The 144,179-nt window shown below is 32.4% G+C and overlaps 11 protein-coding genes across 15 annotated transcripts; 5 read left to right on the top strand and 6 right to left on the bottom strand.

The window, feature by feature from the left end:
- Positions 1-35,934: 35,934 nt before the first annotated feature.
- LOC129880276 (non-functional NADPH-dependent codeinone reductase 2-like) lies at positions 35,935-38,457 on the top strand. The gene is made up of 4 exons (XM_055954240.1): positions 35,935-36,328; positions 37,190-37,433; positions 37,830-38,009; positions 38,092-38,457. The coding sequence occupies exons 1-4, from the start codon at positions 35,997-35,999 to the stop codon at positions 38,323-38,325; spliced, it is 990 nt and encodes a 329-aa protein (XP_055810215.1). The 5' UTR covers positions 35,935-35,996; the 3' UTR covers positions 38,326-38,457.
- A 344-nt stretch (positions 38,458-38,801) lies between these two features.
- On the bottom strand, positions 38,802-45,737 carry LOC129880275 (uncharacterized). The gene is made up of 7 exons (XM_055954238.1): positions 45,144-45,737; positions 42,270-42,410; positions 41,821-42,186; positions 41,196-41,438; positions 40,553-40,645; positions 39,257-39,457; positions 38,802-39,167 (listed from the first exon to the last, which is right to left on the bottom strand). Exons 1-7 carry the CDS (start codon positions 45,459-45,461, stop codon positions 38,955-38,957), a joined length of 1,575 nt encoding a protein of 524 aa, XP_055810213.1. The 5' UTR covers positions 45,462-45,737; the 3' UTR covers positions 38,802-38,954.
- Positions 45,738-46,940: 1,203 nt separating this feature from the next.
- LOC129880274 (uncharacterized) lies at positions 46,941-50,996 on the bottom strand. Of its 3 annotated transcripts, none has more exons than XM_055954235.1 (11): positions 50,828-50,996; positions 50,368-50,481; positions 50,167-50,285; positions 49,780-49,826; positions 49,597-49,697; positions 49,278-49,365; positions 48,919-49,027; positions 48,094-48,265; positions 47,936-48,016; positions 47,677-47,790; positions 46,941-47,551 (listed from the first exon to the last, which is right to left on the bottom strand). In XM_055954235.1, the coding sequence occupies exons 1-11, from the start codon at positions 50,927-50,929 to the stop codon at positions 47,459-47,461; spliced, it is 1,140 nt and encodes a 379-aa protein (XP_055810210.1). In that variant the 5' UTR covers positions 50,930-50,996; the 3' UTR covers positions 46,941-47,458. The 3 variants fall into 3 exon arrangements, with proteins under 3 accessions (XP_055810210.1, XP_055810211.1, XP_055810212.1); XM_055954236.1 differs by having other exon boundaries at positions 47,936-48,007; positions 50,828-50,995; XM_055954237.1 differs by lacking the exon at positions 47,677-47,790.
- A 14,645-nt stretch (positions 50,997-65,641) lies between these two features.
- Positions 65,642-68,702, top strand: LOC129880273 (two-component response regulator ARR5-like). The gene is made up of 5 exons (XM_055954234.1): positions 65,642-65,924; positions 66,021-66,097; positions 66,185-66,262; positions 66,692-66,759; positions 67,906-68,702. Exons 1-5 carry the CDS (start codon positions 65,756-65,758, stop codon positions 68,285-68,287), a joined length of 774 nt encoding a protein of 257 aa, XP_055810209.1. The 5' UTR covers positions 65,642-65,755; the 3' UTR covers positions 68,288-68,702.
- A 10,449-nt stretch (positions 68,703-79,151) lies between these two features.
- On the top strand, positions 79,152-81,840 carry LOC129880272 (formin-like protein 8). The gene is made up of 2 exons (XM_055954233.1): positions 79,152-80,320; positions 80,401-81,840. The coding sequence occupies exons 1-2, from the start codon at positions 79,257-79,259 to the stop codon at positions 81,725-81,727; spliced, it is 2,391 nt and encodes a 796-aa protein (XP_055810208.1). The 5' UTR covers positions 79,152-79,256; the 3' UTR covers positions 81,728-81,840.
- Positions 81,841-82,636: 796 nt separating this feature from the next.
- LOC129880271 (uncharacterized) lies at positions 82,637-86,254 on the bottom strand. Its single transcript, XM_055954232.1, has 5 exons — positions 86,046-86,254; positions 84,493-84,647; positions 84,216-84,302; positions 83,773-83,931; positions 82,637-82,972 (listed from the first exon to the last, which is right to left on the bottom strand). The coding sequence occupies exons 1-5, from the start codon at positions 86,146-86,148 to the stop codon at positions 82,874-82,876; spliced, it is 603 nt and encodes a 200-aa protein (XP_055810207.1). The 5' UTR covers positions 86,149-86,254; the 3' UTR covers positions 82,637-82,873.
- Positions 86,255-87,411: 1,157 nt separating this feature from the next.
- LOC129875182 (serine carboxypeptidase-like 50) lies at positions 87,412-89,190 on the bottom strand. The gene has a single exon (XM_055950625.1). The coding sequence runs from the start codon at positions 89,075-89,077 to the stop codon at positions 87,722-87,724; it is 1,356 nt and encodes a 451-aa protein (XP_055806600.1). The 5' UTR covers positions 89,078-89,190; the 3' UTR covers positions 87,412-87,721.
- Positions 89,191-90,229: 1,039 nt separating this feature from the next.
- Positions 90,230-94,189, bottom strand: LOC129880270 (pentatricopeptide repeat-containing protein At1g62260, mitochondrial). Its single transcript, XM_055954230.1, has 2 exons — positions 91,742-94,189; positions 90,230-91,140 (listed from the first exon to the last, which is right to left on the bottom strand). Exon 1 carries the CDS (start codon positions 94,063-94,065, stop codon positions 92,056-92,058), a length of 2,010 nt encoding a protein of 669 aa, XP_055810205.1. The 5' UTR covers positions 94,066-94,189; the 3' UTR covers positions 90,230-91,140; positions 91,742-92,055.
- Positions 94,190-110,045: 15,856 nt separating this feature from the next.
- LOC129880269 (actin-related protein 2/3 complex subunit 1B-like) lies at positions 110,046-127,770 on the top strand. 2 transcript variants are annotated; one of them, XM_055954228.1, is made up of 16 exons: positions 110,050-110,167; positions 110,261-110,338; positions 111,044-111,129; positions 112,024-112,100; positions 112,793-112,887; positions 113,740-113,809; positions 114,811-114,880; positions 115,570-115,643; positions 115,731-115,773; positions 117,430-117,511; positions 117,716-117,804; positions 117,886-117,971; positions 126,928-126,991; positions 127,191-127,285; positions 127,391-127,449; positions 127,533-127,770. In XM_055954228.1, exons 2-16 carry the CDS (start codon positions 110,269-110,271, stop codon positions 127,595-127,597), a joined length of 1,125 nt encoding a protein of 374 aa, XP_055810203.1. In that variant the 5' UTR covers positions 110,050-110,167; positions 110,261-110,268; the 3' UTR covers positions 127,598-127,770. The 2 variants fall into 2 exon arrangements, with proteins under 2 accessions (XP_055810204.1, XP_055810203.1); XM_055954229.1 differs by lacking the exons at positions 127,391-127,449; positions 127,533-127,770 and adding an exon at positions 123,668-123,713 and having other exon boundaries at positions 110,046-110,167; positions 127,191-127,284.
- A 2,289-nt stretch (positions 127,771-130,059) lies between these two features.
- LOC129880268 (uncharacterized) lies at positions 130,060-133,074 on the top strand. Its single transcript, XM_055954227.1, has 2 exons — positions 130,060-130,199; positions 131,349-133,074. The coding sequence occupies exon 2, from the start codon at positions 131,350-131,352 to the stop codon at positions 132,763-132,765; it is 1,416 nt and encodes a 471-aa protein (XP_055810202.1). The 5' UTR covers positions 130,060-130,199; position 131,349; the 3' UTR covers positions 132,766-133,074.
- A 662-nt stretch (positions 133,075-133,736) lies between these two features.
- On the bottom strand, positions 133,737-140,093 carry LOC129880266 (uncharacterized). Of its 2 annotated transcripts, XM_055954225.1 has the most exons (8): positions 139,946-140,093; positions 139,353-139,443; positions 138,021-138,845; positions 137,218-137,880; positions 137,015-137,076; positions 135,699-135,773; positions 134,801-134,897; positions 133,737-134,237 (listed from the first exon to the last, which is right to left on the bottom strand). In XM_055954225.1, exons 2-8 carry the CDS (start codon positions 139,392-139,394, stop codon positions 134,193-134,195), a joined length of 1,809 nt encoding a protein of 602 aa, XP_055810200.1. In that variant the 5' UTR covers positions 139,395-139,443; positions 139,946-140,093; the 3' UTR covers positions 133,737-134,192. The 2 variants fall into 2 exon arrangements, with proteins under 2 accessions (XP_055810200.1, XP_055810201.1); XM_055954226.1 differs by lacking the exon at positions 139,946-140,093 and having other exon boundaries at positions 139,353-139,858.
- Positions 140,094-144,179: the final 4,086 nt, after the last annotated feature.

Genomic DNA, 144,179 nt, shown 5'->3' with positions numbered 1-144,179 from the left:
TAAAATCTTCATGTTCAGAGCCGAGCACTATTTTCTCCTCTGAATTTAGAACTACATTGAGATCCCCCCCCCCCCCAATTTACTAGGAGTTGTCCATTGTTGCTGCAAATTGATATCCATTGTTGCTGCAAGTTGATATATATATTTCGAAAGCATTATTATTTCTTCAGCACTACATTTTGCATATACTGAAGTGACAAAGAAATTTTGGGCATGAATGTGATAAAGAGTAAAGTAAGTTGTTCAGAATCTATGATCATTGTGGAATCAAAATCTAAATTTATAAAAAGACAAAAAAAATAGATCTTTCCGTTGCAATTTCCCTAGTGGCATATTCAAATCTTCTTTTGTATTTGTTAATTTGCCCTGAATGCTGAAATATTGCGTAGCATCTACACCCTCTGAAAAGTTTATTGGGGTTTCACAAATCTTATATTACATATCAGTTATTGCATTTATTGTGGTGTAGGGATTGTAATCAAAACTTGAGCCATTGCAAGAGCATCTTGCTTAGCTACTACTTCTGCATCACAAACCTTTCCATGCCGATCAAAATCTACCACTGGTGCCTCTTGTAATTCCTTATTCTCTATAGATTTCCTTTCTTTTTCAGTCTTAATCTTTGTGATCTCATTTTGTTGTTGTGGTGCAAGGACTGCTGAAACTGCTGGTGCAAGTGCAAGAGTATTTTATTTACCAATAACTCGGTTGACCCAAGCTTTCCATGATTTTTTCTGCTGGATCACTCTTTCACCTTTTGCTTTATCAGGTTGGGTTTTTTTTCAACATTCCTCTCATTTTGTGTCCTTTAGACTTGAGTTATTGATGTTACTGTTGGTGCTGCCTGATTCTTGAACTGCATGGTTGTAAAATGATTCTCCTAGCACTTCAAACATATTTTCCACCATATATATGTAGGGTTGAGGAAGATGCAACCTTATTCTTGTTGGGATTTCTATCGTTCACCATATTCCATGCTCCTGGATCACCTACCACTTTACTTACTACATAGAATTCTAGCTTTCCCCTTCTAAAATTTGTGTACCCGTGATTGTGGTTGTTTCTTAACGTATCAAAGTTAACTCAAAAATATATATATATAATCAAGAAAACCTACCACTTTACTTACTACATAGAATTCTAGCTTTCCCCTTCTAAAATTTTTGTACCCATGATTGTGGTTGTTTCTTAACGTATCAAAGTTAACTCAAAAATATATATATAATCAATTTCTTGTACAGTTATGACTGCACCTATAATCTTCACGATTAAAAGTCGAAGCTAAATAAAAATATACAGTAACTAGTGGTGGCAAATGGATGGGTTGGCTCAAATTTGGGCGGGTTAAAAATAGGTTAGACAAAAATGGGCGGGTTTAAAAAATGGGTTGGGTAAAATATGGGTCGGGTAGAGTATAATCCTAACCCATTTTTATGATCTCATAAAGCGAATTAGTGACTTATAAGGGGATGTAGCTTTAGGAAGAGGATTTAATTATGTCTCTCACTCGGTTACTATAGTTTAAGAAAAATAATTCAACAATTGTAAGAATTTCAAGAAAGACTAGATTGCCTGGGTTGTTTAATTGTGTTAATTAATTGTTTTTATCTTTTTTATCTATCACTTTTGCAATAGCAAAAAAAAAGAATATTTATCATTTTACAAAATGAAGAAAGTATTTATTTTCTTCGATTCCATCCCTAATGATATGACAATTTTAAATGACCAATAAGAATAGTTGGATATATGTACTATTTATTTAGCACTAGCATTATACTTTAGTTTTCACTTTATCAGTCATGCCTTGAAAGTAAGTATGTATATATATATGTGTGTGTATATATACACACACACACTTCATGTCCACCTTAAGTGAGGGTAACATTTATTCAATTAGTGGAATATAATTTATGTAAAAAGATAAAATAAATTTATTTTTTATATGTCTAATTAATTTCATAAGAGTAATTGATAAAACTTGTAATTCAGTATAAAAAAAAAGTAGATAAAATTGTGCAATAGAAAGGCTGACAGAGGTACAACTTTCAAATATATATACTTCCATTTTTTATCATAAAACACATTACATATAAAGGTAATTAATGTAACAGTAAAAAATAAACAAATAATATCTTAAGTTAAAAAGTGGGTAGCCTTTACGTCGTGAAGGAGATTTAATTGTAAGAATGATTATGTCTAATAAATTTGCATACCTAATCTGAATAGAAGAAACTCATATTACCCATATTTTACCCATTTTCAGGGGGTTGAATATGGGTAGAGCCCATATTTGACCCATTATTAAAAGTCACTCACCCAACCCATTTAAATATGAGCGGGTTGAACGGGTTAGCAAAAAATGGGTTAGGATTGCTGGCACTAACAGTAACCATGATGAGACATCATATTTTATCATAACCTCTATGTAACACCCCCTAAAACGTTGTATGTGGTGTTTCAATTCTCGACGAAAATGATATTGCTTTTGTATTTTGGGCATAACTTTTCATAGAATAATCCAAATTAAGAGATTCAAATTTCTAAATAACCCCAACGGCATTACCTACAACTTTCATATGACCATATCTTAAGATTCAGAGTATACATAGGTCAAATAAATTATTTTTTGCAAGACATGATACTATGACAAAATGGAGTATTTGTAGAAGAAATATCATATCAAACGGTAGGATTCTCAAAATCGGTTGATTCTTGAACGAAATGAAAGTATACTTCTAGATCTACAATTCATATGAAGACACCAAATCCTAATTAGAAAGTTATCTTGTTCAAACATAGCTCCAAAAGAGGATATTTCGTTAAAAGAAAGTTCATCTCACCAACCATGAAAAGATCTAGATCCATTTGACATCATCCATGGGATCACAATCCTCTATTAAATTTTCAAGATCATCCTTTATAATTATTTTTATTTATTGTTAGGTCCCTCCTCCACACCTATAAATACCCACCTTATTTCCTCATTTTATTCATCAAACTTTCTCAAGCAACTCTTCTCTCTATACACTTCTTTACTCATTCTCAAATATAGTTTTAGTTTTTAGTAGTGTAGAAATACTATTTTGGTGATTCTTATACTCTGGTAGTACACAAAATACTCCGGCGGGGAGAAAAAGCTAGGGGTTCAAGAGTGGTCATTGAGTTCTTCAATTTGGAGTAAAGTTTTGAATTCCAGGTATGTAAGGTTATTCATAGCATTGGATTGAGTTCGTCCATGCTCCCAATAATTAAATTCATCATAATTGAGTTATAGTTGAGTTTTACCCAAATTCTGGAATTCTAAATGAGTTAATTCTTCTTCTATTGAGTTAGATATATTTATGCATTGAGATTAGTTCTCCTTTGAAACTACTTCTTCTAAGGATTATTTCTTTCATTTGATGTTGATGATGGCGAGCCCACATAAGTATTATGCTGATGAATGAATGAGTGAAGAGACCAAGTGATTCTTTTGGAGGCCAGAGATGGTTTCTGAGTGTCGGTCACGCCTAGGGTACCCTCTCGGAGCGTGACACTTCTGTTCTTTGGTGCATCGTGGTTTTGTGACCTTTACACCGAACACTGAATCGAAGAATCAAAATTTTTGAAAAAAAGAACTAACACCAAATCGAAAAATCGAAGAACCGACATCAAAAAACCGAATTAGTTCAATTCTGTTCTGTTTTTTAATTTTTCGATATTTATGCCCACCAACATTAATACTTTCAATTAAGGGTGGGCATAAATATCGAAAATTCAAAAAACTGAACCGAATTAGACTAATTCAGTTTTTTGGTATTTATTCTTCAGTGTTTTGGTTTGGTGTAGGTTCTTTTTTTTGGAAATTTCGCATTCTTCAATTTGGTGTTCGGTGTATGGGTCATGAAATCATGGTACACCAAAGAATCAAAGTTTTATTAAATAAATTTAAATAATATTTTAAATTATATTTCTTATATATTTGAACCCAAAATATTTTAATTTTACCCAAACCATTTTGAATTTGGCCCAAATTTTGTAGTCCTAAAGTCTAAACTAAACAAAACTCGCACTCACACAGACCACAGTTGCAACTCGTTCAGTACAATTCTCAGACAGTAGCATGGCTGGGCATTTAAATATAATGTTGGTACATTTGTGTTAGTTTGGGAAGTAGTGGTTGAGCATAGCATTGAGCGTGGTTGAGCATGGCTGGGCAATAGCATTTAAAAATTAAATGTAATGTTTGTACTTTGTACATTGGCACTTGGTTGGATGTTTAAAGTGCAGGACAGTAGCCAATCGCATATTGTTCAAAGTGCAATGGATGTTTTTATTTTATTTTTTATTTGCATCAAAAAATTATTTTAAAAACAACAAAATAAAACGAACCGATTTAGTTTGGTTTGAAATGCGATGCACACTTTTTCAAAACTAAACACCAAAGAACCGAACCAAACTTTAAAAAACCAAAATGAAGATGTCACGATCCCGTCCCGTCGTGACTGGCACCCACACTAACCCTTCAGAGGGAGAACCATTCTTACAGCAAAAGCTATCAAACTTAAGAGATAAACAATTAAAGACTTGCGGAGGCAAAAAATAAAATCAGAAATAGTACTGAGTGTTATGTCGAGAAAATACGATTTAAAATGAATTTCAACTTTTAGAGAAAAAAATAATTTTAGAAAAGAGTCGCCACTTAATATTAAAAAAAAATAAGAAAACTTATTTTAAAAGACTCTAATAGATTAACTCTTAAAAATTTAGAAAAAATGGGTAAGAGGTTCTTATTTTCACTTTGAGAAGGTGTTAAAACACTCAAAATGACCGCTAACATGCGGTTATCCGACGATTTAAAAACTATTTGACTAATTTTAAAGATATTAATTTAAAAGGAAATAGAGACTTTAAAATTATTTTGAAAAATTGATCAAACTTACACATTGGAAATAATATGAAAAGAAAGTAAAAGTTTATCAAAATGACCAAATAAAGATAGAAAATCATTTAAAGAGTAAATTAACATGAAATGGTTCACCTTTAGGAAAATCTAATTAAGTTAAACCAAACTAAAATTAATATTTAAGCACGCATAAATAACATAAGCAAATAAATTATTACAATCTGAATCAATATAAATAAATAAGATATAACTAACACATGAAAATCTGGTCCAACACTTAGTTTTTGTTAGGCTAGACTAAGTTGTTGGGCCACCTGCGTTTTGGGCCTTTGGTCCAATTCTGTTGTATATTAACTGTATATCAGTGTACACTGCCACCTGTTTCCTAGTGTATCAGATATACATGGACGGTATATCAGTCGACTTTTGCTCTAAAACCTGTAATATCGGCTTCCATTTTCGCTCCTTGGCCCATTTGACGAGGTTATCTCGATAAGAAAGGATTTGGGCCTCGAGGCCCATACCGAGATGCAAAGGAGAGACAAAGGAGTCCATTGGACTCATCCAACATCACATGTATCAAAAACAATAAAAATCACATAAGAAACTTTCATTAGAAATTAAATACAAAAGTATATCATGACGAAATAAAATACTAAGCTGCGTACAATTGCAATGGAGCAAACAAGAATTGATTTCATGCAAATAATTAACATTCAGGCATTAAAATGATGGCTTGCAGAGAGGAATCTATGCATGGTGCATAAATTAATGGCTATGACTATGCTTTCCTAAATACAGTAACTTGTGGTCAATAAAGAGAGAAAGTAAAAGATAGAACTAGATTCATCTAAGCTAAAAAATTTAAATTTTTTAATAAAACAAAGTAAAAATTTTAAAGAAAAAGTCACACAATAAACAAACCCATGTTGCTATAATCATGCTACTAACACGTCTCAACACCAAATAAAGGGGAAGTTAATGAAACAAACATTTAAAAAAAAAAAAGGCTAACCTACCCATTTCTCAAAAAAAAAAAAAAAAACTCCAAACGACTGAATAAAAAATTGATTTAGACTAAAGTATACTTGAATGTGAATATAAACGATATTTAAGGGAGGGAAATACATTTTCGTTATATGAAGCTATACGGGAACTAAAGAACATAAGCCAATAGAACTAAACCTATACTAAGAGATCTACGTCAAGATCCAAGCAAATCCAAATATATTAACATACACTTTCTAGCAAATAAATGCAGAATCAAAAATTAAAAAAGGGTAGATTAAGCACATAGAAGATAAAAGCTAAATGAAATTAGAAAATAAATAAATAAATAAATAAATAGGTAAGTTATTCACAAATCTTAGATATTTACAACACGAAAAGAAATGAAAATCAATCAAAAGGGAAAAACTTCAAACAGTATTCTGTCTCCATCTTATATGTTGATATTTTGTACTAGAACTCTTTTTAAGAAGCACTGTTCTGTGCTTTTTATTAGATACTATGAAAAACCCGAAAAACCCGAGAAGAATTGATATCGAAAACCCGACTTTTATTGATTTGATTTAGTTTATAGATTTAATAACCCGACACAAATGATTTGGTTTGGTTTGTAAAAAATCCGGACCAACCTGATTCATGTACACCCCTAGGCAGAACTGTGTTGTAATTGTTTAGTGGAATTGTATATTGTATGTGGTGTAATGGGAATGATGTGGCCGTGTGGTAAAGGGATGGAGGTAGGTTAGTATAATGTCGTAGGAATTTGTATAGGTGGGTTCTTTAGTTGCATTAGGTGTAAAGTGCAGGAAATTATATAGTGTTGGGTGGGATATGTGCAAATTGAAATTGAAAATGGTGTGACATCGTGTGTGAGTATAATGGTAAAAGAAAAATATGGCTTTGTTTGGTATAGAATTGGGAAAGGATAGAGCCAAAAATGGTTAATCTTTGCAATTTTTCGATCATATGCAATTAAATCAACCATTCGAATTTTTAATTTAGTCAAAATGAATTTAATCAGGAAATTCAACTAAAATTTAAATAAGATGAGTTGACACTATTTAATTAACGAGTTTCTTAATTTTGACAAAGTAATATAATTAACTTAATTTTAAACTAGTTAACTAAACATATAAAACTATTAATTAAGTCAAACTAATTAACAAAATATTTAGTTAAAAACCAAAATCTTTTTGAGACAATTTTCGAATAACCATAAAACACAATAATTATAAAAATATATATATCGTTCAAAAATTATAAAAAATGTCAAAAATTACTTAGAAGTACCTAAAAAATATTTTTAGATTTTTGCAAGCTAATTATTTTAAAATTATTTAAAATGAAGGAAATCGATTATTAATTTATGTTGTGGAGAGCCAAAATTGGGTTTCAACACTGAGTCCCCCATAAACTCAGCAAAACAATCTAAACAACAAACCGAAATGCGAAAACATCCTAGAAAATGAAAGTCGTTAGTACCAAAACTCTAACCAAATATCAGTATAAGAAAGGGGAAATACTCCCAATGTGAAGTCATAAAACTAGAACATTGTTTGAAATCTTAGTCCTGAAAAAAGGACTAGAACAACGAAGAGTCCATGACAGCTTTAAATAAACAGCTCACCCTTGAACTCGAACAAGTCTCACTCTTCCAATCGAGGTCTCTCCACAGCCGGATGAATATACCATGTACTCAACAAAGGCAGAGCAAGTGTAGTATTAGTACAAAAATAATAGTGTACTGGTAGTATCACGCGGTTAGCCATTAAGTGGATTATAGACACGTAAACTCAACATAACAGGCATATATATATACATAATAAGTTAATCTATCTCATCTCCAACCATATTCACTAAGATCACAATTCAATATTTTCAACATGATATAACTTCACATAAGGGTCTTCTCAAGGAACCTACAAACATTCAACTCTATGTCAGAATGTGACACCCGATCCAAAAATATGTCGGAATGTGAAACTATATTCAAATATGTGTCAGAACGTGAAACTCGATTCAAATATGTCAGATCCAATTTATGTGTCAGAAAGTGACACTCGATCCAATCATACCACAATCACATATACATTCAGTATTTACAGCATTATATCACTAAGAACAGGTTCATCACAAAAACAGACCAACAAGTGATCATTTCACTTATAATCTAACATGTTTTCCTATTCATATGCACATATCATATCATTATTCAATTTAACAAGTATATGAAATACGTATAGGAAACAAAACCATCACCTACCTCAAATTCAAGCTTCAAAAACCTTACAGTGCAAAAGCTTTTCTTTTCCGGGTTCGTTCCTCTCGTTATTGGTTTACAAACAGTAAATACATATAAAAGACCAACACAATGGCCTAACTATCATAAAAAATAACACAATTCTCATCCTAGGCCAAATCCATGATCCTAACCCCACCATAGGGCTATTTTCCACCATTTGTTTCAGTTCCAACTCTCCTCCAATGATCACCAACCATAGTTTCTAGGTTCTAAGAATCAGATGATGAATTTAGGGAGTAAAATTCTTACCTTAAAATCCATGGAAAATTATTAGAAATTGCCCTAGGTCGCCTTATGTCATTTTAGAAACTGTTTCTTCATAAAAAGATTGTTTCTGGGATTTTTTCCTACTTAAGTCGCGACTGTTCCACTCTAACGGGACCCATCCTGCTCTGGCGGCCTCGCTCTGGCGGGAGAAATCCCTCTTTAGTGGGATATACGGAAATAGTGAGCTCGGAGTTTGACCTCCAAGCCCCCATTTTGTAACACACCCCATTCCAAAGACGTATTAAAATATACCCTTTATGCCAAATTCAATTTCGGGAGTTTTACTCGTCCGAATGCATTTCTGCAAAGCATTAAATGCTCTGTATCGTATTCGCTATCAGCTTACCCAAATAAATCATAGATTTGATCTCATACACATGATCTCCCTAAACCTCACCTTACTCAGAATTCTTCCAAATTTGGCTTAGGCTAAATTTTTTCGAAGTTACTACCCAAATTTTTCTGTCCCGAAATACTTTTCCATTGGCTTATTCCTAACGACGGGGACAAGTCGTTACAGAAGAACCAAACGTCCAGCCCTACATTCAATACGACTTTCCCATCGTGTTTGTGACAATGATTTAAGAGTTAAACAAGGTACATTATCTTTTAAAAAATTTCATCGCTTAGTAGATGAAGAAAATAGTGAATATATACGTTGTACCACTCCAAAGAATGATATAGATTTTGTATAAGAATTAGTCATATCACAAAGTACCAAATTTAGAATGTGACAACCACATGGTGTATAAAATGATCTAGGATTTATATCAAGAAGTCTTTTTTTGCACTCCTTGGTGTCTACCCTTCATATTAGATCATTTATCATATCCCTGTCCTCTTAGAATATCAATATCAAGTCCAATACATTTTATTTCATATAAAATAGCATCATAAAGGCCTTTTCCACTTGTATCATCCACTTTTAAGAATTCTAAAAAATATTCGGTTATTTTTATTGGATTTCTGAAATATCTACACTCCGTATTATAGAAGACATTTGGTCTTGATGACTTGTATCCGGCGTGCAATCAAGTATGATAGAGAAATACTTTGTTTTTATAACTTTTTCAGTAATTTTATTCTTAATTTCATTTGCCAATAAATTTATTAATTCATTTTGTATATTATGTCCAAGATAATGATTATGAATTTCACCATATTTGATTCATTAAATATGTTCTTGCATGTTTGGATAAAATTCTGCAATCATTTCAATAAGACTTTAGAAGTTTTCGTTATTTTCTTGATAGATTTTTTTTATTTTTCCTCCTAAATGTCAAATTATTTTTTCCAAGAGTTTTTACGACTGAAATAATTCTTGAAAATGCATTTTTTCAATGTTCTCTATCTGTATTAATTTGTTCTTGAACATTTTTATCAGTTGTTTTATTGTTACGCAATCTAAATTCTGAATCAATCCAAGAACTCATATTAGTATTGTGTTGGTTGGTTGTTTCACGAGTTCTAAGCTTAATACTAAGATTTTTCCAATCTCTACTACTTTCATCTGGTAAAAAGTAAAGTAAAAAATTGTCTACTTGTGCTTTATATAAATTTAAATGTTTACTTATGCACATTTATGCCCTCTCATTTTGGGTGTACACAAGTAGGCACTTGAACTTATATAAAGTTGAACAAAATAGACACATGCCTAATACATGGAAATTCGTGTCCTACGTGATGTCCTACGTGTATTATGTCACGTAGGACATGTATGTCTACGTTACTTAGTCCATGTTGTTCTGACGCATTCCTTAACAAAACTTTTGTAGACATCAAAATTTTGTAGGACTCTACAAAATGAATCTTATTTCAGTTAGGGTCTCTTGGAAGCTACTCTACCCAAAATCCTAATTCATGTCTATATAAAGGGTATTATGCTCCCTTGAAAATACATCTTGAAAATTTCACAAATTCAAGGAATATTCATAAAGAGATTAAAATATGTCAAACTCTTCTTGATAATCAAATACTTCAAGTAGATAAAGGACAGCCCGGTACACTAAAGCTCCCATTATGCGCAGGGTTCGGGGAAGGGCCCGACCACAAGGGTCATTTCAAGCAGATATATCCACAAATTCTTTCATGGAGATCAAGTTCAAATCATCCTAACTAGTTCGATAAATACACCTCTAACGGCCCTCAAATCATGATGGAGATTAAATTCAAATCATCCTAGTTCGAGAAATACACCACTAACGGCCCTTGAATCATGTCAAGGAAACAAACAGATTTGTACCCACATATTTTATTAATAACTATCACATTAAAATTAGTCGCTTACAACTTAGCACGCCTAGTGGGACCAAATTTGCCCTTCATCTCTTCTTTCACAAATCAAATATGCAATCTAAAGCCACAAAATTGAAGAGGTGGAAGAATGAGTACTTTAAGCCTCGTCTTTGATCTTCATCAAGTCTGTACTCCGACAAGCCATGAAGTAAGGGCATTTGTAGACATCAAAATTTTGTAGGACTCTACAAAATTTTCTACTTCTATTTCAGTTATTGTTTCTTGTAAGCTACTCTATCCTAAACCTTAATCATAGAATATTCATAAAGAGATCAAAATATGCCAAACTCTTTTTGATAATCAAATAATTCAAGAAGACCCACAAAACCTTTCATGGAGATCAAGCTCAAATCATCCTAGCTAGTTTGAAAAATACGCCACCAACGACCCTCGAATTACGATGGAGATCAAATCCAAATCATCCTAGTTTGACAAATACGCCACTAATGATCCTCAAATTATGGAGAAAATTCAGAGAGAAGAATCAAGAGAACAAACAGATTTTTACCCATATATTTTATCAATAAAATTATGTTTCTTCATATTTTATTTGTGATTGCAGTTTATTTTCTATCACATTAAAATCAGTCGCTTACAAATTGATGCGCCAAGTGGGACCAAATTTTCCCTTCATCTCTTCTCTCACAAATTAAATATGCAAATCTGAAGCTACAAAATTATAAAGGTGAAAGAATGATTACTTCAAGCCTCATCTTTGAGCTTCATCAAGTTACAGTCCGACAAGCCATGAAGTAAAGGGCATTTGTAGACATCAAAATTTTGTAGGACTCTACAAAATTTTTGAATCATATTTCAGTTAGTGTTTCTTCGAGGATACTCTACCCTAAACCCTAATTTATGCCTATATAAAGGATATTATATTTACTTGAAAAGGCATCTCAAAAATTTCACAAATTCATGAAATATTCTTAAAGAGATCAAAATATGCAAAACTCTTCTTGATAATCAAATACCTCAAGAAGACCCACAAATCTTTTCATGGAAATTAAGTTCAAATCATCCTAGCTAGTTCGAGAAATAGGCCAACAACGGCCCTCAAATCACGATGGAGATCAAATCCAAATCATCCTAGTTTAAGAAATACACCACTAACAGCCCTCGAATCAAGGAGAAAATTCAGAGAGAAGAATCAAGGGATAAACAGATTTGTACCCACAAATTTTATCAATAAAATTATGTTTCTTCATAATTTATTTGTGATTGCAGTTTATTTTCTATCACATTAAAATTAGTTGCTTATAAATTGACGCGCCCAGTGAGACCAAATCTGCCTTTCATCTCTTCTCTCACAAATCAAATATGTAAATTTGAAGCTACAAAATTATAAAGGTGGAAGAATGAGTATTTTAAGCCTCATCTTTGAACTTCATCAAGTTATAGTCCGACAAGCCATGAAGTAAAGGGCATTTGTAGACATCAAAATTTTGTAGGACTCTACGAAATGAGTCTTATTTCAGTTAGGGTTTCTTGGAGGCTACTCTACCCTAATTCTAATTCATGCCTATATAAAAGATATTATATTTTACTTAAAAAAGCATCACGAACATTTCACAAATTCATAGAATATTCATAAAGAGATCAAAATATGCAAAACTCTTCTTGATAATCAAATATCTCAAGAAGAACTACAAATCTTTTCATGAAGATCAAGTTCAAATCATCCTAGCTAGTTCGAGAAATAAGCCACCAACGGCCCTCGAATCACGATAGAGATCAAATCCAAATCATCCTAGTTTGAGAAATACGCCACTAACGGCCCTCAAATTAAGGAGAAAACTCAGAGAGAAGAATCAAGGAATAAACAGATTTGTACTTACATATTTTATCAATAAAATTATGTTTCTTCATATTTTATTTGTGATTGCAATTTATTTTCTATCACATTAAAATTTGTTGCAAACAAATTGGCACGCCCAGTGGGAACTTTACTACGAATGTGGAGCCAAGCTTTGATCACAATCGCATAGGTATGGAAATTTGTAGTTCACAACTTAGAGACGAAGACTTCGACCACCACTGAAGAACATAGCCTTTTTATGTATTTCTTCTTGTTATTCTTCTTGTATGTCTCTGTCTTTCTTGTCTTATGAAGACTCCTTTATATAGATGTGACCTAGGGTTTTAGGGGTATTTTGGTCTTCACGTAATTTTAGAGGACAATGGGCTTGAAGAGCATAAGTTGGGTTCATCTTGTCAACTTAACAGACTAGCCCAAATATAATTTGAGCTTTATTTAAGTCATATAATTTTAACTTAAATATTGATCCAACTTTATTAACCAATAATTTCACTTGGTTAATATATCATGAATTTAAGAATTAATACAAAATTTAATATGGATTTATCAATAAAATTTCACTGTCTATAACTTTAATTAAATCATTATATTAAAGCATAATATATAAATGTGTCTTTTAATTTTGTGATTAAATGTCGTCCGCCAAGTGGAAGAATGTAAGTTCTTATGGCCCACATAATTGTATTTTAGTTTGATAATTAAAATAAGTTAAATTCTAAACCTATATTGGGAAGTTACCTAGTAGTTTTAAACTACCGTATTCATCTTCTCATGTTGATGGAACGTGGGAATAACGTCTTCAAGCTCTCTAGATTAAAAGGGGTCTTCTCCCTGCTTACTCCTTCCATTCAATCTTTATTTGTCAAGTATATTAGAAATAATTATTTAACTTCAATTGTTTAATTTGAAAAAACAAAAAGATAAATATTTACCATTTTTGTCTGCTTCACTCTTGTTATTAAATCCCATACATTCCCCCAATATTTAGAAGATTTATAATTAATAAGTGTGATATAATAAAATTATCTTTTATTCACTAGATATGTTGTTGTTATTATTTCTTAAAATTATGTCAAATCAAACATAAGTAATTAAATATGGACGGAGAGAGTAAGTATTTTAGGGAAAAAATAAGTTTAGCATATCAAGAGATTATTTTTTTTCATGTTTATATTAACATTAATTACTTTCTCTCCAAATTATTTCTCAAAGGATAACACTAAACAGTAATTAATATAGATATTGTGGTAAAATATCATATTAATTATTGTTTTTTTAAAGATATGATGTTCACACCATCAACAGAAGATGTTCAAGTGTTCTTTGTGATAAGTTAAGTATTTGATGGGATATAGTAAATTGTGATTGCTATAAAAATTCATAAATTTTAAATTTTGGATTCGCCTAAAAAAAACTAAATCCCCAATCTATTAAAGCCTTTATAATTTATAGCTACTGATAGAACAAATGAATAGCAAATCACTTATTTATTCATTAAATGAACTAAAAATGAATGAAGGAACAAACCAACGTATTATTAACACATCAAAGACACCAATAAGGCTGGTTAATGCTTCAAAACTTTAAGGGGTCGTTTGGTGTGATGAATAAGGTAAAATAATTTTGGGATAAATTTTTAGCATCCATCAATAGCTTGTTTGGTTATAAAGTGTGGATAATTTAAACCAGAATTAAGAATTATGACTGGGATAAGTTATTCCTACTTGTGGTGGAATACTAATTTCGGAATAACTTATCTCCGAATAAAATTATAAAATAACAAAAGTACCCCTTAAACCCTCTTTTATACATCACTTTTATATACACTTATATTAAAATAATTTTTAATACCATTTATAACAACATTCACAATCTTCACTACTCGTTATGTTATGATTATATATTTCTCCATTAAAAAATTACACTATATAAATATATTTTTTATTTATGAATATATTATACGTTGAATTTATTTAATTGATCCTTATGTTTATTTATATTTTGATTTCTCTTAAAGTGTTCACTCCACTATTAAATTACGTATTTTTAGTTAATAGTCTTGTAATCACTGAAAAATTTGTATCTTATATATCAATTAAAATAAATATAATTTAAATATTTTAAAATATATGAGTGATATGTATTTAAATGAAGTGACATCAACGATAAAATCTCTTTTACTTTCACAAATTTAAAATGAAAGATTTATTTTTAACCTAAATAATATAAATGTTTTATATTAAAAAATACACGGCATAATTATGAGAATGCACAAAGAAATTTTAATTAGGTTAAATAAGATGAAAATTTTATTTTTAAGAGTGAATAACTAAAGCTTGCAAAGAATGTAAAAAAAAACTAAATGAAATGAAAGGTATTTTTATAAACAAACAACTTATTCTTAGAAATTATGTCATGCATATTATTTGAATACAACAAACCAAACAACCAATAAAAAAAATCATAACTTATCCTATCATAACTAATCTAACTATGATAAAACAAAGTTTTACTTAGGCTTATGACACTTGTCTTTAATCCATTGGAAACCAGCAGTAGCACCTGATTTTACTTTTTTAGCCCCAGTTGAAGCTACAGATTTAGTTTTCCCAAAAGTGTCTCCAACTTTACTTGAAATCTTAGAAGAACCATTAGTATTATTACCAGTTTTCTTGTCAAAACTTGCATACTCGTATCTTGCTGGCTCTGGATCCCATTGATCTGCCCATGATGTCTCCTTCGAATTGTAATTGTTTTTTCCAGCCATGTATTCCAAGATTGAAGAAACACAAGGCTTTAGAATTTATTTATAAAATTGAATTGTTGCTTTGGAATGGGAAGAACATCCTATTTATAAACGAAATTAGATGTGTGGTGTATATGTGGATGGCGCGTTTTGACAAAACGTGTAAGAAATTAGAAATTTGACTTTTTTATTATTTTAAAATTTTGAGTTGCCGTGGGAATAAATTAAAAGAAGCTTCTTTGAATGAGAGAAATGTTTTAACTTTGTATACTTGCCAAATTCAAATAATCGTGATTAATATTGATTTTTAAAGAAAATATTTTTGGTCACAGTTATTTTGACCACAATGGCCCAAATGTTATATTAAAGCTTATTCATACTACAAATAGATTATTATTTTTTTGGATATTTTTACCCCTCCTCTTAACATTTACTCCTTCCATCCAACAATACTTATCCATTATTAACTTTGCATAATTTTTTAGAAACTACAAACAAAAGGGTAATTTTACCATATCACTCTTTGAATATAATAAATATATTGTCTTAAAAAATATAATGGAAAATGACTACTAATTAATGATAAGAACAAATTAGGAACTAAACTAAAATTATCTCTTGATTTCATAAAGTGAACAAATATTGTTTGACATCTGTTTTTAATATAATAGACAAGTAAAAGTAGAATATTTTCACTAATTTTATTCACAATACATGAAAAGGAATAATTCTCGTAATTTCAATATTCCCATAAATTACTTACATGGGAAAAGGAATAATTTCCAGATTCCCATAATTCCTTGATTCCCTACATCCTTATCCTCATAAATATCTCCCAAAAATATGTTTGGTTGTAAATTGTAATATTCGAAAGTTTTTATATTTAAATTCATGATCAAAATTTAAAAATTTGAATATTAAAATTTCAGTTATGCTACTTAAATTGAAACATTAGCATGGGGTAAATAATACAAAAAAATAAATCAAAATTTTGATAAGATTCCATATAATTTAGACGTGTAGTTGATAATTTAATTATGATTGCGATATATTTGTGTGTCTTTATACCTTTTACTTTAGATAAGTTGTTATCTGCAGAGAATAATTATTTTTTAGTGCATGACGCGTTTTTTTAATGAGCATACATATTTATTTTCCGCTTTTAGTATTATTATGTTAGTGGTCAATTTTGGGTTCTGCCTGGTTTGGTTTTAGCTGTCCACGCTTGATACTTTTTTTATATCGATGTTCAAATTAATTTGTATGTATTTTAATTAATTTTATGAGATATTTATTATATTTCATAGTAATAAATATAGGTGATTATATTTAGTGGCGGAGCCACCTTGTGTCAAGGGGGTTCAATCTCCTTCGGCGGAAAATTATACTATTTATACATGGTTAAAATAATTTTTTATGTATATAAAGTAGATGTTGAACCCCCTTCGACTAGCTCGTGTGTCTATTTATTTAGATTTTGAACCCTCTTATTTAAAATCATGGCTCCGCCACTGATTCTATCTATCAAAATTAGAATAGATGATAAGAAATCATCTACTAGTATTTTTTTTTTCTATTGGGAATTGAATTTGCCCATGCTTTGATACTTTTATGGGGTATTTGGTCATGAATTATTATTATTATTTATAAAGTTAAACTCCAAAAAAATACGTGTTTCGGTAGTGGGTAAGTAGAGTCTGTGCTTTGATGGGCACCAGACATCCGGTAAGAAAAAGTAGTTCCACCAACAGCGCACGCAAACTGCTCAGGAAGAGCTCTTGGCCAGTTTGCATTAATCCATTGTGTTAGCTGGCGAAAGTGGGCATGTTTTAATCGCTTTCGTGCGCTTTGTCCCGCCTATCATAACCGTTTCCATCTCTGGGACTTTGGAGAGCCGCTAAATAATGATGTTCGGCACCTATTTGAGAAGGAAGAAAAAAGGTTGGATCCGTTCTTAAAAAAGACGTTTTGGGGTAAGAGTTAGAAGTATGAGTTTCATTCCTATTAGCATTAGCCACACTTGGGCGAAGAGTGGTTATAAAATTCGGGAAAAAAAAAACAGAATTCAATTGTGAAATTTTGTAATTTTCAAAATTTGAAAAGTATAAAAAGTTATTTTCACTTTATTTTACGCATACAATTTCAAAAACAACTTCAATTTGTATTCATGGCCAAACATAATTTAAATTTTTAAATATCATTCTTTACTTTGAAAATAATTTTTTTTAAAATACTCACAAATATCCTGGCCAAACGCCTCGTAATGTTATTATCATTTTATAATCACAACATATTAAAAATTATTGTTTATCCTTTTGATAAATTATATTTATATTTCAAAAAAAATAGATAAATACTTTTAGGATTAAAGAAAATTAAATTTCTAATTTTATATGGACACGAGAGAATACATGTGAAAATTTTAAGAACAATCTTTACTTGTCAAGGAGGTTTCCTTATTTTAAAGTAAGGAATAGAACAAGAAAATGAAAACAACTGGTGATAACTAGAAGAGAACATAAGTATTATAGCCGTTTGGATTTACTTATAAGCTGCTTATAAACTGTTTTCAGCTTTTTTGAATGTTTGACTAGCCAATTTAAAGTTATTTTGTGCTTAGAATAAACCCCAATAAATAATTGAGTTTGATTGGATGAACTTATTTTAAGTAGTTTATAAGTTGAAAAGAACTTATAAATCAAAAAAAAAAAATTGGGCTGCACCAAATTGTACTCAGTAAATTGTACTTATTTATATATTCTTTTTCAATAAATGTGAAAATTTTAAAATTATTAAATAAATATTAAATTTAACTCAATCCCCCAAAAAAATTAGGTTATTTGAACTAAACACTAACGATGAGGAATACCTAACTACTTCTCTTAGCCATTTTAATTAACACTAACGGTAGCAACATGGATTGCGGTGAAGTGGTAGGACAGTTTCATTCTTAATTAAAGATTCCAAATTTGAATCTTAGGTATTAGGTAAAAATTTGTTGGGAGCGTCACCTCCGAATTTTCCCTACAGTACGCAATTCTGATTTAGTCGGAACTCCACGAGCTCCAAAAATCTGATAAAAAATCAAAATAATAATAATAATTATAATAATAACACTAACGATGAGGGATACCTAACTACTACTCTTGGTCATTTTAACTAACACATGATGAGGGATACCTAACTACTTCTCTGGCCATTTTAATTAACCCTTTTATTATATATATATATATATATATATATATATGTGTGTGTTTCTAAATATTGATTATTTCTATAATCTTCTCGATATAAAAGTTTACTTTCTTATTTCATTTTATGTGGCATTAAAGTATGACTTTTGAAAAATATTAAAGCTATCGTGAGAATAAATTAAAGAACCTTCTAGAACAAGGAAATTCCAGAATAAAAATGGGAGAATTTTACATTAAGAGGCCTTTTTTAGCTTTTGGACGTGTTTGCCTAATGTTGACTTTAAGTCATAAAGTTCTTAAAGTCAGTCAAAAATGAAAAGTTAGGATTCCTAACTTTTTTTTCCAAAGTGCTTAAAGTCATTTTCTTTGACCATGGAAATTACTTTTATATCCCTTATATTTTAACTAAATTCTCAAACTACCTTTTTTTATTCTTTTAATCCTAAAATTCACATCATAAGCACTTTTATCCAAACACTCAACTGCTTATTTATAAAAATAACTTTCAGCACTTCAAAGTTCTAAAAGCACTTCATACATAAAAGTTACTTTTTTTAAGTCAATCCAAACGGGCTCTAAATAAAGTTTTCATCTGCTTAATGTGTGACGTCTTTTACTTTAAATTAAAAATATTCAATATTCTTTACCTAAGGTGACTCCAACTTTCTTTGTCATTGATGACGTTCCACTTTGCCATTACGTGTTTGATAAAATTTAATAAACTAAAATTTTATATTCCTTTTCAAAATAATTTAAATTTTGAAACCTTTAAATTCAATCGAAAATGAACTTATTATATATTCTCGAAACAAGAATTTTCCTAGAAAAGAACAAAAAATCTGTGACCATGTGTTAAGAAGGTTACTAAATCTTCTATAATTCTCTTGAATTATATTTTGAAAACTTTTAAAAATAACAAAGATTTGAAATATAATTCAATTCTTTAGGTACAGTTTGCTTAATTACGTTTCATATTTATAGTATCAATTATTATGCCAATTTTCGTTTATATATTTCTCTGCATTATACAAATTGAATTTTCTAAGAGATTATATATATTCTCTTTCAGATTTATATATTTACTTTCAGATTTACTTTAGAGATTTGTATATTCGCTTCCAAATTTATATATGAGTCTTCAGATTTGTATAATAATAAATTTTATTAAATTATAGCCAATTCACATAATTAATTAAAATTATACCCTTATCACATAATATATTAATAATATTTGTCAATCCGCATAATTTTTCCTTATATTTTTTAGCCGTCCTTACTTTTTAAAAGTTGGCCTATATTCCTATAGCTAATTTAGCCAACTCTATTGGCCATTCAATTAAGTTAAAATAAATTATAGTATACATATTTTCAAAAAAATATATTATATTAAATTAATATGTGATAACCAGCTATATTAAAAGAAGTTTTTAGTCGTAATATAATTTTTTTGTTTTTAGCCATAATATTTATCATCCCAAATATTTATGGGCAGTTTCATAAATGTCATTACATTCAAATTGTTTAAATATTTATTGACATTTATGTCGAGCGCACATTTATTTAGTAAGATACTCATTTTTATTCATTAGATTTTGCTCTATAAGAATTGATTATTTTTTTAGTGGCAATTATATTATCGCTGCTAAAATCGATCATGAATGCATTTTATGCCACTTATTTAGCCAATTGTTTTTTTATAGCGTCAAAAATTAATAAATTACAAGGAAAAAAATAAATCAAATCGAAGGTACTGTTTTCAATTAGCAAGTTGCTAAGTAATATATACCATAAAATCTTACTTCATTTTTTTCCTTAGCAATCTGATTGCAGTGACAAGGATGGGCAGATGTATCATTATTGATGTGGATTCAAATGAGTTCAATATTAAGATCTCAAATATTAAATTTACATAATTCAAATTTTAAATCCGATTCTCAATTATAAAAAAAAATGGGTTTAGGTGGGAACCATGGCGCTAATATTATGTATCCACTATATATAACTTTCACATTCATTTTTGTCCTATAGATAAATCTGAACTTTTAAATTGACATATATATATATATGCAAAGATACAAAGTGTCAGAAATAGTAGGATTGATTTTTATAATAATAAAATAAATAGATATGTTGAAATGTTTAGTAGAGATCAAAGGAGCTATAAACTTGCCTTAAAATAAAGTACACAGAGAATATTTTAAGTGGACTACAAAATAATTCTTCCTCTAGATATTAATATATTGACACTACTATGTTATATTACAAAAGAATAACAAACCCCCCCACCCACCCACCCACCCCACCCCCCAAAAAATAATAATACAGATCATGAACATGAATGAAACAATTAAAACACAACAAATGTAATGAAAAATATGTTACCCAAGTTTTTGTGTACTAGACTTATGACACTTGTCTTTAATCCAATTAAAACTTGTAGAAGCACCTGATTTAATTTTCTTGATTCCAGTAGAAGCTACAGATTTAGTTTTTCCAAAGGTGTTGGAAAATTTATTGGAAGTAATACCATTATTTCCACTTTTTTTGTCATAACTTTTGTACTCATAAGTTGGATTTGAATCCCATTGATCTGCCCATGATGTTTCATATGAATTGTATGCAGTGTAGCTATTGTTCCCTGCCATAAAAATGATTTCTTAATTTCTCCAAATTTAAGGTAAAAAAGAAGGTTTTTTTTTTTTTTTTTTTGTATTTTTGGTTGAATGTTTTGTTGTAATTTGGGAGTTGATGAGATAATTAGAGAATGCCTATGTTGGTCCTATTTATAATTTTATGACAAAACGTGGCGTCGGTATTACTAATTGGACTAAGAATATTAAAAACCAAAAATTGATTCAATTAGAGAAGCTTCTTTGAAGGTTGAAATTCCAAAGATTAACACACACACGTGTGAATTTCCTTTCCTAGAGTAATTTGATTAAAAAAAGTATTGTTTTAGAAAATCAAGAATGTGTTTTTTGTCGACCATATCCTTAATTATTCCAATAAATAATCTAAAAATGAGATATCGTAAAGGATAATTTGAAGAGAGAAAATTAGGATAACTAGTCAAATAACTCATGATCAATAACCAACATGGTTGTGGTGCAGTCCCACTGCTTCATCCATAATTAGAGGTCTTGAATTCGAGCCCTCGATATGGAAAAAATCTTGTTGGGAGTGTCACCCATGAATGAGTCATGCAGTGCACGATCCAAATTAAATCGGGGTTTCACGGAACTCCAAACACCGGGTGGGAAATCAAAAAAAAAACTCATGATCAATAATATGAAATGTTTTTTTCTTAATGGATGTACCAAAATTTTAAGCTATGCTTATATAAGCAAGAGATCTAGCGGCGTGTCAGACTTAGAATTTTTACTAAAAGGTTTTAACTATGAAGAAGATAGAAGGGATTTAATACCTACAGTAGTAAATTTTGACCTATTATAAAAATAATTTATTTTAAAAAAAATTACCAATTAATATTTGTACAAAAAATTATTATAATTATTTTTTAAATAACTTAATGATGTAGTTTTAATTTTACAACATTCGTGGATAGAATTTATACTCTTTGAATTTTGAGTATATGATGTATATATTTTTTAGAAGATTCTTTAATTAGCTGGTGCTACTACTTTATATGTGGTCAAATTTGGGTTCTGCATGGTTTTTGTTTTGGTGATATTTTTAATGTTGTCTATATTTGTGTTCAAATACAATGATAATAAAATATTAATCAAGTGGGATTACAACGAAAACTCTTATTTCCAAAACGGAATTATTTTTCTTTTTCCCATTTGAAGAAGATAGTAATTCAACGTTTGGATAAGAAGGGAACACTCATTCGGTAATGATCTAGATTCTAGACCATTCTAGAAGTTTCTAAGCAAAATATGAAAATAAAGAGGATAAACTTTTTTTTTTTTCTTTTTGGTTTCATATTCAATATTCGATATCTGTATTGGATGTTACTTGTTTCGAATTTGCACTCGTAAGATCCCATTCCAAAGGACTTCCTATCTAGGATTTTTTCATAATCAGAATTCAAATTTAAGACCTCTAATTAAGAGAAAAACAATCCCATCCAATCCTCATATTATATTATTTAATGAAAAAAGAATACACTTGATGTTATATGTTTTTTTTTTAAAATATGTTTCTTCAAATGGAACTTTCCTAAGTCAAAGATTATGAATTGTCATAAAATCCAATGTCTTCTTTTTCTTCATCTCTTTGGCGTTCTCCTTAATTAGTATATCGCGAATAATATTAAAGACTAAATTAAGAATATCAATACCCAAATTTATGTTAAGAAAATTATGTAATATTGCATTTTTCCACTTTATTACTTGGTATTTTAAAAAAAAATGTAGTGATCATGTCATGTATTTTTCTATCAGATATACAAAATACATAAATTTATGCATTTAAAATCTTAACAATGATCATTCTCTCAATAGGGACCGTGACAAATACCAAACATACACATATGTCATATGTATGACATATAATTTTAGGTGTTAATTCCTTCATACACTTACATATCCTTTGTGTACAGTTAGCCTAGTGTCATGACCCGCCACTTGATCATTCAGAAGAGGGAAGAATCTAGAGTCTTGGATAGGTTAATAGAAGACTCTAGAATGTCCAAGAGAATTCGTGGAAAGACTTAGGAAAATCTATAAGATTGTAAACAAGTCTTGATAGCCCTTAGAATACTCTAGATTGTAGAGAATTCTAAAAGAGGGACAAGTTTATAAATATGGAAGGATTAGTGTAGTAATTTTTATTTACACATAAGCCCGTTATGAGTAGTATAAATAGAAGGGGTCATTCATTAGTAAATCATCAAGCAACAAGCAATCTTCCAAAGCAATATACGAAACCTTCTTCATAAAAGCTATTTTGTTTTTCTTCTAATCTAGCATTCCCTTAGCGATCTAGTCTAAAAGGCTTACTTGAGCTTGCAAGATCGTGAAACAATCGTGAGTAAGTTGTCAAATGCCGCACAGAGGTCTTAGTAGAAGTCTAAGTCCGTGACAACGTGGTATCAGAGCCAGGTTGCTACTAAGAGAAATGGCAAGTGAGGGAGACATCAACGCCACTAACGTCGCCAATGTCAAGCAAGATGTTGGAAAAAAGCACCGCAAGAGAAGGAAAAACTCTAAGAGGAATGAGGAGATGTCGGTCGAGCCTACACCAAGTGAGGCCCTAACTGAGGTGAGTGACGATGAGCGAGGGGAGCAGCCCGTAGACGTCACACCAGGAATGGAGTAGATCGCAAGGGTGGATGGTGCACGGCAGGCAGTAGAGATCTTGGGCAAGCGCTTGAACAAGTTTGATGGAAAGTTCAAGACTCTGGAGGACTTCACACTTGAAGAGAATGACAACATCCGAAAGGAGTTGGATATGCGTAAGGCTGCCGAGTACGAGATGAAGGAGATAATCATTTCTTTAGAGTGTCGGCTTACGGACTCACTAAGCACGATTGAGACCATAAAGGTTGAGATGGAGGCACTCAAGGAAGATATGGAAGCTAGGAGATGCGTGATGTCTAGTGGGGACATGGAGGCAAAGATTGAGGCTCCAAAGCCATCTTTGTTCAAAGGTGCCCATGATGTGCAAGAGGTGGAGAACTTCATTTGGCACTTAGATAATTACTTCAACTATAACAAAGTGAAGAATGACGAAACGAGGATCAACATGGCCTTGCTATACCTCTCGGAGATGGCCATGCTGTGGTGGAAGCGTAAAGAGTCGGAGATAGGGAAGGGACTATTCACCATCACCTGGGAGCAGTTCTGCGACTAGTTCAAGAAACCCTTATTCCCCAACAATGTCATCTATGAGGCTAAGCGTAAGTTTAGGGAGCTGAAGCAAATAGGCAGCATAAGGGCGTATGTGAAGGAGTTTACTACTCTCACGCTTCAGATCCCCAACCTCACAAATAAAGACATGTTGTTCCACTTCATGGATGGACTACAAAATTGGGCCAAGACGAAGTTGGAACACTAACAAGTTAGTACTATAGATGAAGCCATCACATAAGCCGAAGCTTTGACAGACTTCAAGCATGACCGAGGAAAAAGAGACGAGATGAGACATAGTCATGACCAAGGTGGGGGAGATTATGGCGAGGGAAAAGAGCAAAAACCACATCCCAAGAACCATGACACCTATAAGTCTAATGGCAAGAAGTCTGGACGATGAAGCGATGCCGACAGAAAGGCACAGACTACAAAGGGGAATGGATGATACATATGCGGAGGGTTGCATGGCTATGCAAGGTGTCCTGAACTGAAGAACCTTAGTTCCATCTTATAAAATGGAAGGAGAGAGATGAACAAGGGCAAGAACAAGGTTCAGACACGACACAATTGGGCCTAATTGGACTATGCTGAGCTATCGCAGAGCAATCATAAAAGCCGAAGGAGTACGGCACGCAATATGTAGACATCACAATCAATAGACGACCCGCTCGTGCTATGGTCGACACAGGTGCAGAGGCCAACATTATGACCAAGTTAGTACTATTTACTTGATATTTCACATTGCAAAATATTTATTTTTTAGTTAAACTTGATAAATTATTTTTTTGTCAAATGTTTTAATAATTTTATGACATTATATTTATAATATTAACATTTTTGTCAAACTTACATTTCATGATGTTCATAAAAATCTTATACTTTTAGTTTATTTGATTAAATTATTTAAAATATACTAATTTAAAAAATATAAATAAATTATTTTTTTATAATATTAGTTAAGAACATATATTTATTAATTAATATTTAATTTAATATTATTTATAAAGATCCTTATTTGTCTAATATAAATTTTAAATTTAGAAAATTAACTTTTATTTTTAAAATTTAATATAACCTTGTAATTACACTTGTGCAACCAAACAGAACAATTATAATTACACTGGATTACATTGTGGCAGACAAACAGGTCATCGTAATTACTAGACTGTGTAATTACTTGGCTAGTAATTACTACCCTAGTAATTACACCAATTTCAATTACCAGGTGGCTTTCCAAAAAGACTCTTAGGAAAATCTAGAAGATTGTAAAGAAGTCTTGATAGCCCTTAGAATACTCTAGATTGTAGAGAATTCTAGAAGATGGACTAGTTTGTAAATATGGAAGGACTTGTATAATAATTTTTATTTACATTTAAGCCTCTTAGGATTAATATAAATAGGAGGGGACATTCATTTGTAAATCATCAATCAACAAGCAATCTTTCAAAGCAATATACAAAGCCTTTTTCATAAAAACTCTCTTGTCTTTCTTCTAGTCTAGCAATCTAGTCTAAAAGGCTTACTTGAGCTTGCAAGATTGTGAAAAAATCGTAAGTAAGTTGTCAAGTGTCGCACGGAGATTTTAGTAGAAGGCTAAATCTGTGACACTAGCCTCCCAAACAGTCGGATTATATATATACAAATTAAAAACATATACATCAAATCAAATTATCAAATTATAATATGTATCGTATATATAGGCCTTTTATTTTTTCTACATCAGACAATTTAATTCTTTTAATTCAATCCATTCAAATTTAGCCCAATTCATTCATTGCCACCTCTATTTCCGTTTAAGGTGACTTTTTCAATTAGGTGCTAATGAGAAGAAGTTTGCAAGACCCTTTGACTTGACCTTTGAATTCAACCAAGCTCCCCTAGCTAGCTAAAATTTTCATTTGAAAAGCATTGTCAACAAATTTTTTAAATATAGATGGCAAATTATAAGCGGATTGAGCTGAATTTAAACGAATTAAAATAGATTGAGCTATTAAGAATTCGTTCAAAAATTACCTGGGCCGAATGAATTGGACTGAAATAAATTTAAAATGTGGTTCATAATGCGCTCCATCCAACTCTTACTAAATTTTAATTGTGTTATTATTCTTTTAAAATTTTAGTACTTTATAAAATTATTAATTTTCTTTATTATGACTATATATGACCCATCAAATAAAATATCTTATTTGATAAAAAAATTTATGGATCAATTTGCGCTAAAAATCAGCCCAAACTTTAATGAACAGAAATAAGATGAGTCAATAAATATGGGTCAATAATCACCTCTAATTTTAAATTTACCAAAATTAGACCCAAAATTCCAACAAATTCCTTCTCTTTATTCTTTTTTTTTCTTTATCTCTTATTCACTTAACCAAGACCATATAATATAAAAAAGGGAAAAATAAATTAGGTTAAAAAAGAAACATCAATTAATTAACACCTTTTTTCTATTTTCTTTCCTTTTCTTCAATAAGAAGAAACATACACACCATCCACACAACAACCATAACATGAACCATCCATTTCTCCGTATAAAAAGATACCTCAACTTCCTCACCAACAAATTAATCAAAGGCAAAAAACAATTCTCTCCAACAACAATAATAATAATCTTCTTCCCTTTCCTTCTCCCCCTCTTGAAGAAAAAAAAAACTCATAATATTCTTTTTTCTTCTTGAGGTGGTTGAAGAACATACATATATAACACAATGAGTCTTGAAAGTCCATTGGAATCAAACACAAAAAATAATTATGAGCCTGCTGATCCAAAAAGACTCGGCGGTAAACCGAAACTTTCACGTAGGGTTAGTGAGAAATTTGAAGTTGGAATGGAGAAAACAAAAATAGCAGCATCTGCAGGAATGAAGAAAGTTAAACATGGAGCAAGTGTTAGTGCTAATTGGATCAAGGTTAAGTGTAACAAGAATAAGCTTTCCAACAAATAATTAATTATATTATTATGGAAATTAAATCATGATCATCATCATATAATAATAATAATAATTTTATTATTTTTAATTTGTTGGAAAGACTCAATGTGCATATTTTTTGTTTCATTTTTCTTCTTCATATCTTGTTTTCTGGATTCCAACATTATTCAGAAAATTTTATTGTGTTTTTGATTTGAGAGTTTTATATGTAATGTAGACAATTTAATAAAGAACATATATACTTGATATATATTATTTCACAATTATAGTTTTCCTTTTTCGAGTCGATAAATTCTGGGATTGAACTGAAATAAGGTTATATACATTATCATTATGAGAAGAGATAATATTTACATATGAATTCATGAAGCTTTATATTTCTATTTAGTGTTAAGAATTTGTACAATTAACAATCAGCAAATTAACTTTTAAAATTTTACATAATTTATTGGGATTCTATTCACCTTTTTGAGTGAATTGAGAAATTATTTGATTAATATACTTTTAAATTATATCGGCTATTACATACTTCGAATAATTCAATTTGAAGTATTTGATAATGTTCAAGTCAAGGAAATTTTTTTTAGCAAAGTGATAAAAAGAAAAAAAAATAAAGGAACAAAGAATATCTGAAAAATGGCCCAACAGCCAAATTAAATTAAAACCAAAAAAAAAATGAAAAATGGAAACCAGTCAATTTTGGAACATAAAATTATACAATTTGAAAGGCAGTAAAATAATATCATCATTCTTTCAATTTCTCAAAATTAATCATATATTCTATTTTAGTATTATCATTATACAATTTAATATTTGTTTTAAGTATATCTAGAGAAAGAGATTCTTTGTCTAGAAATTTAAGTCGATTTTAAAAAAAATTATTCAAATTATTACTTTTTCCTTTGTTGGTAGAAATTCATGTTTATATAGTGACGCGATGTTCTATGTGAATCCACATTTAAAGGACATCATACCAAAATCATAACTCGATATGATTTATTTTGTTAGTCGTATCAAGACTATATTCTTTTTCTCTCTTTTTTGAGCTTCCTCATTCTTCTTCAAATCTTTTCTCTTAAAAGACTATGCTATTAATAGTGCACAGTTTTTTTTATATAAAATGAATCAAATGAGGGATGTATAATTTTGTCATTTATTCCTAGATTAATAATTGACTATACTAATTTTCGAAGTCGAGGTCTTTGGTTAGGGAGGAGTAGTCTCATCACTGCACCACAACCCATATTGATCCGTTTTAAATTATTTGTTAACATGAACTAGAAGCACACAAGAGAAATTAATACACAAAAATTTAATTTGTATTTTTTTTTCATTCATGTTTGCAAGGGAAAAAGTGACATTTTTTAAATTTGGATTTAATTTATATCAGTCAAAATTGAAGAGATTTAAAAATAAAGATAGCAAGCTGGGATCTAACTAAGGGGATATATATATATTACTAGCATTTTGAATATGATATATATAGGTACGGTTGAGTGACTTTTTATTACCAAAAAAATAATCTATAATTTTGCTTTGTGATATTTAAGAAAAGTGGAGTAATTTTATCGTTTAGTTACTTTGGTGCAACAATAAAAAATTGACGTGTCTAATGTACATAAAAATTCTGACAAATTGTAAATGATAAAAAGAATTAGTTTATGAAGAGAGAAAGAAGCCAAGATATAGACTATACCGATCAAACTAACGCTACAATAAGTAAAGGATTTTGCGATAATTATTTAGTGACAATAATATAATTATCATTATATTATATTTAACAAAAATATTATAATATAAATATTTATAATCAACATTCTATATAAATATCATTAAAAGACTTTATCGAATCTGAATATAATGACATTACTCAATTAATTCTAATATATTATTATTAATATGGATTCCAAGTGGTGGAAAATGGCTATTTTTGTCACCTATTGGATCTTGCTCACTTTTTTTCTTGTTACACTCATTGTTGCCATTGTATTAACCATGCATCATTGTATTAAAGGAGTTATAATATGTATACGATGGACATCGACCAAAGAAATAGAGATGTACGTGTTGTGGATGCTTCACAATTCGAGAATTAAAGTTTCAATTTTCACAAGGCATAATTGCTTGTTTAATTTGGCATTGATTAATTAGGCTAAATTAAGTCCTAATTTCGAGCATGCATGGAAAAGAAATTTGTTGGAATTGAGAAATATGATGGATTGACATATTGAGTACTATTTCTAGTTATTTCTTCTGTTCAATGTATGTGCCTATTTTTTATAATTTAGTTTTAAAAGAATGTTATTTTCTACGTCTAGTAATTTCTTAATCTTAATCTCTAACATGACATTTTCAAGAGTATAAAATTTAAAAATATTTTGATACATTGCACAAATTGTTATAAAGTAAAAGACTAAAAACTAAAATCGAATTAGTATTACGAGAGAAAACCAAGAAAGAGGAGAAATAGTAGAGAGAAAAGAGAGAGGAAACTTTGTATTCCTTAGTTTTTATGTATTTTTTTCATCTAAATAACAATGCCTTTTATAGGCATGAAAAGGATATAATGGGCATTCCTAAAATTGTTTACGACACTCCCCCTTGGATGCCCACGTAAAATAAAAGTTCTAGTGAAAGAACAAATATATATAATTATTCTAATACGCATTGATTGCTGCCTCATTAAAAATCTTCCGAGGAAAACTCAGTGAGACAAAACCTCGTAAGAAAAAAAGAGTACAACGCGTATTAACTCCCCCTGATGAGAACATCAATCCAAAGACTTGAATCTTCGCATTCCAAGCTTGTGCACCATCTTTTTGAAGGTTGTAGTTGGTAGAGACTTAGTGAATAAATCAGACACATTTTCACTCGAACGAATCTGTTGCACGTTGATATCACCATTTTTCAAGAGCTCATGTGTGTAGAAAAATTTTAGCGAAATGTGCTTCGTTCTATCCCCTTTTATGAATCCTCCCTTTAGTTGTGCTATGCATTCTGCATTATCTTCATATATAATTGTGGCTGCTTTGTCACATTTCAAACCATATTTTTCTCGAATCACATTCCCGAGACTTTGAACTATATATTTTTGGTATCTTAAATCCTTCGGAAATTTTCATGCATATCTCATTATCAAGTGATCCATAAAGATAGGTTGTAACCACATTCATCATATGCATTACAAGTCCCTCATGGACCGTGAAACTAATGAGATAACGCAATATTATTGCATCCATAATTGGTGAGTATGTCTCATCATAATCTACACCTGGCCTTTGTGAAAATTCTTGTGCAACAAGACATGCTTTGTACCTTTGTATTTCATTTTTCTCATTTATTTTTTGTACAAAGACCCATTTATAACCAACAGGTTTAACACCATCAGGTGTTTGAACTATAGGTCCAAAAACTTCATGCTTGACAAGTGAATTCAATTCTGATTGAATTGCTTCATGCCATTTTGGTCAATTATTTCTTTGTCGACATTCTACAACAGATTGAGGTTCAAGATCCTTAATATCTTGCATGATTCTTGTCGCAACATTGTACGCAAAAACATAATCGACTATTATTTTTGATCGATTCAGATTTTCTTCAGTATCAATTGAATTTATAGATGGTTCCTTATTTCTTTGAGTCTCAAGCTCATTGGTCTCTTCAAGGATATCAGAATTACTCACATCTTGAATTTTCATAGGAGATTCTTCTATAGTGTCATCTTGATCTTTTCTTTTTCTTTTTCTAGGATTTTGATCCTTAAAACCTAATGGTCTACCACGCTTCAAACGTGCTTTTGACTCATTAACTATGACACTAGTAGATGGTCCTACAAGAACATCAATTCGAATTGGGACATTCTCTACAGGAATATGTGATTTAGTAATCCTTTTCAAATCTGTAAATGCGTCTGGCATTTGATTTGCAATTTTTTGAAAGTGAATAATCTTTTATACTTCTTTCTCACAAATAGAAGTATGTGGATCAAGATGAGACAATGATGGATTTTTCCATAAAATCTCTCTTTTGCTTTCACAATTTTCTTCCCCTAATTTTGAAAAAAGCGTCTCATCAAATCGATAATCTGCAAATTGAGAAGTAAACATATCTCCATTTAATGGTTCAAGGTAGCGAATAATGGAGGGTGATTCAAACCTAACATATATTCCTAGCCTTCTTTGGGCTCCATTTTAGTGCGATGTGATGGTGCTACAAGCACATATACAGCACAATCAAAAATTCTTAAATGGGATATATTAGGTTCTTGACCCAAAATCAATTGCAATGGAGAAAACTTATGATAATTAATCGGCCTGAGACGAATAAGTGTTGCAGTATGCAAACTTGCATGACCCAACACAAAAGTGGGCAACCTAGTTTTCATAAGCAATGGTCTTGCTATCAACTACAACCTTTAATTAATGACTCAGCAAGACGATATTGAGTGGGAACATGAGCTACAACATATTCTACTCTTATCCCAATCGATAAGCAATAATCATTAAATGCTTGGGATGAAAATTCGGCAGCGTTATCAAGGAGAATTTTTCTAATCTGATTATCGAGAAAATGTGCTCGTAATCATATAATTTGTGCCAATAATTTTGTAAATGCCAAGTTACGAGATGACAATAGGCACACATGAGACAATCTAGAAGAAGCATATATTAGGACCATAAAGTATCTAAACGACCCACTAGGTAGTGAATAGGTCCACAAATATTCCCATGTATACGTTCCAAGAACGCATGGGACTCAATCCCAACTTTTGTTGGTGATGCTCTCACAATTAACTTGCCTTGATAGCAAGCAGTACAAGAAAATTCACCATTTGAAAGAATCTTTAGGTTCTTTAATGGGTGTCCATTTGAATTTTCTATAATTCGTCTCATCATTATAGATCTAGGATGTCCCAAACGATCGTGCCAAAGTACAAAAATATTGAAATTAGTAAACTTCAAATTTACTATAGAATGTGTCTCAATTGCACTAATCTTTGTCCAATACAATCCAGAAGATAAGGCCGAGAACTTTTCTATAACACATGTCTTCCCGGAGGCATTTTTTATTATACCCAGATATTCAAGATCCATTTCATCAATTGTCTTGATATGATAACCATTTTCACGGATATCTTTAAAACTCAACAAGTTTCTCTGAGACTGAGGAGAAAACATAACATTTATTATGAGTTTAGTTCCCCTGGCAAAATTATAATGGCTTTTCCGAAATTCTCAATCAAATTAGCACTACTAGAAATCGTAGTGACATTTATACTATCCATATTTAAATGAGAAAAATATTTCTCATTTTTTAATATCATATGCGTTGTACCAGAATCAACAAGCAAATGTCTTCATAATTGCTTTGAAAATTATCCATATCTTCAAAAAGAATGAAATAAATCTTTATTAATACTTTATCTATGTAATTTATTTCAAAGTAAAAGTTAGATAATATAATAATATATAAAATAATGATAATTATTTATGTGGATATAAATTATTATTTTTTTGTGTTCTTTTTTTTCGTATTAGTCATCATGACAAACTTAAAGTCTTGATTAATTTTTCATCGCAATAGTATATATAAAATCATTACTCCCTTTTATTGTAATAAAGAGAATCAAATAAATCAAATAATAGACAAATTAGTAGTAACAAATCAATACCACACTTTGCTAAATCATGTATAAGGAAAAGTAAGGGAAGTAAATCTTAGCAAAAAAATGATAAATAAAGTGGAGGAGAGACAAAATCTAACAATAAAGTGATAAATAAGATGAGTGGACAAATCTTATCAAAAGATTTTAATAAAGTTGAGGGGACAAATTTTATAAAAAAAAATCCATTATCAAAAAAATAAATATTCCATTATATAAAGAAATTCCCATTATCATAAAAAATATTTTCATTATCATAAAAAAAAATCATTATCATAAAAAATATATTTCTATTATCATAAAAAAATTTCTATTATTATTATTGAAAATTTGTAGATTGCTATCTTTAGCATTATTTTATGTCCATAACTAAAAGTTAAGTTTGTAGTAATGCATGAACAAATATTTATTATATATATATATATAAAAAAATATATATATATGTGGACAAGAACAAACATTTATATAATTTATTTCTCAACAGTAAAAAAATAACAAACATTAATAATATTATCATTAACAAATATTAAACATGATCATTAAATTCTCGCATATTCACAGAACCATCACCAATCAAATAATCTATCTTTCCTTCAGGGTGGGCAAAGAAATCTGTCACATCCAAGTGTGTGAAGGCATCATGATTTTCGGCCATAAAATTAGCTTCAGGATTTTTATCCTTCTTTCTTAGTTATGCCTGATAAAGTTCAACCAAATATTTGGGGGTACAATAATCATGTTCATAGTAACTCCTTCTACCACATCGAAAGCAGTTTGTTCTAACTGCTTCATATTTCTCGTCTTTTTCTGTTCCCTTTTTATATTGATTTTTCTTTGGTGCATGATTGACACTAGGGAAAAGAATTTCGTTTTTGGTCATAATTACGGCCACTACAACGTCCACGACTAGGACCACGACCTCTGCCACGTCTAGCATGGTAGGAGTACACCTCATTCACTTCAGGAAGTGGTGTAGATCCAGTAGGTCGATTCTCGTAATTTTTCATTAACAAATCAGTATTTTGTTCAGCCACGAGAAGATGAGAAATCAGTTCAAAATATTTTTTGAAACTTTTCTCTCGATATTGTTGTTGTAGGAGCACATTCGAGGCATGAAATGTGGAGAACGTTTTTTCCATCATATCAATATCACTAACCGTATCTTCACATGGTTTCAATTGAGAAGTAATTCTGAACATGACATAATTGTATTCATGAATAGACTTAAAGTCTTATAGCCTTAAATGCATTCAATGATATCGTGCATTTGGATGTATGACCATTTTCAAGTGGTCATATCTTTCTTTCAAGTTATTCCACAGAATGAGTGAATCCTTGACTGTGAGATATTCAATTTTTTAAATTTCGTCAATATGATGACGTAAGAATATCATTGCTTTAGCACAGTCTTGTTTTGATGCTTTATTTTTAAGTTTAATGGTGTCTCCAAGACCCATTGCATTCAAATGGATTTCAGCATCTAGTACCCATAAAAGATAATTCTTGTCTGAGCTTTGAAGGACAACGAACTCAAGTTTAGTCAGATTAGCCATAATAAATAGAATGAAAATTATAATACCTTAGCTTTCAAATTTAGCCTTCAAACTTTGAGACGGTAGAATCTCGTGTTGATAATGTGTTATAAAGTAAAGACTAAAAACTAAAATCGAATTAGCATCACAAGAGAAAACCAAGAAAGAGGAGAAATAGTAGAGAGAAAAGAAAGGAAACTTTGTATTCCTTAGTTTTTGTGTATTTTTTCCATTCAAATAGCAATGTCTTTTATAGGCATGAAAAGGATATAATGGGCATTCATAAAATTATTTACAACACAGATTATAAAATTCACACGTTCCACATACATTTTTACCTTATATGTGATCATGTACTTCATTGTTGAGGTTAGTTAATTGATTGAGAATATACATCTCTATTGATATATGATATTCTAGCTACTTCAATGTCAGTGTCTATTATGTGGATTCTTTTAGAGAAAAATTAGGAATTTTACTTAATTAGGGATTGTCAATTTTATATTATAAATAAAATAATTTTTCTTCATTTTAATTGATTTGTGAATATCCCTCAATTACTGAATATCCTTCAAGAAGAATAAGAAGTCTTCTATCTTCTTCTACTTTATCATTCTTATTATTTTTTACAGTTTTATAACAATGTTATGTATCAATAGGGTCACTATTTTCTTTCTCTACTAAAAAAAAATGAACAAGATTCGATTAAAACTTATTACTCTCACTTAATATTTATATCAAATTATATTAATTTACTATATTTAAGTATTAGTGAGGTAAAACTGTATTTTAATTAATATATAAAAGTAATAATAATTAAATTTAGAATTTAAATTATTATTAATAAAGTTAATTTAATAAAATATAATTTAAATTACTTTATTCTTAAACAATAATAATATACCCAATAAAATTTTACAAGTAAAAAAGAGTGTAGACAGACATTAGTATTATCTCCACAAAATAGTAAAAGTATTTTCGAAAGATCCTCGCCCTCGAGAGAAAGAGTCCCAACAAGTCTCCTTGCAAGTAGATGAGAAGAAATCCCAAATATAAATAAGAAGAAAGCGATGGGAAGGAACAGGAACCAAATAGGGGTCATTTGGTACAAACTTTTACACATTGTTTTGGATGGATATATCGTATTGTATTATATTGTGTTGTATTGTATTATATTGTATTATATTGTTTTAAAAAATATAACATTTGAATGTTCTTCGTCGTTACATAATGTCACACATCCATAATTTGAATAATAAATCTACTAAGAAAGTAGAGTACGGGGTAACAGGGGCAGACTTAAAGGTAATATAAAATATTTTTTAAAATTTTTATGTCTATATATTAATTTTAAATCTCTTGAATAGAAGATTAGAAATTAACTTAATGCTTAAAGGTTCGAAACAAACCTTGAAATTCTAATATTTAAACAAATATGATACAATATAATTTAAATGTCAATCACAACAAACATCATATTTAAATAACAGTATAATAAAATTAAGGAAGCAAATAACGTCGGCACGCCAGAAATCACATGAACCAAAAGCAACAACAAACCCCTATGCCGGAAATCCCCATTCCGGCCGGCTGCCGGAGAATTCCGGTGCTGGGTTTCGGCACGGCAGCAGATCCTCCTGTGGAACCAGAAATCGTTAAAACTGCAATTGTTCAAGCAATTGAGGTTGGGTATAGGCATTTTGACACAGCTGCTTTATACAATTCTGAAGAACCACTGGGTGAAGCCATAATCGAAGCAATTAATGGCGGCTTACTTGAATCTCGTGAACAATTGTTTATCACTTCAAAGCTATGGTGTAGTGATGCTCATCCTCAACATGTTCTTCCTGCTCTCAACAAAACCCTACGGTAAAATTCTCTTCAAAAAAATCCCCAATTCAATTATCTATTAAATTTTTGCTTTAGTGAACTAGTCGCGTCGTTCATTTTTTGTATTGATTTAGCACAATCCTAAAGAGCAATAAATAGAATGATAATTTTATTATATCATAGTTAAATATAATAAAATTCAATGCATTGAGAAATGACTATAGTTAATAATAAAGTTAAATTATGAACTAAGGGGTCATTTGGTTTGAAAACAAGTTATGATTGGATTGGGATTAGTTATCGTGGTATTATTTCATAGTGAATATTTGGTTTGTTGTATTAAGACTTATATGCATTGCGTAATTTGCAAGAATAAGTTGTTTGTTTATAAAAATATTTTTCATAAGTGTAAATGATGTAAAAGTGATGTACAAAAAGGATTTGAAGGGGTATTTTTGTCATTTTGACTATTTATTCCAGTAATTATTAATTTTGAAATAAGTTATTGAAAACTTTGTAATCAGACTAGATATTAAGGGTACTAAAAATTTATCTCAGAATTATCTCTAATTTATTTTGATATGATGGATAAAGACATTCTATACATATAGTACCAATTAGTTGGGAGTAAATTTTAATCTTGTTAGTATGATAACTTTTTTTTAATGAGAGTGGTGTTTGAGTCCACTTATGCATATACTAATTTGACTATAAGTATTTATTACCTGTCACTATCACATGTATCACGTAATTTTGCTCATCAAGACTAAGACTTAGACAAATAGAAAGAAATCACTTGTTCTCTTGTTGTACGGAATTTAAGAAAGAAATTTTTTTTTTGAAACATGTGATTTGTTTGTCTATGAATCATTCCCTTGAGGATAAATGGTATTTGTGCAGGAATCTACAGATGGATTATATTGATTTATATCTGATACACTGGCCAGTGAGCTCTAAGCCAGGAATTCATGAGTACCCAATTAAAAAGGAGGACTTCCATCCAATGGATTTCAAGTCAGTTTGGGCAGCAATGGAAGAGTGCCATAAACTTGGATTCACCAAGTCCATCGGAGTTAGCAACTTTTCTTGCAAGAAGCTTGCTGATGTTCTTGCCATTGCCAAGATTCTCCCTGCTGTTAATCAGGTATTTTAAGAGAAAATCGATGTTGCTCGGACTTTCCCAAAATGTTGTCCCACCTGTGTCAGAGCCTCCATTCTCTCCATTCTCTGTCTGTCCCAATTTAAGTATCTTAGTATTGGACATAGTTTAAGAAATAAAGGAAGATTTGAATCTTGTGATTTTAAATTAAAGATGTGTAGTCCTCTAAATTTTATGGTCTTAAACTTGTCACGTTGAATGTTGGAATTGGAAAAAATACTAAATATGGAAAGAGGCACTATTTCTGGGACAGACCAACAAGAAAAGTAAGACACATAAATTGGGACAGATGAAGTAATTGTGTTTGATAAAATAAGGTTGAGTAGAAAATTAGGTTGTGAAAAGATAGGATTCTGATTTGAGCTGTTCTTGATTTGCAAGGTAGAAGTAAGTCCATGTTGGCAGCAACAGAAGCTGAGAGAGTTCTGTAAGAGAAATGGAGTTCTTGTTGTTGGATATAGTCCTTTAGGATCCATAGGTACCTTTTATGGAACCAACAGAGTTATAGAATCTGAAGTGCTCAAAGAAATAGCAAAGGCCAAAGGCAAGACCGTCGCGCAGGTATTCTAAGATGACTTTTAACTTAAAACTACATCGACAGTATCAGTGCATATAACTTAAAATCCGAACATGCAAAATCCAGGTTGCTCTAAGATGGGGTTATGAGCAAGGCATTGGTGTGGTCGTGAAGAGCTATAACAAAGAGAGAATAAAACAGAACCTTCAGATTTTCGACTGGTCATTAAGTGATGATGAGTGCAGAAAGATCAGTGAAATCCCACAATGTAGAGCTTGTCTTGGTAAGGATTACACATCTCCTTATGGACCTTACAAGACAATTGAACAACTCTGGGATGAAGAACTGTGGTTACTTTAGTTTCCAGTATTAAGCATATTGTTCCAGTAATTCTTCCTGTTGTTATGTCTTCCTCCTAATTGTGGTAGTTAGTTGTATGTATATCAAGATTGAGATAAAAAGGGCCAAAAATTCATCCAGTTCCTTTTTGTATGTTGGGAGTCTTTTAGTCTTGTTAGAAATGTACATGTCAGTAGTAAACATAAAAAAAGTTGTTTAACAAGCTAATTCATTTATAATATTGGTCTGAGACAAAGTTAAATGGAGCGAGATGAACCGTGAAAATTTATATAGTCAATTCCACTTTGCTTGAATCAAGGGCTAGTTGTTTTATTGTGGTAGATGCTCAGTATCCATATGAAGATTCAGTAACTCATTATCTATTTATAAAAGAACAGACATCACAACAAGACTTGGAGGCATTGAGTCCATAACTTATTCTATTGTTATTTCCCATCTATCAACTAGCATAGGCTTGAACATCTAAGAAACTACAATTTGCATGAACTATGTACATATATAGATATTTCATGTAGAAACTGAAGAACAAGCAGAGTACGTTCATATACTAGATAACCTGATACACGTTTAATAAATAGCAACAAAGCTAGATCCCGTGGGATACACTGACACACAAGTTTAGTACAGATTCAGCAACGCCCGGGCCTCTCATAGTGTGGAGGTAAAGAAGGACAATTCTCATTCATGTTGGCATAGGGATCCAATGTGTTGTACTGGGGCAGTTCCATTTGATATTCGCCAAGAATCTGGCAGAAAGAGACCTTATTGTCTCCACCATTGCACCAACTTGGGAGGCGTGTCTGATTATCTTCGAAAATTTTGAGCATGTAAGCATCTCTAATCTGCAGGCATTAAGAAAGCCTTGGTATCACTAACAGAATGGAAGGTTTTTTTTCCTTATAAAAGATGAAACAAAGGCTTCGATACCCACAGTGAACTCCGTTACTTGAATAGAGTTGGAAATAGGGCCAAAAACTCCAGCTTCTTTGTACATTGCTAGAATGAAGGCCACACATGTAGTGGATTGGCCATCACTATAGACCCATTCATCTTGTTCCGGGATGGTCAGCAATTGATCAAATGTTATACCACGTCTCTCAGTTTCAGCAAGAATACCATACAAGTCCAAATCCTGTAAGAGAGGTATCAATTTGTACATAACTCTCTATATGTAAGCAGTTATAATATGATATTGTAAGCGAAGTCTTATCAATTTGTACATAACTCTCTATATGTAAGCAGTTATAATATGATATTGTAAGTGAAGTCTATTCAACTTGAACTGAGGAGGAAGCCTTCCAAAGCATTATTCAATATATAGAGCCCGTTTGGATTGGCTTTAAGTTGGTCAAAACCAACTTAAAACCCCTTTTCAGCTTTTGGACGTGTTTGCCTAATGCTAACTTTAAGCCAGAAAGTTCTTAAAGTCAGTCAAAAATGAAAAGTTAGGATTCCTAACTTTTTTTTTCTAAGTGCTTAAAGTCATTTTCTTTGACCATGGAAATTACTTTTATATCACTTATATTTTAACTAAATTCCCAAACTACCCTTTTTATTCTTTTAACCCTAAAATTCACATAATTTTCCTCATTTAAGCACTTTTATCCAAACACTCAACTGCTTATTTATAAAAATAACTTTCAGCACTTTAAAGTTCTAAAAGCATTTCATACATAAAAGTTACTTTTTTTAAGCCCATCCAAACGGGCTCATAATGTTATCTTATACTTGCTTTAAGGCTAAATGTCTATGTAAAGGAAGATCATCTATAGAATACGGCTCTGTACTGTTACTCATAAGAGTTAAGGAGTACCTCTATGTTCGAGTCACCAAATGATGTGACAATTCAGTATGCTCACCTATTTTTTGACATAGAAATGCAGAAAGGAGGAGGTTGGAGGGTATGTTCATATTTTTCCTTCAACGTAATTCTATCAAGATAGCTTGTTTCTAGACCTAAACAATTATACTTAAAAAACTGAACATTCAGGTATGCAGACTTGTACTCTCATGCCTACCTTGGAGCAAAAAACCATAATACTAATATAATATATGCATGAACTGCTCGTACTGCTGGACCAAAGAGGAAAAGTTCAGTATTTAAGAGGGAACTAATAATCTGTCTTTAACAAATGAAACTGGGGGATGAGCCATACTAATAGTTGAGAAGTTATTCAAGTTTCCATCCAAAAGATTCTAACAAGAAAATATAACATGCTCAGTTCACCTCAGTGCCAAGCCTTTTATTCAGAGCTTCGTTCCACATGTTAGCAGCATATGCTGGCTGCACTCTTGTCCACATGGACATGACAGAAATCACCTGACAACAAAAGTCGCTGCTGAGAAACCACACTAAGTTGTCCAATAGTTCTATTCAAATGGAAGAAGAGGGTAGTGATGAACCAATTACTATTCCTTCAATTGCTATTTTTGTTTTTGTTTTGATTGACTTGCTTTTTCACCTTTTCTTTTGAGAAAGGTTCTTTTATCAAATGGTTCCACAGGGAAGGGAGTAGTAATCAATAACCATAGATCCTTCTAAATTTCCAAAAATGCAAATATATTGATGACTGATATATGATAAGTTTATCTATATAAAGATATTTCCTAGAGATAATTGAGAAAAGTTATATCCAAGGATAGAATATATGCACGTTAGATAAGTCATTTGTGAGTTGAGAATCTGTCTACCAGTTAGCATTGAGATTGATGGACATATGGCAATTCACCTAGTTGCTTTGGAGACACAAACATCCATTGCTACTTGCTCATCTTAGATATATTTCAGTATAATCATACTTTATACTTTTAAGAGGAAAGGAAGGGAGACATACCAAGTGAGCATCAAGAGGAAAGGAAGGGAGACATACCAAGTGAGCATCAAGAGGTGGAGGGTAATTATCAGCTGCTGTGTCAATCCAACTAAAAATCATGTTATGGTAACCATATGGCTTCCCGGACATTTTCCGAGCATATTCCCATGCTGCGGTATTATTAAATCTCGCGCGCACTTCAGGATGTAAGGGCAACAAAGCAACTTGTGGATTAGATTCATCCTTGAGCGTCAATTCCCACCATTCATCCCAAGGGATAACTGCAATAATTTCTTCACCCTGCAAAGATATACCACAAGAAACAGTTAACCAAGATTAAACAGGATGGACAAACTAAAACAAAAATAAGAGAATGAATTCCACAGTTCATGCAATTAAAATGCAAGGCCTATACAGGCTTTAAAAGCTAACAAGAAAACTCACAGAATATTCCCTACCTACCTCCGGAGGTAGAGAGGGAGCACAATGGAGTATAGTAACTCACCAGAAGTCCACTGCTATCCATAAGAAAAGTTGCATAAAAGTAAAGGGAGGCATAAGGAGACTTACTGTAACTGGATGTATTTATGAGACATGGAAAATGATGTTTTTTTGAGGTTTGCTAGTACTGTTTCTCCATATAGTTAAGTGGAGAAATACATAGATTTTCTCATTTGCTCACCTTTTCATTTTCGTGTCCTGATTCACCAACCCAAAGATTACCCAACTCATCCTTCAAACAAACTGATGTATGACCAGCAAAGGCACCAGTGACCCACTTCTCAAGAGTTTCAAACCCACCCCACCGTCCACGTATCTTTGACAGAGCTAAGAAATCACCAGAATGAACATCATCTGGGTTAATTGTTGCCTGCTGTGGATGTGGATGTTTCTCAAATGTCGCACCCATGTGCTTCTTCAGAAAAGCAAGGTTAGAATTCTGGCCCCATGCCGTGTTAGAAAACAGGGGTAGTACATCCACCATGGAAAGCAAGGTTCCGAGCATTCCTGATTGCATGAGAAATACAGAGATTCCATTTTGCTTGACCTGCATAACAGTTGCTTAAAGATCAATTATAAATGTATAGACATCCATCGGAACTAGAAAAAGGGATCAAACAAGAGCATTACATATTCCCTTTCAGCAGGTTCCTCCCATGACTCAATTTTAAATGTGTGATCATGGCCCGAAAAGTAGTAGTCCCAGGCTATCCTATAAGGTGTAGCAAATACATACAGATCCATACACGTCCAGCTGTGTGCTGCGCCTGTCTGCAAAGTGGATAAATGAAATCTGAATTACAACTGTGCTAAGGATGTCTTGTACAAATAAAAACAGCATAATAGAATAAGAACAAGTATATAGAGATACCAAAAAAAAATTGAATTTCTTTCTTAAGGTGTTATATCAGTTTTCACTTGTTATCACCCCATTGGTTTCTATTTCATGGAAACATCTAGGTGTCAAGAGGGTAAACATTCATATAGTCATTTCGAACAATAGATGCTTGAACACCACAAATTTCAAAGGAAATATTTCTTCCAGCATTATTCTGCTGATAAGAGATGAACCATCAGAAAGCCTAGGGAATGTCATCCATAAATGCAAGTAAATGAAGCTCACAACTCCCGACCACCACCCCTACCCCCGCCCCTCCCTAAAAAAAAAAAATCTAAACTCATCAAGTAACATTTATAAAGCCTCCTCCCAATTCAAAAACAACAACATACCCAGATCTTACCCCTACCTTTGTGGGGTAGGGAGGTTGTTTCCGGTAGACACTCGGCTCAAAAGAAATGTTTACAAGCGGATTGCAAGAAAAATATAACATGAAGATATACCCAATTCACAACATATAAATGAATAAACCCCCTCCCAAATGCTCAATGTAAATATCTAACCCACTATTTCCACCTCTGAAACTCATCATCTTTCTTCTTTTCCTAAAAAAGAAATATATTAACGAAAAACTCATAATCTTTCTAACGTCTCCCTTAGTTCACAACCTAAAATTATTTGTTCTTTTTTTATGGTAAGTTCTACAACATGAAATTATTGTTGAAAGATGCTGAATTTAAATAGAGTTCATTAACTAATCAACTGAATTTAAATAGAGTTAATTAACTAATCGAATGAAAGTTTTCTCAAAACTATTCAAACACATCAGCAACAGCCAGGAGCCTAAATGAAATTCCTCCTGAACTGCATAGTGGTCAAAGTTATGCTGGAAATTTTCAAAGACCATGCAGACAGAAGCTTGCAGAGGTGGATCTAGATGTGGAAGAAGATAAGGATGGATATTGTGGTGTTAATTAGCTGCTGATTGAGCATAAATAAGACTTATCTGTAAGTTAATCAAGGGTCGCCTGGTAGATCGTAGGAGGCTTAGTTGCAGTTATGACAGGAGTAGTTTTTTCCTGGTTGGGGAATGTTGTTTTCAGTACTTTCCTGAAATTGAAAAAGATGAATGCTGTGATAGAGCTACAACAGCAAAGGTTGATAGTTTCTGGTACGAACATCCAAAACGACATTTGTGAGGTGAGCTACTAATACCTTTAGGTTATGAAAGGTAGCTAGCCATAAAGGTACACTCGGGTTCAGTGCCAACCAGATAGGTAAAGCAAAAAAATTGATTAAGGTGTAGGAAGCTGGTGATGATCATTGTAAAAATTGATAGTTTATGAAAATATCCAAAATAAAGTGGAGATAGAAAGTTAACACAAAGAAGACAAAACAACAGTTCTCTTAAATAGTTCACCTACAGGCATATTCAAGGAGGAAAAGACTATTTTTTTCCGAACAAGAAAGAACATTCTATGATGAGGGCCTAATCTGAGGAACAGGCATGGAAAATCTAATATTGAACTGGAGGATATCTAAACTGAATAGGAGGATCTAACTTTTTATACATGGTGAAGGTGGATCCACAAAACAGCATGCTTCTTCTACCACGTGCATCCTAGCTTTACTTTAAATGCTAGAGCATTTACAAAAACCTTGGAACTGAATTACATTTAAGCAGCTAGATGGCAAAACAAACACTGCAAATAGCAAGTCGTGCTCCATGTTTATTCTTGTTGCGTATGGCTCATTTATGTAGCAAGAAACAGCCACAACAAGCAGCTTTCATAAATGGCAGGAATCTGACTTTCTTCGCATGCAACTAATTAAAAAATACCCTATTTTTCCCTCCCCCTTTTTCTGCACCCTACTACCAGATAATGGCAAGAAATGCACAACTGTTTCTAATACTCACAACAATAAGTCAAACTTTGTTAGAACATCAAGTGTGAATATCATCCTAATATGAAGCATTCTGCAACTTTACCAGTAAAATTAATTCCAGACCTCCCAATTCAAGTATTTTGTAAAATTTTGGCTTCCAAACATGCAATTCTTAGTCTTCCAACACCACACTCTCCCAACCCCTGCCCTAGGCAGTAACATAACTTCCCACAGAAAACAACAGCCCTATGCATCTTACCAGTGAATACTGCTGTACAGATCAACTGAACAGAAACTATATTCACAACACAGAAATATGAAGCCTAAATTCGGCTCGCAAGCATTCAATTATTAGTCTTCCCAACATGCCACCTACCCAAATAAAGAATCCAGCAACATAACTTCAACCCAAAAGTTTAATTTTATTTAATTTTATTTATGACTGTGGTGTATGGGTCAGCTTTCGCAAGCTTTCGCACACCAAGACTAATTCCACGACATACCTCCCACCACCAACAGGTACCAGGTAACTTTATCACCTAATGATTTTCATCTAGACTAGGATTTGAACCTAAGACTACATGGCTCTTAACCACTTCATTGACCGTTACACCTTCGGGTGCCAGAAAATTCAACAACCATCTTCACATTTTCAAGCTATTCCTATCACCATTCATCAATTAAACACCGGGCCACCAAAAATTGCCATTCAAAAACTAATCTACAAATCAACTAAACACAAATTAAATTCACAATTCAAAAAATATGAATCCACAAACCGATAGACGAATAGTAGCACCGCCAATGCCTCGATCACCAGGACCGGTAAACTCAACCCTTGCTTCATTCTCAAAAAAGCAAGCTCCTTTCCAACTAATCGACCCATTATTCGGAGATAGAGATCCAATATAAGTAGGCATCAAATCAACAGGGCTATGCATAGTGTTAAGAACAGGCCAAGAAACCTGACGCGGCAATACAGGAAGTACATCCTTTACCCTAAATGGCATTTTCAGTGCATCCCCAAAACCTAACCCTAACCCAATTCCCAATATCCATAACAATGTTAAAGTACACAATTTCTGAGGTCGATACATCACTGAAAACAGTGAATTCAACAGTAAATTGCAGATTCTTGATTTTTGGGCTTTCTGGGAATTCTTCAGAGTCGATTAAAGTTCCATTGGGTGAAGAAATTTGAGCTCCGATTTGGGTTTTCTTCAGAATTCAGAGTTGTTTTGGGGTTGGAATTCTTGGAAAAGAAGATTGAGATTGTAAAAAATGGGCCTTTTTGTTGTTTGGTTGGTTTGTGTTATGATTGAAGTGGATATTCCCAAATTGAGAGATTCTATTTTAAGAAAATTTATTTTATTTTATTTGAAGAAAAGATAAAATAAAACTAATTAGTAGAAAAATCAACTAATCATGAAAAGAGATGATAGAGACAGAATTGCTTTGGTGATATCATTTGTCTTTGAGACAAGAGTCAAATTTCCTACGAGGTCTTCTCTTTTTTTATTATTTTATAATGATATCCTGATAAATTTTTGCGTATTTTAATTAATTTTATAAGATATCTATCATTTTTTATCAACAATAATTACTAGATAACTTTATCTATCGAGGCTAAAATAGATGAGAAGAATCACCTAATATTATTATCTCAACGGTTATTTCCACTTCATTATGACAAGCTCATTCCTCTCTCAATAAAGAAGTTAGTTGCAGTATGTTAATTCCCTATTTGGTAAATAATATACTTCTTTTACTTCAATTTATTTATTTGATTTTGACTTGATATGCAGTTTTAAAAGATAAAAAAACTTTTAAATTTTAATCTTAAATTAAATATATGTAAAATGTACCAAAATATTTTTTAATTTTATGATCTTAAATATGTCATTGTAAAATTAGAACTAATGAATTGTAAAAAAAAAACAATTTTTTAAACGAATAAAAGTAAGACAAATAAATTGAAGCGAATGAAGGACTTGAATTTTGGAGGTGGGTGACTAGATCTTTGTAATTCAATCAATTCGATTTTTGTTCTCACCCTCGGCGAACTCCCTTCAATGACGAATTAACAATAAATACTTACACGCTAATATATATTTTTTATTTATTAATTTAATATAAATATCAAACATGCATATATTTTTATGAACAGATGTATATTTTTATGACAAGTGAGGATTGCTCAGTTGGTTAAGCACCTCCACCCACGACCGATAGGTCCTGGGTTCGAGTCACACTGGAGTATTTAGTGTGGAAACACTATAAATCCTCCAAAATGGGGGGTAAAAAAAAAACAAAAAAAAAACAAAAAAACAAAAACAGATAATTATAGAGAAGGAAAGGAAAGAACAGAGACTTGTCTGGACAAGAATAAGCGAGCATTTGGCCATGAATTTTTTTTTTGAAAAAATCACTTTATTTAGAATTTGCCCTTTTTACTATTTGAAAAGGTTTACTATTACCTTTTAGTATTATATTATTCGACCCTACGTGGACAAGTGGTAGACGAAAACTAAATTATTGATTTGTTGGGGGGGGGGGGGTGCAAAATACAGAGAGAATTTTATAATTTGTCTCAACATTGAAAGGAGAACTAAAAGAAATATTTTTGTATGTAGCAGTATTAAATAACTCTACTACCTAATAAATATACATAAAAACAATTTTCTTTGTTTTGTCACCTCGCTAGGCTTTTTTTCTATCTATCGAAAAAGATGGATTTTCACCAAGAAACTCAAAGTTGGACTGAAGTCACATTTTAGCATCACCTCAAGGAATACAGAATCAGGTAGCTCAAACGCACTTCAACTAATTCCACGAGATATGTGATACCTACTACCAACACATGCATTGAATAACTCTGTCCATCAAGGCTTGGACCAACGAAAAAAAATCAACTAATGCTCTTGCCTCGATTTGGGAACTGAATCTGAGACCTCATGATTCTCAAATCACTTCATTGACGACTAGGTCATACGCATGGGTGCATTTCTTAGTCTAACATTAGAATCCTAAGTCAGCCACTATGTTGTAATAGAGTCGAGCCATTGCATCCTTGAGAAACTCTCAAGAAGGTAATTCAAATCCCAAAGATGAAGCAATTTGAGTAGCATGGAAGAAACAGGGCACTGTCTTCTACTGCAAGGGGTTGCCTAAAAGGATTTAGTTGGATCTGCAAAGCAAGTAACAAGTGCAATTTAATGACTTGAGTTAGAAGCAGTAGACAACTTTAAGAGCAAACTTTGAAGAGAGAAAAAACGGTTGATGAGTGGTGTGAAAAAAGAAGAAAAAACAAACAGGAATGGTAGGAGAAGCCCCAGTCACAGAGCTTATGCAACTAGTCGCCAGATTACAAGCTTCTTCACAGTAATCGGAGAAAAATGCAGGAACTTTTATCTCCTTTATCAGCTCCTGGTTAAAGGAACACAACAAGATAATTGTTTAGCAATACCAGACCTGGCTAGCTTTCTGGAAAGGTCCCATACACACACTGTTGAGCAAATCCTAAAGGTAAAAACTTGCATATGAAAATATCATATTGATTTAAAAGACTTACAATGGTTTGTAGCCAGCTCCTGTAAGCAGCGACACCAGCATTCGGTGCAATAACTAGATTAGGAGGTGTACCCTGACAAAGCTAACAACATATGAGTTACACCCAACAAAAGAAGGAAACATATCGCAAAGGCAAATGCTGTTTGACACTTGACAGACCTTCATAAGATCATTATAACAACCATGATAATAACCACTATGAAGTGTTAATGTAATGCCTGAAGATCCACTTTGTAGTGACATTGGGCCAAAACTCTTAGTTGGACATGTACACTTGCAGTTGGTCTCTGTACAATGAGCATAATCACGAAGTTCAATTCTCTCACCATTCCTAATCATTAACAAGCAAAAGAGGATGATCTATTAAAGGTACTTACAGCAATGTGATCATAAATAATCTGCAAATGTTAACAAGATACCCATGAAATTTTGGAAGGAAAATAAAAGAAAGTTAGAGGTTAGTATGAACGTGATGTATTATACAGCTTAGCAAAATGCATTCATCAGGTTACCAAGGTAAATGATGGATCATGTCTAGTAACTTGCAAGGATACCATTCGAACCACTTTTCTGTTAGTACCATCTGCAACCATTGATGTGTAGCAGTCATTATTGACTGAATAGAACCCAACGAAGGGTACTATATCAAGCATCTATTGTCTGCCAAGTTCATCTTTCTTTTTAAACCTTTTTTTTTGTATGTTATTTTTGAACTTTTAAATCAAGAAGCCATCAATTTACGACACCCTTTTCCAGCATTTAAGATTCTCGCAAGAATTAGCAGTGCTAATTACTTCCTTTCAGCAGAATGAGAACCAAGTGTCTCTAATCTGATAATGTTCTATCCAAAAGATTATAACCGCAATAATAGTTCATGAATTTGACAATGAGATCAATGAGTTACTCTCCTTTCCTGCTAATTAACTAGAAGTTGCAGTGAAAAGTAAGTAAACCAGAAACATGAATAAAGGTAAGTAACCAAACCTTTCTTCTGGAACTGCAGGTCCCACAAGATCAATATGTATTCGAACATCAGGAAAAACTGCAAGCAGTTCGCTGAAAACTGCAAGCTGATGAAGCTCTTTTTCAGGACCTTCACATTTCAAACAAGAGAAAGAGCCCAAATTTAATATAAAAATAACTAGCCCTTCGAAAACTAGCTCCAAAGGAGAAGAAGAATGAGCAGTGGAGTGTGTAGCATATTTAACGGGAGCTCCAGAAGTTTTTAGGGTTCTGAATGATGAATTAGCTCTAATTATCATTTAACAACTTTTACGGCCAGAGAGAGAGAGGGGAGTCTCGTCTATAAAGCCCCTTAGCAAGAGCAGAAGAAAAGAGAGTACCTAAATAATGTATGTGTAGCTCATTACTAATTTCAGGAATCAGGTTCCCTTGAGCTGCCAGCTTAATAGCCCAATACAGCGTCAATGGCTGGAAAAAGCAAGAGAAAAATAGCACTACAAATGAGCCAGTGAATGTCACAATTGATTTCTCCAAAGATTGACATTTTCAATAGCTTCACAAACAATTTAAACTCCTTAAATGGAATTACCCTATGGAAGAAACTTCAACACAAAGCGGCAATGAAGTATATTTCCCAAGTAATATGGCTACTACAAAGTACAAACTCATCAATTTCATGTTTGTATACTGCCAACCTACCCAGTGAAGTAGCAAAGCAACAGGAGAATACAGCGGAATGCACCTCCATTCATAATATTCTTTCCAACCACTAAGTAACTTTGGTAACGGAGTGGATGGCTCTGCATTTATATACTAGTTTAAATTAGCATTCCAGACAAGCATTGTATTCATGTATTAATTGTCTGAAGCACTACACACTACCTCTACAAGGACACAATGTACTAGATAGGTTCCAGCCTTTCATGAGCCTGCTAACAAAAATTAAGGATGAGATAACAATATGTTGTTTTAGGTTAGAAGCATTTCTTTATCAGCATAGCAGCAGAGATCAAATTATACATCTTCATTTTGGAAAGACACGGAAAATGCAAAGAATATTCTCAAAATGTATACTAAGACGCAGAAAACTTTATCTTTGACAAATATTAAGCTTGATTATAGCAAAATACTGCTAATATAGACAAAAGAACATAGGTAGTAGGAATACAAAGACGGAATAACTAATGTTCAGACAAGAGAATACATAAGGCTTGTAATTAGCTAGGCTGATCGAGAACAAAACAATTAATCATGAAAAGAGTAAGCAACCTTGAGCAATCAAATATACCAGTTGATGCCCCACAGCTACATTCGAACGTCCACATTCCTATACGGTGAACTCCCTGTTTTATCAAGAACGAACACCTTGTTTCCCGTTTATCGCACACCTACAAAGCACCACCAAGCATATTTTACCTAGGCACTTCCATAGACAAATAATTCAAAAGCACATTTTACCTAGGCACTTACCTGCATAGTAGCTTCTTCAGAAAATGTAAAAGGGAAATCACTCACAACATGGGCATGCTTCATTTGTTGTTCTAACCTTTGACACTCTTTCTTGTGTACATTCCCGTGTGATACCTGAACACAAAATATATAAAATTCTCTTCCTTTTCTTATACTTAACCCTCCGTTTTAATTTGTTTGTCTCATGTCTCTTTCACTTTTTAGCAACTCTTTAATTTCAATGTCACACGTGATATGTTTAAGATCAAAAAGATTAAAAGGCATTTTGGTACCTTCAACATATCTTTAGTTTAAGTTCTTTATATGCTTACACTCGTATCAAATCAAAATCAGACAAACAAATTGAAATTGAAGGATTATTACTATAAGGGAGCAAACAATTCTTATACTAAACAATTTCGTAAACATCTTTACAAATTAACCATAAAAAGTAGTAAAGGGAGCAAATTCTTCATAAAACCTGGTGAGAGATGGAGCAATAAGCCACAGCTTGGCAGCGACGGCAACGTCTCGTCGACGGACCGGAACATGGGGTTCGGCTTCCCCTGCCGGCGCACTCCATGGTTTCCGATCAATATGCACTGATGGGTTGATCGGAAGTCAGAAAGAGGGAAACTTAGATAAATATATTAAAAAATATTTACCATTTATAATAATAATATCATTTTTTACTTATCACTTATAATATATTTATAATACAATTTTAATATAAATTTAATACATATTAGTGAGAATAATTTATAAAATTTATATAATACAAATTTTATTCATTAATAATATATTTATCAAATGCTTTAATATAATTATAATACATTTTGTGTTAATTTCTTAGAAACAGTATAATATATTTTAAAACATTTATAATATTTTTATATTGCATGCATAATTTGTTTTTAATACATGACATATATATCTTAATATTGTTATGTATTATTATAGATGATAATAAATAAAAAATATTATTAAAATTAATAATTATTTATTAAAAAGTATTCTCAAATAATTTTTTCTTAAAAAAAATTATAGGCCCAATGAGTGTGTATATAGGTCCATTGTCCTCAATTAGCCCAAAAAGAGAGAGTATGGGCTTGAGAGCCCATGAATGACTAGAGATGTTTGTCAAACATAATTTGACGGAAATTTTATTATGGCAGTTTTTTATTCCTTATTTATTGATAATGTCTCGATTTTTAAAAAGTTGATAATTACTTTTTTTTGTTTCTCAATCAGAAATATATTTTTACACGCTTTTCTCTCTATTTAATTGTATATACAATAATATCAACCAATGAATGTATTCTTCAATCAAATCTTTTACCTTGATATTTTTCTCTCTTTACATTACAATTAATGTTGCCTTATTTACCTCAATTTACTTTTGTAAGCAAATCTCTCTCTCTCCCGATTTTTTCGATAATTTCAAGGTGAAAAAAATTGATTCTTCATTATTGAGTTATTCAAGTTATCACCATTCTCATATTTTGTTTCTAATCTTTCTCTTTTTTTACAAATTGCTTCTGTAATTTCTAAGTGAAATATTTATGCCTTTATTGGTTGTATCAAATTATTAAGTTATTGGTAGACATAATGGTTTTGAAATTTGAGTTTGTATAAAAAAAAATTCTTCTTTTGGTAGACAACCTGATTTGTTTTAATCAATCGTTTATAATGATTTTTTGCTGTGTAAGTTGGTATAAAATTTTGGTTATTAATTCGGTATATATTGTACTTTTTTGGTGTATAAGTTGGTATAAAACTTTGGTTGCTAAATTGGTATAAGAATCAATATTCATATACCAATATTTTGCTGTGTAAGTTGGTATAAAACTTTGGTTACTAATTTGGTATATGTTGTGCTTTTTTTTTCCGATCATTTGGTTGAGTTATTGGTAGTCTTATTATTTTTTTTGGTTTACAACCGGATTGTTATATAGTGATAAATATGCTTGTTTATATAAATTTGACCTTCCTCCACCAAATCACTTTGAGGATTGTTGATTATTTCAGCTCCTTCGTATTCTTCGATGTAATCATCTACAATGGGATCCATACTAGTCAAGCATATTTCATTGGAAGTGACTACTTCTAAAGTTGATACTCAACTGCTTCCATAGCTCCATCCATACATATTACACATGATGGATATTTCGAGAAGAAATTAGAATTGTTTTTTTTTTTTATCTAAGTAAACTTGTACACTCATTTCGTTATGAATCCTCATCGGTGGGGATTGATCACTCACAACAAATTTAATTATCAACTCAAATATTGTCGTGTCCATACCTAATTGAAAAGCAATAGCGGTAATCATTCCTTCGTATTTGGTGTTTGCATCAAATATTACTCCTTCAATCTTGTAATCTACATATTTATCTGCGTTATATTTTCAAGTTGATGTTACAAAGACACTTTCACCAATATATAATCAAAAAAAAATCACTAACTATGTATCATTTAAACCTTAATATAATCAAAAAAAATAATTTGGTAATTACAAATGTACTATAGTTTAGGATTATGAAATCCACCAACATGTAGACCAAAAAAATCATGAATTTATCAAATTAAATTCATAACCATTTTAAAGATACATTCACAATTTATAATCAAAAAAATAATCAAACTTATATCATATAAATCTTAATATAATAATAAAAAAACTATCCTTCAAGACACATAAGTATTATTTATACAGTTTAGGGTACATACCAATACGTACACCATGAAATGAAACATGCATACAACTTTTTTAAATACTTAACCATTATAAATGCATATTCATCAATATATAATCAAAAAAAGAAAAAAATACCAAAAATATATCATATAAGCCTTAATATAATCAAAAAATTTATCAAACTTTTAAGTACATATGCATTATTTTTACAGTGACTTAATATATAAAGTCCTATACCAAAACAAAAATCATACATTTACAGATCACGATTAATTCACAAAACATGAAAAACATAATATAGACCAAACATTAATCAAAAAAAGGCTTAATGGTGATCGCCTGAATATCACAAAATGTATATGTATGCTTTGATTAAAATTAAAACAATAATTGCATATGTTGTCATCAAACAAACAATATACCAAGTGGAAATTCTTTATTATAAAGAAACTAAATCAAGAAATATAACTAAAAAAATACTCCAAAACTATCACTAATCAAAATAAATACCATAATTCATACCTGTTACATCCCATCTTCCGTCGTAATGAATTAAAATTGAAGAATTGTTCATAGCTTCCATTGAATTGATTTTCAGAAAAGAGAAGGTAGAGAGATTGGTTTTGGTTAGAATACCGTCTTTTTAGTTTATGAGAGAGAAAAAATTAAAATGCTTGAGATAATTGTGGAAAGTAAATAACTAAAGAGGGGAATTTAAGAGATTAGGATACCATTAAATACCAAAAAACATGGGCTCTAATTTTTTTCCGTATTATTTTATTTTATTTCCTTGTTTGTAAAAAAAACTATTGCTATGTTGGAGAAAACTAAAACTATTGTTATATAGATGTTGGGGAAAACTAAAACTATTGTTATATAGTGATAATTTAGGTGCTTATTTTGTCTAGTTAAGCTTTTTACCCTAATTTGACCCTTCATTGTTTTGGACCGCTAGTTAATATTAGGAAAAGTTTCATATATGGCAAATCTTTTAAGCATAATAACAAAAAACTACACTTAATGCCCATTCGGCCAAAACAAATTACACTATGTGTCCCGCTCAATTCGTTTATTTGATATCGTCACAGTATAAATATACTATAATGGTATCATTCAACATTTATGATACCATCACAGTATATATATATACTGTGATGATATCATTCAATATTTGTGCAATTTTTTCTGAATGTATGTTATGGTATTATTGAGGAATTTAGAAGTATCTCATTAAGGATTGAGGATTGACTTGGGGAAAATAATGGTTGTTCCTTAATTATATAATTTCAACATCATGATAATATATTAATATATTATTGTACTATCATTCATGTACTATCGAATGACTTAAGAAAACCTTATGATACCATCACAGTATATATATGCTATGATGGTATCATTCAGTAATTGTGCAATTTTATGTTGTGCAATTTTTTGTTATGCAATAAATTGTTATGGTATAATTGATGATTTTAGAAGTCCATCATTAAGAAATGATGATTAATTTGATGAAATAGTGGTTGTGCCTTAATTATACCATTTTAATATCATGAGAATATATGAATATACTATGATAGTATCACTCATTTATCATTGAATGACTTATGAATATCTTTTTGATACCATCGCAATATATACACACACTATAATAATATCACTCAGTATTTGTGCATGTCATCAAGACTTTAAAATAGTATTTATAGAGTGGTGTTAGACCAATACTAATGTATGGGAGAGTTTTTGCCCGTCAAGAACATCGATATTTAGAAGATAAAGGTAGCGAAAAGTAGAATGTTTCAAATAGATGTGTGGACATACTATGAGAAATATAATTAATAGGAATAGCAATGAAACGGGACAGTTGTGAGTATAAGACTAGGCAGGGCGGGCGGGTTGAAATAATTTTTTAAGATTTAATGCGGAGTGGGACGAATTGCTTGTGTGTGCGAATTTAAACAAACAAAAGCTAATAGAAGACCTTTTTATTTTTGAGTGAAATTGAAAGCGTGAGTTTGCACTTTGCATAACTCATGTTTATTTGCTTGAATTGCATATTTGTACCAATAAATATTGCAATTTGTTTTTTGCAATAAGTTTATTTGTTTATTTATTTCTTCTAAAAAGTTTATTTTTGGTGTGAAAGTAAAAATAAACTTAGTTTTTCAAAACGAATGACCAGGACCTTTTTTATTAGATGTAGGTAGGATTTGACATGAGTATACAATATTTTTAGAAAGTTCAAGAAACATAAATTATTAGTACAATTTTACATTATCATGTAGAAGTGACAATTTGCAGTGATTAATATGAATAAGTTTTGCTCACGTAATAAGATCAAATAAATAAGAACCGAGTCTTTTTTGTTTCTCAATATCTTTAAATAAAAATGTACCTAAGGCATCACTGCTACAGAAAAGTTGGTTACATTTTCTATTCACAAACTTAATTATAGGAACTTATATGTTATTTATTTGGGTTAATATATATGAGATTATAAACATATAATACTTCTTAATTAAAAAAATATATATATAACCCTTAATTACAAGCTATCTAAATTTGTTGCTTTTTTTTTTCTGTAACGTATGACCTGGAGTGAAATTGAAAACGGAAGATGCAAAAATAATTTAGTAATATTAAATTTTGATTTAGCTTTTTCAGATTCTCTTAGAAAAATTGATGCGTGACGGGGTGAAAGCGGATCAATACGGAGCGGAGCGGGGTGGATTTAAAACACTGAAAAATGCTATGCAGTGTGGGATGGGTTAAAATTTTGCGGGTCGAGGGTCAAACCACATCGTACCCGCCCCTCCCCTCCCCGCCCCATTGTCATCCCTAATGATTAGAAACAAAGTTATATAGGGCAAAGTGAGAATAGCCTTTTATGGCGGATAAGATGAATTAAGCGAGATTAAAATAATTCGCGCATGTGAAGAAGCGGTGCGCAGGTGTTTTCATAAGAAAGTGTGAGAGGTTGATTATAAAAGAGTTAGGAGATAGAGGCAGGTCAAAAAAAGAACTAGAAAGGTGATTAGACAGGACATGACACAACTTCACCTTATTGGAGACATACCCTTGATATAAATGTTTAGAGGTCGAGGGTTAGAGTAGAACGCTACTAACTACCCGAGTGTGGTCACACTTTTTATAAAAGAGATAGGGGCTATTTAGTAGTTATGTTGTCACTTATTCTTTAATGTGTTCATTTGCCTTGTATCATGCTAATTTGTTGTCTAATTATTCTTGCAATCCTTCTTCAATTACATTTTTTTTAGTCGAAAATCTATTGAAAACAATCTCTCTACTCCGCAAAAGTAAAGATAAGATTTGCGTACATTCTACCCTTTCCAAATTCTATTTATAAAATTACATTAGATATGTCGTTGTTATATTTTTAGTTAAAACACAACAACTCTGGTATAGTTGGAGTTTAAAGCTTTGATAGGTAGAACCCAAGCACGTATACTATTTTATTCATCTAAAATTGTGTGACACTCGTTCCTTTTAGTTAAAAAATGACCCATTTTACTTTTAGTAATATGATGACTTAAAATTCTTTTTTTACTCTTAGTAAAATAATTTATACCTATATAAAGTTATATCACTTACTTTAGATCATAAATTTAAAAAATCTTTCCTTTTTTTAAACTATATACCTAGTCAAAAACCTTTACATAAACTAAAACTAAAAAATAATTATGTTAAAAGATAATTATTTCACTCATGATACTTCTATTGAAAGTTGGACAATATAACATAGGATTCAATCTTGAAGCCCAAGTAAGCCGTCATGAAATTCAAATTTATATGGTTGAAATTTCTGGATTCTATCGTATATTTAGTACTCCCTCTACTTTAATTTGTTTGTTTTGTGTTTTTTTTTTATAACCCATTTCTAAAAAAATGCATTTTTCTTCTTCTTCTTTTTGATAATATTTTAATTTTAACTTTCTATCTAACATGTTTAAAATCACAAGATTAAAGAATATTTTAGTACATTTCACATATTTTTAACTTAAAACCATAAAATTTTAAAATATTCTTTACTTTATTAAACTTCATATCAAGTTAAAATTCGATAAACAAATTAATCGAAGAGAATATAACAAAGACGAATAGTGTTTTTTATATGCTTTATTGGATTATTATATAGTGTAAAAAATTCAAATTAATTTATAAAATTAAACTTCGCAAAACTTCAAACAAACAAACACCCAATTAATATCTTAGAGAGTTTTTTCGAACCTAGGATAACCTGCAGCTGCTATAACCTCTGTTACAACCTCTATTTTTTGAATGAGCATTTTATGCGCACTGGATAAATTTTTTACTGTGTAATAATTTATAAACCACACAGAAAATGTAAACTGTACTAGACAAATCCTATACGACATGCACGACTCAAAAGGTATTGAGGAAGTCAATCTCGAGTCATCCATATAGATAACCACCCTCCAAATCAACTGAGTTATCTCGAAAGACATATCTTAGTGAGTTGTTGCATAGTGGGGGGTGCGGACCACCGTTATTTTTGTCACGACAGGATATGATATTATTTTTGGACAAATTGGACCATAAAATCGAATGAATGCAAGAAAAATCAAAAATCAAAAATTGGGCAAAGGAAAATTCCAGCAGGTGATCTCATGAGATTTGATTTTGTTGTCGATAATGTTGTTGGTTCATACTCCCTCCGTCTTAAAATACTTATCATATTTTACGGAATATTTAGACTGCCAAGTCTCTTTCTCATAGTTGATTTTAGTATATTTTATTTGAATTGAAAGTCCATTAAAAATAACATTTATACTTTCACAAGGTAGATGTAATATTATGTGTATCCCTTTTCTTTTCGGATCTTGTAAGATTACATTAAATATATTATTGTTGTTTTTCAAAATTCAAACTTTTAAAAACTATTCAAAATTTATTTTATATATATTTATGTATATATGCGTCTGTGTTTGTGTTTACCCCTCTTCGAGAGCTTATACCTTTTTTATTTTTTTGATGATTCAAAGGCACAATCTCAAAATTGAAGTTGAGGAATAATTATCATATGAGTAGTCTCTTTTTATCATAAAAAATATTATAAGTTGTGATATTTTTTGCAAGAAGGAATGGAACCATGGGAGAGTCATTTTTATTCAATGTGAGTCATAAACGACTGACTTTAAAAGTTTTTTATATTAAAATTTTTAAAAAAACTTAAAATATTAATCTAATTTAATTTGACTTTTGAAAAGCAAAATAAAATGAGTATTTACGATGAAGGATAGAGGTGTGTATCGATCAGTTCTATTTGATTTTAAGTATTATTGGTTCGATTTATCTTTTTTCAATTTTTAAATACGTTAAATCGATAACCAAACTAATAAGATATTTGTTATCGATTTTCAGTTTATCGATTTTTGATCTTTTATGATTCGATTTTTGATTTAACTAATAAAAAAATGCTTTCAAAACAAATATGGAACTTCTCCAATAATTTTCAAAAATCGTGAACATTACTAAAAAGGGAAAAAGAGTTTCTTAAGAAAAATATTCAAAATTCTCATCAAATTTAACTCCAATTAGGATGGAATAATCTCTTGTTTACCAGCAAAGTCAAATTTATCAGCGAATTCGAATTTTTTGAGAAAGTGGTACGAAGAAGAGAAATCAGAAAAGAGAAGAAGAAACGTAAAAAAAGAGAGAAATCGAATTCACAATTCACAATCCTAGCCGTCGCCTAACCTTTGCCGTCGTCGTTGCAACTTCCAAACCGTAGCCGCCGCCGTTCTTAGTTATTTAGGTTTTGAGTTTTGATGTTGTGAACCTAAAGCTGCAAAGCCTAAAGGATAAATACAGTGTGAACTGTGAAATAATGTATAGTGTGAAGTGTGAATTCTATAAGGCACTGATAGTATGATATAGTAATTATTCTATTTATATTAATATTTTTTGTTTGATATTTTTGTATGAGTAAATATTAACCCAATATTATATTTATATTATAGTCTTAATGAGTTATCAATTTACGTAATAATCAATATCGAACCTTTAATTCAATTTTTTTTTATAAAACTATTAAATAATTATTAATCCAATAATCTACTAACAATAAATCAACAACACTTTTTTATTCGAATTATCGATCAATTTAATTTTTACACATTCTAAGAATGGGAAGTAAAAACATAAAAACTCTTGATATAAGATATTTTGAATATCTCATACATACCACAAATTCCAACCTTAAATAGAGGGGGAGAAAATAAAAAGGGTAATATGTGGGGAGAGGGACCCAAAAAGATTTGGTTGGGAGTTCCATATCTCCACTTTTCTCTCTCTCCTTTGTCCTGTTTTCTACTAGCACTATTAAAATTTCTTGCCCCAACCCCGTACTGGGGTGTGAAAAAATTAAATCAATTGATAAATTAAATAGAAAAAAATATTATTGATTTATTATTATTGAGTTATTAGGTTAATGGTTATTTATTGGTTTTATAAAAAATAATTATTGAGTTATTGATTTGATATTGATTTTATAATATTAGGTTATTGGATAAATCGATAATCCCTTAAGATTATAATAGTTTACTAATTTAATTTTTAGTATTTTACTCATACACAAATATTAAACAAAAAATTTTAATATAAATATATAATCGGTTAATCACTATATCATACTATTTAGTATTTAGTATTTTAGTATTAACCCTTGACTTTGCCGCTTTAGGTTCGACGGCAATGGTTTGCAAGTTGCTACGACGACGGCTCCAGAAATCATATATTTGTTTTAAAAGTAATTTTTTTATTGGTTAAACCGAAAATCGAACCGTTAAAGACCAAAAATAGATAAATCAAAAATCGGTAACAAATATCTTATTGATTTGCCTATCGATTTAGCTTATTTAAAAATCAAAAATCGATAAACCAAACCGATAATACTTAAAATCGAACCGAATCGACAGATACACAACCCTACATACATATGTCTCTTTTCTCTTTTTACCCCTACTATTGTCTCATTTTCTTATTTTTCATTCGGTATTTGATATTTATATTGAAGTTTAATTAACTTAAACTTATATTGGGCGGAATTTCATTTGGAGAGTAGTGTTTTCTATCAAAAAAAATTCATATTCAGAACTTGAACTCGAAATCTTTAATTTAGACAGAAGCAACTTCATTCACTGCACCACATTATTTGATATACAATTTTCATATTTATTTCAAACATGAACGAATTAACTTTCACCATCACTAAAGTCGTAATTTTTTTACTATATGTAAGTTTGAAATAAGGTTGTTCAAAATTAAATTAAAATTAATGATTCGAATTGAAAAAAGTTATTGATTTAGTGATTTTAGTAACAGTTTTGAATTTTTTCTATAGGATCAAGGTTCTTAACGATTTGAGGTATTTTCATAATGAGTTAATCAATAGTAATTTAATAATATATTTATATTATTAGGCATATAAAGTTCTTGACTTAGAGTTTAATTTCATAATTTCATTTTTTACTTTTTCAAACTCTCAATTATTCTACAAGGCGATAGTACTTGCTATTGATCAAGATACAATGTGTCAACTCATTTTATTTGATTTGTCAATTTATTTTTAAATGATTTTCAATTATTATTTTTTTGTGTGTGGAATTTAATGATTAAATCGATAACAATCAGAATCGATAAATTGATATTTTAAATGGCTTTATAAAATTTTAACATGTCTACAAATAAAAAATCAATAAGTAAAATTGATAAGTCAAATCAAGTTAAACCAACCAATACATAGCCCTGAATTGAAATCAAATAAACTTTGATTATCGACCTATGTATCTTAATTTGATTGAAGAAAAATTAATGCTTAGGTAGTCTCCGTCAAGTTTCCACAGTTGTTAATTTTGATTGATAAAATTTATAAACAACTTTTTTGTTTTTGGATACTAGTCTGTCCATTTCCGTGTTGACTAACATGATTTAGTTTATATTTTTATAAATATGGTGTTTGTTATAATATTAGAAGATCTATTGATTTGAATTTGTTAAAAATTAATAAACATGTAACATCTCAAGACCTAACATTAGTTCACTTTCACAACTCTTTCCCTTCCTTTTTTTAAATTTTTAATTTTTATTCGGACTGATATTTATATTGAAATCCGATTAAATTCAGAGCAACATTCATAACGTGATTTTTTTTCTCATTTCCAAAGATTTATACCATAGATTTTTTATTAAGAATGGATAAATCTTAATCATCTTATCACAGTTCATATTGATACAATTCAATTCTTTTTATTTTGTTCATATGTTTGATAATGAAGTTGGAAAGGTCCAATTTAGCTTTTTAATCACTAGGACTAGGAATAAAAACTTGTAATTGTAGTTTAAATTATATTATTACAATTGTTGAACTTCTTTGAAACTTCTCAGGCCATTCTAGTTTTGAATACAAAATAATAATAACAAACTTAAGAGGATAGCACAGTTGATTTAGGTCCTCCATCACTCGAGGTTAAATGATTCAAAAATATGAATGAATTATTGAAAATATATTGTGTCAAAGATAAATTTCAACAAATTGACAAATTTTTATTTTTTTTTGGAAAAACAACAACTTTGGATTGAAAATATTGGAATGAATTATTGAAAGTATAGTGTCAAATGTTTTTACTTCTTTAGATTTTTATTTATTATAATGTGTAGCATATGGCTTCACTGATCATATGATGTGTATTTATTAATTTGATATAAACATCGAATTCTTATAAAAATGTAAAAAAATCTATATGTCGTTGTCTTAATTGCATAGTTTTATGTGTAATTAGGAAAATTAAAGAAATTAAAAGAGTACATAAACATGATTACCTGACTTTGGTACAAATTAGTTGACTCTCTTAGTTTAGTTAAATGGGAAATGAAAGAAAAAGTAAATATATGTGTAGGACCACAAAAAGATTTTGTAAAGATTAGACAAAATCTTCATAACGACAACAAAATAATTGTTAATTGATTGACCTGATTAAGACTTTACTTTCTTGTAATAACTCTTGCCAACAAATTCCAGTCTCTTTCCCATCCTGTACAAATTTATTATATTATATTATATACTTGAGAATATTCAAAAAGTCTACTATGACTTTTACACTAACAAGAACAAATTAATTAAAATCACTAAAATTGATGTTTTTGAAAATCTAACAAGTTTCCAACAATAACATCACATATTTGAATCTCGTTGTTTTAAACATATAATTTAGAATGTAATTTTTTTTAAAATAAATAAAAATACATTTTTTAATAGATAAAAAGAAAAATAATACAAATAAATTAAAACAGATTGAGTAATATTTTTGGTCAAGAATCAAAAAGAAATCATTTGAAATATGGTGAAATATAGGATTTCTATGAAATCAACAGAATTTTTTTGTCAAAAAATCAAAGGAAATCATTTGAAATATACGTTTTCTATGAAATCAAGAGACATTTTTTATAATGATTTTTATAGTGAAAATATCTTTAGTAAATTATTAATGTATCTTAAGAAGAGATTGCAAACTTAGCCATTAATTTACTTTGACAAATTAAATCAAGCAAAATAAATATTTCATTACTCTGTATACAAGTCAAGAATTTAATAGTAATATAGTTATTAGTCCATCCTTCTAGAATTCCCACATAATTGTCCAACTTTCTTTGTGGAATGAACAACCCAAAGTATTTTAACTTCAAAAGTATTAGTGTTTTTACATTAATTATTTTCTTAATTTATATGACACATTTTTTTAAATATGTCCTGTGAATGTTACCTTTGTTGAGTCCATAAACTACGTCATTATTGAATTCAAAAATAAAAATTTCACTTTTCTTGCTCATCTCTATACTAGGGCTTGTTTGACCATGCGATATGAAATCATAATATGAAATCATGAGATGAAGTTGAAATTTTATTTGGACATGCAATTTAGATTTTTTATGTTGTATGTTTTCTTATAAACATAAAAAACATTAGTTGTAAAACTATTAAAATTTTCACAATTCTTTATACAATTATACCAAATGAGAAAAAGTTTATAAAATCGCATAATACACTATTACAAAGTTATTCTAAAAAAAATATAATATTTATTGATCAAATTTTAATTCAATATAACGATGGAAAATTAGTTTTTCATTAAACGTTGATTTGAATGAAATAGTAATAAATTTGATTAAAAAATGAATTTGGTGAACATAAATAGTAAAGTAGCAATTGATTTAAAGTAATAATAAATTTTATGTCGGTGAGAATAATCGTTATATGAGATATATATGATTTAAAAAGTAATGATATGATTTAAAAATTTCTTTTACATTTACATATGAAATAAATGGTTAGTAGATTTAAATGTGGATTATTTTTTATAAAATATAAATTTGTGGGTCAATTTTTATATTTGAAAAATACTAACTCATACTTTTTAGAAAAATTGAAATTTCATCTAATGACATGAAATCACATATCCAAATACTAATTTCATCTCATAATTTCATATCGCGATATGAAATCTCATGTTCAAACATCGACTTGTCTCAAGGAAACAAACTATCTTCACCATCGTCTCAAATTAGTCTTTTGCAATAAAACTAGTACATTACAAATAAATAAGCATTGTTAGTTTGTTACCATGGTTCAAGATCTCATTTATATCAATCATTAAACTAACATGAATTAAACAACTAATTAGTACATATACACATACAAATACAAAGTTAAGGCTGTTAACTAGAACTTATCTAAATTCCAATAGTATTTTAGAAGTTTCCTAATTTTTTCTTCTTTTTTTTTCCTCTAAAAAAGTTATAAATGGGAAAATAAATCTTTTAATTTATTTAAATTTGTGTGATAAGTAACCGCGTCGTTACATTTTCCGCCTTTCCCACTTTTGATTTGACGGTGGATTCTCAAATTGACCTTGAGTCAACATTTAAATATAAAAATAAAAAAGATTAATACATAGTTTCCTTTAAACTTCTTAGAAAACACTCTGAGCTAAAAATCTGTTTGAATTAGTTTATAAGTCATAAGTTAAAAATCTTAATTTGTGATTTTTGATTTATTTTTATTATTTTAACTTTAAATTAAGTACTTATATACATGATTTTTTAAAAATTATCCAAAGTTTTCTAACCTAAAATCACTTAAAATACGTCAATTCAAACAGGTTCTAAGAGCCTGTTTGGATTGACTTATAAGTTGTTTTCAATTTTTTTGAGTGTTTGATTGGTCAACTTAAAATTATTTTGTACTTAAAATAAGCTCCAATAAATAATTGAATTTGTTTGGTGGACTTATTTTAAGCAACTTATAAGTTGAAAACAGCTTATAAGTCAGAAAAATAAGTTGGGCTGCACCTATTTTTTTAAAAAAACTTATAAACAGTTTTTAACTTATAAGTTAATTAAAATAAGTCTATCCAAACATGTTATAAGTCATGTTTCAAATGAACAACTTAACTCCTAATAATGTTTTAACTAAACACCTCTGGTACAAAATTTGAAATTTTCAATTTTTTCATTCGTTTATTACGTAATAAAGTAAATTATATAAACTATGTCATCTTCTTTAATTATACGCATTTATCTCAATAAATCGTAAAATTTCAAGCATTTTTTATTTGAAGTCGATGCATATAATTAAAGAAGATGTCATATTTTAAGTAATTAACTTACCTATCTAATAGATGAATGAAAACACAAACAATTGTTTTCTTCAAAATTTGATGCCAAATGTTATTAATTGAAATGTTTTTTTTAAAGACTTGAGATGTTGAATCGAAACATCAATTAGTTCAACTATCTAAATAAAATATTCTGACAAATTTAAGATATCAATTATATGAATTAACTACTGCAACAATAACATAATCAGTCATATCATATCACTACCTAGTGAAGATAAAGAAAGACTGTTTTCAAAAAATTCTCAGTTCAGCTGCAGCAATTCTAAATACACAAAAGAAAATATAACGAACCACAAGAAAACAGTGCAAAGTCTATCAATAGGAAGCAACAATTATAATAAAATAGTAAAAATAATTAAAATATAATACACAACATACTAAAGTAGAGTATTGAAAATAATAATAAATAATAATGGATATTAATACAACTAGTACTACAATAAAAACACAAATCACCCTAAGCACAAAAGTAGTACACTACCTATTAATCTTCAACCGTAATACTTATTCTCCACGTATCTAAAATCATGTCGACTGTATGTATTAAGCCAAAATAAAAATTACAATAAAAAACAAAAAAGGAAATATCGCGAAAAACTCGGGGAAATGTAATAACTCGCGTGGATATGGCCAAAAAAAAAAAATAATAAATCAAATCAGCACCAACAAAGTGGATTTCAGAATCTCAGCCGTATTTTCCTTATTAATTTAAAAAGTAGATTTCACCAGATTTGATTTTTTTTGGGTGTCTCTATTTACATTTATATATTTTAGGAAACTAAATATTTAATTTAAATTTAATAATAATAATAATAAAAAGAGACATGGATGTGTATATTGTTTGTGTACATGAACAAGACAGAGAGACATTTATATCACACAACACTCTTCGCTCTGTTTTTCTTTTACTTTGTAAAGCTTGCAATTTTCCTACATATTTTTCCAAGAAAATTTGTGGGTTTTGTTCCATATTTGTTGATTTTGTTAGTAGAGTGAGATGGCAAGAAACGGTATGTTTTCACGGCGGCGTAGGGCGGAGAAGGTGGAGTTTGATGAGTTGTTGCCGTTAACGGAGGCTACTCATGAAGTTCATGTTCTTGCTGTTGATGATAGTCTTGTGGACAGAATAGTCATTGAACGTCTCCTCAAAATTACATCTTGCAAAGGTTAAAATTTTGAACTGATTTGTTTTTTTTTTTTTGTTGTTGGAAAAAAATATGAACAGTTGGGATTTTGAATGTTTGGTGGTTGAAATTGTACAGTGACTACTGTGGATAGTGGGATGAGAGCTTTGAAATATCTTGGATTGGATGAAGAAGAGAGCTCTGTTAGCATTGATGTAAGAAAATTTTGGAATTTTTTAGTGGATATTTTTTGAAGTGAAAATTAAAGATTTTTATATGGATTTTGGTTTATTTGATGTTAGGGTTTGAAGGTGGATCTGATAATTACAGATTATTGTATGCCTGGAATGACTGGCTATGATTTGCTCAAAAAGATTAAGGTAGTAACTTGTTTTGCACTTTCTTTTCATTTGTGCATTTAATTGATTTTCCTTGAAATCAAGGAGAGCATCGACAGACTTGACGTAACTCGTAAAGTTGTTGTCCTGAGGTTATTGGTTCAAGCTATGAAAATAGCCTCTTGCAGAAATGCAGGGCAAGGCTTTGTCATGAGCTCATTGGTTCGAGCCGTGGAAATAGCCTCTTGCGAAAATGCAGCGTATGACTTTGTCATGAGTTCATTGGTTCAAGCCGTGGAAACAATCTTTTTCATAAATGCAGGGTAATACTTGGTACAATAGACCCTTGTGGTCTGGTTCTTTCCCGACCCTGTGCATAGCGGTAGTTTTTGTGTATTGTGTATTTGAGATTCTTATTAGGGAAAATTTAATCAATGTACTTAAGTTTCCAAATTTGTATTTGTGAAACAGGGTTCATCATTTAGGGAAGTTCCAGTTGTAATCATGTCTTCTGAAAATGTTTTGGCTAGAATTGACAGGTACTTTCAATTCTTTTGCTGCTGGATTTTCTACTTTATTTTCCCTTTTTGCCTTTATACATGAAAATGTCCAATATTTTTGCTAGTGACTTTAACTTTGAACTTCTGGAATGAAGCAATACTAATTGACATTGCAATTACTTTTTTCAAAATAGAGTTTAAGAACTTGAGTTAATACCCGCCCCATCAAGAGGCAGAGCCACCCTTTTTCGAGGGGAGTCAATTTACATCCCTTCACCGGACACTGTGTAGATAGGTTCAATTATTTTAATGTATATATGCTATATGATGATTCCTTATATTTTGAATTCCCTTGGTAAAAATTATGGCTCGCCACTGACCCCGTCCTCATAAAAGGAAAGAAAAACAAACATAGAGAGAGAAGGAAAAATAATAAAACTAGAAGGGTAGTCCCATTGTTGACAACCTAAAGCTATCTTCCAATTCCAATTAATTTAAGAAAAATAATAATGGAGGAAGTACCATTGACAACCTAAAGCTATCTTGCAATTAAATTAAGATAGCATCAAATCTTTACGTATCGTTTGTACATGGTGCTTTCAAGATCTTGTACATTCTTTAGTTAAAAAGAAGGTTTTGACTTGCATATATTGGAAGCTGTGATCAGTTATTATTATTGAACAACCAGTTTCTTTCATGACCAAAAGCAATGAATGAACAACCACTTCATTAGTTTAATATCTTGTACCAAAAAAAAAGATTAGTTGGATTCATACTTTACAATATCATAATCCAGAGCATATCTTCTTTGTTTATTCAATAGTTGTATTTAGTACTAATATAATTAGGAATGCATGTTCTTATTCTAGTAAAGTTTAGATTAACAATATATGCAATTTTAGTATGCCACTAATAAATGTCAATGCATAAAGCGTCGTTCGAATGTCGCATTGTAAAAGTTGTGGCTTTAAGATTGTTTTTGAAGAAGAAATGCCTATCAGAAACAAATATGGAAAAAGGATGTTTGCTCTTTTAACTTTAATTTGTTACTTTTTACTTATCTTAGAATAAGAATCACTTCCTCAGGGCTTATGATAATGTTAACTGTGTAGTTGCAGAATTTAGAGTTTTTTTTAAGTGAAAACAATGTTCTCTTTGATGAAACTAATTCTAATTCGATAACAGATGTCTGGAAGAAGGCGCTGAAGATTTCCTATTGAAGCCGGTGAAATTGGCGGATGTAAAACGTTTGAAGAGTTACATGTTCAACGAGGATCGATTTAGGGGTGAAGAAAAAGGAATGAACAAGAGAAAGTTGCCAGAATCATCGTCCGATGATTCATCACCCCCAACACTCTCACCTTCACCATCATCCTCGCCATCATCACTTGACCTCTCATCAACACCTTCACCGCCATCCACTTCCTCCCCATCATCCCCTAAGGCATTTTCGTCATCCCTCTCTACTGATTCACCTACACATTCCACTGATTCTTCCATGCCCTCTTTGGCAACATCACCCGGTTCACCAACAAGACGACTCAAAATGAACAACCAAGATTTGTGACGGTATATATATATCTTTTATGTATTTTACTTTCCTTTTTGCTACTTCTGGGGTTGTCTAAGCTCCCCTCCATCGTCGGGGCATACAATGTAGACAAGCCAATTGCCCCCTTACTAGCGAGGTTTTTTGTTGGCTTGTCACTTTTTTCGGACACATATCGATGATATCATCGTTTAATCACACAAGGTTTTACGAAGATATGTTCAAAGTTGATTTTAGACACTGTCGAAATCAACATTTTCTTCAATTTTAATATCTTTTTCCTTATTATATTTTTACTATTTGGCATTAGTAATATTAATGTATCCAATTCAATATGATAGATAGAGAGAATGGTTGGAATTGAATAATGGGATATGGATTGATATGATTCTGATACGATCTTTATTAAATGTCAATTCTTGTCTGCTAAAAAGGAATATTGGATTACACATGTTTGATATGTTCCCTTATTCTAAGGATCTTCATTGATCTTGTTTTGTTGAGGGTAGTGGGGGTAGGGGTTATATGTTGGATCGAAAATATTAATAAGTTTTTTATTTTTGAAATAATGGATAAATAAAATGAACGAAAGGAGTACTATTTATTACTTCCCCTATGTCAATTAGAGCATTTTCTTCTTGTTAGTTTGTCTAAAAAAAAGAATAATTCTTTATAGTAGAGATAACTTAATTTAAAATTTTGTGTCAAATTAAATAATATCACCTAAATTAAGAGTATGGAGTACTACCTAATAAAAGTTTGTTAGACTTGTTTTTATTGATATAATAATAATAGATAGATGACAAATTGTGCCTTGCTGTCCAAACACTAAAACTAATGCATTTGACAAACTCATTTGATGTAATATAGTATGGATTATATAGCTTCCCTAGCTGGCCAAGATCATAAGCAGATATGAGACAAAATTAATTATTATAATTTATATTATACATGTCATGGAGTGAAAATACTTAACGTAAGATGTCATTCTCTTAGCTTAATGAAATGATTATTAGTTATTACTCATCACTCCAAATCTTTAATTCAAACAACCTAAAGAATGACCCCTTATGCCACTCTTAATTATGAGAAAAAATAATTAGCAAATTTTACCTATAATATTTTAGACAATAATTTCGATAAAATTTTGTCTGTTCAAAATATATTGTATTTAAACACATAATAATTATATTTGCATGCATAACAAGTGTATTTGCTCTGTAGCGTAATACATTGTATCCACACGCTTAACAAGGGTGTCCTCACGTATATAATATATTTGCTTAACTGTATCTATGTTAGGGGTGGCAAATAGTTGAATTGAATTGAATATAGATTGATCCAAAATGGATTGGATTACAATATACCCATATAAAATATGGGTAAATATGATTTGGTCAAATATGATTTGGATAAAAACTATCTAACCCACTTTAATCCCCTAAAGTCAAAAAAAAACATTAAATCAAATTAAAATTACTATTGATCTAACACCTACAACTCACAGTCCACCCCTAAATAATTATTTTTTAAACAATTAATTTTTCATACAAAAATAAATTTTAATTTTTTTCTACCCCTAACCCCCACCCCCACCCCCACCGCTCACCCACCCACCCACCAACCAAAATTTTTGCCCACCCATATATCCATCACCTCAATATTTTTTAAAAAAAATTCAAAAAAAATTTGTCCACTCCAACCCCAACCCCCTCTCCCTCCCACCCTCACTCGGACCCCTACCACCCCCACCATAATTTTTTAAAAAAATTAAAATAATTTCAACAAAAAAATTAAAATTTTTGACCCTCTCTCCACCCTACCCCTGCGGGACCCGCAAAAATTTGAAAAACAATAATATTTTTTTTAAAAAGAAAATTAAAAAATTAAAATTTTTGCCCCCATACACCACAACCCCCTACCCCCACCCCACCAAAAAATTCATAAAAATTTAAAAAATAATTTCTTTTTAGCCCCTCCCCCCCGGACCCCCTACCCAACCCCCCCCCCCCAAGAAAAAAAAAGAAACTTTTGTTTATTAAATTTTTCTTAAAAATTTCAAAAAAAATAATTTTGCCCCCGCCCCCCACCCCAATTTTTTTTTTTTTTTTAAAATAATATATTTTTGTGCAATTAGAATTTTTTATTATAAGTGGGTGATTTAAGGGTTTATATGAATACCCATATTTTATCCACTTTGTCCATATTTGTATGAACTTTTAAAATTGGTCAATCAATATTTAAATTGCCACCCTTAATCTACGTGGATAATAAAGTTTGGTGTTTGCAATGGAGCATTTTCAGCATTGGACCATAATGGACTTCTTTTATGGGCTTTTAAACACTTACATCTGTTAATTTGTGAAGGCTTCATCATCATACCAGCCCAAAATGTACTTAAGAAGTGGTACCCCATGACCTCTAAAAAAGTATGGCTAAACTACCACCTTATTAGGCATTCATCACTACTATTATTTTTAATTTTATCTATAATTTAAACAATTACATTTATTTTCATTGGTTAAAAGTTTTGTACTATATATTGAGGAAGATATATTAACATACACATATCTCTAAAAATTGGCCTAGACTAGCATCTCCACCACCGTTTTCTATCTTTCATCCTTCTCTTCACCACGATTTCCACCATTAAACCCTTAAAATTAAAATCGGAAATAACAACACAACAATTTGAGGTTTGTGTCTATTCAACCATTATTCAAAGTCATGTAGATATGATAGATTTCAATTTGTTTTTTTTTTCTAATTTTTAAAAGTTAGGCAAAACTCCATTGATTTAGAGTTTTCTTTCATGGCAAGTGATTATCCAAACGAGAGGAATGTTTACCTATTGTTGCTCGAAAAATGGCATAAAAATTATCACTGTGATTCTCGATATTTTCAGCCGCTCAAATTTGAGAATCCAAAAATGCAATAATTTTGACGAACAAAAGAGAAAGATAGTATGTAATTTTCTCCAAATGGAAGGAAGGTTTATGCAGTAATTGTGATAAACTTTAACGATGAAGAAGATGAGAAAGGGACTTTTTGGATCGGGTTGAAATTATTGATGTAATCTGACACGTTATTGATGTATTCGACACATTATTGAGTTGAGATTATATGTATCTAATTTTTATCAGTGTATCTGATTAAGTGTATATGTATTTGAATAAATATACGCATGTATTGAAGATTTACACATGTATCTGACACACTTGAGTTTAGATTATACATATCTAGTTTTTTATCACTATATTTGATTAAGTGTATATATGTATCTGACAAAATATACGTATGTATTTGGATAATAGTTCATGAATCTGAGTTAAGAAGTTTAAACTTTGCTGAATCGCCAAAAAAATAGAAGGATTTTGATGATTTTGAGTTTTTTTTTAGGAGTTGTGATATGTCATATCCTTTAAAGTTGTTGTAAGCATGATTTTCTCATTAATTAATGACTTTCACTTATATCCCTTAATTAGACACACTCCTTAATTAATGACTTTCAATGATATTCATTAATTAGACACACTAATATATGTATCTCGAATACATGTATCTGAAAGAGGTAAATACATGTATCCGAGATTCAAAATATAGTAAGACACGTAATATTGTAAACTAACGTGAATCTAAATAATTAACTCCTAAAATAGTGGAATTTGTGTAAGTTATCCAAAAAGGATCCAAAATTTAAATTCATGTGTCACGATCCGAATCCGGGTGTGATGACACTCATCTCAACCCACCGAGATAAGTCAGCCTAAAACTCAAAAGAAAGTAAATGCGGGAGTAATTGAGATAAAATAAGGTTTAACTTAGTCAAAAATAAATAAATAATCTCAAAATCCCCCAAGACTGATTGTCACGTATACAAGCCACTAATAAATTACCGAAGTACAAAAGAAAATACAGTCACAATGTCTTTGTCTCTAGAGTAGGACTAAAACATAATAAAAGAGTAAGAGGTGTCCGCTAGATGGATGTAATAGCTAACTCAACACTCAAAATGATAGCCTCGAATGTGGTGGAAACACTAGGAGATCAAGTAAGTCCGGACTCACAACCTACACAAGTGTAGAAGCAAGGAGTGAGTACCAAACAACACGGTACTCAGCAAGTGGACAACTAAAACTAAGCAAAGCTCAATAGATACAAGTATTCTTGTCCTCCCAACCGACCCTCCTTAACTACAATCTGCATAAAACCAGCCCAACTCTACACTCGTACAATAATAACAGTAATACAGTCCACGAATACTCATCAATAGTCTCATCAATGAATCATATCAAGTCAAGTTCATCATATACAGAGCAATAAAGGGGTAAACACGAATTCACAAATATCAACAAAATGCGATGCAATACAATGAGATGATGCATGTATGTCCTATCGGTACACATCCGCTGAATTACAGTTCGGAACCTATGTAACCTGCCACGGAGCGTGTGGCCCATCCCCTCAATATATATATCCTGCCACATAGTGTGTGGCCCGACCTCTTTGTTTTATAATACCTGCCATGGAGCGTGTGGCCCGACCCCTTTGTTTCATAATACCTGCCACGGAGCGTGTGGCCCGACTTCTTTTGTTTCATAATACCTGTCACGGAGCGTGTGGTCCGACCCCTTTTGTTTCATATCATTTTCAGTCTCAACACAATATGTCAGAACCAATGCAATCAATTCATGTTCATATAATTCACGAGAATAACATGACAACAATAATAATTTTTTCTATCTCATGTCAACATAGTCATTTCACATGTTCAAAATAAACCCATAATCACAACATATCAATCCCACCAATACATGTCATTAGATCACCATTTTATACCCCTCATCTCCATTTTTTAAGGCCAATCATACATTCAATAACTTAGTCCAATTCTCATTACTCCCCAGTACACATAACACAGAAATACAAGCATTTATAAGCTTAAACTGAGGTTTAGAAATTCACTTGCCTTAATTAATCAAACAGTCACTTCGGGACTTGAGCCTTCCCTTTTCGTTGGGTCTCCAAATCAACGTAATCTAGTCAAATAAATAATCACAATAAGATTTTCAAAACTAACAACACCCTTATTACCATATGTCTAGCCTAGACCAAAAAATTTAAGCAAATCTATAAACACGTTCCTAATTTTTATGTCACTTAACATGTCAACTCCCATATTGTCTGAATTTCAAAACTAGGGTTAAACCTCAATTAAATTGAATAATCACTTTAAAACTTGAGCCTTTCGTAACGCTTCCTGCCGATTAAAATCTGTTCAAATACATAATCTTCATAAGAATACGAATTCAATGACACCCATATTGCTATATTTATTTTCGGATAAAAAATTGGGTCAAAAAGTCATCCCGAGTCATTGAAGTCAAATCTGAAATTTTCTTTTCGATTATGTTCACTCATGATAAAATAAATTCACATGTCAAATTTCAGCTAAAACGGATCGTTATTCGACCCCCAAATCAAGATTTTATGTGAAGAACCCTAGGGTCATATTTTCTTATTTTTAGCATTATTTCTCCACCAATATACCCTAAAAATATATTCATAATCGCATAAAAATTTAATAGAAAGGATGAGAATAATTACCTTGACGCTTTGGAATGAAAATTCCTATTTTTCTCTTCTCCTTTATTTTTCTTTCCCCCTTTCTTTTCTTTCTTCCTCCGTATTTTTTTTCCGTTTCTGTGTTCGTTTTTCTCGTTTTCTCGTTTATATCTGATGTCTTAATGCCATCAGATTATTTTTTATTATATATATATAATTATTATTATTTTCTTTTCTTTTATTATTTTCTTTTCTTTTCCAAACTAATTATGTATTAAAATTTACAAATCCTACTAACCTATTTTAATAAATATAAGAAAAGTGGTATAGGATATTAAATAAATTAACACTTTAGCCCATCAATTAAATTAATTCTCTAAAATTATCCCTCAACTAATTAACCAAAGTTACTGAAAGGTCCAAAATTTTCAACTTAAATTTACGAAAAGGGTCTTCTATGAAAGGAGGAGGACTCGTTCTCAAAATTACCTAATGGGTCATTACACCATGGATCCAAAAAGATGATTATAAAACCTTTAAAATGTTATTGTTAAGACATACGAGTATGTGCATCACTAATATGAGTTGTGGTGCAGTGGTGGATTGCTTCACCCCTAATTAAAGGTTTCGGATTCGAGTCTTGGATATGAAAAAAATCCTGTTGTGTGCGTGTCAGCCTCGAATGGACCCTGCAGACTGCAGTGCGTGATTCTAATTTTAGAGCTTTAAAAATGTGATTTCCAATTTTCCAATTTATGTGTCGTAGTTTTTTTCTCTTAATTTATTTCAAAAAGAATGTCATACTTTTTATTTAGAAATAATTTAACTTTAAATTTTTAATTTTACTCTTAAATGACTATAAGTTATTTAAATGTAACAATATTATAAGTTCTAAAAATCTTTCTTTTTTTATTAAATTTTAACTTTATCAAATCAAACACTGTCACATAAATTAATACAAATTTCTTTTTTCAGATTAGATCTTTAAAAGTTAGTACTAAAATATTAAAATATGTGAAAAAGTCTTCTTTGCTTCTCTTTTTTGTTTGGTCTATTTTTGGACATACGTGTAGTGCTGGTCAATGCCAACCGGACTTTTAAACCATATTTTGACATATAATACATTTCTCTAGATGATTTTAAAAGTCAACGGTTTATTTTTTTATTTGAGCGGAGTATCTTTCGAAAATAATTCTATCTATCTTTTTATATAGAAAAATCTGTGTACAAATCACCTTTTTAGATTTATTTATGAAATTATATTAGATATGTTGTTATTATTAAGTGTTTGTTTTCTCTCTTTTTTTTCTACAGACAAACTTTACATAATTTTGTGTAGAAGATATTCATCTTGCTTTTGCCAAGGATGGATGTGATATCTTGTTTGACGACAATTGCAACAACCAGTCCTTTCATATCATCATTAATTAATCATCCGAAGAGATTTTTCAATAGAATTGACATAATTATTATCGTTAGAATTGAATTGTCAAAAGAGATTATTCCTTTTTAGATAGAAAGATAAGATATATGCCGTTCATAGAAAAAAATACTCTCAAGTCAAATGCTCTTGAATGGATAGTTGAAAACTTGAAATCCACAATTATGGATTTCAATTATTCTTTTAGATTTTTTGTTTTCATTGAATATGATTTACTTTTCTTATTTGTTATTCAACCATTAACTATTCCTTTTTCTTCTTTTTTTTTGAAAAAAAACAAGAGATTCCAACAACAAAATTGCTTCCACAATTGTATTATGCACTTCATGATGCATCATATGATTATGACATGAATAGCCCCGGGCTTAGTTATTGAAGTTTGTAATTAGACTTAATACATAGTCCATCTTTTTAAATTTAGCAATAAATTTCATTTAGATATCTGAATTACTATTTGTTCTAATTGAGCATCTGAATAAATGATAAAAATATTTCAATTAAACACCATCGATTCAAATTTTGAAAACTTTATGCACAGTATATTTGAGAATAACCCATGTAGAAATTGATTCATCCAAGAATTTGTCACTCTAATCTTAATTATTACTTTATATAAACTTCGAAACAAATATACACCAAGTCTTCAATGTAGTCTAAGATTTTATATATATAAACAAATTGGCCTAAAGAAATTAAAAGGTTCGTATCACATTAACGTAGTCCGTGTATGGCATCAAATTTATCAAACAATATTCTTGTGGATAGGGGTGTACATGGACCGGGTTGGTTCTGATTTTTTACAAATCAAACCAAACCATTTATGTCGGGTTATTAAATCTATAAACCAAACCAAACCAATAAAAGTCGGGTTTTTCGATATCAATTTTTCTCGGATTTTTTCGGGTTTTTCGGGTTTCTCGGGTTTTTCAGATTTTTTCGGATTTCTCGGGTTTTTCATAGTATCTAATAAAAAGCACAAAACAGTGCTTCTTAAAAAGAGTTCTAATACAATATATCAACATATAAGATGGAGACAGAACACTGTTTGAAATTTTAACTTTATAATATAACTTTATAAGATGCTTTTTTATATATTATTTAGATGAGCTTCTCAAGTCCAAATCTAAATGTAAGAAAGAAAACAAAAATTATGAAAAATTTTAAAAAAATATTTATATATTACATTTTAATAAATATTTTTATGTATAACATAATTTAAAAGTAGTATATCTATAATCGGGTCGGTTTGGGTTCGGTTTGACTTTTTTTAGTTAAAACCAAACCAACCCTATAATGGTCGGGTTTTTTTTCCAAACACCAAACCAAGTCAAACCAAACCACTAGTCGGGTTTTTTTCCGGTTTGGTTCGGTTTGTCGGTTTGGTGCGGTTTATCGGTTTGTCCTGTACAGCCCTACTTGTGGACATTGAAGAAGTCATCGAACGATGGAATAAGAAAAAATCATGAACATCATTATATTGATAGGTTTGTACACTATGGGATCGTCGATAATAAGATAAGAAATAATTAATCACGGGATTAATTTTAGGATAAATTTATCTCATGTTTAGTTGGAATAAAATCACGAGATAACTTATCTCAGGATTAGTTATTTCGAACCGCACATTTTAGACTCCCAACAGAATTTTCTCCATACTTAGAGCTTGAACCCGAAACCTCTAGTTACTGTATTTGATTGTAATGCATTTAGACATAATCATACATTTTAATTATATGGATCAGAGTTCACACTTCGATCAACGATCAGCTAAAGTACGGCCAAATGTCCATTCAGACAAATTGCTGAAATTATATTCAATTGTTAGAGATTCAATTTTTTTTTCATGTTTCTAAAATAAATAAAAAACAATTATGCGGTTGATATATCATAATTAATAGTACATAGTTTGAATCTTTCCTATATCCCTATTCTTTTGTAAATTAATGTAAAAGAACATTTGCAATAAAAAAAAAATCTAGTAGAAAATATTTCCCTATGCCGCACGAACTCAAATTAATTAAACCTAAAATTAAATATCAAATACCAGATAAAATCAAAATATCATATAAAAAATAAAATATATTTTCACATATGATATGAGTTTTTTTTTTTTTTTTTGGTGTGATTTTCCACCTACACAAGCAATGGTCCATGGTCCTTAAGATTCATGAAAACACATTAAATTTCTGAGCTACTATAAATGACTAGCATCCATTTACAAATCTTTGACTATTGAATAAAGCCAATTTCTCTTGAAAAACTCACATGTACTAATTAAAGATTCTCAAATTAAAATTTTAGAAATAAAAAACTATCTTGATAATAATATTTTTTTTCCTTAATGAACCGGCAATTACGCGAGATTAATCAAAATTTTAATATATATTAGACATCATATAAGAAAAAAACATTAAAAAGGATTATGATTAGATAAATATTAGTTGTCTCTTTTCAACAACTTTCCTATAAAGGATTAAGTAAATATGTATTTGCTTAGATCCTTCTAGATAACAAAAATTATGTTTTGGTGAACTACTTTCCTATGATGTGTAAACTAAGTCCTCGTTTGGCCACACATAAATAAAGAATTAATTATTTTGCCAATTCAATTCTATTCACAATTAATCTTTTAAAACCCAACTTAAATTAATGATTAAATTAAGCCACTAGTTCTTTGTTTGTTTCCAAGCTCCTTCGATCATAAGAAAAGTTCTAAAATATATCTGTTAGTGAAAGTACGTAGCATAAACTATTTTCAAATTTGTTGGTAAGTTAATTTATGTTTTTTTATTTTTTTATTTTCTACTATGTATCCAGAGTCCGCAGAAATTCCGACTAAATTGAAATCGCGTATTACATGACCCATTTGGGGGTGACGTTCCCAATATAATTTTCTCTATAGAATTTGAACCTGAGACCTCTGATTAAAAATGAAGTAGTCTTATCATTGTACCACAACTTATCCGTACGTTAATTTATGTTGATAGAGTCTTTCTTCTGACTTTTTATAACTATGAGATGTCATTAACAATTAATTGTCGAAAATATATTTTATTACTATGAGATGTCATTAATAATTAATTGTTGAAAATATAAATATATAAGAATAAAATAATTGCATTAGGCATATCCTAGTGTTTAAAATATGGTCAAAATAAAAGGGAAAAGCCAACAAATGCAAAGACTTTTTCAACGTTTTTGCTAATTACTAGTAGAAATATAGGGCCCTGAAAAAGTAAACGAATTCAGCTACTTCCATAACTATATGTCCGGTTTAGTAAACCAAAATATTAGATTTTACAATTTAAAATTAATGAGTTTAACATTTGAATTATTATTTTCTTCTTTCAAATTTGTTTGTCCACTTTATTAAAAATATATGTTTGCTTTTTTTCATTTTATATATATTGTGGTTAAACACTCATATTATTTATTATTTCGTAAAGAATGCATAAAATTCAAATTGAATAAGTAAAAATAAACAGAGGAAATAGTATCCAAGGTTATTCACATCTATATTTATTATCTATGTGAAAATAATGGATTCAAATAAACTCACCCACAACATTCTAACAAGGACGAAGGTAAAAATTCAGATACAAATTCGACCAAACTGAATAACTTTTGCTCAATCAATATACTCGTGTTAAGAAATTTATTAATTATATTTACATATTAAATTTAAAACCCAGTAATTAGCACTTGAAATCGTCATTCTAAATTCCAGAACCCATAAAATTGAAATCTTGATTCCATCTCCGCAATATAAAATTTGGTTTAGGTGAGGGGTAGTTTGGTCATTTCAATGAATATTTCTCTCGTAGAAGAGCTTAAAATACCGGGAAAACTAACTACTCCCCTTTTGAAAGTGTCAGCAAGAAAACCATATACCAAATCCAAGAAAGAGAGAGCCCTTTCAACGACAATGCTCAACATATACCAAAATACATCTTCTAAATTTCAAAAAACTCAATTTAGAAGATGGCTATCAATTCTTGGCTCTCTATGATTCATTATCTCTTCATTCTTTTCATTCTTTCAATTGTTCCAAAAGCTTCATGTCAATCACAAAATGTTGAAACTTTCTATCCCTTTCCTTTGCCAAATCTTCTTCCTCCTCCTATTCCACCCGTTCAACGATCACTGCCATCTCCTCCTCCGCTACTTCCACCGGACCCCACTTCACCCCCCGATACGCCTGTCGTGCCACCACATGATTCATCATCATCATCATCAAAGAAGGCTGTTGGAACAGCTATTGGTGTGACTGCTGCTAGTACTGTTGTATTATCTGCCCTTTTGTTCTTTTTCTTGGTTAGGTATTCGAGGCGTAGAAGGAGGCAACAAGAAGGTGGCGCGATTGGTGGTGGTGGTACTAGTGGTGCTAGTGCTAATGCTACACCTGGGGTTGTTCAAGATCAATTCTTGAAATTTGAAGGAAATCTTAAAGGGGTGATTGTTGATGAAAATGGATTGGATGTGCTTTATTGGAGGAAATTAGAAAGTGGAGAACAGAGGAAAGAGAGTTTCAAGAAGAAGAAGATCTTTGTTAATGCATTAAGAGATGATGATGAAGAAGAGAAGAGGATGATCAGTAGAGGTGTCGGTGGACGGAAGAAATCAGATCATCCCATTCAAGAATTGCCTCTGCTAAGAGGCAAATCTTCGACATCTCAAAGCCCTTCTTGGCTAGAGTTGGAAAACAAACAACCAAGTCCTTCTGATGGAATAGTTTTTAAGGCTATGGAGAAACAAGAATCCTCAAGTCAACTCGAATCACGAGCTCCTCCACCAGCACCACCATTGCCTGTAACAGCAACTCAAAAGGCGCCTGGTCCTCCACCTCCACCGCCACCAGGAATAAAGAAAGGCCCTCCACTACCCCCACCACCTATTCATCCTAGTGGATTGCCTTCATCATCAGGTGAAGGGACTTCTGGAAGTGGAAATGATAAAGTGAAACTAAAGCCATTGCATTGGGATAAATTGAATGCTAATGTTGAGCATTCAATGGTTTGGGACAAACTCGACCGTGGATCCTTCAAGTAAACATCTTTTCAACTCTCTTTTTTGCGTTCCACATGTCTAATTTGTACTCAATCATTGTTTACCTTTCATGATGCAGGTTTGATGGAGATCTTATGGAGGCTCTATTTGGATGTGTTGCTACAAATAAAAAGTCCCCAGGAAGAGAAAACAGAACATTGAGTCCAAGAGGAGATATATCAGGTCCACCTTCTCAGATATTCATTCTTGAAACCAGGAAGTCACAAAACATTGCAATTGTACTCAGGTCTCTTGGTGTTACTCGTAAAGAGATTATCGATGCACTTATCGATGGACAAGGTTTAAGTGTTGATACTCTAGAGAAACTCTGCAGAATAGCCCCAACAAAGGAAGAAGAATCAGAAGTTCTTGCATTTGAAGGAGACCCCACCAGACTAGCTGATGCTGAATCTTTCCTATTTCACATACTCAAAGCTGTTCCATCCGCCTTTACTCGTTTCAACGCCATGCTTTTTAGATCAAATTATGGCACAGAAATTCAGCATCACAAAGAGTACTTACAAACACTTGAATTGTCTTGCAAGGAGCTTAGAGCTCAAAGATTGTTCTTGAAACTTCTTGAAGCCATTCTGAAAGCAGGGAATAGAATGAATGCAGGAACTTCAAGAGGAAATGCACAAGCATTTAAACTTACTGCTCTAAGGAAACTCTCTGATGTGAAAAGTATGGATGGTAAGACCACATTACTTCACTTTGTTGTGCAAGAAGTAGTCAGAGCAGAAGGAAAACGTTGCGTTCTCAATCGCAATCAAACTTTGAGGCGTAGCAATAGCCAGACTACAGGGAGTAGCGCCATTCCAACTTCAAAGAATACAACAGAAAATGATGAGACAGAGAAGGAGTATATGATGCTTGGCTTACCAATTGTGGGTGGCCTAAGTTCTGCATTTAGTAATGTAAAGAAAGCAGCTGCAATAGACTCGGACTTTCTCTCTAAGACGTGCTCAATGCTAACAGCTCAGATATCTGAAATCAGGACGCATTTGGCACAACGCGACAGTGTTAAAGGACTATTCGGGAAAGAGATGAAAAAATTTCTGGATGCTGCTGAAAAAGAAATGAAAACAGTAAGAGAAGAACAAGATAGAGTAATGGAACTTGTAAAGAAAACAACAGATTATTATCAAGCAGGAGCTTCAGATGATATAGGGTGGCAACCACTTCAACTATTCGCCATAGTTAAAGATTTCCTAGAAATGGTTGATAAAGTTTGTGTAGAAATTACAAGAAACATGCAGAAAAAGAAACCCCTTGTAGCTGTTGGAGGATCATCATCACCGGGAATGGAAAATAGTAGAGCTGTCAGATTCCCAAAATTGCCTGCTAATTTCTTATCAGACATTTCCAAGAGCAGTTCATCTTCTGATTCTAGCGATGATTCATGAATATACCAGACAAGAAAATCGAAAGGGATCAAGTTCTGTACATAGAGAGGAAAGTTTAAAGTATTCAAGTGTACACACATTTGTTTCACTACTGATTTCAACTTTTTGAGATTCTTTTCCAATTGTTTCATGATTATGTGAAGTGAATTTCAATTTTTTTCCTTATCCACGTTTCACCAGCTAGACGCCACTTTGTGTGATTACACTGAGTATGCTGTTGTAATATCCACATTTAACCAGAAACCTTCCAAATCAATCATCCATGTGTTTTTAGGGAAGTTGAAATACTTCCACTGGTGAACATGATTGGTAAATCCACACTTCCAATATGCACAAAGCTGCATATGGATTATTATTCCAAAAGCTTTTTAGTTGTATAGAATGTTTAAGGCTTCTAGCTCAAGTACAACAATGTGTTACGTCTCCCACATCAGTTGATCTAATGATTTGTGGTCTCCTCATATGATCTTTAGCAATCCTCATCTCGTGAACTAACTTTTGAGGTTGAGTTAAACTCGAAGACCATTTTCTTCACATGGTATCAAAGTCGAACCATCTATATTCTTGGTTTACCCTATGTTAGATACCATGTTATATTGTCTATGCACCAGTTGTCCAGCCCTCAGCGCAAGTGAAAAGAGATGTTAAGTCTCCCACATGGGTTGAGGTTATGGTCTCGGACAATCCTCATTACATGAACTATCTTTTGAAGTTCAATTCGAACCCAAGATCCATTTTTGTTTATTGGTATGCATCACTACACGGCTAAGGTGGAAATACAAAATGATCTCCAAAATGGTTGCTTTATCACACTTCCATTCTTTACTTGAATAGAAAAGCTAACAATCAATACATTGTTTCATCACATCTATGTTCTTGCTTGAATAGTAAGGTAACAACCAATGTACATGCGACAAATAATAGTTCGTATATCATATATTTTCTATAAACTCTAACATGATTTACAGAACATGAACTCCCCACCTAGGGGAACCTTTTTCATTCCAGAATTGTTTTTTCAAGTTGGATGTGATCATCAGATGTTAGGCAAGCATATATCGAGTATTGTACAGACTCCATTATGGTCTAGACCATTTTTCATGGATAACAAGGTCCAACGGTACGTAGGCATTAGGAAAACAATATCTATTTGACCTCTTCACCGCCAGTCAGGCGGGTCTTCTCTTCTTCAACTTGCTCAAGCAATACTTGTAGCTCTGCTTCTGTTAAGCTCTCTAACCGTTTCTGCAAGTCGGGCAAAGTTAAGGCTCAACCCCATAGAACAATAACAGAAAAATCTCGTTATGAAATATCCGAATGATGAAAATAATCCCTAAGATGAACAAACTCTCAGGTGAAATCGATTTCAAATGATTCAAAATGCATAAAAGAGGTTGGAGACGCAATTTTAAGCCCCGGAAAATATCTTAAGCTAGAGAAGCAATCCCAGCTTTGCACGAAAACTATATGGCAAGCTTCAGCATGTGACAGGCAATAGAATCCTAGCTTCTGAAAATGCAGTTCTGTTTTTCCTTAACGTAATGCAATATAATTGAGGACGTTCGTAAACAGCTGAAGAATTAGCAAGAGTTCTAGAATGAATCAATTGGTGGAACGTTGGAATGCGACATTTTATAAGGGTAGTTCAGGTAAATGCCCCTCTACTATGAACTCATAACTTGACCCCCTTTCGAAAATACTAGAAATCATTGAACTGTATTAACAACACAAAAAAGGATAACAGCTGCAAAACCTTTATTTTTTAATTAACAGCTGCAAGACCAGTAAATTGATCAAAGAATTATTTAGCCTCGTTTCTTTTTTCAATTAAATGGTAGACAGAAGAAAATAAACAAAGATACATATGGTTAAAGTTAGTGTGACATTTGCTAACTATGTAGAGCTTAGGAGGGTTCACTATAAATTTTTATCTCTATGCATCTGATGAATATGGTTCTGTAAACTTATGTTCAGCAAATAGAAGACATGTCATTCTAAAGAAGTGTAACAGACAGATTAGTTGACCGTCAATCAAAATACTGCACCTCCATGACTTTGCTTTCATAGTCTCGTAATTGTTGAGCATATGTCATTTCCTTGTTTGAAACTCGGAAGATGTATGTTGAGATCCATCCAACTGTTAGACCCAAAACCAGGACTAACTGAACGACATTTCCAGCTTGTAAAGGGTCAAATCCCAAGTACTGCATAAGATATTTGGACCAGAGTGATTACAGACAAGAGTATATATTGAACGGGAACATAAGGAAAACATAGAAGTATATGAGAGAAGGATTTGCAGAAACCGCTTCACAAAACTGTGATAATATACACCTTAGATAACATAAACTCTCTTTTGGTGTACCTATGGACTCTATTTATCACCCAAAAAGCTTTTCAAAAGTATAGAAGCAATTATTTTCATCGAAAAAAGAAGAACCATATGAGTGAAAAAGGCATTTAAAATGTAAACAAAAGATCAAAGTACCTCCAATCCACTCTTTAAGCCAACCCCTAGAAGGGTAACTCCGAGTCCGATCAATAGAACATCCTTTCTCGTATATCCAAATGGTGTCTGCATCAGCATCAAATCATTGAAATGACCAAGCATGAAAGAGGACATTGTGAAATGATAGAAGTTTCTTCATCACTAAAGGAGTAATAAGGAACATGGAGTGAAGTTTCACCAAACTGTTGATGCGAGAATTAAAAAAAACAGAATCATATGCATAATTCATAAAAGAGAATGCAACACCAAAACATGCCTTATCCTGGCCAAGAGTTCCATCGCTACTGCCACTCGGTTTTGAGCTGGCTCTGGTGATCATAAGTGGAACTTTCTTAGTGCCCATGTTGTAGGATACATTCCTCAGGAAAGGTGAAGTTCCGACTCTGAGATGTCTCTGGGAGTAACTTATTTCTGCAAGTCAGACAAACTTATAACAGATGATTTCTTAATCAACCAATTGAAACTTGAACTTCAAAGTTGAACATGAAAGGTTCCTCCATAACTCCATCCCAACACTAGTTAAAGTTAAAAACCATACGTAAAACATCTACCAAATGCAAGAAGCACGACAAGGAATTTGTTTAACGTAAATTTCTTGGAAAAACTCTCATTCTTGAGATAAACTCTTTTGCATTGATTAAATTTTGATGTGCACTCTTTATAGGTGTAGATTCACCTACAACTAAAATTTTAAACGGACGAATTCACCGGCCTATTTGGAACTTGCTCCAATTTCATATAATGAAGCATAACATATATGACACATTGGATTTGAGAGATTTAAAGAATCTCTCCTCCCATTCTTTATCACAAAGATGTTAACTTAAAGCCGAAACTTTCTTTTTCACTAAGCCATTCTCTTCATGATAGGAAAGGAGCAATCTTGGATCATGAATATAAATTATCTCTTAGTCCTACAACAATAGCTACTGATTCTCAAGATTGTTAATGAGATATTATAATGCTTTTCTGCTTATAAAACAATTCAGAGTATAGCAAAAGTAACCAAATTTTATTTTGATCATTTAGCCTTTGTTAAATTTAACTCTGTCCATGTGAGTTTCCCAGAGCATAAAAAGAAATCGGATTTTGGTAAGCTCACAATCAACATAAAAATAGAATCTTCCAATCGTAGCAGCATTTGTATAGTCAATCTCAACTAGTTTGAGATTGAGTACAGTTCATTGATTGAGTGACATTTGTTAAATACTCCCTCCGTCCTAATTTACGTAGGCACACTCTCCTTTTTGGTCTGTTCCGAAAAGAAAACACTTTTTTATAATTAAAAAATAAGTTAATTTTAAAATTTCCTTTTTACCTTGAATTCTGAAATGACTAATAGTAACACAAATGTCTAAGGTTCGTACCATAAATTTCAAAAGTATTCATTTTTTTCTTTAAACTTTGGATCAAGTCAAACCATATCACATAATGGAGCAGGGGAGTATATGAAAGTAAATGGAAAAGCCAATATATAACAACTAGGCCTTACATAGATATTCACTAAGGGGCGGAGCTAGAAGCCCAGGTACGAATTCAGTAAACTTTTGATCAGATAATGTGTTTGTATTAAGAAATTTATTAAATATGTACAAAGTATTAAATTTAGAACCCAATAATTAACAATTGAAATCGTGATTATAAGATTCAGAACTAATAAAATAATTATTATTTTTTACTTCACCATAGAGCTACAGTATCAGACTATCAGGTAGGAGTAAAACAAGTTAAAGTGGTATTTCAAAACCTATAAACTTCAAATTCTGATTCCGCACAACTCTGTATTCACTATTCATGAGAATTACTCACCTGGTCTGATTCTGGTTTCCATCAAAGGAAAAGAAGAGATACTCATAAAAGATGAAGCTCTACTTTTGCACAAAAGGCCACCACCATATGCTGTGGAAGTCATTGTTAAGTTTTTAGTGAGCTAAAAAAATAAAATCCTATGAATGAGAGAAGAAATATTGAATTATTTGAGAGTTGAGTGGCTCAAAGTGGAGCAGCAGTGTAACAGATTTACCGCTTCTTATCTCTAATTACTTAAATAAATATCTTCTCTGTTTTTTTGGGTCCATCATATGGGTCGGGTTACGGATTGTCGGGTGGGTGAGTGGTCGTAGATTTTGACATTTATCTTCAAATATCTATATGTGGCAATAGATATTGAAATACATCTTCAAATATTTAAACTGACCCAATTTTGGAACTGCCGTTCATAAAACATCAAAAAAATTCAAATAAAATATATGTTCAAACACAATTTCAAGTTTCAAAAATCATAAGTTTAAAAGATTTAAAGCCCGTTTGAATTAGCTTATAAGTTACTTGTAAGCTATTTTTGGTTTTTTTTGAGTGTTTGACTGATCAACTTAAATTCATTTTGTATTTAAAATAAGCCCCAATAAATAATTGAGTTTGTTTGGATGGACTTATTTTAAGTGTTTTTAAGTCAAAATAACTTTTAAATACTTTTATTGTGTTTGAATAAAATAAAAAAGTATTTTTAAGCACTTATTTTTAAGTCAAAAGGAGATAAAAATAAGTCAAAAGACCTCATGGTAGAATTTTTAAGGTATGACTTTTAAGTCAATCCAAACAAGCTCTTAAATTTTTAAGTATCAACTTCAAATCTATAATTAAACTGAGTCCAAGTACTTGAGCTTGATTTTTGCAAATGTCCCATTTTAGGACTATTATTTAGATTTTGTTTCAATATAAAAGTTGTGCAAATATAATTCTGAAAAGTTTTTTCACACAATGTTATACAGATAATGTTTGTTTACTGGGTGGTTGTTGTTGTAAAAAGAAAAATTAGACCATAGTCAAACAGAATCGAGACTAATATTCTAATATATTTTCCTTTCTGTTTCACGAACTAGTTGAACAAGAAGATCCATATATAACAGTACTATTAGTTAAGGATTTTTCTCTTAATATTTCTAGCCAAAATAAAAATAAGAAAATGTAAGTGTAATTACATTAAGCAAGAAAATCAACGGCCTAAATGGAACGAGGTTATTAGCTATAATCACGAGAATAAAATAGACAACAACAACATATCTCATGTAGTTTAAATGGAACGAGGTAATTAGCTATAATCATGAGAATAAAATAGACAACAACAACATATCTCGGGGAGGTTCATACAGTAGGATTTGAAGAGAGTAGAGTGTAGGCAAATCTTACCGATACCTTAGAAAGGTAGATAGACTATTTTCAATAGATTCATGAAAATAAAATAAAGGAATAATGAAATTACAAAAAAAAAAAAAGGAGTTTAAACAACTGGTTAAAGAATGAACATAGCAACATATACATGATCTCTTACAACGTTAAAACAAGTACCTTGCTAAATCCTAAAACTATGTTGCTCGGACTCTTCAAAAATATAATTGCACCCATATCAGATACTCTAAAAATGCACTACTTATGAAGGATCCAACACGCACTTTGACATTTTCGAGAGACTGAACAACATAGTCCTAAAGTACATTAAACAAATTGGTGGACAAGTTTTCAATTTGATCATTAGCAAAAACTCCCTTTTCAAGAACCCAATCTTCAATCATGGCCTGAGAATTCAATGGTTGATCATGTGGAACCAAATGCCCAGCATCCAATATAACAACATGGCTTAAGTTCTTCCATTTCTGCACATACCCTGCTAGCTCGCCGTTAACTTTCCAAACTTTTCTATCTGCTTCCAAGAACTTGTCGATTCCTTTCCACTTCATCCTCTTCACCCACGCCTCGGTTGACACTAAGCCAACTCTCAAATCCAACTGACCTTCATACAACAAAACTTTAGTATTCTTGACGAGAAATTCCACCCTATACTTCACACTCTTCATCAAATCCTCGTGTAATGCTTCCCTCACCACCTTACTACACACCTCGAAAACAATAGTTTCGTTCACTCCTAACGCCTTTTTTACCTCAACATCATTCAAAAACTTGGCTACCAAATGGTTTTGGTATGGCTTTTGCCTTCTAATGTTATACAAAGTTGGCATTTCAGTCATCTTTTGTAACGTGTTCAAGACTTCACTTCTAGCGTTCGTTGCTTCACTCCAATTACCATTCTTTGCCAATGAAATCACCTTTTGTTGAAGCAACTCTAATTTACTCCTTTGTTTATCATTTATCAATCCAAAGTAATATGCATTTGCAGCATGAGTAGCCACTTGGCTTATCGGATCAGTTAGTCCGTTACCAATAACAACTCCAACCAAATTCACTTTACTAGGATCAGGCAACAGGGCATTTTTCTTCAAGATTTGATATCCAATTGCTGGCACATATTTTCCAGCATAACTCTCACCCGTGATGTAAATAGGTCGATCCTTGAACGATTCATTCAGCTCGATAAACTTCTTGATCGCGATATATAGGTGCTTCGCCACATCTTTTTGGTTTCTCGGGATTTCTTCGGGTGTTGAAGCAATGCTGAATCCAACACCAATGGGATTATCAAGGAAAAGGAGGCCAAAAATCCGATTCCAAGATTTACTATTAGGATTGAGCGCCACATGTTCGACGTTTTGCCTGTGAGAAGATGAGACACGCCAAGGGCCTAATTCGTAGAAGTTTCCGACCATAGAGGAGCATCCAGGTCCTCCTTGAAGCCAAATGAGAATTGGGGTTTGAGAAAGAGGTGTTGTGAGATTTTGAGCTTCGTAGAATGTGTAGAAAATGGCGGAGCGGGTGGTGGGGTTGACGGTGAGGTAGCCGGATTTGGTGGGGAGAGATTCTTTAGGGAGTGGAAGAGATGCATAGATTGATGATGAATTGATTAGGAAGTAGTGGAAGAGGAGAAAAGAGAGGAGCTTGAAATCCATCAATGGCAAATCTTGATGGAGTGAGTGATGAAGAAGTGGGCACTGAAGCACTGAGCAAATAAAGATTCCAAAAGATTTACCGATGAGAGAACTCTGGATGGACCCTACGGAGGACACGTTATTAGGATACAAGGTTAGTAGACAGTAGAGTATTATTTTATTTTTTCAAGAATTTAGATTGGTTGGTGTTTGTTATTGTGTTAGCTGTATAATTGTAGTTCTTGGCTTCTTATTTTTGATATTTTGTCCTAGTATGTTGTTTATTGATTTTTGATTATCGCATTATTGTTTTTATTTCTCACACCAAACGATCCTTTAGTGTTTAAAAATATGACACCAACAACATATTCGGTAGAATTTTATTAATTTTGCATTATTTCTTTTAGATACGCTCTATTCTTTTCGGCCTATTCTTGTGAAATTCTACCGAGTATGTTGTTGGTGTCATATTTTTAAACACTAAAGGGTCATTTGGTGTAAGAGATAAAAATAAAGTCATGGAATAAAATAATAGTATCGGGGTAAAATTTTAGTGTCTTGTTTGTGATAACTTATCCAACCATTTATACTATAGTAATGAGATAAATTAGGATAAATTATTTCATATACATGATAGGATAAATTATCCCATAAAAATAATTAATTCTGAAATAACTTGTTTTGTCTTCTTAACGTGCGTCATTTGACGACTCAGTGCATGGATGTCACGATGAAAATAGTTATAATCTTCCCCACTCCACCTAATTTGGCAACATAATGCTTCCAGAAATTGGAACCGAAAATAAGATAACCGGACAGAATGCCTTCCTCTGATTCCTGGAATGAGAGTAGCTTTCCCCGGGATCACAAAACACTATTCTATTAGGTCACGAACTCGTGCCCCATTTTTCAAACCAAAGGAGAGAAGTGTTGCATTTGTTCATCTTGAGAAGAATCTTATAAAATTACATCACAGTTTGATAAAGGTGTCTTAAACTAGACAAACAATGTCAACGTCATGATGAATAGCTATTATTCACTCATTTTGAATAAAAATGATGACTAATGCCTTTCCAATATCCAAATTAAAGTTTTTTCTCAGCCATTTTCGAAGAGATATGAAGCACAAAGTTACAAACAGGGGTTGAGCTTTACAAATATTTTTGGTCATACTCATTATGTAGGAGAGATGAGCCTTCGAAGTGGAGTCCATTAGCTTTCTTGAATATAAAATTATTCGTTCGTCTTTTTTTCATTATTCGTACAATGTTTTAATGATAAAGAAACAAAAAGATGCAACAAAGACACTGAAATTACAAACGAAATTCTTAAATCAGGCAGAAAGATTGATTTTCAACACTATTGTACGTACAGGTACAACATATCCAGCAATTACTGCAGTCCTTGTCAGTAGTACAAGTACTCTAAGTTCTGCATCCCATTTCCCATGGATAGAAGACGACATCTTCAAATGAACTTGTATTCCAGCACCCGGAGTTTAGAGGGCAAGTTTCCTTTTCAGTTACTTCAGCAACAATTTCAAACTCTCATCTGTAGTCAGGGATCATTAAGGCGCATGAGTCCCTCTGCCACTTGCTTAAGTCGATAATTCTGCTTCCATTTCCACCAACTGGAATACATAATCTTAACTAACCCCACACCTCGACGTCCCACATATCAACCAACACAATGAGATAGATATCTTTTGCCTAGCAAACATTTGCACAACATATCAACTATACCGTCACTGGCATGCACATGGTGCTTAACACCTGTAACTTGCCCAAAGATGTCGATTAATAGCTCTCTCAGATTATATGTTTGTGAGACAGTACACCATGCTCGAACATCAAAACAACAGAAGAATCTTTGAATATCTTTGTAGTCAAAGTTGGCTTCCCTAGTCAGTAAATGAATGCTTCTCAGCATTATCCTCAAACCCCACAGATTTCTCTTCAGTTATTTGGATACATGTCTAGGAGTTGGAGCATTGGCATCGATGTTAACGTCCTCCATCCTAATAAGTTTTGATTTCTTTTCTGATTGTTCAGGTGGAAATGCTTGATGCCAGAGAGCAGTGTTGCCTAACATGAATAAGAGCAATCACATGGTCATCTTCAGTAAGCAATAAAAACACCAAATACTTGTTGAGGAAGAAACATAAAGATCAGGAAAAAAAAAAGATGCAAAAAAAATTCACACTCCAGTTGAACTTTATACAAAGATTAGGAACTCTTAGTTCTCTGACATAGATTTGTAAATTCCTGTTATACAAAAAAAAAAAAAACTTGGATTCTTTTCTTTAAATGTTCTTTATTTCTTTTATTATAAGTCCAGCTCATGAAAAGCTAATCAAGAGGGAAGAAGGATTAGGATTTCTTCGAGTTTTAGGGAGAATTAAATAGAACAAAACTCAAGGTGCAAGTACAATAAAAAAGCAGTTCAATAGAAATGCAAGTCATAGAGGTATTCCCTCTGTCCTAATAGGGGCTTGACTATCCTAAATTTCTAGCATCATGAATTATTTATTATCTCAATACATAATGCTATTGAAGTTCAGGCCAGATACAAAGACGAGAAGATAGACTAGTTTACCAGAGAGAGAGAGAGAGCCCAAAGATTGAATGAAGAAAACAACTAATTACTGAAGATAAAAAAGGTGAGAAAAATAAGGCAAAAGCGAACCTGGCAATCATGCAATGTTATCAGTAGAGTCAATGCCTATTTTAGTGGTGTTTCTTCATGAAACAAGCTTCTGGCCCACTAGAATTCACTATGCTCAATTCTTTGAACTCCAACACTTAAACTGCAGACATAAATGCTCCAAAACATCAAATAAGGGTTTTGCAGCATTGTTGCATTATTAGTCAAAGTAAAGAATACTGCAAAAGCTCAGCAGGACACTGCACATGGCATTTTCCTTCTAATGATTTAAACCCCAAAATAGCTAACTCGGTCCAAATTCTTTGTGTGATCAAAATTTACAATTTCAGAAATCACTATGAGGAAGTAGAGCCGACCCTGCTATAAGCGGGCTCCTTCCTTATCTTATTTGTTTCCATCAACATTCTGATTTCATTTGCATCATCCCACCTTCCAGCATCGGCATACATGTTATACAGCAAAACATAAGGGCCTGAACTCTCTGGTTCCAGGCGCATTAGCGCTTCAGCTGCTATTCGCGCCAACTCAACATTGTTGTGCACCCTGCAAGCACCTAGTACTGCACCCCAGACAGCCTTATCTGGCTCCACTGGCATAGTGTTAATCACTTTCATCGCCTCCTCAAGCTGCCCGTCTCGACCAACAATATCCACAAGGGAGGCAAAATGTTCAACCTCAGGTTTGATGCCAAATTCAGAGTCCATAGATTTAAAATATAACCGACCTTGTTCCACTAAACCAGAATGAGCACAAGCATTCAGAACTGAAATGAACGTGATGCGAGTTGGCCTCACTTTAAGGCACTTCATTAATTCAAAAAGCTCTAGGGCTTCAAATGCAAAACCATGAGATGCATATCCTCCGACCATTGCATTCCATGAGATTACGTCCTTTTGAAATTTCATCTTTTCAAATATTGTCCTTGCTTCATGTATTGCGCCACATCTTGCATACATAGTTATTAGGGAATTGTTTAAAGGTATATCTGGTATAACAGTCTTTGTCACTAATTGATGAATCTGCATACCCAGAAACAATGCCACAGTTTCAGCACAAACACTTAGGAGTGAGGAGAGTGTGTGTCTATCAGGTTTCTCCCCAGCCTGTTGCATCTCCCTGAATAACTTTATTGCTCCTTCATAGTCTGCATTTGTTTCACATGCAGAGATCATTGAATTCCAAGAAACCCGATTCTTGTGGGGCATCCTTTCAAAATAATCACGTGCCAATTCTAACATTCCCGTCTGTGCATATCCAGAGATGATTGAATTCCATGATAGTACATCAGGATTCGGCATTTTAGAAAACAGGTTTGATGCTTCACTCATATTTGAGGCATGAACATAGCCACAAACCATTGTGTTCCATGAAAATGTATCCCTCTCTGTCATCTGATCAAAAAGTTCTCTTGCAGAAACCACATCTCCTGCTTTGATATAAGCCATGATCATGGAATTCCATGACACGACATTCCTCTCAAATCTCTTCTTTCTGCTAATTCCCTGACCACTATAAGATGGAACTTTATCAAAAAGGCGTCTAGCATCACCAACTCTTCCTTTCTGACCATATCCAGCGATCAAAGTGTTATAAGCATGAACCATATCTTCTTTCCCATCATTGCTCTCTCCAAATTCATAAAGAACATTTTCCGCCTCATCCAATTCCTCATTCTGTATCAAACCCGATACAAGTACACCAAGAGAAGCCGAATCCCTCTCCGGCATTCTCTTAAAATACCCAACAGCAGTTTTCACATCCCCATTACGCAAAAACCCCGAAATCACGGCATTCCAAGACACAACATTCTTAACAGGCATACATTCAAAAACCTCCAACGCTTCACCCATTTTCCCAGCTTTAGCATACCCACTAATCATAGTATTCCAAGAAATGAAATCTCTTTCAGGCATTTCACCAAACAGATTCCTACCCTCCTCCAAATACCCCTTCCCTTTACAAGACAAATACCCAGAAATCATCAAATTCCAAGAAACAACATCTCGTTGAGGCATTTCATCAAACAGGTACCGTGCTTTCACAATCTCACGATGTTGCACGTACCCACTTATCATTGAGTTCCAAGTAACTGTGTTTCGATGCGTTAACTCATCGAATAATGTCCGAGCATCTTCTAATCGACCATTTCGAATCAAATTTGTGATGTTCTTGTTTGCTCTACGTATATCTGGAAGAGCATCAGAAATTTTGCGCCTCAATGTAGAATGATAACGTATTTTTTGACTTGATTGTTGAGCAATAATAATATATTGTGCAATGTCTCTGCTATACAGATGGCTTAGCTGCCTCCTTAACCTGCTTATATTCCGCCACCAAAGTGCCATCGCACAAACAGAGCTGCTTATAAGTCAGTTGGTTTTGTTTTCTTAAGTTAAGCGATTTGGCATATTTGTATTTTAAAAGAATTAGTATTTGAATGTAACTTAAATTAATACCTTTTGATATTCGGTATTTATTTGCTAAGAGATATTAATACTGTTTGGTATTCGGTATTTTTTAAATACCGTTCGACAGGCCATCAATACACTCTCAGAGAGAAAATTAAAAGTATAAACATAAGCAACTCAAATACAAATGCATCCTGAAGCACTAACAAAAGAAATGATCATTTGATTTATCATCTGTACAAAGGAAAAACATATTGACAATGTTGCAGTGGATATTATTTCCTAGCTACTACTTAGTACTTACTATTGCACGGCACTAGATTTGATCACAAAATATTAGAAAAGATTAGACACAAATATTTTGATAACAATTCATCTTGGTTCTCCATTAAGTTGGTTGGGGTGCATTGGTTCTAATTTCATGGCACATATGTTTTTTTGTCGCATTAATTAATTCTTTTTGATATTTTTTTACTTGTTGATCTTTAATTATGTTGTGCCTACATTGAAAAATAGAAATAATTGAAGTATGATATTCAATTTATAATACAATCGACTCCAACTTCAATATAGTATTACCGAATATCATACTGAACCGAAGTTTAATTTATCGATAATCGAATTATCAAATCGAAATTTAAAAGTTCAATATTTGATATTTACTTTTAACTATCGATTACCGAATTCAAAATTTGAAAATCACGTACTGAATACCGAACGTCCACTACATCTTTTCTTTTTTGATCTGTTTAAAAAAAGAATATCTATTTTTATTATTTGACAACTATTTAATGACATGATCCCTATTTTATTCCTATTGAATTTCACTTAATATTTTATTGTAAAGAAAATTCAACTGAAAGTAAATACTAAAGTGACCTTAATAAGAACAACTCAGTAAATATAACAAAGTCTTTCTTATTTTTTAAATTTCATGCTCAGCCAAACAATACCATATAATTTAGAACAAAAAAAATAATATATTTTTGTATGATTGGCAAAATTGCTACTTTTACGACATTTTCATTTGTTTGTGAAGTTAATCGGTTATTAGTTCAATTATTCGCTCAATAAGGGTAGGGAAAAGAGTAAATATATTCTTCAGCTTTGTGATTTAGAGTGAATATGTCTCTTGTCATAAAAATAGTGCGTATATACCTTTTTGCTTAACAAATAGTGCATATATAAAGTCGTTATTTAACAAATAGTACATATCTATCCTTTTTCTTAACAAGTTGAATTAAAAATAATAATTTAAAATTAATTTTTTAATTTCAAAAATATCACATGACTTTAAAAGAAAAAATTACCTCACTCATTTTTTTTACCTCTTCAAAATCGAACCTGCCCCAACCCAGCTACAATTAATAATTCAGTCCATTTTTTTTTTCAAACCCAATCCAAAACCATTTTATAATTGAGTAGAAGAGATATTGAGTTTTTTTTTTAGTGTTTGCGTTTTTTTTTTTAATAGATAAGTCATAAATCCGTACAATCACTAATCTATTCTTATTTACTCTAATTTGCTACTAAATATTGGATGTGATGACCACAAATTAATTTGTGCTTATTAGATACTATTAATATTAATTCTATGGCTTTGTTAATTGTCTTCAACCATTAAAGAAAATGAGGGGACGTGTTGACCAAACTTTGGATCAAGTTTTTAATTTAAATGTGTAAATTATAATTCAATGTCTTTAAGGAGTCGCTTGGTTGGAAATAAGTTATCCCAGGATTAATTATTTCGGAATAGGTTATCTTGGGATAAGTTATTCCACCATGTATGAGGGATAATTTATCCCATCACTAAGGTATAAATGGTGGGATAAATAATCCTCGGACTGCCTAATACCTCCAATTAAATGCAGGATAAAGTAGTCCTGCATTTTATTCTTGAAATTGTTATACCTTATACCTCACACCAATCAACTCCTAATAGATAAGACCATAAAATATTTGTCTATTCTTGTTAGAGTTACTTCAATTTGCTATAAAATATTTTGGGTCATCAAATTAAGAACACCTACTTTAATTATTCAATATTGGTGGTAAAATCAAAATTTACTGAAATATTCAACTAAACATGCTATAAATAGAAGGAAAAAACATTATCATCACACCTTCACATATTATTTTCAAGTAAACATTTTTTGGCATTAGAAAAAATATTTTGATATGGCTTTCAAAGTGATGACTTTTCTTCTTATCATCATAGTGATGAAACTTTGTAAGTTTTTTCCTCTTTTAAATTGTATTTGTTTTATTTTTTTTTAAAATACTTGAATATCACAACCCCTTTTTGAGTTTTTCACAAATTTCATTTGTGTTTCTTGTATTAAAATATTATGCTTATGTGTTTATTTATTTAATTTTTTCTTAGTTGAAGTTACACATTCATTAGAGGGAGGTGGAAGAAGTAAACGATTTTTTATTTTTTATTTTAGGATTAGAATTATGTATGTGAGTATAAGATGCATCAACTAAACATCAACATTGTTCCATATTATTTATGATTTCTTTATCACTTAATTAGTTTTGTTTAATAATTTGTTTCAAAGTTTTTATGTGAATTGTTATGGATAATTTTTTGAAATATAGAAGAGAAAAATTACATGTATTTGCTTACAGATATAATACGGACCTTTAGTAGATTTTTTTGTCGAAAAGTTAACAGTAACCCTAGATTTTCTACAAATTTGTTGAAACAATTTTCAACAAGTACATTTTCAATGAACTATGTCATAATTTTGTAAAAAATATGTGTGTTCCTAGTAGTATATATATTTTTCATTAAGGTAAAAGCTTCTATGTATACATAACATGATCAATTATAGATTCTTCATTTTTATAGGTGTTTCACCAAACGTTCAAGCAAGAAACGTCAAGTTATGTTGCTTTTGTCAGAAAGATGAAGATTGTAAGAGTTTTTGTAAAACACCTCCGTATCGTTGTGCACTTAATATATGTGCTTGCTCAAAAGATGTGTCTCCTAAAATCGAATTGCAAAAACTAATGAAGGCACAAATTGAAGAATCAAGACTTCATGGACCAAATATCAAAATAGAACAATGATAAATGCTGAAGTTAGAGTCTTTTTCTTCAAAATAACTGATATTCAGCTATCGATTATATGTAACTTACAACAAGGCTAATCCTAAAATAAGAAAACTTTCTATTTATATACATTTTTCCTTTTCCTTTCCTTTTTTCCATTTTTTAATATTTCTAATTTTTCTATACGTACGTCATGCATGTATCCTAAATCATATAATTAATACACAATTATGTAAAATAATATCAATACTACTAAAATTAATTTGAATATATAATTATATGTCATGCCTCGAACCTACATTCTGCACGTCGCCAGTATCCGATACCATTTCTGGTCTGAATGTACCCATAAGGTGGCATGAAACATGAGCATACATCTAGACATGAGAGGAATTCATAATTTTAAAGAGGAAATACATCAACCCCCCCCTCCCCCCCCCCCCCCCCCGCCCTCGAACTTGGCAGCATAACTTACTTTAGTACTTTAACTACATGGGCGTTTAAATACCACCCTTAACAACTTCAAGTGAATTAAATACCACCCTAAAGGGTGACGTGGCAGAAAGAGTGACTGCATTCTCCTTAAAGCGGATAAAGATATTTTTTTAAATAAAAAAATTATAAAATCATACACATGACATTTTTTATAGGTCAATATATAATTAATATTTTAAATATTATTTTTTTGATATATTAACTTTTATTAAAATATGTAAATTTTCTTATCAAACACAATTTTTTAAAATCTTTTTCTTTCTTTATTCTTCCCCAATATAGTTTCTTCTCCATAGAAACATCATTTTTTCCTTCATCTTCATCTTCAACTCTACCATACCTATTCGGCATACCCATCATCGAAATATCAATTACATGTTTGCTTTGAAACTTCAATTTCTCAAATTCGCCATTGATGAACATCTTGGTGATTTATTTTTAGAGGAAGAAAGCCTCCATTCTTATTTGCTTATCTCATTTTGAGGGGAAAGAAATTAGAGAAAGAAAGAGGACAAGGAAAAATGGATGGGGGGGGGGGGGAGAGAGAAAGAAGAAGAAAGTGAAGGACAAAAATGGTGAATAAGGAAAAAGAAAGAAGTGAGAGGTGGGTGGGGGTAGGGGCGGGGGTGAGGAGAAAATAAAAATGGGCCATTTTTATATTTTGATTTTAAAAAATATATAATTTTAATTAATTAATTAGGATAAATTAATTTAAAAAGTGTTAAAAAATAAATAAAAATAATTAATGACATGATGCTGACATGACAGTGATGTAGGGGGGCAAGAAAAGAGAAAGAAGAAAGAACAGTGAAGGACAAAAATGGTGAACACGAAAGAAGAAAGAAGTGAGGGGTGGGGGCGGGGGAGGGAAAATAAAAATGGGTTATTTTTATATTTTGATTTTAAAAAATATATATTTTTAATTAATTAATTAGGATAAATTAATTTAAGAAGTGTTAAAGAATAAATAAAATTAATAACGTGGTGCTGACATGGCAGTGATGTGGTGCTTATATGGCGATGATGTGGCAGGTGAGAATGGTTTTATGATCTCAGGGTGATATTTAATTTATTTCAAAGTTGTTAAGGGAGCATTTAAACACCTGTATAGTTAAAATATTAAAGTAAGTTATGCTGTCAAGTTTGTGGGGGCTTTTTGATGTATTATCCCAATTTTAAAACATACTCTTTGTGAAATCCATCATAATAAAGAAAATAGGTCTTCTAATAAAAGCTTTTCATAAATAAATTATTGAAGTTTTGAAGCATAGCAATACCAAGGTCAAAACTGGAATACATGAGGTCTTTCTCACGAAGATGCGAAGCCTAGAGATGAGTCTATTTCAAATTGACTGACTATCTGTCTATGAAGTCTTTAACATGACAAAGTAATATCTACCGGATAAGGCCCCTCGTCTACCTTTAGCTAATCAGTTATTACTTACTACTAAGATGAACTCAATATGATCAAGTCCTCTAAGAGCAAGGAGGACTCACTTAAGTTGAGAAAAATGGAACTAAGAAATCTTTTGTCATTGAGTCTAAATCCTTGAAACCACATCATAAAATGATTCAACGTCAAATGACGTTACTATATGAAATATATGGTATGTAAAAACAACTGAATGAAAATGATACTATAACTGATAAAGCTGGATAATTGAACATGAATTTGATAGACGTCAAGATCTTGAAATATCTGAGTACAATAATATAAGAAATATATTATGATTATCAAAATCAATTAATGCAACTAAAGAACTTAAACAGAACTTCTGGAACTGATCATCCGATGACTGAACTGAATATCCATATGCAATGCATTTTTCAAAACTCTTTCCAATTGGTGCCACAAATCATATTTTATGAAATTATAACTCATACGTACAGTATTTTAGTTTCATAAAATATTATACTTTTAGGTTAACCTGACATAATCACCATGGGAGCACATGGAGTCTGATCTCGATCTGATCAGCTAAGCCACCACATACCTTGTTAGGGGTATGAAGCATACATGTCTTGTGGATCCATAATAAGCCCTAATCAGGAGCACATAGAGAAATCACTCGAACCAACAATATGATCCTTACCATACGCTGGCCTACGTAGTTTCGGACATTCGATATCTGAACTTATGCCTTCTTGGTGCTACCCATTACTTCAAAAACCATCATAATAGAGCTTTGAGTTCATATATCATAATTTAAGAGAATGCCCAAGAAAAACATGTTTGACTTGAAAGTCCATACTTTATAACGTGAGTCATATACATATCTCATAGAGATCATGAGAAAATATACTTCATAGTTCATACGATAAAAATCATTGAAAGACACTTGGTATCCATATACCATAGTTCATAATTTAAATCATGTAAATTATTCCATTAAATCACAGGGTTCATAGTTTTGGGCAGAACTTCATTGGATTAATACTTAGATTAAATGTCATAAAAATCATAATTCATACTTTTGAAATCTCAGGGTTAAAAAAAGGATAGACTCTTGAAATAAGATTTTCTTAGAGAGTGAATGATGTCGTGGGGACTCATAAATTCATAAAGAATCGACATGAGAAACATGACTTTTTGTACATACATAACCTGACAATTTATGAGGTAATCATATGAATATGAAAGAATTAAAATAACTTTTGTGGAAGATTTCATAAGGACATTAGGAATCATAAAAATATATGATAGCATCATAAGATTTATTTTTATTTTTTTGAAAATTTCAAAGCTCATAATTCTAGGGTTCATACTATAAGAAGAATTTTCAAGAATTCATTGTGGAAATATGAAGAAACCATTAACAAGTTATTAAGAAGTCATTAAACTTAATTTTCAAGATAGAAACCATTATTTTTATATAGTTCATAATTTCATGGAGGAAATCATGTAAAACTCATATGGTAATTGATTATTATGAGAATATGATACTTTCATGGAGGGTTCTTTGGGTTTCATAAAGAATCAAGAAACAATTGAAAAAGAACATATATTTTCATTCTAACCCTAACTTATTTATAGAAGATACTTTGAAAACATGAAAATTTAGTTCATGGGGAAGAACAAAGTATTCCCACACGTGGAGATAGCCTTATATACCTTAGTGATAAAACTTGATGATGAACCTTAGAAGATGAACCCTAATTTGGTATAGTTTAAAGTCTTGAGCATAGAAGTTTTTGGAAAGAGAATGAGAGGATTGAAGTAATGAAAACTGATTATCTAACCCTCCTAAGATGTTTTAAGGTTATTTAGATAAATTTTCTAAAGCTTTTAGGATAAACATACCTTCCCCAAACACAAAATCAGTAAAAATTCACGTTCTACCGTCGTTTGAGTGACAAACTATTGTTGGGTGACAGACCGTCACTCAAGCCATCAAAATAGCCTAAAAATGACCTTATGGGTCATTGTAACGCCCAAGTGTGATGGATCATCACACTTAACATCACTTTTACTGTCACACACTGCTAGGTTAGAGCGTCTTTGATAAATCAGTCATAACTTTTTACTTTAGATTCAGATTAACAAATAGACGATGGCGTTGGAAAGAAGACTCATAGATCTTTAATTTTATGGATCATGGGTCACCTAAATCTTCATATTCTGAAAGTTATTGTCATTTGAAGTTGGTCCTTATATGATCCTATGTAAAAAGTCAATCGATAAAAAAGTTTTGAACTTGACTTGGTGTTAGAGGTTCTTTATGGCTCTAATTCACATATAATACACTCCTAATACTTAGAAATTGATCTTAACACATATATACAATTGAAAGTCATCAGGTTCGGACCTATACGCATATGAAAAATGATTCAGATCTTAACTTAAAAATTTTCAGAGTGTTACATTATACGTGAAAGAATAAAGCATAAGTTTTTATGGATGATATATATTGATCATTATCATTCGTTGGATGCTCTTTAACCTCCCCACAATGATGGCTCTGTTGTCTTGGGGAGCGTTGTCCAAACCTATAAAGACGAATAACTAAATTGAAATTAGATACATATGATTCTTTTTACTAATTTTGATTTTATGAGGTACAAATATATAATGAAATAGAGTGTATTTTATTCTTGTAGACGATATTCCTGATGTATGTTATTTTCATGAGTTTTGATTGTACTGTCATCATCAAGACTCTTAGGCCTCATTTGTTTTCATTAAGATTAAGACATCTGAATTTGAATTCTCATATGAATGATTAAGATATTATCTTTAGGTCTAAACACTAAATGATTAAAATTGTTTATTTTTCAACATCCGAATGTGTATAATTTATTTATATTTAAACTTCATAAATATATAATGAGAAACTAATTAATCATTGATCTTTTCTCAAAGCATATTTTTTTTTAAAAAAGGTTGCTGCCTTTTGTAACTATAGAATTCAAAATGAAACATATTTATTGATGATAAAATATCTATTTTGAATGCTCTTCTTTCTCTTTATTGTCGATTTTTGGGCGTTTAATTTCCTTTTTATTTGGCTTAAGTTGCAGACATCTTGATCTTCTTATATCCTAATTTTACAACTGAAAACTAGCATTAAAATTATGAAATAAAGATGGAGAATTGGATTAGAAAATATTTAAACAAAATTTGATAATTTACTAGTTTTCAAGATAAAAATACTAGATTGATTGATTGATGGTTAAAGAGAGACGAGAAAGAATGAAGTTGATTTGAGAAAGACAAAAAGAAAACAGTACATGAGTTTGAGAGAGAGAAATAGAAGTATGAGTTTTAAAGTGTGAACGGTATTAAGACTCTTTCACAGATCTGATTCGGTCAAATGTATTCAAACTTATTAATATTTTTTTTTTAAAAATGCACTTAATGGGCTTAGGTCTGAATCGTACAAATAAATAAGACCTTAGTGTCAATACTAATATTCCTTTTGAAAGAGCAACATAAAATTGATCATGTGGGAAAATTTATTATTATAGCTACAATGTTATAAAAATGAGACTAACTCAATAATTTAAAAGGAAGGAAATAAGAGCAAGAGAGAGAAAAAGAGAATTGCCGTATGTTTTTCTGTATATTTTTATCTTTCATTTGCACAGAATGTGCACATTATATAGGCATGAAGAAGAGTCAATTTGTTGCCTAACTTGCCCAACTATCCAAGTGGGTGAGTCCCACTTGGATAGAGACATCCATGCACAACACTCCCCCTTGGATGTCCATGTATAATGTGTCTCCTTAACAATTCTATAAGAGATAATATATATATGTATTCTGAATACCGATAGATCATGTGCCTCAATAAAACCTTACTAGAAAAAAACTAGTGGGAAAAGCCAGTTAAGGAACAAGAGTACACATATCTGGTAATACGCCTTGGGTACTGCCTCATTAAAAATCTTTTCAGAAAAACCCAGTGGGACAAAACCTTGGTTAAGGGAAAAAGACTGTAGCGCATATTTTACTCCCCCTAATAAAAATTTCATTTTATATTTTGGAGACGACGCATTCCAATCTTATATCTCAGCTTCTCAAAAGTTAATGTTGGTAATGCTTTTGTGAATAAATCTACAAGATTATCACTTGAACGAACTTGTTATACATCAATATCACCATTCTTCTAAAGATCATGTGTGAAGAATAATTTTGGTGAAATATGTTTTGTTCTGTCTTCTTTTATAAAGCCACCTTTTAATTGAGCTATGCACGCGGCATTGTCTTCGAATATAACTGTGGGTACTTTAACATTATTTTGCAGGCCGCATCTTTCTTTGATGAACTGTATCATCGATCTCAACCACACACATTCTCTACTTGCTTCATGAATTGCTATTATTTCAGCATGATTTGAAAAAGTAACAACAATAGACTACTTTGTAGATCGTCATGATATAGCAGTTCCTCCGTGTGTAAATAAATAGCCTGTCTGAGATCGAGCTTTATGTGGGTCTGATAAATAACCTGCATCTGCATAACCAATAAGATCTGCGCAACCTTTGTTAGTATAAAACAAACACATATCAATAATACCCTTCAGGTATCGCAAAATATGTTTGATACCATTCCAATGCTTTCGCGTTGGGGATGAACTATACCTTGCTAACAAATTAACAGAAAATATTATATCAGGCTTAGTTGCGTTAGCAAAATACATAAGTGCACCAATAGCACTGAGATATGGTACTTCAGGACCAAGAATTTCTTTATCCTCTTCTAGAGGTCGAAATTGATCTTTTTCCACTTCAAGTGATCGAACAGCCATTGGAGTACTTAATGGATGTGCTTTATCCATGTAAAATCATTTTAAGATTTTCTCAGTGTAGGCAGATTGACGGAAAAAGACCCCGTCTGCTAAATGTTCAATTTGCAGACCTAAATAAAGTTTTGTCTTTCCAAGGTCTTTCATCTCAAATTCTTTCTTTAGATATTCAATTGCATTTTGGACCTCTTCAGGGGTTCCAATGAGATTTATATCATCAATATAAATGGCGAGTATAACAAACTCTGATTTCATTTTCTTAATAAAAATACATAGACAAATGAAATCATTTATATAGCCTTCATTTATTAAGTACTCACTAAGGCGATTATACCACATGCGCCCTAATTGTTTCAGATAATATAATGATCTTTGCAGTTTTATTGAGTACATCTTCCGAGACTTATTACATACTTCAGGCAATTTTAATCCTTCTGGTATTTTCATGTAAATTTCATTATCAAGTGAACCATAAAGGTAAGATGTAACTACATCCATTAGATGTATTTCAAGATTTTTATGTACAGCTAGACTGATGAGATATCGAAATGTTATTCTATTCATAACAGGTGAATATGTTTCTTCATAGTTGACCCCGGGTCTTTGAGAGAATTCTTTGCAACAAGGCGTGCCTTGTATCTTATAATTTCATTTTATTTTCGCATAAAAATCCATTTATAGCCAACTGATTTCACACCTTCAGGGATTTGGACTACAGGTCCAAAAACCTTATGTTTAGCAAGTGAGTCTAATTCTGATTGAATTGTTTTTTGCCATTCTGGCCAATCACATCTACGTCGATATTATTCAATGGATTTAGGCTCAAGACTTTCACTATCTTGCATGAGGTTAAGTGCAACATTATATGCAAAAACATTATCAACCATGATTTTTGATCAATCTAAATTCATCTAATCACTGGTAGAACTTATTGAAAGTTCTTCATTCAATTGAATTTCGGTTTCAATGATTTCTTCAGAAATATCAGGACTACTCAAATCTTGACCTTCTTCAGAAGGTTTAAGGTATCGAATTATGAAGGGTGAGTCAAACTCAATATATATGCCCAACCATCATTGAGGGCCCATCTTTGTACGTTGCGGTGGTGCTACAGGCACGTATACTGCACAACCAAAAATTCTTAGATGGGCTATATTTGGCTCATAACCAAATACTAATTATGACGGAGAGTATTTATTATAATGTATCGGTCTGAGACGTACAAGTGTTGCTGCATGTAAGATAACATGACCCCAAATAATAATTGATAATTTTTTTCATTAGTAGAGGTCTTTCTATCAATTGTAGGCGCTTTATAAATGACTCTGCAAGGCCATTTTGAGTATGAACATGAGCAACATGATGTTCAATTTTTATCCCAATTGATAAGTAATAATCATTAAAAGCTTGAAATGTAAATTCTCCAGCATTATCAAAATGAATAGCCTTAATTGGATAATCTGAGAATTGCGCTCTCAATCTTATTATTTATGCTAACAACTTCACAAATGCCAGGTTGCGGGATGATAAGAGACACACATGAAACCATATAGATGATGCATCTATTAGGACCATAAAATATCTAAACAATCCACTAGGTGGATGAATAGGTCCACATATATCTCCATGTATACGCTCTAAAAATCCAGGAGATTCGATGCCAACCTTCAGGGTCGATGGTCTAGTAATTAATTTGCCTTGATAACAAGCAACACATGAAAATTCATCATTCGTAAGAATCTTTTGGTTTTTTAACAGGTGTCCAGTTGAATTTTCAAGAATTCATCTCATCATTATTGATCTAGAATGACCTATTCGATCATGCCATTGCACAAATATATTTAGATTAGTAAACTTCTGGTTTACGATCATATGTGCTTCAATTGCACTAATTTTTGCATAATATAGGCCAGAGAACAAAGTTGATAATTTTTTCAAAATATATTTCTGGCCTGAGACACTATTGGTTATACCAAGATATTCAGTATTAATTTGATTTACTGTCTCAACATGATATCCATTTCTGCGGATATCTTTAAAACTTAACAAGTTTCTAGGGGATTTAGAAGAGAATAGTGCATCTTCTATAACAATAATTCTTTCATTAGGCAGAATTATAGTAGCTCTTCTGGAGCCTTTTATCATTTTTGAATTACCAGAAATTGTAGTAACATTTGCTTTTCTTCTTAGCAAGTTAGAAAAATATTTCCCGTCTTTAAATATAGCATGGGTTGTTTCACTATCAATTACACAAATATCCTCTTGATTGATCATTGATCCAAACAAGATTTGAGGCATTTCCATATTTTCTTCAATAAGAAATAAAATAAGTATTAAAACAACACAAATTTTATTTATTTACATGGACTATAAAAATACAAACATAATATTTAGTACAAATAAATAAAAAAAATTATTTACATATTGTTAATCTTATCGATATTCATATTTTCTTCTGGAAAATTAAAGAAATCAGCTACATCCAAATGCATAGGCTCAATATTATCCTCAGAGATAAAATTAGTCTTTGGATTATTTTCTGTCATTTTTAAGGATGCCTGATATAGTTGAACCAAGCGTTTTGACGACCGGCAAGTCCACAACCAGTGCCCCACACCTCCACATCTATGATATACACTTTCTGATTTTTTTTGTAAATCTTCTAGCTTTTTACCTCGCCTTTTATATTGTTGATCATTTTTCGGTGTCAGCCGAGTATTATTATTATAATTTCTTTTTTGCCCATGACCACGACTGGGGCCATGACCTCTTTCTCGTTGGTTATAATTTGCATAATTCACTTCTGGGAGTGGTAAAGAACCAATGGGCCGACTATCATAATTTTTTATTAATAATTTATTATGTCGTTCAGCAATAAGAAGGTGAGATAGTAATTCAGAATATTTTGTAAAACTTTTTTTTGCGATATTGCTGCTGCAGGTGCATATTCGCGGGTGAAAATGTGAAGTATATTTTTTTGAATTTATCTTGCTCAGTGATTTTGTCCCCGTATAAATTTAACTGAGTTATAATTCTAAATAGGGCAGAATTATATTCAGATATATTTTTGAAATCCATTAGTCTCAGATTTAACCAGTCATGACGTACTTGTAGAAGCATGACCAACTTCAGGTGGTCATATTTTTTTTTAAAATTTTTTTTCTCAATTTCAGGGGATCCTTTAATGTAAGATATTGTAATTTTAGCCCCTCGTCAAGATGGTGGCGGAGAAAAATCATAGCTTTTGCACGGTCTTGACTAGATGTCATGTTATCATTTTTGATGGTGTCTGCCAGACCCATCAATTCTAGATGAATTTCAGCATCTAGTGCCCATGAGGAGTAACCTTTTCCAGAAATGTCCAGAGCCACAAATTCAAGTTTTAAAATATTTGTCATTTTATGAAAATAAAATTAAATAAAATTTTTACCACTTTTTGTTACCTTAAAAAAATAGCCGGAGCCTCGTGCTGATAACGTGTTATAAAAATGAGACTAACTCAATAATTTAAAAGGAAGGAAATAAGAGCAAGAGAGAAAAGAAGAGAATTGCCGTATGTTTTTTTGTATATTTTTTTCTTTCATTTGCACAGAATGTGCACATTATATAGGCATGAAGAAGAGTCAACTTGTTGCCTAACTTGCCCAACTATCCAAGTGGGTGGGTCCCACTTGAATAGTGTCTCATACACAAATAATATAATATTGGAGATTGCTTGATTCTATAATTTATTTATTGCCACTATTTCAAAATGTACCTTTTCCTCTTGTGTAGCTTTGATATCATAAAAAGAAGGCAAGCAACACAAATGCAATTAATTTAGGCCTAATTACCTGTCTTCACATAAGTTTTTCATATTACAATTTCTACCATATTTCATTCCTCAGATATATGTATTTGGCGCTTCCAAATACATGCTAAATAAATACATTTAATTATATATATCTAAATATGAAATGTAACTGAAACACATTAATTTAGGAACAAATTGCGCATATTTTCCTGAATTTTTGAATTTAATCTCAAAAAAGTTCAAAAAATTTAATTTTTTCTCATTTTTTCGAGTATCAAAATTTTTTTTCTATAGATACATATAATCTTAACTCAGATACATGTACACTTTATCAAATACATAACTCTCAATTAAATACATATGTATATTTTGTTAGACACATATTTTGACTACCGTCTTTCCTCCTCTCCCCTTCATCTCTGTCTCCTCTCCGTCCAGAGACCGCCGTCTAGATGAAAACTCCGCTAAACCAGCGAGGGAGCGTTCTTTCGTCTATGATAGTGACAAACTAAAACTTTGGTGGACCTTGATGCTTAGACTTTTCTCCCCAGCCATGACGGTTGCTGCTATAAGAATGAAATCATGTTTTGCTAGAATTCCCTATGCTATCAACTATAATATTCACATGCTTCTTAACAAAACTTACCCTATTATTCAATGGCCCAACAAGTGGCAAGATCTTTACAACTAAATAGAATTTGCCAAGCATATCATCCAGGCTATGCGGGTGAAATGGTTTAGATCAGAGGCTGAGTTTATGAAGGTCAACACTAATGGTAGGAGAGAGAGTGAAGGAGGTAAATTAATGAGATAATTAAGTGAGTGCTCTATTTTAGGTTATTTTAAAGGAGTGACGTATCTCAATATGTCTGACTTCAAAGTTAGTACATAATTAATAAATAGTGGAATAATAGACAATTATTTGATAGTATAGATTGAATTAGTAGATTTCGTATGAATATATGTCTAAATAGATAGTTTTTTTCTAAAAATAATTACTATATATTAGTCTGTCATGAATAACTAATTTTTAAAAAATATTTAATAGAGAGATAAGTATAACAAATATAACCACGCTCATGTCGGATCGTCGTACTTTCTTCCATAATACTCTTTTTTATGAACAATTGATCAAACGGACAATGAATGTAACAATAAAATCATTCCACTTTGATAAAGTTTATGAACAATTGGACAAGATAAGCATAATGAATATACACAAAGCCATATCACTCATGTAAATTTTATGGACAATTGAACAAGAGATGTGGAAAGATAGTACCGCGTCCTACTAATACAATATGGTGAATAATTCAACAAGATAGGTAGAATGAAAATAATATAAAGTCATGCCAATTTATGAAATTTGTGAATAACTGAACAAGATAAAATTATGTCAATATAATAGAATTTGTAAATATATTTAATAGGATAAGATCATAACAAAATATTATGTTGATCAATTGAAGTTTTGTGAACAATTAAGCAAGTACAAGTCATGTTAATATGATAGAATTCATATATAATGCAAGATGTAGAGTGTAGACCAATAAAAAACCTCTAAAATGAAGGAGGTGTTAGATATATGCGTTTTATTTATTTATAGAGAAACATATATGTATACAATAGACACTAATTTATACAAGGACATATAAGCATCTAAAAATACTAGCTCAAGAGAATACGAGGCCAACATGTGAAATAGGATGATTGCTATTTTGGTCAGATACTTTTCACTAAACTAAATTTTTTACATAATTTTTAAAAATGGAAATATTTTAAAACTAGTGCCAAATTAATGTATTTATGAATATCACCATATATTTTTTAAACTCCCCCTTAAATAAAGTAAAAAGAAATGTGGAATTGCGTAATTTGATAAATGATATTTGAAGTTGTTTGAAAGTAAGTACACATATAAAAAATAATAAAAATGGCCACAAATTAAATGGAAACATAAAATCAAGTATTCATGCACTTTTTCCTAAATGAACCTTGGTATCTGAAATCGAATGATTTAAAAGAATGGTCTTGAAAATAGATGATCTTAAATTTTTGATCTTGTTCACCTCATATGTAAAACTTCAAAATTTCTTCTCATGAACAACATTTTTAATATTGTAAATTTTCCCATAAAATAAGCGAAGGTAAAAACTCAAAAGTTCAAGATCATCAATTTCACGCTCTTGTATCTATGTAGCGATGGAACAGAAACGCTTGTGGTAATTTCCCAGATGAAACAAACTAATTGTGGGCTTCTATCCACTGGGCCACTATCTGGGCCCAAAAGTCAGCTAAACTGATTTTGCAACTTCAGTGCTATGATTTTGGAGTATTGTTCATTACGACCCCACAGTTTTTCTTCTTTTCCTTCTGATCGAAGCATTTTGAATTCTTCAAATACACTACAAATTACTCTGCATTTTGGATTATAGATCTCGTTTTCCAGGTATAGATCCTTCTTTTTCTCTTCTCAGATCTTGCATTTTCACCGGAAATCGTATTTTTTTTGATCCATTAACTTTTTTTCCTCATTTTGTAGGCAAATCAATGGCAGCAACTTCAGTACATAAGTTTGGTCAGTGCATTTCTTGCCATGCTTGGAGTCCCGACCTATCCAGTAACCACTTCTCCTTTTACTCATCTGTTTAATTCGAATGAATAATTATTGTCTGGCAAAGGTTTTTTTTTTGAATTCTTATACAATAAGTTTTGAAGCATCACCGTATTCATTTACAGAGGTGCGTTCAAAAACATTTTTTTCAGCAAGAATTTCGTTTTTTTGGGCATATGCTCAAGTGGGTAGCAGATAGATTATTTTTCTTTAATTTATTTTAATGAGTAGGATCATAGGATGAGTTACTTTTTATCTTTTCTAGTGTTTTGCTCATTCATAATGGTTATGGGATGATGTAACAATGAACCCCTTGCTCCCCCTAGGTTTTCCCTGCTATACCTGCACGTATCAGGTAACTCTCCCCATCCAGGCTTAGGCAGATGGTTAGAGTTAGACATTAACTAGTGTTTTGTCCCCGCCGGAATTTGAACATGAGACCTCATAGTTCTCCTCTGCTCATTGACCACTTGGTTATACCCTTGGGTGCTAATATTTATACTAAGATTGCACCTGTTGCCACAAAGGGTAGTTCGAATGTAGTGATTTAAGCCACTAATCTTAATTTATATTCTGCGTGTGAGCGAGAGTGGTGCATTTATCTAAATATACTATTTATAAAGTATGTTTTGTGTGGTATGTAGTGGTTTGTTTTGTGTGATGTTATTCGATGGAATGTGTTGCTAATGCCTGTATAACTTACTTTTGCAGTGATTGCATTTTGTCCTAACAACAGCGAAGTGCATATTTATAAACTATCCGAAGACAAGTGGGAGAAGGTCCATGTTCTTCAAAAGGTAAATACAGTTTGAGTTACTCTTAATATCATCTCTTTATGTTATCAATTTGTTAAAAGGTTAAAATCTCGGTGGTGTCTCTTGTTTTGCTACCTATAACTTTGTATTTTTTGTCATAGCTCTCTTCCTGTTACTTTCTCGCTTTTCTTCTGATTAGTAAAAGATATTCCATTAATGTGCAGCAAAGAGAAACTAGCCCAAAAAATCTATCATAGCTTCTATGTCATATGCAATTGCCAGGCCACAACCAAAAAAGAACTAAGAGATGTGTCTGCACTTAATGCTAACTGATTTCTTTTTGCTTTAAAAAATTCACTTTTCCCAGTTGATCAACCATATGAATGAAGGTAGTGAGTTCCAAGTGATCAGTTTGTCCTTTTCCAAACCTTTCATGTACACCCCTTGCAGAAGCTCTTTAGCTTTTTTAGGCATTGTCCAGCTGACTGTGCACTCTTTCTCTTTTTCCTCCGTGAGGATTAGTACTCAAATATTTGGATAGGGGACCACTTTTATGTAAATAATGCCTGTTGCATTCCTTTAATTTAGCATTTATGTGTATTAATGTCTATTGAAATTTCAGAGAACCTCTTTAATTTTATATTATTTGATAAAGATAAAATTTTAAAAGAACTCTACTCTATATGATTTCAGCAATCTATGTTCATTCCGATATTTTTTTCATCCATCATTTATCTTCTATCATCACCTCCACGAGTAAATGTATGATCTGCATACACTCTACCTCCCCAAACCCCACTTGTGGGATTTCATTGGGTATGTTGTTGTTGTTGTATTTATCTTCTATTATCATATCTCAGTGTTATATTTCTTTTCAATTCCATTTGATTGAAACATTGCCATTAATTTGATTCTCATGGTTCCTTTATGATGCAGCATGACCAAATTGTTTCTGGTATAGATTGGAGTTACAGATCCAACAAAATAGTCACTGTTTCTCATGATCGTAATTCGTAAGTGACTATCAACCTTTGACTTTTTAGAGTTTGATATCATCAAATAGGTGATAGCTGAAAGCTTTCCATTTTACATTGTCGCCTTTGTGTCCTATAAGGAGCTTCTCCCTTGATCTTTTTCTCTTTTCCTTTTGTATTTTGTTAAATCTGACCACAGTGAGGCTGTCTGATTAGAATGAACTTTAGGCCTGAGAAGTACTTCAAACTACCTGTCATCAGTAACATTCTTCTATTGTATTGGTTTCAGTAATTTATTGTTCGAAGTAATATCTGTGAAGATTAGAATCAAAGCTTTTCTCTATGTGGCTACTATGTGGTTATAGTAATTTAGGTGCTTAAAGTAAATAAGGTGCTTAAAAGCCACTTCACCCAGATGTGGCTACAGTATCTTTCTTTTGCTTTTCCTAGTGGAGCTTAATATATTTCCTGCAGTTCTGTGACAATCTATATAGTTGACAAAGCTAAAGAGTTGGTTTTTGTTTGGTATAACACATTTTGTAGTAGGATTTTTCTTTATTTTATTCTCTTTAATCTAATAATTGATTCTTTTTAATGTGTGTACAATAGTTCAGTTTGGTGTGTGCGTGCATTTGGGGGGGGGGGGATGTGTGCATGCATGTGCGTATTCCATGATTATGTGGGGCATTTATTATGAATTAATGTGCTGAAGAGAATAATATTCTCTGTAGCTATGTTTGGAACCAAGAAACGACAGGGTGGGTTCCTACTCTGGTTATTCTCAGGCTGAATCGTGCAGCACTTTGTGTGCAGTGGAGTCCAAAAGGTATTCAAATCCGTCTTATTTATTTTTGTATGCTCGTTTCTTTTTTCTATTTATATTTTGTTTTGATTAAGTAAGTAAATTATATTAAAATGTGCAGTAAGACAGTGCATCTGATTTCAATAGTTTGGACATACAATCCATGATCAGAGACAACTCTTGCAAAACATTATTGAACTGTAACATCTTATCTAGCTTTAAACAACCATTCAAGATTGCACCAAATAGCAAAATATTGAAAGTCAACTGGTACTTTTGAGTTCTTGAATAAACTTCCTTTTCCCTTCAAACCATCTTAGAGTTCGTCCCTTCCACAAAAATCACCAAAAACATGCTAGTCTCCGATACCCTCCTTTTGCTTTTGTTCAGTCCTCTCTCTTCAGCCAAGCAATACATCCTTCAATGCCCTTGGCATTACTCACTTGACCTCATAGATGTTTAGGAACATATTGCACAATTGAGCAGCTACTGATCGATGCATAAAAGATGGTTTGTGTCTTTTGTGTCTCTTGCACACATACAACATCCATTACAAATTCGTAGACCCCTCTTCTGCAAGTTGTTCTATGTCAAAATGGCTCCACATATATGGCTTAACCTCTTTTTGTATGCCCTTTTTTGTTGCATGTGGGTCACTGATTCTATGTCGGAATTTCCAATTTTTACAAAACTCAGTCATCAATATTCATCTTATCTTATGTTCGAAGTGCACATGATTTAAAAGACTTAATAGAGAGTCACAGACCATGTGCACCTGAGCTTCATTTCTAATCTTCTATCTCGCTAGCATATTTCTGACATTAAATCATAAACTTGCTTCGCTTTTTTCATTAGCTTATTAAATTTGTCTTGCAGAAAACAAGTTTGCTGTTGGAAGTGGAGCTAAAACTGTTTGTATATGCTACTATGAGCAAGAAAATAACTGGTGATATTTCCCATTCTGTTTTTGGATTTTGTCGGCTCCTAGAGTTTTTAGATAAGAGACCAAGAATGTATAGGAGCTAACTCTTTTTTGTACTAAGATGCTTCCCTTAGACGCTTATTGAATGGATTATAATTTACCTGATAAAAAAATTTAATTGGTAATATTACTTCTCCATGTGATAGTTGAATAAGTTAAATCCTTAGCAAAATCAGTGCAGAAAGAATGACATGCACGAATCTAAATGCTACCCATATGTCTTAGAATGTGTGGATATTGAGGTCACATTAGTTGGATGCACAAATGGGCTGTCAGGGTCTGAGAAGGGCAATGAGTCATTCTTAAAACCAACGTTCTTAAGACCAAAGAGTCGGGCGGAAAGGGGTGAAAGCCCTTGGTACCTGGTTCTCCTGTAGTTGGATCCTTCGAAACCACAAGAATCTTTAGTTAGAATGGGATTCCAACTCAGCACCTAGTGAGAGATTTTGAGAGTTGCTCTTTGGAGAGCACAGTACGATGAAAGTTGTAAACTGTGTTGGGGGTGGGATGGCGGTGGTTTTTTTTTGTTTATCATTGGCCTCAATGGTAGACTCAGTCGGGGACCTGAGAGGCGTTGTTTACCCTGCAGTGGATGTCAGCTGTTCTAGTTCTCTTATGTCTAACTCGTGAACTTAACTGATTCAAAGCTTTGTGATAGCACCCATTTTCCCAATTCAGTAGTTCGATCTATTTCATCATTACATTCAGTAAACTGTAGATTGGGTTTCTATTGAAGTTGTTCATACCGTAGCATTACTGAAATACTGGCCTTTTAGACTAATAGCAAACTTTTTGACTAATGATGAACAAATATAACTCTATGACCAATCTCTGAGATGAAAAGAGATGCTGACATCTTGCCATTTCACTTATACATAAGCTAATACATATACTAATCATTACGAGTCGAGTAGCATTTACTTTTTACAGGAACATGTCTAATTTTTATCTTTATTTTTTCACAGGTGGGTGAGTAAGCTTATCAGGAAAAGGCATGATTCATCTGTAACAAGTATTGCCTGGCATCCGAATAATGTGCGTCTGTTTTTCTGTATATTATTGCATCATGTAGCAGCAAAAGGATAACAACATTCATTTAAATAGTTACGCTGTTATTTGCAAAATATTTTCTGCAAAGGATTTGAGGACTATTCTTTTTCTTGACTTGCAGCTCTGTGATATGCGTATTCCATTGATATTGCGGACCAGTTTCCATGAATTCATTGACACAATCTTAAGTAACATTACAATGCTCATGGCATCCCCACATGTCTCGTTCTCTTTAAGTGTTTTAGAAGTTGAATGTAGCTATAGATGCTGGAATAAGGCATTCCAAGCTTAACTTACTTTAGGAAATGCCTCAGAGTTGATGGTTTGGTTCCTCTTTGTTCCCCCCCTTAAATGAGTTGAAGCAAAACCGTGTCATGAGTAATTATAGTGTTTATCCATTTTGTTGATACTTTGTGCGGCCCACGTGCGCGCGCGCGCGCACACACACATATATATGCGTATGTATGTATGTATATACACGTAGCAAATTGAGTTAGCTTGTTTGGCCCACTACGACATCTTGGTACATCTTATGTCGTGCATCAGGAAAATAATGGTTAACTAAATGTTAGATACATTTGCTACCATATGTTCAGTAGTTATTTTTTTTAATTTTAAAAGTCAGCTAGTACGTTATCACTTTGAACTGAATTTTGGTAAAAATATTCCTGCAGGTTCTCCTAGCAACAACGTCCACTGATGGTAAATGTAGAGTATTTTCAACATTCATTAAAGGCGTCGATGCAAAGTATGTTTCTCAAAATTGTTTTCTTCATTCAGTTAGATTTCTTCAATATTATCATGGTTTCTTATAATTTCTCACTCAATGGATCAGAGACTCTGCAATGGGGAATTCTGCAGATACCAAATTTGGAGAGGTCTGAATCTTATCTTATGTTGTAACCCTGCTTACCTAATTCTATTTTTCTTTATGTTCAAAGAAAGCTGCTCAAATCTTACCCTTAACAAGTTTGTTTCAAATACCCCCACCGAGTCAATTAGAAGAAAGCTTCATAGATATACTAACTTATTCATTGGGAAAGTAAATGATTATCTTAAAAATCTGGAGCGCTTAATTGTTGTGTTTGAGTAAATAAGAATTCTCTCTTGCCAGCTGAAGCACTGAACAGTTTCCGATTGATTTCTTGTTAAAGCAAAATAAAGTTGACCCTACTCACTTTCCTGTGGAAAGCAGAAAGCCAAAGTCTTACATTGGAAATATCAACTATTTTATAAACCAGGAGTAGGCATACTGACACGTTATGGGCATGGAACAAGTCCAATTTTCTGAAGTCTCTTGTTATAATCTAAGTTGCTTGAACTCTTCACTTTCGGTCCCGCACCCATTTCGATGCGACATGGGTGTGGTTGTGGGATCCGTACCTGGTTTGGTCAGCTGATTTTTGGTACTTTGACCAAAATCAACCGAGAAGTTCGGGACATTATATAGGGATTTCTGTAATCAAAACAAAAGCTAAGGTGAAATTGTAGAAGTGGAGCACCTTGTATATAGAAATTTCTATGCCAATCCTTTTCCTTATATTACCTTCTGGGGTTCTCGTCTTGGTCAATATTTTTTCCTCATAATACCTTTGTAAGTTTTCCACGTACCTTTTTATAATTTAGACATATAGCTCTATTTCTAGATATTTGAATGATTTTTAGCCGAATCCCCGCATTCATATCCGTACATGGATCCGCACGGGTACCCCCTGAATCTTAAGATTTAGATCATGAAGGACTTGACCTCTAGATCCGCACCCGTATCAGATACCCACACTCGAGACCCAGAAACTTAACTTATAACTATTTATGGTTTTAAACTGCCCCAGCCTTTAAAACTATATGATTTTACTCTTCAGTCCATGTGCAACGTTTCCTATCCAGATACAGTTCAGTGTATTTTGGCATGTCGAGTATCAGAGATATTGTTGCTTATATAGTTTCCCATACCTCCTTGTTGATCGGTTTTAAAATATCATGTGTAGCTTTGAACTCAAACAATTTTCATACTCTTATGTGCTTTTCCCCTTTCTGTGTTGATATTACTTTAGCCCTTGCAAGAACATGTAGTTTTTGTGCTTTTAACTATTTTAAATCTGGCAACATTTTCCTCCTTGTTGATCGGTTTTAAAATATCATGTGTAGCTTTGAATTCAAACAATTTTCATACTCTTATGTGCTTTTCCCTTTTCTGTGTTGATATTACTTTAGCCCTTGCAAGAACATGTATTTTTTGTGCTTTTAACTGTTTTAAATCTGGCAACATTTTCCTTCAATTCAGTTGATTGACAGCGCCTATTAACAGGCTATCTCAAAGCTTGACAGTGACATGTGGTATTAATAGAGGATGTTCGTTTCTTTTTTTGGAAAATTGTATTGTCTTGCAAGATAATGTTCTAAGGAATAGGTTGACAGACATTAGAAAAATACTACTTTTCATAAAAATATTCTGGATGACATTCATTATATGTCCTATTTTGATTATATGTTCATAGAAAGAGTAATAGATCCTTTTATTCATATTAATGCAGCAAATTGTCCAGCTTGACCTATGCTTTTGCTGGGCTTTTGGTGTCAGATGGTCCCCAAGTGGCAATACCTTAGCATATGTAGGTCAGATATTCCTTTCTTTGCTTCTTTGGCTTATGTTTCGTTTTTGGCAGTGCCTCAACTGTCTCATTTTGGTTGCATATTCGCTTACTGTGTTTGTGTGCTCACTTGTTATATTTTTATATTTCTTGGTCTTGGACTAAGTACCCAAGAGTTTCCATGTAATACTAATGCAGCTTAGATATTGGTTATTGGATGATCTCTCAGGTCATAACTCAATGATATACTTCGTTGATGAAGTTGGTCCCTCTGCTGCAGCACAAAGTGTAGCAATCCGTGATTTGCCTCTTCGTGATGTGGGTCAGAATCCTATCTCATTTTTACTCTGTCTTTTTTAGATCTTAATATTTGTTGTGTAATCAAGACTTCTCTTGCAGGTATTGTTTCTTTCTGAAAGGATGGTTGTTGGAGTGGGATTTGATTGCAACCCGATGGTATTTGTGGCAGATGAAAGTGGACTCTGGTATGTTGAATATCTGTAACTTGCATTTCCTGCTTCCTTTCCTGGTCTTCACTCTTATTATTGCTTGTTTTCCTTCTTTTTTTCTTTTGGGTGTGGGTGGGGTTGCTTTGGTGATCACTGATAATTTTTTAGAGAGGTGCAACTCATTACTGTTCCTATAAGCCTCAAACTACATCCATTCTCCATTTTCTATGCAAAATTGCCTATTCCTTTTAAGGACATGTTGAAACACTCGGAGAAGTGCAAGCCATGTAGTGAAAGAAGGTTTCACTCTGTAGTCTTTACCTTGTTTCTTCTTGAAGCTTGCTTTAACCTCTTGAATTACTTGATTAAATGTAGTAGTACTTCTTGTTAAACCCATATTTAAAATAGGTTTACGTTACATGTACTCAAGTATGGTATTTATGCAAAAATTATCCAACATGGGATTATCCACTTTTTATTGTATTCTGAAGGACCTACGTGAAACACCTATACCAACAACAACATACATAGTATAATCCTAGGGATGACAATGGGGCGGGGCGGGTGCGGGGCTGGTTGAGTTCAACCCGCAAATTTTTTAGACCGCCCCGTCCCGCCCCGCCCCGCATAAACCTACCCACATAAATTTTTAAGTATTTTTTTTTAATTGAGTTTAATATGAAAAATAAAATTCATAATTTTTTTTTCATTTTTTTGCTAATCAACATCAACAACTAATTAATTGTTTCTAGTTAACATTTCAACAATTATTTCTTAATCGCTAATTAACTATTTCTAATTAACATTTCAACAACTAACAATTCACTAGATACGTCTAGTTTGATTATTTTTTTAAAAAGTTAAAACTAAAGTCAAAGTTTAATATAAAAAGTTTATATTTTTATTTTTAGTAATTACAAAGATTTAAATTTTTTTAGGTTATTATTTAGTACCTTAAACCCGCAATCCGCCCCACATTAATTTTAAAATAATTACTTTAACCCGTCCTGCATAACTTTAAATCTGCCCCGCCCTGCCCCGCATAGCTCTAAACCCGCCCTGTTCCCGATCCGCACTGCCCCATCCCATTGCCATCCCTATATAATTCCACAAGTAGAGTCTGGGAGGGTAGGATGTACACAAAAAACCTTACCTTTGTGGGGTAGAGGTTGTTTCTAATAAACCTTCAACTCAGAAAAGTGTAATCAAAACGAATTTGGAAAAAAAAAGATAGTAACAAAAATTGGAGGGTACGATACCAGATACTACATGTTTACTAATAACACTACGAACAAGGAGAAGAAGAGACTAGCTCCATGTCTCTCCCACGTAAAAGTGCGACCACACTCGTTTATCTACTAACCTTATATCATAATCCTTGACCTCCATACTTTTTTATTTAGGGTCATGTCCTATTGAATTACCTCCCTTGAATTCTTTTTCGGCCTACCCCTACCTCTCCTAAAACCTCAACCAACCTCTCACACCTCCTCTTTACATGCCTTAACCATCTCAGTCTCATTTCTCTCAACTTGTCCGCCACTGAGACCACTCCCACCATGCCCGTATAACTTCGTTCCTAATCATATCTCTCGATGAATGCTCACGCATTCATTTGACTATCCTCATCTCCACTACCTCTATTTTCTTAACATGTGCGTTATTGACTGGCCAACACTTTGCCTTATACAACGGTGTTGGTCTAACTACTCTATAGAATTTACCTTTAAGCCTTAGTGAACATTCTTATCACACAACACCCCAAAAGCAAGCCTCTATTTTACCCACCTTGCTCTTGTACGATGTGCGACATCATCGTCAATCTCCCCGTTTTCTTGGATCATTGACCTAAGAAACTTCAAACTTCCTCTATTGAGGATGACTTATGTATCAATCTTCACTTCCAAATTAGCTTCATGCGTTACGTCACTAAACTTGCACTGCGAATACTATGTCATGGTCTTACTCAACATGAAACCTTTAGATTCTAGGGTATTTGTCCAAACTTCTAGCCTATTGTTAACTTTATTTCATGTCTCGTCAATCAGTACTTTGCTATCTGCAAATAACATACGCCACGACACCTCCCATTGAATATACAATTTCAATAGATCTAACACTAAAGCAAATAAAAATGGACTAAGAGTCGATCCCTGGTGCAACTCCATCACGATTGGGAAGTGCTCTGAGTCTCTCCCATCGTTCTTACCTGAGTCTTGGCTCCATCGTGCATGTTCTTCTTGTCCTAATGTATACCACAGGGACACTTCTAAACTCTAAACATCTCTAATTAACCATCCTAGGGACTTTGTCGTATGCTTTTTCTAGATCAATGAACACCATTGATAAGTGTCTCTTCCTATCTTTATACTACTCTAACAATCACCTTACAAGATGAATGACTTATGTGGTCAATCATCCTGGTATAAATCTGAATTGGCTCTCAGAGTTAGACACACCCCTCCTCATCCTCTCTACCACCCTCTCTTAGACTTTCATAGTATGACTCAGTAGCTTGATACCCTTATAGTTGTTGCAATTTTGGATATCACCCTTGATCTTGTACAAGATAATCATCATAGTCCACCTCTATTCTCCGATTATTTTTTTAATAACAAGGGAAACCCGCAGCCGCTACCCTGTGGGTGCATATGGGATAAAACCCCGTTCCTATGTAATAACTCACAAACCACACAGGAGAGGTAACCCGTACTAGGCAAGCCCGGTGTGACGAGCTCGATCCAGAAGGCAAATCCCTTGCTTTCGCTGGCAAGGGGTTTCAAACTTGAGACCTCCAACATGGAAGTCCCAAGCCACACAGGAGAGGTAACCCGTACTAGGCAAGCCCGGTGTGACGAGCTCGACCCAGAAGGCAAATCCCTTGCTTTCGCTGGCAAAAGGTTTCAAACTTGAGACCTCCAACATGGAAGTCCCAAGCCCAAGCCACTGGCCACCCCGAAGGGTTCCAATCATTTTAGTCTTCCTATAAACGACATTAAACAGCCCAGTTAGCCACATCATACCTACTTTGCTTGTATTCTTCCAAAAATCAAGTTCTACTCGTCTGGCCCTGTCCCTCTTCCCCTCCCCATCCTATGAATTGCCCCTATAACCTCTGCAGACTTTATGCACCTACAATACCCAAAATCTCTACGACTCGGAGGGCTCTAAATCTCCCAGGCTCCAACACAATATTCCTATCCTTTTCATTTAGAGCGGGTGGAAATATGCCTATCATCTCCCTCTGACTTTTGCCTATTCTACCAATACTCTGTCATTCTCATCCTTGATGCACTTCACTCGGTCCAGGTCACGAGCTTCCTTTCTCTTGCCTTAGCGAGCCTATATAACTTCTTGCCCCTGCCTTTGTCCTCGAGCTCTTCATATAAGTTCTTAAAAGTTGTCGTTTTGCCCGCCGTAACCACTAACTTCGCTTCCTTCTTCATTGTCTTATACTTCTCCCTATTCTTCCTCTTATCCTCCTCGTTTCTTCTTTCCACCAATGCCGTATAAGCAACCTTCTTGGCTTTCACTTTCCATTGATCCTCTTCATTCCATCACCAGTCCCCTTTATGTCCACCAAAGTTATCCCTTGAAATCCCCAACACCTCTCTAGTTGCTTCTGTGATGTAGCTAATTGTCCTAGCCATTAACTTCTCCCTCATCTTCTGAGTTTTGGCATTATTCAAGCCTACCGGGCTTATACCACCCTCTTCTTCTTCTTGATCTCCAAATCCCTTGATAACCTTGTGGTCTTGATATACACCTTGTTAGAATAGGAATAGGTGTACATAATCCTACTTAGAATAGGAATAGAAATATGAATAGTTTATAGTATCCTACTTGGAAAATGATTGTTTTATAGTGTCTATAAATAGGGTCTTTGTATAATATTGTTCTTACACAATTTAATAATATTTTTCTCTTATATTTCTCACATGGTATCAGAGCTTTGGTGAGAAACTTACAAGAAAGAAAACCTAGTCAATTTTCGGTGACCATTAAAAGGCTGGTTTGCATCATTTTTTTTGTTTTGTAAATGTTGTGCGAAAACCAACAATACCACGAGGTGCGGAACACTCGGGCGAGCAAACCCCAGTGGGCTCCTCTGAGATCTACTCAGTCACGCGCCCTCACGCGCCGCCAGAAGCCACAGATCTGCGTCGCAACGCGCTTCACGTGCCGGCGCACATGGCAGTTTTTGGCCAGTTTTTGACTTCCTATTTTTTCCAGTGTGGTCGCCTCTGCATCCCGAGGCTGACCATATATTTTTATTTTGATTCCGTCCAGATTCCGGCAGTCAGATCTTCTACAAAAATATTTTCAGACTCTAATTTTTTTTTCTTTTCCCAGATTCCTATATATTTTTATTTTTCATAATATATCTTTCGGGAAATATAGGAAGTTCAAGTCCTATAATTACTTCTGAACCATTAATGGGAAGCTCAAATTGCTTAGCTTGGGCTTCCTCGGTTGAGCTGTGGTGTAAGGGTCAAGGTGTCCAAGATTACTTAACCAATAATGTTTGTGTGGTAGATGAAAAGGCCAAGGCTAGTGAGGAAGATGCAAAAGTCAAAGCACAATGGGTGAAGGTTGATGGCTTAATTATGTAGTCTCTTATGGCGATCTATCGATTTCAAGTTGATGCCTTTGTTTCGCCCATCCCAAACATGTTATTCAGTTTGGGAAAAGGCTCGTGCTTTATACACTAATGACATATCTCGATTCTATGATGTGATATCTCGAATGACCAACTTAAAGCAACAAAATTTCGATATGTATACTTACTTGGGACTGGTACAAGCAGTTATGGAGGAATTTGAAATGTTGATGCCAGTTACTAATGAATGTGGAAAAACAACAAGATCACAGACAGACGTTTCTAGTTCTTACATTTGCTGGACCTCCTACTGTCTATGATTCAGTGCGTGATCAGATTTTAACTAGTCCTGTAGTTCCTACAATTGATGAATTATTCTCTCGTCTACTTCGTCTTGCCGCGCCTCCCAATCACAAAGTAGCTTCCTCACCCACCATTGACTCCTCTGGTCTTGCATCTCAAACCATAGAAAAACAAACATATCAATCTATGGAGAATCGGCGAGGAGGAGGGCATTTTGGAAAGCCTCGATCCAAGTGTAGTCATTATCATAAACTTGGGCACACTCGTGACATGTTATATTTTGCATGGTCCACCACCCAGTTATGATCCTATTGCTCTAAAGGAATATAATGAGTTCCTTCGAAATCGTGCAAGTAAGCAAACATCTCCACAAGTAGCATCTGTGGCTCAACCTAATCAATCATCCAATAATGCTCATATTGCTCATACAGAATATGATGAGTTCCTCCGAGCAAGTAAGCAAACGTCACCATAAGTAGCTTCGGTTGCACAACCTAATGTTTCTGTTGTGGGTAATTCTTTCGCTTGTGTTTCACAATCTAGTACTCTTGGATCATGGGTCATTGACTCAGGCGCTTCTGATCATATCTTTGGTAATAAATCACTTTTGTCTGATATTGTTTAGTCACAGTCTCTTCCAGCTATTACTTTAGCTAATGGGATCCAAACAAAACCAAAAGGGGTTGGCAAAGCCAAACCCTTATCTTCTGTCACTCTAGACCCTGTTCTTTATGTCCCTGGCTCTCCTTTTAATTTGGCATTCGTTAGTCGTTTGACGCGTGCCTTACATTGTGGCATATTCTTTTTTGATGATTTCTTTCTCATGCAGGACCACTGTACGGGATAGACGATTGGCACAGGATATGAATCACAAGGTCTTTACTATTTTACCTCTTCAAATTCCTTCATAGCATGCTTCGTTACAGATCCTCTAGACCTAATTCACAAACGTTTGGGACATCCGAGTCTATCCAAGCTGCAAAAGATGGTGCCTAGTTTGTCTAGTTTAAACTGTGAGTCATGTCAACTTGGGAAACACACTCGTGCTACATTTTCACATAGTACTGAGGGTCATTCAGATTCTATTTTTTCATTAGTCCATTCTGATATTTGGGGTCCCAGTAGAGTTAGTTCACCCTTAGGATTTCGTTATTTTGTTAGTTTCATTGATGATTATTGAAGATGTACTTGGGTTTTCTTAATGAAAGATCGTTCTGAGTTATTTTCTATATTCAAAAGTTTCTTTGCTGAAATACAAAATCAATTTGGTGTTTCTATTTGTACTTTTCATAGTGATAATGTCTTAGAATACTTATCCTCCCAATTTTAGGAGTTTATGACTCACCATGGAATTATTCACCAAACATCTTGTCCGTACACCCCCCCCAACAAAATGGTGTCGCAGAAAGGAAGAATATCCATCTCATTGAGACTGCTCGCACTCTTCTCATTGAATCTCATGTTCCGTTGCGTTTTTTGGGGGATGCAGTCCTTGCGTCTTGTTATTTAATTAATAGAATGCCCTCATCCTCTATTTAGAATTAGGTTCCACATTCCATACTGTTTTCTCAGTCACGTCTTTACTCTATCCCCCCTTGTGTCTTTGGGAGCACATGCTTTGTTCATAACTTATCCCTAGGGAAAGATAAATTAGCCCCCCGTGCCCTCAAATGTGTCTTCCTTTGTTACTCTCGAGTTCAAAAAGGGTATCGTTGTTATTGACCTGAACTTCGTCGATATCTAATGTCCGGCGATGTCACATTCTTTGAATCTCAACCTTATTATACATCTTTCGATCATCCTGATGTATCTGAGGTCTTACCCATACCTCAGGCCTTACCTGTACCAACTTTTGAGGAATCTACGGTCTCTACTATATCTCCAGTTGTAGTGCCACCACTCCTGACTTATCGTCGCCGTCCGCGTCCAGTTGTAGTGCCAGATGATTCATGTCATGTGTCGGACCCTACTCCTACCGCGGACTTGCCTCCTCCTAGCGAACCGATTGCACTTCAAAAAGGTATGCGATCCACTCGAAACATTAACCCATATTATACTTTCTTGAGTTATCATCGTCTATCCTCACTACATTATGCCTTTGTTTCATCTTTGTCTTCTATTTCCATTCCTAAGACTACAAGTGAAGCACCTTCTCATTCTGGATGGAGGCAGGCTATGATTGATGAGATGTCTGCTTTACATACGAGTGGTAGGTACTTAGGAGCTTGTTTCCCTTCCTGCAGTTAAATCAATTGTTGGTTGCCGTTGGGTTTATGCAGTCAAAATTGGCTCAGACGGTCAGGTGGATCGACTGAAGGCTCACCTTGTTGCCAAAGGGTATACTCAGATATTTGGGCTAGATTATAGTGATACTTTCGCTCCCGTGACTAAAATAACATATGTCCTTTTTCTATCTATGGTTGTTGTTCGTCATTGGCCTCTTCATCAGTTGGACATGAAGAATGCTTTTTTGCATGGTGATCTTGAGCAAAAAGTCTATATGGAGCAACCACCTGGTTTTGTTGCTCAGAGGGAGTCCAGTACCCTTGTATGTTGATTGCGTAAGTCACTATATGGTCTGAAACAGTCTCCTCAAGCCTGGCTTGGAAAGTTCAGCACAGTAATTCAGCAGTTTGGCATGACTCGCAGTGGAGCTAATCATTTCGTCTTTTATCGGCATTTTGCACCAAATCTGTGTATTTATTTAGTTGTTTACGTTGATGATAACGTTATCACCAACAATGATCAAGATGGTATCACTAATTTGAAGCAACTTCTCTTTCAGCATTTCCAGACTAAAGACCTTGGTAGACTGAAGTATTTTTTAGGTATTGAGGTTGCTCAATCTAGATCAGGTATTGTTATTTCTCAACGCAAGTATGCCTTACATTCTTGAGGAGACAGGAATGACGGGATGTAGACCCATTGACACTCCTATGGATCCGAATGTTAAACCCCTTCCAGGATAGGGGGAGCCACTCGGCAATCCTAAAGGGTATAGACGGCTAGTTGGAAAATTGAATTATCTCACAGTGACTAGACCTGACATCTCTTTTCCTGTGAGTGTTGTAAGTCAGTTTATGACTTCTCCTTGTGATAGTCATTGGGATGCAGTTATTCGTATTCTGCAATATATAAAGTCAGCTCCCGATAAAGGACTACTCTTCGAGGATCACGATAAGCATATCACCGCATATACAGATGCTGATTGGGCAGGATCACCCTCTAATAGACATTCTACATTCGAATATTTTGTTTTAGTAGGAAGTAATTTGGTGTCGTGGAAGAGTAAGAAACAGAGTGTGGTTGCTCAATCTAGTGCTGAAGCAGAATATCGAGCAATGACTGTAGCAACTTGTGAGCTAGTTTGGATCAAACAGTTGCTGAGAGAACTAAAATTTGGAGAAACTGGTCATATGGAACTTGTGTGTGATAATTAAGCGGCCCTTCATATCGCATTAAATCTAGTGTTTCAAGAGGACCAAGTACATTGAGATTGTCACTTTGTCAGAGAAAAGATACTCTCCGGAGATATTGTTACAAAGTTTGTGAAGTCAAGTGATCAACTTGCAAATATCTTCACCAAGTCCCTCACATGTCCTCGTATTAATTATATTTGTAACTAGTTAGGTACATATGATTTGTATGTATCAGCTTGAGGGGGAGTGTTAGAATAGGAATAGGTGTACATAATCCTACTTAGAATACGAATAAAAATCAGAATAGTTTATAGTATCCTACTTGAAAATGATTGTTTTATAGTGCCTATCAATAGGGTCTTTGTGTAATATTGTTCTTACACAATTTAATAATATTTTTCTCCTATATTTCTCACACACCTCTATCACACTTCTTACGGAATAGGTAATCTATCCGGGTCTTAGATGCCTCGCTACAGTAGATCACCAAGTGCTCTTCCCTTTTTTGGAAACTAGACTTTAGATATATCAAATCAAAGCTTTTGCGAAATCCAAGGCTAATCATTGTCTCTATGTTGTCTATCCTCTCTTAAGCTTAACCGTTGCGAAATCTTCAATCTACTTTTGCTTTTGAGGAGGTAATTAATTAAATTCGTTTTTTATGCTTCAGGAGTTTCTTGAGATTCCTTGATGAACGGAAAGCAGCGTCTTCAAGTGCCAAATATGGATCACAGGTACTTATCCACGACCTAGCTAGTTCTGAAATATCTACCTTTAAACTTCATTGACGGTGTAGAACAGTGCACTTATACAGCTGTTCCGTGACCTTATAACCTAGGCCTAGTACAGTTGGTACTGCTGATCGATTTCCTACTCATTTCGTCCATTTATCATGGTTCTTTATTTTGTCTCTCATTTTCGTATATTTCACAGTTTTCGGAAGCATTTGGGAAATTCTATGGTCAATCAAAGCTTTCAGGCAGCAACAACGTTGAGCAATCAAGAGGCGCTCATGACAACTGTATCAAGTAATATTTCAACAAAATCACATTTTTTCATGCCTTCAATTTAAGCTTTTAATAGTTCAAGATCAAATCTTACAGCAATGCTTTTTCTTTATCTTGGAATTCCAGTTGTATATTACCACTTGCCAAACAGAGAAAATCTAGTGTCACCCGTTTCAGCACTTCAGGTTAGTTTGTATGGATTATATACTTCATTCGAAACCCTCTCTCTGTAATCGAAGATTCATGTCTATCATCGATAACTTTCCAGGACTTGACGGGAAGATAGTGACATGGGATCTGCAGAACCAAGAAGATTTATTGGACTATCTATGAACATTTTTGAACTGGCACATACTCTATACTATCCGATACTCTGAACGTCGCAGCTCGTCTCTTCACCATCTGTATGATGTAAAAAGTTTCTCCTTACTAAGACCTTTGTAAGGTATAGTTGGAACTGCTGTAAGATGATTGAACAACATATGAATTTGTTTGTGTAGACATGACATCTCTGCTTATATCTCCTCTGTTTTGTGTGGATAAAAGAAAAAGGAAAGAATTTTAGCATCATCAAAAAGCTATGCTTGAAGTTTTTCAAAGATACCTATTTCAAGAAATATTTATTCTTTTTTAATCAAATGTATATATAGAAATTTTCAGCAAAATTATTTATCCATTCAAATGTCATAAAATTAAATACATAGAAACTTTTTATTTATAATTATAATTGTTTGATGGTGATTTTACTTTTAACATATTTATGTGTATACCTTAAAGATTATCAAAACTAAACACGAAAACACCTTCAATAAAAAAAATATATGGTATTTTATGTATATATTGTTTCCTTTTTAATTTAATCTTCCTTTGAGGTTTTTTCACCTTCATTTATCAAAAAACTTGATTATAAAATAAAGGAACCATAGTATCCTTTCCAGAAAATAATAAAGAAATCACAGTGCTTAGCACATGTTGAAACTTAAAACATGTTTGAGAATAGCAGGAAAATGAGATAATATTTCATCAATCTTGATATATCTAAACCAAGACTCAAGTAAGTCCCTTGTTTTAGCTGTAACATTTATTGTATGTATTCCAAAATATAATATCAAATGCTAAGATTAAAGAGTTAATTAACGACATAATACAAACGTATCATTTAATTTGGCTCTAGCTGAAATTTATGTCCTCCAATTTTTGGTATGCACAAGTAGATAGTTAAACTTTTATAACATTGAACAAGTAGACACACACATCCTACATGATATAATACAAATTAATTTGAGCAACTCTCAAAGATTAACCTACATGGCATAATACAAGTCTCGAGCTACTCTTAAAGATTAACCAGCGGCAAAACGCTAACACAAACTGCTCACACGAAAAGAGGGAGTTGCTTGGATGGTAAGCACCCCTCAATTCCTACTCTAATGTTGCAAGTTCGAGTCACAAGGGAGAGCAAAAAGGTGAGAGCTCCTAGGAAGGGATAAAAAAAACTGTACCCAAAGGCACATAACAACTGATAAGTTAGTGTGGGACAATCAAGCCATAATTTTTACCAGATATGGATTCGGACAATCCAAGAGCAAGCCAACCTCTAAAACCCAACCCTTAAGAGATAAAGGTCCAAATGAAATACGACTATTAATGAACTTCATAATTTTTTACTTCATTTTTTCATCTGCTTTAGAAACAAACACTTGATATTTCCTCTCTAACATGCTTACTTATTTTAAGTAGCTTAAAAATATTGAAGATACATTTTACGTTTAAATTTACATTAAAAATTAAATACTTTGACTGTCGTACTCCAAATCATCTCAAATACAATAGGACCAAGGGAGTATAACTTTATCATATTCTTTCCTCTCATCATCATGTGGCTCCTTATTAGGTTCAAGACACAAAATATTCAAAAAAACGAGAAATAAATGAATGACGATGGATCAGAAATGCTCTTTCCTAAATAAATATTTTTTTCGACATTTTTTTTTAATGACAATTTTTTCCCGTATACAAACAAGGATAGTGTAGTTATCTCGTTTCTTTTTCATATGCATTTTAGGTATTCTGATTTTTTAAATTCATTCCATTCAAGACATGTATATTACACTCATAAATTAGGTAAATTACAACAAATACTCCTATAGGTACATTCATTATGTTTTAATCAACACCTATATTGCCTATTCCAGGAAATTCTTGATAAAAGTATAATGATGCTATTCTTATTTTTCTTTTACAAGCATATAACCCCCCCTTATATGATGAGATTCACGTCATCCGACCAAAAAAGATTAGGAAATTGAAGTGAATAATTAATAACCAAATTAAAATTAAGAAAATATGACTAGCCAATATATTTAAAGTGTAAGAAAATTATTAATAAAAAATTCCTATTAAACAACTTGTGAATAGTTTTGATCATTTCCTATTTAAGATATTGCAAAAATGCATATTCCAAAAAAAAAAATATTTTACAAGGGCTCAATTGGGAACAAGTTATCGCAAGATTAATTATCTCAAAATTAGTTATTCTAATCCCATCCTCAATATGGAAACTACAATTCCGGAGAAAGTTATCTTGAAATTTTACCCAATCAAACATAGAATAAATTAATCTTATAATTAATTCCGAAAGGTGTTATCCCTTGTGAAACGGCTCCTTAAAATACAAGGGTATAATTGTTTTGGTTTTAAAATAAAAATATTATACAAAATAAATTTGTAAAGATTTTTATAGTATATGGGATATAACTGTTTTGTTTTAAAAATACAGGGGCTAATTCAGTCAAAATACAACAGCCTTTACCCTAGAAAATTTCAGAAGCTCATTCTCTCTCTCTCTCTCTCTCTCGCCGTTCTTCTTCTTCAATGTTTCGCCAAAAATAATTCTGATAAAAATCCGTTTCTTCTCTGAATTACTTTGTTTCAGGTAAATATTTCATGTTTTTTGATTTATTTTTTAAAAAAAATTTGGTTTATATTGTTTTTGATCTATGTTATATTATGTTTTTTTGTGCATTGATTTTGTTTTTCTATAAAAACGAGGAAATTAGGGTTTATTTAGTAGTTGCGCCTTTTTTTTTTCTTATTCTAGGGTTAATAGGTATGTAAATGATTTTTTATCTATTGAATTTTGGTGCGATAGATGAAAATGTTACTATAAGGATTAGAAACTGGATGATTTGAATGGAGAAGTATTACCGGGGTTTTATGTGATAGAACGATACCTATCAAAGTGAAAGTAGAACAACTATTAAGACCGACTATGTTATATGGTAGTGCATGTTGGGCTGCTATGAGTGTTGTGGATATGCAGATGCTAAGATAGATGTGCAATCATACTAGATTAGATAAGATTAGAAATGATTACATTTTCCCGGAGGTGCAAGTAGCACACATTGAGGATAAAATGTGAGAAGGTCGCTTGGGATGGATGCACTCATCCGTAGGTGTGAAACTATGGTAAGTGAAATGTTAAAAGTTGACGGGGTAGACCTAAATTTACATAAAAGGAAATGATCTCAAAAGATCTCCAAATGCTTGGTATCAGTGTAGACTTACCTAAAGATAGGGCACAATGGAAGAAAATGATCTATAGGTGGGTAGACCTAGATCTACATAGAAGGAAGTGCTCTCAAAAGACCCACAAATGCTTGGTATCAATATAGACTTAACTAAAGATAGGACACAGTGGAAGAAAATGATCTATAGGTGATAATCATTAGTTGAGGATAGATTTTACACTCGTATGAAACTTTGATTATTACTATTTGTATTATTTATATATATATATACTTTTTTAAAACGTATTTTTCAGTTTTATTCTATTTGTTATGATGATGATATGATATGAGCTTAAATGAAGAAATCAGGATTCATATAGCCGATCCCAACTTGTTCGGGACTGAGGCGTAGTTGTTGTTGATTCTGAGTATTAAGTGTGTTTGGTTGTTAAGATTAAGAAGTAAAAGCTAGTGCTTTTTAATCACCGAAAGATTTGAAATTTGTGATTTTGATTTAGTATTTAAAGCTAATGCTTGTAAGTATTTAGTATGTTTGGTTGTTTCATTTAATGCAGGATGGATAGGGTTTGCATCTATATTGCTTACAATGGCAAATGGACTACAGATTACAAGTATTTGGATCATGAGATCAAGCTAATTCTTGTGAATGATGGGATAACGTTTGAAGGTCTCGTTGAGAAGATTTTTCAGATTCTAAAACTGAAAACGGGTGAGATTAAAGCAAATATTTGGTTTGACACAAATCTAGAAACAAGCAAAGGAATGCTAGTAACAAATGACGAGGAAGTTACTACTTGCATCTACTTGTTGAAAAATGATCCAAATTTCAAGACTTCCCGTTTCATTGTTGATATTGCAGAAAGCAATTCTTTGTCTTCTGTCAATATTGTACAACAAGAGGAAATGCAAATTGAAAGAGATGAGGCATCGATACCTGTTGAGCCAATATCAGAGTTTGAACCTCTGGAAACAAAATCGTCACATGGTATGAAACTGAGAAAAAGGGCCCAGAACAGAAAAGTATCCAAAAAAAGAAAAAGGTCGAGGAGTAAAAGAGATGATTTGCCAAGTGTGATTTTGAGAGAAAATGCTTCATTGGATGAAATAGTTGTGGGATCTTTGTTTGCGAACAAAGAATGTTTAAAGAAATGTTTCACAAATAGCGCAATCAGAGACCATTTCAAATTCAAGACCGTCAGATCAACCAAAAAAAGATATTATCTAAAGTGTTATGATGACAAATGCCGTTGGTTTTTGCATTCTTCACGGATCAATGATTCTGCATTATTCAAGATTTGTAAGTATGTGAAAAACCATACTTGCTCTGCTGATGTGTTTAAACCTGACCAACAACGGCACGCAACATCAAGGGTCATATCTGATTACATCCGTGAGCTTCTACCTGAATATGAAACAGAAATGACACCAAATTTTGTGAAGGAAGAAATGAGAAAGAGATATGGACTGAATATTAGTTACCACAAAGCATGGCGTTCAATACAACTAGCCTTTGGTGTGAAAAATGGAAGTCCTGAACAGAACAATGACTTGCTTCTGTCTGAACCAGAACAGAACAATGAATTCCTTCCGTATGAACCAGAACAGAGCAATGAATTCCTTCCGTATGAACCAGAACAGAACAATGGATGGCTTCCATCTGAACCAGAACAGAACAATGAATTGCATAGGTCTGAACCAGAAGAGAACAATAAATTGCTTCCCTCGGAGCCAGAACAGAAGAAAGAATTGTGTCTCTCTGAACCAGAAGTGAGAAAAGAATTGCTGCAATCTGAACCAAAACAGAGCAATGCATTTAATCCGTCTGAACCAGAACAGAAAGAATTACTTCCGTCTGAACCAGAACAGAAAGAATTACTTCCGTCTGAACCAAAACAGAACAACGAATTGCTTTCATCTGAAGAAAAAAAAACCTCGGAAGGGATGATCAAACTCAAACCTGATAGGGTCTAGCAAAACTGTAGCATACCGTATATTCCTTTTCAAATCCGGACAACTGAGAGCGGCTATTGATCTTAATGCCAGCTTACTCTGGACACAATAATTTACATCATAGTTATTCTGGCACTACGTTGTACAAAGAGAAGTGTAGTGAGTTTCACTTTATCAGATTTATCATGTTTCCTTCACATTATTATAGTTCGACATAATATGTTTCTGGTACATACCTCTTTTCCTGTAAACTGCACCTGAATATGGTGAAGGGAGTGGCAGATAATCGTCCAACTTTTGGGCGTAATTCATTGGAGATAGGAATTATTACTGTTGCTTGCATATATACGCCGCACTGTTTTGCTATTAGTTGTCATGTTTCTTCCCACTATCTTTTTTCGTTTTATTGCTATTATGATTTGCTTGAGCCGAGGGTTTTTCGGATATAACCTCTCTATCTTGGAGAGAGAATGGTAAGGATTGTGTACGCTCTACCCTTCTCACCCCATTTTGTGAGATTTTAATGGGTATGTGGTTGTTCATTTGCCATGGGAAATACTTTAATTGAAATATGATGGAGAACACTTCATTGGACGTATGTTTCATTCTTACTTTCTATATCTGGAAGTCCAGTGCAACATCTATAATTTTTAACCTTTGAAGTCGTATTAATTTACAACTTGCATCTCTATGTTGTAACTAAAAGGTTAGACCATAGTCTAATATTTTATTTGTAAGATCGAGAAATATATTATTTGTAAGATCGAGAAATATATGAGCAAAAATCAAAAATGTTGGCTGAAAGGGTAATGTTTGGGCTATATTTGCACGAGTTATAAAATGTAAATGATAGCCTAAGAAAAAGGAACATTTGCATAAATCAACTCATACTCCCACCTTTTGCTTGAACAAAACCATGTGTATTAAGCACTAAGCTTAAACCCACATGAAAATTAGGTGCTATATTATCAAAATAGCTCACATGTTTACACTACTTTAATACCATATAAAATAAAACTAATTCGGATATTAAACACATTTCACCCTATCATACATTAACTTTGATACTACAATGGAACCTAAAACCATGGAAATTACTTTCTGATTATACATTTTTACACACAAGGGAGACAAGATCTAATGCTATCTAATATAAGAGAATGAAACCTAAATGACTTGACTAGACAGGAATTGAATGGTCAAAAATAACAAGAGGATAGTTTCAGGAGTCCAGCATAGTGTCAACACACCAGATCGACATGACAATAGGCAGCTGAGCTAGCAGTTTCAGGGCATGACTTGCTCTTCTTGCCTGAGTTCTTCAAAAAAACAGATACAATATATTTCGTGCATGACCGATGCAGTGGTGCATTTCATCAACAAAATACCACCATGCTAATGCTGAAGTTCACGTTTTCATCCCGATTGTAGATGTGTACTTTCAGATTTCACCTATTTGATCCAGGTCGTTTGATCTTTGCGTTGGTAACCTCCTGCAAATTGGAATGCTAAATACATTACTAATTAAATAAAAACTCGAATAGTGAAGGTTAACCACCCTCCAACTCAAAGAGAAGTAGGGAGTCTTTACGTATCATGGCTGGGGGCTTGTTAATCCAAGCTCTGTTGCCTAAAACAAATAGCATTGAAGGTGAAAATCTGTCGAACAGTTCTAATTGGCTTTCTGATGTCATTTGGACAACAAAAACGCCTTTTCTAGCTTGCCGATTCCATTCAAACTTGTAGGAAAACTTTACTAGTGCGCATGTCATATGTATAAGACCAAAACTAATGTGAAAACCGGATTTTTAATTATTTCAATGCAAATATGTAAACCGGACAATGAGTAGTTTGTTTCAGAGAAATCACATCAATGCTAAATTTATTTTACAATATGAAGGAACACTGCGTATCTCTTTTGAGTACTTGAAACGTAGAACCTCAATGTTTCAAGGGTAAAGAAAAATTGAGACGAGAGATAAAAATGTAAAGCAGGTCAAATAAATAGGATTAGAGAGATTAGAACTAAGTACATGAAGACCAGATTTTGTAATACCTCCTTCCATTTATCAGTTGACCTATCAATTCTCGAGCCAGTAGAAGCTCTGATAGTATTCACCTTTTTCTTCTCCACGCCAGCATCTTTAGGTGCCCTGCTCGAAATGAAGTTTAACTTCTCAATGAATGCAAATGAATTGCAACTTTAGAAACTGATTAATGGGATTGGACATAATTGAGGCCAGTATAACTACGTGAATGTGTTTAATCATCTCTACCCAGGGATAGAAGTTTTACAAAACTGTTTTTGGAAAGTAACTAAGAGAGTTGCAAGATTCATTACTTTAAGGGTTTGTAGAGCAGGACCCAAAGGGGAGTACAACAACTTTCAATTAGTTGAAGTACCACAGGATTATAGAAGCATACTTGAACAATAACTAATGGATATTCTTCTGTACAGACTTACTTCTGCATGTCGGTCTAAACAGTTTCAAAATACCGTTAAAAGATCATTCAGAAGGAAAAGTTAATTCACAATACTAAGCTAAAGAGATGCAGAGGAAGGAGTCAACCTAGATTATATTCGGTATGAAGGTAGATCTCTCAAAACAGAATGACGCCTCTATCTACAACCTTATTTGTATTACTCTTAGTTTGTTTAGGGAGAAAACGAGAGGAGGAGACGAAAGTTCTGAAGATAGAAAAGATACACAAGGTCCCTATAGAACTCCTCATTTAATTTCAACAGAAAGTTTTAACTTCAAAAAACATAATCCCTCCCCTAAAGGGCAGGGGCTTCAAAAACCATAACCTCCATGTTGCAAAAGTTTAAGTAATAACTTGGAATAAAAAGAGAAGATAAAGAAACCTCCTGGCGGTGCTCTTTAAAATTCAAGAAATAACAGAAAGCATTGACTATAATGAGAAGGATCACAAGAGAATCTCTGAGATCTTACCCTGATGATGAAGAGGTTGAACGAGTCCCTGATTGGCCTTTCAGAGTGATAACCTTATCTGGTGTCTGTCTTAATCTGTCATTGAAGCAAATAATTATTTGCATGTTTGAGTTCTAAATTACCTAATTAGCAACTGGCTACAAAACACTGATCACATTAAGGTACACTCATCATCTATATGAAATAATAAGAAGGGCAGCCCGTGCACAAAACATCCCGCTTTCACACAGGGTCCGGAGAAGGGCCGCACCCCAGGGGAGTGATGTAGACAGCCATCCCTAATGCAAGCATTAGTGGCTACTTCCACGGCTCGAACCCGAGACCTATAGGTCACTTGGAAACTACTTTATTTGTATGGAATAATGGAATAACAAAGAATTTCAATGTCTTTTGAGCAGAAAGTCCAACTACGTCTTTCCAAATGGAGATGTTTGTCCTTAGGAGTGTTATCGGAGGCCAGTAAAAACCGACAAGTGCCTGCTGGGGCTTTAAGTGCAAAACGCTATTGAAGCATTAGTTTTTGAGAAGAAAGACGCAGATGAGCAAAAGAACATATATATGTGTGGGTGGGGTGGGTGTGGGTTTGGGTTGTTGCCGTGTAATGCAAATACTAACATATCTCCTCCTACCTAACTTTTGTGACAAGTCAGCTAATCTGATCACAATCACTGAACGTAAAACTGTGCTGGGGAAAGAACTTTTCTTCATTCTCTGTTCTAATAAAAGGAGGTCTCCTCTTGACAGTCTTCCTCACCATTCATTTTTGGGTAAAGGGTTTTCCTTATCATTCATTTGGGACAGGAAAACTAACCATTTATAAATGTGTTCCTCATAGACTCCTTCCGAAAAAGAAGTGCAAAACCATCTTTTAAGACAAGATTGGTGCCTGATACATGTGTCAATTTACCTAAGAAAATTTCTTACGCAACTTAGTTGAAATGCACAAGAATACTTTATTCCTGTTTCGTTATGAGACTCAAATACATGAATAATCATGCTTTTTTTTTATGACCGTGATATCCGGGCCAGTTTCGAGCACCTCGATTAATTCCACGGGATACCTACCACCTCTCACCAACAATAGGTATCAGGTAATTTTGTCTACCAAAGCTAGGACAAATAGGAAGAATCAACTAGTTTTTTCGTCTCCACTAGGAATTGAACTTGAGACTTCATGGCTCTCAACCAGTTCATTGACCACTAAGCTACACCCTTGGGTGCAAGAATAATCATGTTAAACAAGCTGTAAGCAAGAGTTCAAAAGAAAATAGGATGTGTTGTCTACACAAGCCAGTTGAAAGAAGCAATTTAAAAACCTGTCACTCTCCTTCTGAGTCGGAGAAGCTGAAATCTTCTGCTCGGATCCCTTTGACGACACCTAACCAAACAAATAGAAGGAAGCAGCTAAATACATAGTGAAACATTATAGAATTACACATGGAAAAAAATATCTTCGAGGACCAGATAGGTAAGTAGGCAGAAGAACTCATTGAGAAACAAATATGATTGAATGATGAACCTGATCTTGTACATCATATGTCCTATCTCCAGCAGATCCCCCTTGACTAAAACTGTTCTGAAATGCCTTAAATACTCGTTTGACAATATCCTTGTCCCCCATCTTCTCCATGAACAAAGATTTTCTCATTGTATTAGTAGAAGCTGCAGAATTTGAGGAACTCAAACTGAGAGACATGTGTAATGATGTAGGAACTACTCTCTTGTTCTCTAGCACTGGAGAATTTATGCTCCTTTGCAATGTAGCACCATTCAATGTTTTGTTTGAGGATTGAGAAGACGTTGCTCCATTAAACTTTTTGTTTGAGGATTGAGAAGGCGTTGCTCCATTCAACTTTTTGTTTGAGGATTGAGAAGGCGTTGCTCCATTCAACTTTTTGTTTGAGGATTGAGAAGGCGTTGCTCCATTCAACTTTTTGTTTGAGGATTGAGAAGGCGACACAAATGACCCAGGAACTAGTTTCTTGTGTTGTGCCAAAGGAGTATTATTACTTCTTTGAGTTGACACCCCAGTCACCTTCTTTTCTGATGGTTGAGATGGAGTAATGACCTTAGACGTTGACGCTTGCTTAGATGTTGGAGTGGAAATTCTTGAGGATTTTGCCACAGGTGATGTCAGTTTCTTCTTTGTTCCAGCAGATACCCGAGCCTCTGCAGTGTATACCTGAACATGAACAAGAAACACTTCCATAAATAACAGGGAAGAGACAACAGAAAAGAAAGGAGCAAAAGAACATGATAGTAGAAACTCAGATCAATAAGATACTTGAAGTACCAATAGCCAGAAAAGTTCCAATGTATCACCTTTCGATGCACATTCTTCTGATTTGCATTAGCGGTCTTGCTTTTCTTAAGAGAGGCTTTTTGTGCTTCAGAATCTGCTTGTGGAGTCTCTACTACACTATCTTGACATCCTTTTTCAGGATTCTCCTCTTTAACCTTATGAAGTTCTCCTTGATCACATGTTCCCAAAATAGTTTCTTCCTTAAGTTTAGTAACCACTAAGTTATCACATTCCACATCAACAGAAATATCCTCATTTGACTCATCGATTCCCGATATAGCTCCTTCTTTAGCTTCAGTAACCAATGAACTAACACACTCTATATCAACAGAAATATCATCCTTCGACTCATCAATTCCTGAGATAGTTAGTTCCTTAGCTTTGGTAACCAATAAGCTATCACACTCCACATCAACAGAAATATCCTCCTTTGGCTTATCCACTGCATCACCATTATTCAAATCTACAACTGACATTTGCTGCTCACCTACAGAAAATTTCTCACCATTGGATGAACTGAAATCACCATCAGAGTTTCCATTTTCTGTCTCATCTCCTGATTTGGGCTCAGCTACTTCTGGAGGCAGAGGTTCCATATTCTTTTCTACTTGTTGTGTTTCCTCCTCTAATTGTTCCAGCTTCTTAGCAGCAATCTTCTTGTAATGTGCTTCGAAATAGGCCTTCTTCTGAGCTACAGATCCAGGTGTTGAACACTTTTCAACTTCTTCCAGATACTTATTAGGGGAGAAAGATGACCATTTCTCCCAAGAAAGAACATCATTCTCAAACCTTCCAAAAGAAACTGACACTTCAAGTGTAGGATGAGACACAACTGAGTCACCCATCTGTTCATTAAAACCAAATCTATACTTTATCAATAAACTCAAATAAGAACCACAATGAAAACTCACAAGGCCTACAAACAACAACATACCCGGTATAGATTTTTTTTTTTATGAGATAAGGGTAACTACTCGGCATAATTCCAGTGAGTGGAGGGTAGAGTATACACAAACCTTGTCCCTACCTTGGGAGGTAGAGAGATTGTTTTCTATAAACCCTAGGCTCAAGTAAAAAGAATTAACATGAGTAAAAAAGTCATGTCAAAATACTATAGAGATCATGTCAAAGCATCCTGAAAAAAGAAATGTAACTATAACAAAGTAACAGGATAATCGAAGTGCAAATAACAACAGGTAATAACAGAAATCAAATAACAAGAAACTCCTAGAGTAATACTATCACAAGGACTAAAAAGAAGATCTAAATTTCCAAGAACACGTTGAATCAACAAACACAACATACTCAAAGAAACATAACTTCTAACTAATCAAAGAACACAAAAATTGTACCTTGTGCTTGACAGCAGGAGTTTCCACAATGGATTCACCCATCAATCCACAAAGCTACCACAAGATTTCACACATTATTACATATCATATCCTGAGACAAACATAAGGCAGTAGTACATCAAGGATGAGAATAAAGAAAATATAGTAAGATATTTCCAGTCACAAGCCATGTGCTGTATTTTCTACTGAACCCCCTTGTTGTCTTACTTGCAGCATTATCCATCCATACAGCTTTTTTACAGTTATTTTTATTTATTTATTTTGTTGCTGTTGAAAAAATAAGAAGAAAAATTGTCAGCTTATGGATCTTCTGGAAACTGCTAAAGATCCTAACTTTAATCATCAAGATAGACAATACACTAAAAATTTCTCACAATAAGGTACAAAAAGTATGTACTGAAAGACCCTCTTTCTGGAGACACAAAAAAGTTGCAATCTTTACCAAGAAAAAGGACTAAAAGTGAGAAAGATTGATACATTAAACCAAATACTTTATTGGGTTGGTGGTGAAATCTTGATAAAAAGATTTGTGATAATAACATGATGACAAATCTCTAACAATAAAGTAGAAAATTTGAAAAAAAGGGTCTTACCAAAAAAGAGTTAAAATTCAAAGGGGGTGGAAAGAGACAGGGAAACAAGATAATGATCAGATTGGGCATGAGGAAGAGAAGTGAGGGAAGAATATAGAGAGAAGTAGAAAAGGCCCACTGAGTGAAGAGTGAAGAAGTAATGATGGATCTCTCATCAAAGAACAATTCAATAATAGAGGTGCCTTTGGATACGTGGGGCCTTCCTATTTAGGACTAGTTGAACAATGTTAGAGAAAGTGTTTTGTTGGAGGAGTTATCTTCTTTTATTTTAGAATTCTTAAACACCTCAATTTTCAGTTTTATTTTAGAATTCTTAAACACCTCAATTTTAGGTTTTCATCGATAGATTCTATAAGAAAAGTTTAATTTCAATTTTAATATTTGAAGGCTATTTTATCTTAGCCCCTAGTTCATGTCTATATAAAAAAGAGTAATATGTTTTTATGAAAAAATATCTCAAAAATATTTATAAATACATGAAATATTCACAAAGAAATCAATATATGGCTCGACTTTTCTTAACAATAAATTTTTTTCATGGAGATCTTATAAATCTCAAAGAGGTTCAAATCATCCTACGTTCGAGATATATATACGCTATTAACAGCCATCGAATCACGGAGAAAATCTAAAGAGAAGAATCAAGTGAACTAATCAATTTGTATATGCATTGTTTTATCAATAAAAGTATGTTTATTTCATATTTTATTTGTGATTGTAATTTATTTTCTATCACTTAAAAATTTATTGCAGACACATGTAAACTAACATGATAGTCTAATTCTACGAGTGGAGTTTAAAGAAGATGGTGTGAATGCAATCTTTTTTTGACCTTGTGAAGATCTCAGTTGTTTCAAATAGACTTTCGACTCAAGTAAAGCATATTAAAAAATAAGTATGTAAATCAAATATAGTAGTGAAACAACTATGTTGAAAACAACGAAGAAAAGAATAGTAACAACAACAAAATAATATGATAACTGAAGCAAATAAAATATCGAGTAATACTAAAATTGAAGAATAAGATAATAGGAGAGTAATAATACTGAAAATAAAACTAGACAGTACTTGACTTACTAACTTTCTACCATAGTATTCGACCTTTATATCTTCTTATTAGGTTCATGTTCTCGGTAAGTTACAGGTAAGCATATCGTGTATGATCACATTTCCCCATATTTCTTCAATCTATTTTTACCTAGGAAATTTGTGCATCTTCATTTCCCTCGAATCATCTTACACTCGTCTCCCTCATCTTGTCAACCACGGAGGTTGCTGTCACCTTATCTCGAGTAGCTTCGTTTTTAATCTTATTTCTTTCAGTATTTCCACACATTCATCTCAACATTTTCATTTTCGCTACTCTCATCTCCCGGACATGTGAATTATTGACCGGGCAACACTTTGCCCCATAAAACATAGTTGATCTGACCATCACTTTATAAAACATATCTTTTAAATATTTGGTTACATGTGATTCTTATCACACGAGACACCTGAAGTGAGCTCTTACTTCATCCACTTGCTCCAATACGATGTTTTACATCATTGTCAATTTCTCCATTTTATTGAATTATGAGTAACTAATTTTCATAACCAGATCAAATTACTAGAAGTAGCAGTTTTGCTCCTTATTACTTTTTACAATGATATTTTTAAAATAATTACAAAATATAATAATATTATATAAGTATATAGCATATACATATTTCTGAGTATCTAAAAATCGTATTTATTACTGCTCCCAAACCTTACTCGTTTGTCGTCACTAAAATAATTGATCGTTGAAAATCGACGTTTGTTATCAACTAAGTTAATTGGATGTCCATTTTATAATGGCGGATAGTCTATTTACTTTTTAAGTGACTAAATTGCCCATTAATATTTTCCTCCACTTTCATATATATGGCTATAAATATAGTCTTATTCTTCAATATAAATGAAATACACTGATAAAAAATATATACACTGCTTTCTCAATTCTCTCAACTCTCTCTCCGTCTTCTGTTTTTCCTTTTTATTCTCACCTTATTTTGCAAAGTTAATTTATTTTATAACACATTATCAGCACGAAATTTTAATTTTTAGAAAACTAACTTCTATATCATGTATATCTACTGAAGAAATTTAATTTTCAATTGTCTTTGTTATTTTTTTTAAAAAAAAATAATTTTCATCATGTCAAATCTGTCAAAATTGGAGTTTGTGGCACTTGATATTTTTGGAAAAAAATATTTATCATGGTACTTGATGCTGAAATTCACCTTACCGTTAAGGGTCTTGGTGATGCTATAATTGAAGGAAATACAGCATCAAGTCAGGATAAAGCAAAGGTTATGATTTTTCTTCGTCATCATCTAGATGAAAGCCTGAAAATGGAATACTTGACAGTGAAAAATCCACTTGAATTGTGGAAAGACATAAAAGGGAGGTATGACCACCTCAGGGCAACGATATTTCCAAGGGCTCGTTATAAGTGGATGCACTTACGATTTCAAGACTTTAAAACTGTAATTGAATATAATTCTGTTGTATTTAGAATAACTTCCCAATTAAAATTATGTGGAAAACTATAAATGATGAGGACATGTTAGAAAAGACACTAACTACTTTTCATGCCTATAATGTGATATTACAGCAGCAATATCGTGAAAAGGGTTTTTTAAAATATTCTGAATTGATCTCATGCCTTCTGGTGGCTGAGCAACATAATGCCCTTTTAATGAAAAATTACGAAGCTCATCCCATTGGAACTCCTCTGTTACCGGAAGCAAATGTGGTAAAAGCACATGGCCAGCCTGAAAAAAGACAAAATAAAAATCAGGGCCACAATAATGTGCGTGGGTGTGGCAATGACAGAAGACGATTTAATAATCGTCGTGGTGGTGGTCAACATAAAAGGGAGAACAATATCAGTTCTCAAAATGGCCCTTCAAGAATTAACTTTCATCGTTGTGGCATGAAAGGCCACTGAAAAAATGAATGTCGAACGCCTGAGCATTATGTAAGGCTTTATCAAAATTCATTCAGAAGAAAGGCAAATAGAGGTGGTGCCTCTTCTTCTAATGCTCGAATAGAGTCACACTTGGCGTTTGAAAATAATGTTGAGGCAGGACCTTCGCATAATAATAATGTTGAAGCAAATCTGGCTTTGAAGGATGATGGTTTTAATGACCTCAATGATATTACTCATTTAGATGTTGAAGACTTCTTTAAGAATTATAATTGATGTTTAATTTTATTGTATGATTTTCAATATATGTACTTTGAATTAAAGTGTTTTTACGTTTATCTACTGGAAAAAAAAAAGTTAACCAGTGGTGAGGTATTACAATAATGTGAATTTCTTTAGGGAATAAAATCTGAGTGATGTTCAAAATTATATTTTAATTATGCACTTAATATACAACCTAATAAGTTTGAAAGTTATAATTACACATCTACATCTACTTATTAATCATGTTATTCATAAGGATGTGGATTTAATATAATAAAGTATATAACAAACATTTATTATTAAATGAAATAAATACTACTCATGATTTGTGTGTTTATTATCAGTATGTTAGTGTTCATACAGAATATGTCATTCATATATGATAGTAATCAGTGTTTTAATTCAATCACCATTATGTTTGTATGAACAATCAATACATAACGTGATTTACTTAGATGTAATTATAATACAAGTTTGCATATGTTTTGGTGTTTCGGATTATATCATCATATTATTAACACAACACACCACATGGTATTTGAATAGTTAGTTTATTATACAATACTGATTTACATTGTTATATTACTTATTGATGTGATATTAATAGCAATATATGCAAATTATTGCTAAAACTTGATTTATTGCTTTTGAATTATACATGATTTTGAATTACGTGAGCAAGCAATTGCACGCCATATTATTATATATTTCTATTTATGCTGAACCATTCATATACCACCATATTTGTATCTATATCTATATAACCATTACATTTATCTCTACTACATTAATTCATGATTCATTCTTTATTATGTTACTACATGTTAATATATCATACCTTTTAACTTAACTTATGTGAATATTATTTTTATTACTTATTTCTTATAATGTACTTTTATTTTATAAAGATAAATAAATTCTTCGGTCTTCAATTGGATCCAAGATGAGTAATGGAGATATGTGTCTTTTGGATAGTGCAACAACTTATACAATATTAAAAGAAAAGAAATATTTCTG

This window comes from Solanum dulcamara, chromosome 2 (genome assembly GCF_947179165.1).
Source record: "Solanum dulcamara chromosome 2, daSolDulc1.2, whole genome shotgun sequence".
NCBI classification, from domain to species: Eukaryota; Viridiplantae; Streptophyta; class Magnoliopsida; order Solanales; family Solanaceae; genus Solanum; species Solanum dulcamara.
Note: the sequence above shows the minus strand (reverse complement) of the source record. Positions and strands in the feature narration are given on the sequence as shown.

What these genes read in the sequence shown, in the direction of transcription:
- LOC129880269 (XM_055954228.1), top strand. Translation starts at nt 110,269, where the DNA reads ATGGCAGCAACTTCAGTACATAAGTTTGGTCAGTGCATTTCTTGCCAT. An exon ending in AGGTCCATGTTCTTCAAAAG is followed by an intron (nt 111,130 to 112,023) that starts GTAAATACAGTT and finishes TTTATGATGCAG; the next exon opens with CATGACCAAATTGTTTCTGG. An exon ending in CACCCGTTTCAGCACTTCAG is followed by an intron (nt 127,450 to 127,532) that starts GTTAGTTTGTAT and finishes ATAACTTTCCAG; the next exon opens with GACTTGACGGGAAGATAGTG.
- LOC129880272 (XM_055954233.1), top strand. Translation starts at nt 79,257, where the DNA reads ATGGCTATCAATTCTTGGCTCTCTATGATTCATTATCTCTTCATTCTT. An exon ending in CTCGACCGTGGATCCTTCAA is followed by an intron (nt 80,321 to 80,400) that starts GTAAACATCTTT and finishes TTCATGATGCAG; the next exon opens with GTTTGATGGAGATCTTATGG.
- LOC129880276 (XM_055954240.1), top strand. Translation starts at nt 35,997, where the DNA reads ATGAACCAAAAGCAACAACAAACCCCTATGCCGGAAATCCCCATTCCG. An exon ending in TTCTCCCTGCTGTTAATCAG is followed by an intron (nt 37,434 to 37,829) that starts GTATTTTAAGAG and finishes TTGATTTGCAAG; the next exon opens with GTAGAAGTAAGTCCATGTTG. An exon ending in AAGGCAAGACCGTCGCGCAG is followed by an intron (nt 38,010 to 38,091) that starts GTATTCTAAGAT and finishes TGCAAAATCCAG; the next exon opens with GTTGCTCTAAGATGGGGTTA.
- LOC129875182 (XM_055950625.1), bottom strand. Translation starts at nt 89,077, where the DNA reads ATGGATTTCAAGCTCCTCTCTTTTCTCCTCTTCCACTACTTCCTAATC.
- LOC129880270 (XM_055954230.1), bottom strand. Translation starts at nt 94,065, where the DNA reads ATGGCACTTTGGTGGCGGAATATAAGCAGGTTAAGGAGGCAGCTAAGC.
- LOC129880271 (XM_055954232.1), bottom strand. Translation starts at nt 86,148, where the DNA reads ATGACTTCCACAGCATATGGTGGTGGCCTTTTGTGCAAAAGTAGAGCT. An exon ending in GGAAACCAGAATCAGACCAG is followed by an intron (nt 84,648 to 86,045) that starts GTGAGTAATTCT and finishes TCTGACTTGCAG; the next exon opens with AAATAAGTTACTCCCAGAGA. An exon ending in GAACTCTTGGCCAGGATAAG is followed by an intron (nt 84,303 to 84,492) that starts GCATGTTTTGGT and finishes ATGCTGATGCAG; the next exon opens with ACACCATTTGGATATACGAG.
- LOC129880274 (XM_055954235.1), bottom strand. Translation starts at nt 50,929, where the DNA reads ATGGAGTGCGCCGGCAGGGGAAGCCGAACCCCATGTTCCGGTCCGTCG. An exon ending in GGTATATTTGATTGCTCAAG is followed by an intron (nt 49,827 to 50,166) that starts GTTGCTTACTCT and finishes TTTTGTTAGCAG; the next exon opens with GCTCATGAAAGGCTGGAACC. An exon ending in CCTGCAGTTCCAGAAGAAAG is followed by an intron (nt 48,266 to 48,918) that starts GTTTGGTTACTT and finishes GTTAATGATTAG; the next exon opens with GAATGGTGAGAGAATTGAAC.
- LOC129880275 (XM_055954238.1), bottom strand. Translation starts at nt 45,461, where the DNA reads ATGTATCGACCTCAGAAATTGTGTACTTTAACATTGTTATGGATATTG. An exon ending in GTGCTACTATTCGTCTATCG is followed by an intron (nt 42,411 to 45,143) that starts GTTTGTGGATTC and finishes TCCACTTTGCAG; the next exon opens with ACAGGCGCAGCACACAGCTG. An exon ending in AACCTGCTGAAAGGGAATAT is followed by an intron (nt 42,187 to 42,269) that starts GTAATGCTCTTG and finishes ACTGTTATGCAG; the next exon opens with GTCAAGCAAAATGGAATCTC.
- LOC129880268 (XM_055954227.1), top strand. Translation starts at nt 131,350, where the DNA reads ATGGATAGGGTTTGCATCTATATTGCTTACAATGGCAAATGGACTACA.
- LOC129880266 (XM_055954225.1), bottom strand. Translation starts at nt 139,394, where the DNA reads ATGGGTGAATCCATTGTGGAAACTCCTGCTGTCAAGCACAAG. An exon ending in AGAAGAATGTGCATCGAAAG is followed by an intron (nt 137,881 to 138,020) that starts GTGATACATTGG and finishes GTTCATGTTCAG; the next exon opens with GTATACACTGCAGAGGCTCG. An exon ending in ACTCAGAAGGAGAGTGACAG is followed by an intron (nt 135,774 to 137,014) that starts GTTTTTAAATTG and finishes CTTCAATGACAG; the next exon opens with ATTAAGACAGACACCAGATA.
- LOC129880273 (XM_055954234.1), top strand. Translation starts at nt 65,756, where the DNA reads ATGGCAAGAAACGGTATGTTTTCACGGCGGCGTAGGGCGGAGAAGGTG. An exon ending in ATTTGCTCAAAAAGATTAAG is followed by an intron (nt 66,263 to 66,691) that starts GTAGTAACTTGT and finishes TTTGTGAAACAG; the next exon opens with GGTTCATCATTTAGGGAAGT. An exon ending in GTTTTGGCTAGAATTGACAG is followed by an intron (nt 66,760 to 67,905) that starts GTACTTTCAATT and finishes ATTCGATAACAG; the next exon opens with ATGTCTGGAAGAAGGCGCTG.